General features: G+C 40.7%; 4 protein-coding genes across 10 annotated transcripts; 2 read left to right on the top strand and 2 right to left on the bottom strand.

Annotated features, from left to right (window-relative positions):
- Positions 1-35,764: 35,764 nt before the first annotated feature.
- On the bottom strand, positions 35,765-70,542 carry PROS1 (protein S). Its single transcript, XM_055701254.1, has 15 exons — positions 70,153-70,542; positions 65,772-65,929; positions 64,701-64,725; positions 64,283-64,369; positions 60,463-60,585; positions 60,184-60,306; positions 58,166-58,291; positions 51,260-51,381; positions 48,612-48,730; positions 46,339-46,528; positions 45,177-45,344; positions 43,981-44,149; positions 42,136-42,284; positions 41,134-41,347; positions 35,765-38,200 (listed from the first exon to the last, which is right to left on the bottom strand). Exons 1-15 carry the CDS (start codon positions 70,229-70,231, stop codon positions 38,055-38,057), a joined length of 1,998 nt encoding a protein of 665 aa, XP_055557229.1. The 5' UTR covers positions 70,232-70,542; the 3' UTR covers positions 35,765-38,054.
- A 130-nt stretch (positions 70,543-70,672) lies between these two features.
- On the top strand, positions 70,673-116,328 carry ARL13B (ADP ribosylation factor like GTPase 13B). 6 transcript variants are annotated; one of them, XM_055701258.1, is made up of 12 exons: positions 70,943-71,101; positions 75,767-75,941; positions 77,717-77,787; positions 81,215-81,464; positions 100,805-100,910; positions 104,182-104,384; positions 106,746-106,842; positions 107,965-108,196; positions 108,665-108,781; positions 109,277-109,345; positions 111,035-111,078; positions 114,252-116,328. In XM_055701258.1, the coding sequence occupies exons 2-11, from the start codon at positions 75,883-75,885 to the stop codon at positions 111,040-111,042; spliced, it is 1,212 nt and encodes a 403-aa protein (XP_055557233.1). In that variant the 5' UTR covers positions 70,943-71,101; positions 75,767-75,882; the 3' UTR covers positions 111,043-111,078; positions 114,252-116,328. The 6 variants fall into 6 exon arrangements, with proteins under 6 accessions (XP_055557232.1, XP_055557233.1, XP_055557234.1 ...); XM_055701256.1 differs by lacking the exon at positions 111,035-111,078 and adding an exon at positions 73,058-73,338 and having other exon boundaries at positions 71,021-71,101; XM_055701257.1 differs by lacking the exons at positions 70,943-71,101; positions 111,035-111,078 and adding an exon at positions 70,673-70,778.
- On the bottom strand, positions 86,495-98,296 carry STX19 (syntaxin 19). The gene is made up of 2 exons (XM_027814295.2): positions 97,783-98,296; positions 86,495-87,827 (listed from the first exon to the last, which is right to left on the bottom strand). The coding sequence occupies exon 2, from the start codon at positions 87,750-87,752 to the stop codon at positions 86,874-86,876; it is 879 nt and encodes a 292-aa protein (XP_027670096.1). The 5' UTR covers positions 87,753-87,827; positions 97,783-98,296; the 3' UTR covers positions 86,495-86,873.
- A 4,536-nt stretch (positions 116,329-120,864) lies between the features above and the next one.
- On the top strand, positions 120,865-139,959 carry NSUN3 (NOP2/Sun RNA methyltransferase 3). 2 transcript variants are annotated; one of them, XM_055702610.1, is made up of 7 exons: positions 120,894-121,017; positions 121,754-121,832; positions 122,051-122,155; positions 123,786-124,129; positions 125,748-125,902; positions 126,371-126,492; positions 139,308-139,959. In XM_055702610.1, exons 3-7 carry the CDS (start codon positions 122,142-122,144, stop codon positions 139,576-139,578), a joined length of 906 nt encoding a protein of 301 aa, XP_055558585.1. In that variant the 5' UTR covers positions 120,894-121,017; positions 121,754-121,832; positions 122,051-122,141; the 3' UTR covers positions 139,579-139,959. The 2 variants fall into 2 exon arrangements, with proteins under 2 accessions (XP_055558584.1, XP_055558585.1); XM_055702609.1 differs by lacking the exon at positions 121,754-121,832 and having other exon boundaries at positions 120,865-121,017; positions 122,051-122,160.
- The last annotated feature ends 3,810 nt before the right edge of the window (positions 139,960-143,769 follow it).

Genomic DNA, 143,769 nt, shown 5'->3' with positions numbered 1-143,769 from the left:
TGTTTAGCTGAGAGTCGAACCGCGTGTTTAGAGCCCCTGGTTGAGATTTTGGCCCCTGTTAAGCCAAGTCAGTGCAAGTGCCGAATCCTTGTGTAGCTAGTACAGCTACCTACCCGTACCTGAGTTACCCAGATGGTTAGACCATGCGTGCCACTACAGCAAACATATATCTTTAATAGGTGATTCTCTACCCTGCATCAGGTTGGATGAGGCAGTTTTCCCCCACAACAACAAAAAAATGAAGGCAAAATGTACTATAACCGTTTATACACATTTGTATTGCTCTGAAACATCGATAACAGCATATTCTGCGTGAGATTCTATATGGTGTGGATAATAAGACAAATTAAGTATTCCAGCTGCAAAAACACAGTGTGCAGAGAATGATGTGCCGTTCAGCTGCAAAAATACGGCATTCTTGTGACATTACGTTCAACCCTTTTCCCCCAAGAGGTCTTCCTTCTAGGTCAGTGTGGAAAAGACAGCCATTGCCAACACGATGCACTCCGTTTGCTTGGGAAGCAGGATGCTTGCCTTTCTGCAGTTGCCAGTTGGGTGCTCTTAGAAAATATCAAAAGCAAATAAATAAAATTGGACTGTCAAACTCTGAAAGAAGTTAGTAGATACAAAAAAACAGCTCGATCTGGGTGGGGGTGTGTGAGAGAGCGAGTAAAGATAAATAGACTTTTTGAACGTATTTAGTTTCCATTAAAGGGGCACTTCCACAGCTTAGAACAGTAATCAAGGGTCTTTCCACTTGGGTCCTTTTCAAATTTAAGTATATATTTCAATTGGCTTTGTTTATTTCCCATCATTATCAACACCGTCTTCGTCACCACCCATCTTTCATCAGCAGATTCACCATGGTGCAGCTCCCTGTAAGAGAAGTGCATATCCAACCCTAATTTGGCAAGTGTGTATGTACAACTGCTGTTAACTACTTGCACCACTTAGAGGTGAGCAGTGAATTAAAACCCTCAGTGACAACCATCTCCCTCATTTCCTTTTCTTCTTACCACCACTGCTGCTGGTAGCCGGCTGTGCGGGAGATACTGGTTCTGCAGGTTCCTCTCCTGGCACCATACATGGCTGGATGCTCTAACAACTGTTTAAAAAGGTGACCTCATAAGTGACAAGAAAATCCCCAAATTGCCTGGCTCTGCATTCAATCAAGGTTTACGAGGGGTTTTATTCTTATGGTAGAATAATAAAAACAGCTTTAAGGATGCAGACTCAGAAAGTCTCAGCTGGTAGGATTAGGAAAAAGTCCTGTTGCAGCAAATTTACTGAAACAAACAACTGAGATTTTGTGTTGTCTAAATTTTCCCTAATCCAATACATCCTGTATTCTATTCAAAGCATCACTTCACACTGCGATTCTCAGCTAGTGTGCATAATTAATTTACTAATGCAGATTGAACGGTCCAGGCAACAGCTTTTATTTAAAAAAAAAAAAAAAAACACCCAAAAAAACCCCCCAAAAAACCCCAGCAAAAAAAAAATCCCAAAACAACGAAGAAAACCAAACACACAGAAAAACTCAGGCTCTTTGCTGAATAGTTAAATGGTTGAAATCTCACAGCTCTGTACTTGTTTTTCTTTCATGCACATCAACCTATTGTCTGCTCTGAGTCAAACGACTTAGTTTCCTTATCCCAAGAAGCGGCTGCTGGCTAATGGTTCATGTTCTGCCCATATAACCTCATCGATACCGCTTGATCTCAATTTGTAAAAATTTTTTTAAGCTATTATGTACTCATAGCTTCAGTTTACCTCAGCTGTACATAGCCTGGAAATCACAAAACCCTCTTACTAAAACTCTGGAATTATTATTCAGCTACCAGTTAAGCTGGAGGAGCCCCGGGCAGGATGGCTGCACAGAGCAAGCTGCAGCCTGATTTTCTGCATCCCCTGAAGGTGATGCTCAGGGATGGAAGGTGAGCTGCCTCGAGGGAGAGGAGGGGAGAAGTACAGGCTGTTGCCCTGCCTTTGTCCATCACGATCAGTGTTATTCCAGGGCCTGAGGGTGAGAAAATTAGGGAAAACTCAAACCCAGATGAGATACAAGCTAGATATGCCGACAGGTCTGTGAAGAGCTGGTTTCGCTCACGGTGGTCCGTCTGCCAGTGGGGCAGGCAGAGCGCAGAAGGTGCTTGTCCATTTTGAAATTCCAATTTTTGAGAAACCCAAACCACAGTGACCGATTTGATACTGAAACTTGGAGAGGCAAGGGGAGGTGGTGTCTTGCTGGATCTGGTATGTCTGTCAGCTGTAAACATTGGGATGAAAGGGGTGTTTTTAAGAGGTTTGAAAATGGTGTGAAGAACTGTGTTCTCTTTAGTGATGGGTGAGCGACTGATGCAGTGCTGGTGGTATCTGCTCTGTGAACAAACACGTTTGGGATGGGTTTGGGCTCATATGGCAGTGTCGGTGTCTCTTAGCACTTCAGAAGAAAGCTAGGGGTGCTACCTGCATCTCCTTAAGGGATCTCACCCAGTGGCCTCTACTTCTCTGCCAGTACATCTGTCCCTGCTGACAGCACGGCCAGGAAGGTTCTCCTGCGTAACAGGAGTGTCAGGGACTACGATCTGTGTGACTGCGGGCAAGTGCTGCTCCACCATGTCCCCAAGAGCTCCTCAGCCGGGGAAGCCGAGGAGAAGAGCCTGGCCTTGCAGAACCCATGGTTCAGCTTGGGAGTCTGCTGGGGTTTGGGGGGGGGGGGGGTTGTGTTTGGTTTTTTTTTTTTCTTTTCCCCATTTAAAGTGATTCTGTTGCAGCTGCAATAGTTAATGAAGTGCTGAAAATGGAGCTGTTATTCAGCACACAGGGAAAGAGCCTTCCCTCTCCTGGCTCCCCACAGCCTCCTCGAGTCGCTCGGATGGGTCACGGGGGAGGACTTGGCTGTTAGCTTGAGCAGCATAGCCTGATGAGCAAAGCTTGGGAGTTTCATAAACAAACATCTAGGCAGCTGCATCCCACCCAGGCTGGTGATGGGAGGACAAACTGTGAGATGTGGCTGCAGATCTCCTCAGTTACTGTGCTCCTGGCTTTCCTCTGCAGCCAGTGGAACAGCAAGCACTCGTGCAAAAAGGGACTTTCCATTTAGGACAAAGCCCTTTGCATTTGTCAACCAAGGTGCTGACGTTTCCCTTGTTTGGGTTTATTACCCGTAAGTCACAGCCGTTAGACATTCTCCAAAAGAGTTACTGCTCACAAATAAACAGACATGTAAGACATTTGCTAGCGTATTTACTTTTCCACTGTGAAACTAATGAGTGACATCATTCTTTAGCAGCTGTCTTGGTTGTGCGGCCCTTTCCTGCAAAGATCATGTCCTGAGAATGAAGACAAGAGATCAAAAACCAGCAGAATGATGGCAAATACACAAGTATAGCTGAATAATTAATTGAAATAATAAATGACTCATTTCAGCAAAATCATGAGTGAATCTGGATCCTGGACTGGCTGTCCTATGCAGAGCCCTGAGAATGTTTATTTAAGTGGGAACCGTTCTCTGCAAGGAAATGGGTAAATAGGGACCTCAGGAGTTCAAAGCTAAAGTCCTACAGAAGAAACACCAAAGCTCAAGGGCCATGCCCTTAGTTTGTGTACACCATTGGTTACAACTTCTATCCATCAAAGGTCTGTCTCTCAATGCTTGTTCACATTGTTTGATCTTATCGAGCTTGTAAAACTTGATCTTGTTTGATTTTAGTCTGTAGGAGCTTCTGTCTCTTCAAGCTTTAATGACAGAGAAGGGTCATGCTAGAATGACCTGACACAGACACTGGGTTTGGTCCTGTCTTGAACCAAAAAGGAGGGAGATGTGTCTAACCATGGAAGAAATTATCAAAACATTGAAATATATCCGTATTCAAGATTAAATCAAAACTGCTTGTCTTGTATCGCTGAAGGCTCTGGAGAAAGAATTCTCCAGAGACGTGTTATGGCAGCAGCAGTCAGTGGAGGCCAACTCTTTGATTTGCTGATACCTTTAGCAGTGTTTATGTGAGTTAAGTAACAACGATCATTTTCTTTAGCATGGATGTTCCCTGCCTCTGTAAGATAAATTTTGCCAAACAAATGAAAACAAGACGGTATCTCCAGAACGTACAAGTGAGGTACGATGTCGCATTTACACCATGCTCCAGGGACAACTTGTCAATAGGACTGCTTCTCTCTCAGTAGCGCCTGGTGGAGCTGCAGACAGAAAATCCCAAAGAAATGTCAGTGATGCCTAAAACAACAAAGTCATTTTCAAGTTATCTTCAAAGGAGGTATCTACTTCTCCCATGGTACGACAATAAAGCTGTCAGAGATTTGAGCAGGCGGTTAGCCCCAGAACGCAGCGCTTCTGACCTCTGCATTGGCGTAAATCAGATACAGAAGTTGTAGCACAGCTATCTTGGAGGACATCAAAGCTGAGACAGTTTGCTCTGTTCGTCAAAGGCTGAGCAATAGAAGAAGTACTAAACATAGTGAGAAATACAACTTTCTACTGAAAATTTCCAACCTGATCATGGTTTGGATCAGCCTCTGTGGGATACTCGGTCCCCACTACATGCCTGAGTAGTACTAGAGCTGTTGTGGAAGCTGAGGGGCATCACACGGTCTGTGGTTAAGGGCCAGCCACCGGAAAAGTTTGGCTTTCACTCTGCAGCCAAGTTAATAAATTCAGAGGGCGTTGGGCTCATATATATTTATCAGTCATTTATTTCAGCGGGAGCAGGATGAGCCCAAGAGCCCTTGGACCTAGGAGTTCAACTCAGCTTCTCTCTGTGAGTCCCTCCTCGGTGCCTCGGGGTAGCTGTCTTCCAAGATCCGTCATTCCAAACTGTAGCAGAAAGCAGTTTGTGGGGTGGGGGCTGGTTTATTTTTTTCCCCACTTTTAACAAGGGAAACCTTTAAACCTTTTTGTCATCCCCTATTTGTGGAAGTGTCTGTGGGAATGAACCACCAGAGAGACACCTCAAAATGGCTTGGATTTAATAATTCAGGTTCTGGCTGCGTATAACCACTCCCAGGGAGCTTTTCAGTCCTAGTTTTCCCTGGTTTCAACCCAACCCCTGTTAACAACGTCCATGAGATGACATTGTCACCTGTCAGGAGGCTTGCGTAAAATGAACCGGTGTTACAGCAGAGTTTCTAGTAGACGGCATCACTCTGGGAGTGCGAACAGCATCGGTGGCCCGAAAGGCTTGTCACCGCACGGAGGGCTGGCTCAGCCTGGTCGACTGCTTCTGGTTTCCTTGCTGTAAGTGACACCATGTGTAGGTACTCAAAACTGCTGCGTATCTCAGGTGCCTAGTTGGGTATTTTTTGACAGGACAAAAATCTGTATTTAAAAAGGAAGAAAACAAAAAAAAAAAAAAAAAAGGAAGAAAAAACCCCTGTGACAAATAATTTGATGCTCACACCAGCGAGAAAGCTATTCACATTTCAGCAGTGCTGTTTTGCAGTGCTGGAACGATTTCAGCCCTCAACAAATCTAGAGCTTTAAAAGGGACAAAGAAAATGATAACTGAACTGCTTTCCCCTGTGCCGCCAGGGCGTTGATTTTAAATACCTAAGCTCCTCCAGCCTTTGGTTTTCCAGTTTTAGGCAGGAACTTTATTAGGAAGGAACTATACATGTTGCAGGAAAATAGAGGTCTTTGGTACTTTCCAAGTCAGCATTTACATGACTCGGGTTCATTTTGAGAGGAATAATTTATAGTGGCGTGAATAAATAATAGCAGTGAGTTCTAACTGTCCAAACGTGATACATAATACCCTGGGAAATTTTCCTTTGCTGCGTGCTAATGACTGATTGTTGGCTTTTACGTTGTGAGCGACTGTAAGGAGTAAATCATTGGAAAATAACTGACGTGCTCAGGTTTGTTTAAGCAGCGCTTGTCAAGCTGCATCTTCAAGCCAATGTGAGACATCAGTTCAGTTTACTGTCGCAATCAGTGTGGTCTCTTGGCCCGCGTCTGTAAGCAACCACGCAAGATCAGCTGCTGAGCTTAACAAAATCAATGGGTTAGTGTGATTTGCATTGCACGAAATTGCCATTATATCAATGTCTCTTCTTGTGGAAATGAATACATTTAGACATCGGATACGAGCCTAGCTCATCTGGGAAGATCATCCGCAGACTAATTTTAAGAGCAATAGTGAAAATATATTCCCTCATGCATTCAATTTGTGTGCAGAGAAACATTTTCAAGCTGTTGTTAATCACGCCTTGTTGACTGCTCCTCTAGCTGTATCCATGGCATGTAAAGCTTCCTTTTTTATTTTTCTTATTGCAGTTTTACTGAAATGGCTCTCTGCCTATTATTTTTTTAATCATCCCAGGGGAGAGTGTTGTATATTTCTCTCCTTGTATACCACTGCTTCTTACTTATATGAGAAAACCTTGAAATTTTCTTTCAAAAACGTTGCTTTGCTTTTCAATTGCATCTCTTTGATGGGGCTAGCAAGAGGACTTTTGAAAGGTAAGGACCTGTTTCTCTGTCTCTTGCAAAGGAAATAAAATGCTTGGGCAATGTGACAACTGGACATTGCAGATTGTCCCCTGCCTGGTGAAACCTACGTTGCTCATGCTGATTCTCTGCCCAGTCAGTGTTTTCTGAGTTGTTTTCATGGAAAACCAACCAACCAAGCGAACAAACAAAAAATAGCACAAAGCATAGTCACACAATTTACAGGCACAGTGAAAATTTCTCTCTATTCCACCAACTTTCTTATCCCAGGTGACAGTCAACACATTCATCTGCCTTGAATTTCTCTTTGGCTGTCCTCGTTGTAATATCCAGGCGTGGATGTTTGCTATTAAACAGAGTAGGGTGGGAGGAAGTCTTGGCCCTCTTAATTTCTTGCTTTTGACAAGGACACAAGTCCTTTCAATGTCACAAATGAGATGTAGTTCTTTCTTTTCTTCCAGCTGCCTGAGAGTGCAGGTTTGGGTTTTAAACTGCTCGATATGACCAACTGCTCTTAACTGGGTTAAGAAGCCAAACTCAATTAGTGGAAGCTACAACAAACTTACCCAGGTATTATAATGGCTGTGGGTCACCTCTGATTTGAAGCCAGTCTTGAAGTGGTGATATGGATTTCAAAGGTTTCATCTCTTATTTACAATTCCTTGAGTCTGCCAGTTTCGTTGCTTGGTGTCCATCTTAGCTGAATCAGCTCTTTTTGCCTTTTTTTCACTTCTCTTTTCTTTTGCATATCTTCGTAGAAAGATGAACCCATCCAGTGAATCAAAGGGTGAAACTACCCCACTGAGACTGGATAAGTGGTTGTATTACTGCATATAGTTTTACCCTGCTTTAATTTCTCACAAAATACTTGCATCGTTTTCAACTAGGTTTTGTGTCTGGGGATGGTTCCCTGTCTGCATTTGTGCTCAACTCTGATTACTTTGGATCCAAGGCACCCATCTGAATTTAGTATTCAGTGAGCAACTCTCTATTGCAGTCATATGCATAGCTTCTTACCATCTGGCATCACTATGGCTACTACTGGCCCAATGCAGTTTCCATGGTAGTCAATGGAAAATGTTGAGGCTGACTTCACAGAGCAATACATCCAACACAGGAGAGAAAATATGTTAATCCAGAAAAGGTACTAACACAGCTCATCACTGAAGTACACATTTTCTTTGCTTTGCCCTATTAATGTCGTAGGGAAAATGTAATCCCCGCCTGACAGATGGGGACCGCTCTTCCCAGGTACATCCAGTATTTGTGCAGGGATGGAGGTTTGTAAAACTGGGACTTCTGAGCACCAAATCAGCAGCCTAAATCTGGTGCCCTCCTTCAGAAAACGTTTGTGGGGTGAAAGCAAGTATAAGGTAGGGCCAAAATCAGCAAACATAGCATCATATTCACAGATTTAGAAACAAAGGTACCTCCCTTAACAGCTCTTTGCTGTTATAAAAAAAAATTACAATCCCTCTAAATCCTCCTGTGGTCATGTTTGTTTTAACAAAGGTATGTGTGTGTTTGATATCTGATTAAATGCAAGTCCCCCCTTGTTGCTACAGCTTTTTCAGGAATCAGCGAGTTAAAAGATCACGTTGAACAAGGCTCTCAAGCTAGTTGAATGACTGTAATCAAGGGTAGAATTTGGCCTGATATCTTGATCGTATTGCTGTCGTCTGCTTCATGTGCCTCTAATACCACGGTAATATGAGCGCTCGCAGTTTCAGTCCCTTTGACTCCCTCATGAGTGAGACCAGAACCTCACCAGGAGAAAGGGAGCTACAGTATTTCAAAGTGATTTTCATGTAGACTTTCTAACTGTTGTCTTTTTCTCCTCTCTTCAGTTTGTTCTTTTTCTGTGTGTTAAAATTCACTTTCCCTCCTCTGGGGAGATTCTTCGCTATCCCATGCCCTCTCTACTCCCAGCTTCCTTGACCCTCTTTTTACCTTTCTTTTCACACGGTACGCAATTTGGGTTGTTTTCAAACAAATCTGAACTTTTACTTTGTTCTGATTTTATTTGTGGCCTGAAAAACAAAGCACATTAACTTGAAACAGACACTGAATTGCCTATGGGGGTAACTTGCAAAGTACTGATGCTTGGAAAGTTCCCAAACGAAAACAAAGCCCAGCAGTCTTGCCTTGTTTGTAGAGCTGATGGAGATCATTGACTCCTAAACCTTTGCCATCTCCTTATAACCAGCCCCCTAAAATAACAAATACATGGGCTATGTCAAACAGTTATGGTCTTCTGAATCATGAGCCAGACATAAGAGTGACATTTAGGTTGTTCCTACACATAAACATTAGTAGCTCCGTTTTGGGGCAGCTCTGTCACGCATAGCAAAGCTGTGCTGATTTACTTCTGCCGAGAATCCCGCAGCGAACAATGGAAGTGATGGATCTGGAAAACAAAGTTCACTCCATGGGGCATGAAGTACCTCTTCAGGGGTTTTGTTTATTGCTTCCTGATGGCAGGAAGGCATTTTCCTATGCCTGAAGTCTGATTTAAAAAGCAAAGCTGACAGGGCACGTTGCAGGCACCGGGACCCCAGACCAGGCTAAGGAGAAGAGTGGGATGTCAGAGTCCCCATATGCCCACACCTCAGGGGCTCAGAGCACGTGTGATTTGAATCAGGTGGTGGGGCACATACAGGCCAGTCGTGACACTTCAGCCTTCACTCATTCAGCTGACAAAAGAGGGTAAAAAGCTTCAAATGAAATATTTGTCCATCCCTGCATTCGGTGAAGGGCGTTAACACAGGCAGGTCACGTACTCTAGGTGTTTTTAATGACAGCCTGGAATAAAGCCATGGCTTGCTGAAAACTGAAAATTTGAGAGTGAAATTCCATTTCACTGCTAAAGAAATTTAAGATTTTTACCCATATCATAGAAAAATGTCACTTTTCATTGATGCCACCTTGCACACGTAGTTTCAAAGGTTAAACAGGGAAAACTGCAGCCTTAAGGGGGGTCCCCAGCTGGAGCTTGCACACAGAGCAGAGAAGGAAGAAGGTGCCTCTACATACAACATTGTCCAAAGGCACAAAGGTGGGGTGTTTTTTTCCCTGCTCCAATAGGAACATAAATAGGGCTGCTATCAGAAATGCTATTTGTTTCTGCTTCTGTCTCAGAAACAGCAGTAGCCTTTCCAATGTTGCAGCTGGTAAAATGTGGAGATGCAGCTCGTGCCTGCGTAGTGTCTCCCATAGCAAAGAATGTGGTAGCGTGGATTCTTTCTGCTTTCGGTAGGATTTGCCACAGGCTAAATGTATGTTTGCTTACGAGGCTCGCTTGCCTTACCTTGACCGGCGAGAATGGTTCATGCCTATCACTAAGCGGTGCAGAGCAGCACCACCAGTGTCCGCTGTGCCAACAGCACCGAGCCTGCAAAGGGCAAAGGTGCTTCTGCAAAGGCGGGCCTGCATTTGAAGGGCTGTGTGCCAAAGGTCCAGTGCATATTAATTTGATTTGAGGCCTGTCAGTCATTCAAATTAGTGGGGATCTTGATCACAGAATACTTTTTTTTTTTATTAATTTCCCCTTCATGCTTGCTTAAGACATGCTTGCTTCTCTTACTTTGTGTTTTCTTACCCTTCCTTCCTCCCCTCTCCCTTTTACTTTCCTGTGCTTTGGACAGAATAAGCTCACCTACAAAGAGAAAAAATACTCATCTGAGGAAAACAGCATGTACTAGGCATTCTAAAAGAAATGGTTTATTATCTCTCACCTGTTGTACACGATGGATGACTTTGGTAAGCGATGGGACATTGAGGTCCTCATTTCTCTTGCAGCAGCAGTGTGGCTCCTTGGAGTGACTCCAAGGCCGGCAGTGGAGTTATACTCCTGTCCCCACTGGCGGGTGAATTGAGGTGCCAGCCCTGCGAATTTCCTCTCGCAGCACCCTCTCCTCCACTGCATTATGTAAATGTGCTATGCGCCTTCACTGCTCTCAGCATTTCTTTTTCAGGCTTCATCTATATAGAATTACTGAAGTCATCTAGGTAATAACTTGAAAGAAAATAGACTCATTCAATGAAAGATTTTGAAATTGCAATCAGCCCTTGAAAGAGGGAGTGAAATCAGGGACGAGTAACAGATGGTGGTGGTGTCTAATCTTTCAGCCTATTATTTTACCACATGGGGGTCTATGCCACAGACTTTCATGCTGAAAATAGGAGAAATTAATCATTGTGTGACAATATATTAGTTAAATAGCTCTGTGGCAGTGATATTTGCCTCTATCTAGAAACCATATGCAAGGGTACGGGCTCCAAAATAAGATTCAGCTGCATGTAGGCTGTTTTTGTGGTGACAGATATCACATGGCTTCAGAGGGAAAAGAGCTATACCATTTAGTTTATACAGGGAAAATGAAATTTCTGGTTATGCTATGGAGTCTGTGAAAGGAAACCTACATACAAACACCCGATGGACTCTGATAGGAAATGATACCTTCTCTGTGGAATTGAATAGAGAATTACATCACATGCACAGACTCTATAGGATGGTTAGAAAGAGAAATTATTTTGTTCTGTGTTATGCCAACAGTCTCTTAGCTGGCTTTTTTCCGCTGGAGGCAGGAGTGTTTTAATAGCTGAAGGCCTTTATAAGTCACTTCTATTCAACCATTAGTAAACATCTCTAAATGTATGTATTAAATTCCTATCAAGCTTCATAAGGTTTTTCTACAAGAGAAACGCCCAAAGAGCACTCATATCTATTCTGTCTCTCCTGTAAATATTTTGTGAAAATGCTACCAAGGTAAGATCATTTCTTCATGTGTAAACCAGCACTAAGGTACTAAACTTCTAGTTAACTTTCCTGCTAGCTATCTTCTCTGTGATTAAATGTGGTAAGGAGAAGGACCAGCTCCAAAACTCTCCTGGCTCTCTCTGACTACCAGAGTGTGTTCCAGATCTCACTCAGGCTTAACGTGGTTGTATTAGGCACAGCAAAATTTATTTTAAAAACAAATATTGGGCAATACAGGTTCAGGTATGGTCATGACCAGAATGAAGGTAGGATAGGTGGTCCATCTTGAGCCTGCTCCAAACCCCACGGCCATATCCATGCATCAGCATGCAGAGAAAATTCTGAGATCAGGAATCACTGCATCTATCTCCACGAAATGGTCTGATCATTTAGTTGACTCAAGTAGAGAAAACCATCCTCAGAACAGAAGATGACCAAGTGGCCCAGCTGAGTTACTGATTTATGATTGTTTGAGGTGAACCACAGCCAGAAGGTCTTCAATTTATTCTCTGCTCCAGACATGCTTGCCCCCTTAACCAGTGGTTCACCCTTTACCTGCCAAATTGACACCAGGTCCCCACAGTGCTTCATTGTCTGCATCACTGGCCCAGCATGCTACAAACAGAAGGACGTGCACAAAATAAGACAAGGAAAAGGCATTTCTATCCTCTAGACCATACTGATATGATTGCCAAAAAGCATCATCTCTTTCATACTTTATTCTTCTTCCAGTTACATTGATTTTGCATGTAAAAAAGTAGTAGATTTTGGACAATCTTCTTAAAACACAACTCAGGTCTGTGACAGGGGCCAGAACCCCTGTTACTACGCTGTGTAAAAGCTTGAGCTCTTATTTTTGCACAGTTTGGGCTCGGCCTACCCATGGCTAATGCTCTGAAATGCCATGGTCTGTTTGTGAGATACTGCCAAGGCCAGGCCCACAACTGCAGGGTAAAGACGAGTGGCAGGGGTTTGGAGGTGCATGCCTACGCAATGGAACAGTAAGAAAGCTAGAGGTCAGAAGTAAGCCATGAAATGTTGAGAGGCTAAAGAAAACCATCTCTGAAAAAATGTTTCCCTTTGTATCCTTGATTCTATTTTGGAGAAAGGGCATTTTCCTGTGCGTGCATAGTAGGAAAGAAATATGCACGATTTGGCAATATATTTCACACCTGAAGTACTGACAGAATTAATGTGGGGATCCATCATAACTTACGGTGCTGCAGCTGGCCCCCTAAGAACTTCTCCTCTGTCTCTGTCTAATCTTTCCAGCCAGACAGAGGACATGTTTTAACCTAAAATCCTCTGAATAGAAGGAAGTTTGCGAGAAAGCCCCAAAAATAAAAATCACATGCAAAAAAAAAAATTAATCCTTATAAATCCTTATAAAATTCAAATTAGCCTTGTGTTGTGGTTCGTGATTAAAACAGCCATAGCTATATCCTTTTTCCATTTAACTTTCTTTTACCACTGGTCCCTGTGTAACCCAGCGTGTTTGATCAGATTTTATGTTACTAATCAAGGTGCAGACCAAGCCTCTGACACTCTCTTCCAAATCAAGGAGTGCAAGTGAGTTGAACCATAAAATGGCTCCAATTAAAATAGTTTGGGACAGAAACTCTAAAATTAATCTGAAGAAGGGTTTAAAGTTGCTTTTTTTCTTGAATTCCCCAGATTAATGCACTCCTCATTTGGTGTTTCTTGAACTTCTGCGTCACCTCTAGTCTCAGTTTCAAACATCAATAATAGTTTTGTTCTTGGAATGCAGGTAGGGATGTAAGTATTTATTATAGTATAATAATAATAAAAAAAACCCACCCAAACTTAACAAACAAATGTGAAATGCAATCTTTATTTTCAATTTAGGAAGGGGGAAAATTTTAGCTAAAAGACATCACTATTTAGTACTCATCAACTTTTTATGGACAAGTGACGCTGAACTACTTAAAAGCATGATATCACAGAGCAAGTCTGATCTGCCGATCATATCGGTGATGTCTTTCATTTCCCAATGGGACACTCAAACATTAATGTGACTCTTTTCCTCGTGTTTTTTTGAAGGGCTTGATCATAGGAACACAACTTCAGAACGTGTCTGCAGTGATGCACTGAACCTTCCTCCTGGTTCCTAGAGAGCAGTAAGGAAGGAAAAAGAAACGCATTCACTCGACAGCAGAGTTATATTTTGCTCACATTTCAGTATGAGCCTGCCTATTGTGTTTGTGAAATGTACTGAAAAGGCAAAAGCTGAAATTACAGTCTTATCATCAAAACAGACTGATTCATGGTTTATACACCACTAATTGCTTACTACTTAACCGACTTTTAGCTACATCTCCATATGCAGCCTGTTTCAGTCTTTAAATGCTTTCAAGTCAGTTGAGGAATATTAATTTGTTCCTCAACCCAGAAGGGTGCCCAATTGTTGGGTCAGCTGTTAAGAAAGGGAAAATAGTCATTTGCACCAGGCAGCTTGCTTTCTTCCATATGATCAGATTACAAATGATTAATCAAAACTAAAGATTTCTTAGGACCAGGCAGTTCTCCATGTTTGAGGGGAGTCCACATTATTTAACTCAGTGTTCGCCTTCTGTGAAGCATCATTTGCCATTATTACATATTATTTATCCAGTAGCAGCCCCTGAATGAATACTCAGCTTTCACAGAGTATTAACCCCCAGTACTCACACTCTGCTTCAACTTGCACCGTCAGAGCTTGTCATTCAAACAGGAACATGCAGCCCCTATATGATTTAAGTAAGGAAAGTTTATTACTTCACATTTACAGCGCCTTGGTTCTCCTGTGCCCTGTAATCACAGAGGTCTTTTACTCCCACAGCCAGGAAGCGAACTCACATCCATTTCCAAAGGAATCCAGACTCGTGCAGCTTGAACATGAAATTACAGCTTCTGCAGTTCTGTAAGAGTATACAGTGACTTTCATCCTGTTACATTACAGTGTATTTTAAAGCCATTAAGGGCAGTTTGGCAGCTGCTAGAAATGAGCGTATCGCTCTCAAAGCCAAATGAGCTTCACTTGTTAGCAGACTTGGTCTCTTCTGATTTCCGCGGAGCAAGACGTTCCATGCACTCCGTGATTTTGGAGCTGATGGTTCCAAACGTGTGTTCCTAAGTTGCCCGGTCCATTTGAAACTCTCAACTCCTGACTCAAAAATAGATAAGGAAAACTAACGCGCCAGGTTGCACTTACCTGTTTAGCACTGCCCACCAAGAATAATCGCATCGCTGATATTTAAAGTTCCTCTGGACGGACAGTAGTGGCGTTTAGAGAAGAGGCCCATTACAGGTCACTCTCTAAAGAATCCGTATGCTTGTGATCAGTCAGCTTGTCCTTCTCCTTGTGGGGAGCAATGCTCCCGTACTTCAGGAAGGCTGATCCCATCAGAAAGCTAATTCCATCTTGGTAGAGGCCCTTGATTACGTCCCTCTGTGAAACTTTGCTTAGTTAAACCTTCACATACCTCTTCAGAATTTGATCTGGGCAGCGAATACGTAGCGTGCCTCTACAGAGATGCAAGCCGCGGGGCAAAGGCTCAAAAAGTCTTTGCTTTGCCTTCATCCTCCTCGAGGTTTGTGCATGGGCACAATCAGCATTTGTTCTTAATGAGGCTGTAGCTGCCCCGGAGTGAGGACGCACGCTGGGTGGGAAGCCCGGCGCCGGTGCTCATGCTGAGCGCTGAGGCTGGCTTTGTACACCGCGACCCTTCGAGGAGTAGGCGCGTTGCATTTTGAAAGTCCACGGTCCCTGGGGGGTTCTGACCCATGCCGTGACAAAATGAAAGATTAATTTTCTAAGTAAAGGCTGGTTCTCTGAGGAGCAGGAAGGTCAGCTTCACGGTGCTGTGTGCAGCTACTGCAGTAAATCAGAACGGTTTCCGAGGGCCTCCAGCTGTGTTATAGTTCTTCTGTTGCTACTCCTGGAATATTACCAGAGAAAAAAGCAGCATCTTACACAAGGTCTGTGATGCTATAAATGTTGCTGCTCAGAATCCACCTGCAGAGAAGCACATTTCAGGTAGAGAACTTTGGTTTCTACATCAGTAACCAAAATTTCTAGCTCTCTCTCTGGGTTGGCTTGGCCTGATGTACTATGTAGGAAGAATGAGGGAAAGATCTCGTTTGCCAAAAAACAGGATTTTTGTTGTTTGCTGTCTGAAATTACAAATAGTTGCGTGATGCTTTAGGGGGCTCATTCAATGTGAACTTTCTCTTTGTTTCCTTCACTGAGTCATGTTCACAGCACCTTGGACCTAAAACTTTGCGCTTTCATAGTCAGAAGTTGCAAAAAAAGCAACATAAGAAAAAAAAAGGTAATAATTTTTTCAAAACAGCGATTCACAGTTGCAATAGCTTCCATCTATCTGCCTCTTGTGTTAATGTTCAATCTCATTTTCTAACTTAAAATTCACTTTGAATCCCGCCTGAACTTTAAGCTCTGTAAAGTTTCTGATGGTGACCTCTACTTCTTGTGTAATTACTGCTAATAAAAAGCTTCAAGGGCCTCGTTGAGTTGGAAAGCTATTGAAATACTTGTTATCCAGCCCCAGATCTTCACTCACCATTGCCTTTGGTCTATGTTTCCTTAGAAGGACAAATTATGTGTTAACAAACTGGCTGTGCCGGAGAATTGGTCCAGCTATCGACTACGGGTGGAAGCTGAGTGCAGGCTGAACTTCATCCTCAAGGTGACCCATGCCTCCCTTCATGTGCTAAAGTAATACGCTAGGAAAGGCAGGACTTTGCGGAAAATGGGGAGGGGGAAATGGCATTGCTGCTTTAGCCTCTTTCACCCTTTTTCACAACTGGTATCGCCTTTTTTCTGCTTTACATGGTTCTGTCTCACTGGGTGAGGGCTACATCCACAAAATGAGGAGTAAATAAGGTATGTGGGCAACTCTTCGGTGAAGGTCTCTTGCTTTGAAGGATTCTGTGCAGGGTTGAATGAGCGGAGATGTGACCTAGATATTCTCTTTAGCTGTGACAGAAATCGGAGCAAATTGAGCTTCTGCGGAGAATTAAGGCTTGACTCTTGGATCTGTATCTGAAAGCTCCTGGCTCCCAGCCTGACTGAAGGAGGAGTGGTTGAGTGGCTGAGGCACTCGAGACCCTGATCTGCTACCCCACTGGTGTCCTGTGTGGCCTGTGCTGTGCCACTCCGTCTCTCTGGTCTTCATTTGCCCATTTATTTAAAGGTGTGCTTCCCTGCTTCTGGGAGAACGATGAGGAGAAATAGGTATAAAAAATTCCATAGTGTCCGAGCCTTTCTGAACGGGTCCGTTACAGAGAGAGGGGAGAGCTGGTCAGTTGGAAGAGGCTGTAGTGGCACAACAGAAAAGCCATCGCCTCAATCCTTGTCCCTCAACCTTGACATCCATGCAATACAGGTAGCTTTTCAGCATGGCTCCTGCTGTGGCTAAAGCATCCTAGTCTTGGTTCTGATCTTTTCCCGGATGAGAAGCTGGGGATAATGGTATAGCAACGAGCCTTACTCGTCCCATGTTTAGCTGGAAACATGGGTAGAGCACCACAGATTGGCCAAAGCTATGAGAACGGATTCCTGTAGCTTCCCCAAGAGGTGGACAGGTGGAGAGTATATCCCTTTTCCCTTACAGATAATAGAAATGAAAAATCAGGAGTGGCTGGAGAAGCAAAGGGTTTGAAGAAAAAAAAGGTACCTCAGGAAGGAGGAGCTGGGGAACGTGATTTTTTTTATTTAACTGCGTGTTCAGACAAGATCAAAGGAAATTGGCTGGGACAGCAAGGAGGCAGACAGGCTGTTTAACTGTCTCCACTGATTCAGACAGAAATTGTAAGAGAAAGATTGAGGACATCTCTGAGGATTTTGCCCTAAGACCAGTGATGCTCCACTTTGGTGAGGAACAGAACCGAATGTGCCCATTTTCATAGAATCACAGACCGGGTTGGGTTGGAAGGGACCCTAAAGACCATCTCATTCCAACCCCCTGCCAGGGGCAGGGACATCTTCCCCCAGACCAGGTTGCTCCAAGCCCCGTCCAACCTGGCCTTGAACACTTCCAGGGAGGGGGCAGCCACAGCTTCTGTCTTTTGTTGAAGGCCTGGCTCATGGAGGCAGTTTGTGCCCCTCAGCTCTCGCATTGCCCTGGAGGGTCGTTTGTGAGCCCCACGGTCCGCAGAGACCTGAGCTCTGGCAGACGGGGTGTGTAAGCCCTGTGCTTGGTGGGGAAGCAGAGTGAGTCATCACAGTCTTTGGAGCCCCGCATGGTGACTCTGTGCTCCCATTTCTGTGAGAAGAGACCCTGCACCCTCTGGGGAGGTGGGCAGGCCCTGGGAGGTCAATGGACACAAAGGGAAGAGCGCATCGATCCCAGTCAGCTCGGTGAGAGCTGGAATGAGGGGAATTCTACGTGTTGGGGTAGGTGGGGCATGTGCTGAGGGATCGACGGCAGCAGCGGTCCTGTCTGTAGGGCAAGATGCAGGAGCACGGAGTATGAATGTGGTCTCGGGTCATGCTCACCACGCAACAAACCCCTTGGCTCCAGTTGAGTTTTGTCTGTCTTTTACGAAGAATCAGCCCCTGCTAGCTCTGGCTGGCCACCCACCCGCCTCTTGCTCTCATCCACATGGAGTCTGTCACCTTGCCACCGCGAAGTCCTCCAGCTTCATGAATTTCATAATATGGACTGCCATCTGGCCTTCAGCTGAGAATCTCAGGTTGCATTGGAAAAGAAATACATTTTTAGCCCTTGTGCATTTAGCAAAAGATCTGAAATATGTGAACATTGTGTACTGTGAAAGGGGGTGGGCAAATTAAAAGAGCAGAGCATTTATTATTTTTAAGTCTATTTTTTTAGCATATCTCAGGAATTTTGAGGCTTCAAGTATAGTTGAGGGTTTTTTTTAACATTTTGAGGTGATGGTGACACATCTTTGAAATTCCTGATCAGAGCACTGTAGAAAAAGCAAGATATGAAGAGGCCAGACCCTGCACTTTGCATGTGTTATGTACCTGGAGCCACGTCATGGAAGTGAAAGGGATTACCTCTGGAAAACAGGGGGGGCACTTCTGGCCTCTGGACATGGGGGAGAGTTTCTAATCTCAAATTTCCTTTATGTCAGCTCATGTAACCATAATTACCAGGCGCTGGTCCTCCTTATCCCAGTCCCCTCTCTGACATCTGCGCAGAACTCTGAAATCCCAAACCTGTTGGTGTGAATCTGCGTGAGCTCTCTGGTTGTGGGAATTTAATTTTTTTTATTTTTATTTGGGGGATTTATTTCTTTTTTTTCTGATCAGGTGCACAGCACACGCCTGGTTCCCACAACAGAGAGGAAGCAGCTTCTTGGTGTTCACTCTCCTGGGCAGTAATTACAATTTGTCAGGAATGCAGTTTATTTTGTAATTCAACATTTCCCCTTGGCACAATTGTGTAACACCTATACAAATATTTGTTCCTGTTAAACGTTTGGAAAAAAAAACCCCCAACATTATTTCAGAGGTCAGCATAGACCTGAGGTACTTAGAGGAGCCAAATCTGTTCTTTCCCTGTCCTTGAACCTGGTCCAACGTTCTTTTAAAACGTCAGTAAGACTTCCATTGACTTCTGTAGGAATAATACTAGATCCTAAATGTTTGTAGTTCCTGGCGGATGCGGTATCAACAACCCTGATCTGTTTATATATTCAGGTGGCACAGTAGAGGTAAAACAAGGCTGACACCATTGCCCAGGTATAAATCTTAAGGGACAGCAGCTGGGCATCACCATGGACCTTGGTTCCTGTGCCTCTGCACTCATGGGTTTCTCTGATTACGAGTCTGATCAAGGAATGAAAGTAATTTTTTCTGATTAATTTCATACTGAAGCTTCTTCTTATGGTGTCAGGCAGTACAATTGACACCACCTTTAATACTGTGTCAAACAGCCACAAAGAAGAGGTTAAGATGACAGATATAGCAGTGATGGTTGCTACTTTCTGTGTCTCTTTTAAGTCCTCAAGGGTAAGCGTTTAGAGCAGAATAAAAGATGTGAAATCTGGTAATTGCAACCCAGGATTTCTTGTGATTATTGAATAGTTGCGGTGTTACCTGAAACAGCGTCAAAGTTAGAAAACGGGAATGTAGAGCAAGCAGCTGTGACTTTTCCTTAATTTCTTTTAAATATCACGTGGAAGGAAAAAAGGCCAGGATGAGACATACTTTAGGAAATATTTTTTATTGAATATTCATAGCCTGCTGGTGAAAAATGCCATGGTTATTGAAATATCTGCTGCTCTTATATGGGTATAAGGCCATCAGATGTCTATCCCTGTCAGGAAGCAATGCACTTGAAATGACTGTCAGACTGTTTACACCGTCACGGCTCTTATTTAAGCTGCCACCCCCACCAAACCCCCTGCAGTATGACACCCTCTGCCTGCCTCGTGGTGCCCCAGCAAAACAGGCAAAAGGGTAGACTCAAAAAAGCTAAAAAAAAAAAGTTTGTGAAGACTCTTGGATTTTGGTCCATGTTTTGGATGGACCGCATGAACTATTTGAAACATTGTATTTTGGTGGTGACAATTCAATGTAATCCATTTAAGGGGAAAAAAATATACTTTTTTGATTTTGGATTTTTTTTTTTTAATTTTTTGAGCACCTACTCCTTTGCATGAAGTTTTTATTTTTAAGATAGTCTCCTTTTTCTTTTCCATATGTAGAATGAGAAGTCACCTTAGCTTTCCAGATTAAGTGATAAAAGTGTGTTATCTCCTTGTGTCCCACTCGTTCTGTAGAGTCTACGACATCCCCATAGCAATCTGGCCAGCAGAGTCTTCACACATTGAGTCAGGGCACATAGAAAACACACTCTTAGTATATTCTGCACCTTTTTTTCCCGTTTTTCTTAAGGAACTAATGGTTTTTGCAGATACAGCACCTTTTTATGTCAAGCAAGATCCCTATTGATATGTCATTTTTACTTGGTTCAGGGGTTAAAACCAAAATGAAAGACCTGTTCAGTAGTGGAGCAAACAAGTTTCTTGATGTTAGGAGCAGCACTGATTTTGAAGGAACTGAGCACCAGAAAGCCAAACCTGGGAAGAGTGCTCCGGGAAAGCTTTGTCATGCGGGAGGTACCAGCAGCGCTCTGAAGGAGCCCACCTCCCTCTCCAAGGGTGGGCATGGGCCAACGACCTGAGTAAACGCTCCCCGTTAGGTCGCTCTGCTGTCTCACTGGGCATGTGGATTAGCACAGGGCTGGCACCGCCGTGACACTGCTGCTGTTGTGTGGCTTTGCCTGCGTGCTTGAGCCACACCAAATGGTTGGTGAGCCACTCGAGGTGCAAGAGCCATGAGTTCGTGATCCTTCATCAACCAAAGATTGCCCATTGGGTTCCAAGAGAAGTAAAATTGAGATTTGCTTTAGCTTTCCAATTTTACAATGCAGCTGGAACTTTAGGGTTTGGCATCAAAAACAGTCCCACATCCAAAATTGTTCCTCAGAAACACTTTGGGTCCACAAAAGCCAGATGAAGCCATGATCCTCTGTATGTGTGTGCATGTACAAAGCTTACAGCAATAAGAAGAAATTAGATATAGAAAGCCAGGTTTTGCTTACCCTTGACTGGAAAGAAGGAGATAAAAATAACAGCATTCTCAAGTGCTCACAACTCAAAAGCTAGTTACCGAAAGTTAGGAAATCAAACCCAAATCAACAGTTTTAAATTAAACGCGGAGATGCTCTCTATTTGCATTTCAGTGTTAAGCTATTAAGCAGTACATTTCCAAGTTTTTCAACAACCTTGAGGGTGATATGGTAAATATATATATTGCTGTGTTTTAATAATAATTCTATTTCCGCAAAAGAAATTTCTTCTAGGTTATCTGATGAATGCTAGCCAGGTCCTTGGTGGCAAACCCCTTCTTTTTTTTTTTTTTTCTGTGTTGCACTCCTGCATCATCGACCAGCTTGTTTCTATATGAAAAAGGTGACTGGAATTTGCAGGTATGTTAGTTATTGGTGATTTTGCACTTGCTGTGAAGCCAGACCTTTGACAATTATAAACAGATGCCTCTGCAACACATTTGGTTCTGCTCAAGGAGTGGAAAAGTTGTTTTATCCTCTATTAGAACAGTAATAGTAAAACTATAGCTTTAAGTGGTAAAACTTATGCAGTCACAGTCAGGAAAAAGTCTTCATGATAAAGCTTTTCATAGTTTCATTCAATAGCAGTATTTTCTACTTAACTCAGTTATTTAACTACGCTTTATCCAGTGCAAATGTTCAGCAGAAGTGAAGCTGGACTGAGGATGTCAAAATCTGTGATTATTCATCAGGCATGACCTTCACCTGGAGTTGCAGGGCCAAATTCAGTGGGTCTGCAGGCAAAGATTGTACTACCTGAGAAAATCTGTTTGTCCATCCTTTACCGGGGAAAAAATGTCAGATATTCCATATAATAATCCCTGTTCTACAAAATTTTAAGCTCTGTAGAGCTGTAGTAGTCTAGAAGATGGACGCGTATGAGCTTCCAAATTGAGACAGTGACTCAGACACAGCCTGTGACGCCTCAGTTAATCTCAATCTTAATTAAAGCTTGCCTGTGTGCAGAAAAAGTAAACTAGAATGTTTTTTTTTTAAAAAAAAACAAATAACTACTACCATCTAATGTTTAGTGTTATAGTGGTTAACAATGCCTTGCAATAATGCGTTCACAACTCTACCTTTTCAATAATAAACAGATGGCATCAATGATAGATGTAGAAGCTTCCATAACCTGATGAGTTCATTATGGAATTACATCTTTAACTCACGTGCAGAACTAATTATAGGAAGAATGTTCATGCTGCAGCTGCTTGTAAAGAACAATGGTAGCTTATAAAGTTTTTGTATTTTTTTTTTTAATCCACTGATGCTTTATTCTGTATGAACTCATCACTAGAAGACATCAAAAATCTATAAAAATCAAGTTGTACAAGACCGGGATGTGCACAGAAACCTAAGTTTTGACTTACTTATTTTTAATTAGTGAGTGCTTTGTGTAGTGCAGTGAAACAAATGCTTGCCAGTGTTCCTCCATTTAATGTACATTATGAGAAAAGTCCAGGGTCTGAAGCATTTAGATCAGCTTAATTGCCTTTGACATGTCTGCTGCTTTTCATGACTTTTTCTCCAGGATCTATTTCTCCTTTTTGGTCCCCGGTTCTTCCTCTCTTTCTGTTCTCTCTCATCTTCTTCTTATCTTTCTTACCGTTTCCAGCTTCCCTTCCTTTTCATCAACCAGGTCTCAATGAACAACACTCTTTGAATCAGAAATTGAACACCACCACCCAACGAAGGACCAGCCACCAGGAGGTGACAGGCACGTCTACTCTGCAGTCGTAGGGCAATAATGTACGTATCCATGCTAGCTTTAAATTGCCTGGCTTGGTTCCCAGTACAGGTCTAGGCACCGTATGGATCCACGTGAGCTAACGCCACCCACTAAGGAAAGTCTGCAGAATAGATGCGCGTTAAATCCTGCCAAACCTGCTTTGATGGGGAGTTACGCTGTGCGGTAATTTTTGAGGATCCCCGTTTACATCAGGATCCTCAGGCCTGGAAGATCACTGCTGGGCAAAAAAGTGAAATCTTCCACCGTCACTGGTGTGCAAGTGTTTGTAAGCATTTAGATGTGAGCTGCCTTTCTGCGGTGCCTGGGTCCCAAAGCAGCTTTCGTTCTCCTCCGGTCGGATGAGGCCATCTGTGCTAGAAGAGCTTTTGGTTATGATCTGGATTCACACTTCACGTAAGTGTGGAGATTAATTAAGTGAGGAACAGATACCCAAGACATTTATAATTAACGCCTTAAGTAAGTTATAAACCGGGACTCCAAAGATGAAAGCTCACCGCTTGACTGATTTGCTAAATCACACATTCCCTCTCGACCACTGTTTTAAGGGCACCGTCTTTGCCAGCTCCGCGCACGTGCTTTGAGAATTACTCACTTCAGACCTTCTTGAATTATCAACACCACAGTGTTTTTTCCCAAGCACTGCAGTACACGCCTGTGTTAAATTCTTTGAACTTGCGTCACTTCGTAAGATCTGATTAAACCTTTTAGACCTGCAAGTAGATGCTTTGCATATTGAAGAACTTAATCCCATACCTAGATCTTTCTGCCTCCTGGGGTCCCCCACATGAAAGGTATTCTCCATCAGCTTTTCAGATGCTTCTATTTTCATCCTGGAAAACTATGATGATTTTAGGGGATCTAAGAGGGAGCAAATTACTTTGAACCTTAGTTTTCTGCTACAGGGTGGGCAGGCTTTTCAGTTTCAAATTTACTTTTAAAAAAAAAGAAAAAAAATAGAATTATGGCAGCTTTTGAGAAGTTGGGTACTTTTCCCTTTTTCTTTTGATGTTTTCAGAGTGTTCGGAGTCTGGTCAAATACTCCTGAAGTCTAAGAGATCTGGGGACAAGAAGGGAAGACAGCATGGCAAAAAGCGAACTAAGGAGATTATTAAAAGCAAAAAAGACATCCTTCAATAAATGGAAGTCCAAATGAAGAATGCAGAAAAGATAATAAACCTTCTGGCAAGCTCAATGTGAAGCTACAATAAAGCTGGCCAAAAAAGCTTCTGAGGAGCAAGGGTGCAAAATCTAACCATAAAAGCTTTTTTTTTTTTTTTTCCCCAATACATCAGAAGCAGGAAGTTTGCCAGAAAGTTGATGAAGCCAATACATTACTGAAATATAAAAAGGCCACTATAGAAGGACAAGTCTATAGGAGGAAAACCTGAAAGCATCACATTTGTGAATGCTCCTCACGGAGGGAGGGGCTCAAGGAAGTTTCCCTGTTAGGGGCAGTTTTTGGGGACCGTCCTGAGGAGCTGCTGATACCGGAGTGGTTTAATAGTAAAGGGGATGGAAATAAATTAACACAACAGGGACAAGGGCCATGCTGTAAGCGTGCAACTCCTGTGAAAGTGCTGAAGAAACTCAGAGAGCAGTCAACACTTCTTGCATCTTAGCATTTAAGTCAGCCTTGCTTAAGAGATCTATGGCATTCTGTACCTGATGCTGCTTTTTGAAAAGACTTTGGAACAACCAGGAAACTACCAATGGGTATATGGCTTTTATATTTCCAAAGGGGTAGAATCTTTCCCTATTATAGTCAAAACAAAACCAAAGCAACGACAGAAGAAAAAAAAAAAAAAAAAAGAAAAAAAAAGAGAGAGAGAGAAGAAAAAAAGAAAAAAAAAAGGAAGAAAAAAAAAGAAAACAAAAACCAAACCGATGCTTATTACAGAGCAAAATAAATCAAATTTCCAGCCCCACTTCTTTTGTATGGATAATTGTTCCAAATTCCGTTCACAGGTAATACTTTTTATCATTGCTTGACTTTTTGCAGGAGACTTTGAAGTGTTACCAGCCCCTCAAGGCTGAATCAGACCGTCGCACTGCGGGGCTGGGCTGAGGGGTGGGCAGGAAGGAGTACCGCTGCCCACTGATTGAACTGGGACGGGGAGAGGTTCAGTGGTTCATACGTGTGGGAGAAAAGCTGGTGTTCTCGCTTCCCTGCGGAATTAGCGTGGCTGATTTGAGAGGCCGGCCTCAGCTCTCTTCCCCATCCCTAGTACTCAGGGGAAGAATAAGGATTAAGGTTATTGTAAGTGATATTTTTGGTTAAGACATACAAGGGCCACCTGGTCCCCGCCTGATCACCGGCGTAAGTCAGCACACAGTTTGTATCCCCTTTCCCCTGGTCCCTTCGGAGCTCAGGAAGGCAATGAAAAAGCCTGGAGTGAAAAAGCCTGGAGCTCTGCACTTCATCTCCCCTTTCCTTCAGCGCTCCTTCTCCCCTTCCGTGGTGCAAAACCTGCCTTCTGCGGGGGGGGCTGAACCGCATTCAAGGATGAACCCCCTTCTGCCCATCTTGTGCCTCCTAAGGAGCTGACTGAGAAGATGACTCCACCTGGGGTTTTTTTCCCCTCTTGTTTTACAGTCCGCGGCACCACAGATGGTACAAGAACACTTTTTTACGTGCCCAGTGCAAGGGGAAGGGTGGCAGGGCTGCGCTCAGTGCCGCTGGCCCTGCCGGACGGGGCTCCGGGCCATTCTGCATGGATGTGCTGCCCAAGGTGCCCGCCGATGGGAAGCAGGGGTGCTCGTCTCACCCCAGCCCATTTTGGCTCCAGGGATGGTGTCGATGGCGATACGTGGACTCGCTGCTTCCATTGCTGGTTAGGGTTTCGGTTTGCTTCTCGCGCCAGGTGTAGCTTCGGAAAGAAGGAAGTTGTTTCTTGCTAGAAAGCTTTGGGAACCCACCTGAACATCGCCAGAAATGGGGGATGGGAATCTAGCTGGGGGTAACAGGATCTTAAGCGCTGACTTCTGATCCCTTAGCAAACCTCTTTTTTTTCCCCCTCTTGCTTCTTTTTTTCCTTTACTTTTTCTTTTTTTCTTTTTTCTTTTTCTTTTTTTTCTTCTTTTTTTCCTTCTTTTTTCTTTCTTCTTTCTTCTTCTCTTTTTTTCTCTTTTGTCATGAGTAGCCTGCGCAGCCATATAACTGCAAATGAGCATCTCCAGGTGGCTGTTGCCTTTGTTACACCTTGAGCGACTCCTTCATCCTCCTTTACGGTCCATACAAAGCCTTAGTCTGGGTGCTGCCAGCGCCGAGCTGACCTGGAAGCCTTTGGGAGTGACCAGGGCATTTAGAGACACTTGAAAATGTGACTGGAGGGGATCCCCCACTTCCCGGAGATCACTGTCGGAGTGTGTTGCCAATATTTTACTATGGAATGATTTGGGTTAGCTAAAAAGAAAAAGATTCTCCCCAATATACTTTGAACATTTTACATTTTTTTATTTAGGAAGATCATAGCTATTGAGAGTAATGAATTCTTTGCTTTTATCCTTATTTGCAATTCACAGGGGTTTATTCTGATTTTATGTATAATTCGTAACCGTTACAACCCTGAGGTGGAGCCTTCTTCATTCCCCTGAAAGCAAAGCAATAGGACTAGCGGGAGGCGAGGACGACTTTACCCAGGTCACTTCGGATGGGCCACAGTTACGCCACGAAACCTTCACATGCCATTTCAGCTGCTCCACCAGCCTAAACGCCTGCTTTTTACAGCGGCGGGGAGGAATCCTGTTTGCCCATCAATTTAAAAAAAATAATAATATTAAATTCGACTGTGTTTCCAGGGCTTCACAAGTCTGAGAAGGCCAGGAGTTATTTAACTGGTACATAAATTATAGTAGAAGATGAAACGCGGAAGATGAACCCCCGAGGGGTCTGTTAAGGGAGGGGCTGGTGCTCGATTCAGTCTGCTCCTTACTTACTGCACCGCGGGGGCGTGGCCGGGACGGCGGGGGCGTGGCCAGGCCGGCGGGAGGCCCGGCCGGTGAAAGGCGTGGGCGTGCCCCGCGGGGGTGGGCGTGGCCGCGGGCCCGGGCCCCGGGCCCCGCCCCCGGCTCGAGGCGGCTCTCCCGGTGCCGCAGCGCCACCCCGCGGTCCCCGCCGCCCCCCTCGCCCCGCCGGTGCTGGCGGCGGAGGGTTCGCGTCCCCGGCCCCGCGGCGCGGGGGGGGGGGGGGGGGGGGGGGGGGCACAAACGGTTTCAACAGGCGCAGCGAGCCCGGGCGAGGGCTGGGCGCCGTGAGCCTGCCCTGTTAGGCGGCAGCTCTGCCCTCCCTCCCTCCTGCTCACCCCTCAGCCCCCGTTTCGCTGTGTTATTCACCCCCGCGCTTCAGCTGGGACTGACCGGGAATTGCGGGAATGCAGCTGGGACACAAGCCGTGGCTAACGCCCGTGAGCCCCCGGAGCCAGCCCGGTGCCACCGCAGCCACCCCGCCTCGGGGGGCACCTCCTGCCCTGCCCACCCGGGAATCCCGCACCCCGCACGGCCCGGGGCTCCCTCCGGAGCTGGGTTCCACCAAATTTCTGCAATTCCCTCCGGTTTTTGGATTTCATTGGCAACACAAAAAAACCGAATTTTGGAAAGAAACCGAGCTTTCCCGTTGCTAAGATCTTGCACTTTAGAAAGTGACTGTATTTCTGGCAACCTGATTTATGGAACAGCAAATGGATGGATAGCTGATCCCCAGGGGAAAAAAAAAATATAAGTCATCGCTGCCAAGCATGTGGAAAGACCACCAAATTCCAAGATGTTGTTGCCAGGCTGATAGCTGTATTAGCAAATATTTCACATAAGCCTGGCTTGTGTGTTCCTGGTACCTGTGTCAACTTTAAGAGCTTACATAAACATCACGGATAAGAGCGTTTCTTTAAGATCTGGTGCATCCCATCGTATCAAAGCATTGAAGGAGACAGCGGCAATAGCGCATCCAAAATAACACACCTCTTCGGCGTGAAAGAGGTTTGTGAGCCAAGGTGGAAATTCTCCGGGGGACGGGGAGGGGGAATGTTTTGTCCTTAAAATATGTGATTGTCCGCACATACACACTCCACTGACAGCACATCACTGGTTAGCCAGGCGAGCAGCAGGCACTTCTCATTGGTTTCAGTATCTTAATTAAATACATTTGACCAAGGAGGCACAGGCAGAGTGGCTGGGTGGACAGGTCGCTGCAGCTGGTAGATGCCGGCAGAAGCGCAGATCGAGTTTAATCCAGGCCATCGGCTTTTATCAGGTAAGCAGAAGCTCCCCTGCCCACGTTGCAGACTGCTTTGTATAAGGAATCTTATTTGTGCTGTCTCCAGCCATCAAGTGCTTGTGTTCCCTTCTGACCGAACATTGCTTCTGACCCTGCTGAGGGCATACTGCTCACTTTGGGAGTCACCTGCCGTATCCCTGGAATGTTTATTTTCCACCCCGATACGCTGCTGCATTCTTGCAAGCTTTCCCTGGTTGTGATACAGTGTTTGGCCAGGAAACAGAGAATGCAAATGAAAAGCAGTGCCCCAGTCCTAGGGAAGCGTGGTGGACCCAGGACAGAAAGTGTTCTATTGGAAACCAAAGATTTACAAAGAAATAATAAAATGACAGCTGGTTGGTAAGACCATCAGCTTCAGATGTGTGTTTCCTGGAAGGATCAGTATTTTTTGTTGAATTCTCTTCCTCTTCCCGCAGCAGGTAGGAGAAGCAAAGGGAAGGTCTAGTGATGATGTTCCACAGCAGATAATTCGATAAACACAGCAACAATACAATTTGCATGACCAGCTAAGCATCTGCCAATTTTTTCCAGTAATGGACCCACACCACCGGCTTTCTCCAGGTATTTGTTGAAGACCGGCACTTCAACCCACCATACATAAAGAGTCAGACTCTAAAGGGTCAGCAGCGGGAAAACACTTTTCCCTTGCAGTGCTATACAGCAACCTAATGTCAGCATTGACGTCAACATCCCTTTTGCCAGGGTAGTGGAGTGTTGGAAGGGTCAAGACAAGACCTGTGTTTCCTGTTAGAAGGGCTCAAGCCCTCAACAAAGAAGCAGAGGTTCCCAAAACCAGTGTCGGAGAACCTGAAAGCAGACCCTGGTGTCCATGAAGTTGTAGCAGCAGCAAGTCCCTGCACACTGGCGAGATGGAAGTGCAGCTGTTACGGGGAGCCCACCAACAGAGTCCGACCTGAATTCAACAACAGCTGGTTACGCCACCTCAGAGGGCGAGGCAGGAGCCTTACTGCACTGACACCACCCTGAGAGCGCTCAGAATTCAGGTTCTCCACAACAGCTGGCACCTCTGCCTTCAAAACTGCATCATCACAGGGGGATGCGGCATCCGGGAGCAGCCCTGGAGGCAGGACAGCCCCTTCTGATGGAGCACAGATTGGTCCAGGGGAACAGCAGGGGCTCGTGTTCTCCCTTAAGCGCAGGTACAGCTTGCAGAGCCGCATAACCTCAGTATTAAGACTAAAATGTTGTTGGGTGGCACCAGGTGCTTTGAATCCCACTTTGTGATCAACAACAGAGGCAGGGAAATAAGCGTGATGCCAATTAGAGAAGGAGGCTCAGGTCGGCAGTTCCTCATCCAGAGGCACGAGGAGACTTGAAGAGCCTGGAGCTGAGAGAAAAGGAATGGAAGGGCTAGAAATGAGGAGGTTTGACAAATGCAGAGAAAGAGGTAGAGTCCTGTATGACCAACCTAGTCATACGAAAGGGAGCCAGATTCTTTTCTGGTTTATGAAACAGCGAGGGAATTAATTGATAACTAAATACCAGAGGAGGGCTCCGTAGTGTGGGTGATGCCAGAGCCTGGTAGAACGCAGCATCCCACGAACCTTCACACTGCCGGCGAGGCTGCTGCGCTGGCAGCTACCATAGCCGTTATTTTATTGCTAAGCCAAGCAGGTCAGACATGTGTTCGCTGGGATCTCAAAATGCTTCGTTTGTACCCAGAGGAGCTCCCAGGTGAACATTCGGTGAGGAGCAGTACATCCACGGATCTGCTTTCGCTGGCGTGGGTGATGGATGGGAAACCTCATACATGGGGGGAGGGGACTAACATCGAATAGAGAGTTTGCCTTCGGGGCAGCGTTTGGACAATCTTTTTCTTGCTATAAAGGCTAAATAAGCGGGTCAGGGGGCAGGATTGGTGTCTGCCCTACAAGGCAAGGTAACAAGACTGGCGCTGTGCTCCGGGGAAAGGTCAGCCTCGTGACCCGCAGCACAAAGCCCAAGTCCTTGAGCAGACAAACCCTTGTCGCTAATATGAAGACGCAGAATTGCTGTAAGCATCTTTGCGAATCAGCACAGAACTATTGCAGTGTCTGCAGAGGTGACGGACAGGCAGCCAAAACCGCTGCCAGGGCTCTCCCCCGCCCCACCCCCCCCCACCCCCCACCCCCCCTTAGGAGGCAGCATCCAGCGATGGGCTGGCACCCTGCTCCATGCCGGGGTCACATGCAGCTTGTTTAAAGCCAGACGGGCGGTTGTAAATGCCGTTGCTTCCTGGGGGGTGGGTGTATCACCTATGGGCTGTACATCCTCTGCGCCCCTCTCTCCGCACCAGCTGAGCATCCAGTGGTACTTCTAGACAGCAGCAGCTGGACATAAACCCCAAACAACGAGACACGTACCATCTGCTCATTCCCCTCCGTTTGCCTCGCACAGCTGCCCAGCATCTCCTTTCTGCTGGGAGGGCTGAGTGACGGCCAGCTAGGTCTCCTCCAAGGCTTGGCCACACCGGGCAACTGGACTTTCTGGTGGAACAGACGTGGAGGTGAATTTTGCTGGTGCACTGGAGTCCCCAGCACTCACACTGGGGCCGTGGCACCTAAACCCAGCTGCGATCTGCAAAAGGCAAATTGCAAGTTGCAAAAGTGTCATTGCAGCCTCCTTCGTCACCGGGAACCAGAAGTCTGGGTAGAACATTTCTAGCTGGAGTTTAAACTTGGCATTGGTGGCTATATGGCCAACGTGGCTTATGCTCAACACTTAAAAATGTATTATGCTATGAATTTATCTATGGTACAGTTTGCAACAGATGCAGGAAGACATCAGATTTTTAGGTTGTCTGAAAAGTTGCTTTCTCATTCTCTGTATGCATCATACTTAGCAGGGACAGGCTAAAACCTGTCTCCCGATGCGGTGCTGTCACAAGCGCGATTCATTTTTGCTAGAAGTCAGAGAACCTTTGGACCTGTTGCATTGCTCCTCTGACTGCAAACATAAAGCTCCGTGTTTGTATCCAGGCAGATCTCTGCTCTGGTAAAGAATAACGCGCAGTGTTAAGTTTTGCCTTTGAGGTACTGTGTGTAGGGCAGGTTCTTCTGACTGTGTAACAGATTTTCGGAGGCACAAAGGGCAGTGGGGTGGCCGACTTCCAACAGCAGGTGGATGCCTAATGTCCCTTTGCACCCCTGGAGATCATTCCTTCAGGTTTGGTTTTGCCACCTGCCTACACAAACACTCTCTGCAATTTAGGAGTTAAAGCCAACATTAGCAGCAGAAAACACAGCGCACACAATGAAGGAAAACCCAGTTGGTTCTGGGCAGAGGCACAAAGTGCTTCAGGGCGGTGTTTAATAATACTCATTGCGCGTGGTCCTGAGGACCTAATGTCCACTTCTAAAGTTTCGCTGGATGGGCTGTTTTTGGGGGGTGGAGAGTGGTTTTTATATCAAGACTTACAACAGGGTGTAAGGGAAGACTGATTAAATCGTTGTCATCCTTGGTTAGCAACAGTTTCTTCAGGCTTCTGGCAGTAGCCAGACGTTAGAAATATTGGCAAAGTTTGTTCTTACTTTCTTACAGATGAGCTAAACTACATTTCCAGCCCTTGAGATCATAGGTCATAGCTCTGCTTCATCAGCCTCTGCTAATGACAGCACTGACACTGAAGCGGAGCAAGGAACTGCTGAATGCATCAGTGGCCGCTGGCGTCAGGGGTGGGGAACCGGGGGCTCCTGGTGTCCTCACCTTTCCATAAAAGTCCAAAGCCAGTTCAGAAGGAAGGTTGCTACAGAGCACAAGCAGATAAGGGAGTTACCATTTAAGTTACCTGCTTTAAAACAGCTGTAAAACCCCATTTTCTTTTCTGCAGGAACAAAATATGAGAAGATTCACATCATTTAAATCAATGATTGGGCTTTTCAGTGACACATAAAGAATTTACCAACCCATCTTGCCACGAATTATTGTGATTACATTCTGTCTGCTCATTTGAAAAAAACTCAGCCTGTATCTCTAATTTTTGTCAGATGACTTCTGTTTACACAGGGAAGACTTTAAAGAATTCAGACAATAATACCGCAAGGCTCGCCTTGCTTAAAGAAGACCTACAGTAACTGCGCTCATCTTGCTTGAAATGTTTGGTCTTACTTGTCGTGCATTTAAAGAGACAATTTTTTTTGTAATATGGAGCATGTTTGGAAACGCTGTTCAATTATCTTTGCCTGAAAAGCTAAGTGCCCACAAAAGCAGCTTTTGGTTGCGAAGGCAGGACTCGAGGTCCTCTCCTGACTGTTTGACCCTGACTAATCTCATTTCCCGTAGAGGGTGGAGCACCCCAAGGGCTGGGGGTCTTGGCCCACCCCAGCAGTTGGAAGGATGCTTTTAGGGCAGATCCTGATGTCATCCTGGTTCACATCTGTGGAAAAGAGCAAATGCAGAGTAATGACTTCACGATGAGGATTTTGTGAAGCTGCCAATGAACTACTTAGGAATCCTCCAAAAAGGTGAGAGCGTGTTCAAACCTCCACCGAGACACAGACTGCGGTTCGTCTGCTGCCCAGTGTGGTGATAGAAAGTTGTGAATTACAAGGTGATAGGCTTTGCCTGTTCCAGGCAAACAGGTTTCTGTTACAGAAAACAACAACAACCACCAACCCAACAACCAACCCTTCAAGCAAAAGGCTGGCTTCCACCCAGATGTAAAGGAGAAGATTGCTTTTCAACGGGCTGCGTTAGCAGGGTTCTGTGAGCAGCTGGTGGCGATGATCAAGCACTCTGTGATAGGCTAGAAAAGTGTAGGGCTTGCTTTAATGACAGTCATGGGTGGGTGGGAGGGTTTTTTGGTTTGTTTTGGGGTTTGGGGGGTATTTTTGTTTGTTCTTGTTTGTTCGTGTGGGTTTTGTTAAATAGTTTTAGTTGATGGGAATCACACCAGAACTTGAAGAAGAGAAAAACCTTTCCTGGAAAGGTAAGCTCCTGCTGAATGATGATCAGAAATGTTGGCTGTTCCACACGTGAACTGTTCTTTTTTTAGGGTTGTTTTAAGCAAAGCCATTTTTATCCTGTCTCTGCTGTGCTACCCAAAACTTGTAACAACTCACACAGAACTTAGCCTGCGTCTTGCAGCTTACATCTTGTTAATGAAGGCTTTACATGAAACTCATATTTTATTTATGATATCATAAAGAAAACCACTAGTAAGTTCTAGAAGCATTGCTCTCCAGTCCTGTGGCCCTTACCATGTCTTTGGTTTACTCGTGCCGGGCGCCAGCGGTGCTGTCAGCACGTGCTTCCCCAGGGGAGCTGCAGGCAGCTGCCAGCAGAGGTTTGACCCCACCAGAGAAGAACGAGGCTGATTCTGGCCCTGCCTCCAGGAAACCCGATTATACGGGGGGTTGTAACTTTGGAGGAGGGTATTGTTGCGTTGGGGTTTGTTTTCCTCGTAACTGGGGTGGGGAGAGGGAAGGGAAACGCAGCTGCTTCGTGAGCACTAACGAAGCACTACCTGGGAGCTGTTAAGGCTTGTGAAAGCAAAGCAAGATTTTCAGAAGTGCTTTGAGGACTTGTTTGCTTACGAGGAAAGGTGAGCAAGAGGCTCGATCCGTAGCAGGTCTGGCATCGCAGGCCAGAGTCTTGTGCCTTCAGTTACTCTGCTGGTGGCCCAAGGGCAGCCTGAAGCCCTCGTTTAAGCTCCGGTTCACATGGCAGCGCGCCTGCTCGACTACGTGCATTCATAAACCTCGTCTTGGGGAGAGGGGGGATACAGCTCCAACTGCTGAGCAAGCCGGTGCCATGCTGGATGATGTAAAAATTGCCAAGAGAGGTTAAAAAGCAAGCTTTTTTTAAAAAAAAAAAAGGCAAAAAAAGGTTGTGGTTTGTTTTGTGTTTTTTGGTTTTTTGTTTGGGTTTTTTTTTTTGGAAAGAGGCTTTTATGTATTTGGAGGGGCATGGTGCAAAAGAGGATGGAAAGGAGGTGAAAACACCTACTGGATATTATTGGTTTGTGAGTTTTGGGGTGTGTGTTCTTTAGTGAGGGTTTAGGGTTTTTTCGGTTATTGTTTCTGATGGTTTTGGGGTTTTTTATATGTGTGTGTCCCTCCCCCAAGCGCTCAGCAAGAACTTCTGCCTTTTTGGTGCTTCCAAAATCAAGAGACAGAAACAAAGCACTGCGCTGCTTCAAAAATCCTGGGGCACAGATTGCTGCGCAGGATGCTTTCATGTTGGTGTTTGTGTATGGAAATGTTAATTATGTCAACAGCAGTATTTCAAGAATTTTTGTGTGTATCTTGACTTTCCCAAAATACACCTAACTGCATGAGGGGGTGTGGGGCGGTTGTTTTATATGTTGTTGCACTTCCCATGCTCCTCATCCCGAATGATGGTGGAGGGAGGAAAATCTGACTCTGCAAACCTGTGTTTTGTGATACTGGCTTCTTGTTACTTGTGTTTTTTCCACATTCCTTATTTGCTGAGATGCTACAAATTCCTTGGGGGGAAAAAAAACCCTCACCAACCAAAAACACATATTTTTTTTTTTTTAAATAAAAACCCCCACATAATTAAGTCCTGAATTACATACAGCTGTGTTGATTTGCAACCACTCAACTGATTCAAGTGCCTGTAAGCAACATACTAGCTCCCTTACTCAGAACCAGCCTATGATTTAGCTGTTTATTCACATATTCCTATTGAAATCCAAGTACCCTTAGAGCGAAAGGATATGCCCAGTGCACCAATGGGGGTGCAGTCATTTTGTGGCTAGGAAGCATTTTTTAAAAACCATGAATGGTAAACCCTGTTATTGTGAAGGTTTTTGTAAGTAGTTTGGATAGAGTTTTTTGTTGCTGTTCCTTTTGATTTCCAACAGCAGTACAACAGCATCCCCATCTTCAGTACAACAGTATCCCCATCTTGCTGGCACTTTTGCACCAATGTGTCGGGCAATAAGCTACCTAAAATGACGGGAACCAAGGTCACTTTGCTCTGAACTGCTGCTGCAGGACTGTGGTCAGGAAAAGAAGGTGGGACAAAACCAGAGTCTCAGCATCTTGGTTCTTTTTTTTCTTCTTCTTCTTCTTCTTCTTCTTAATATTCGCAAAGTGATGCCTTACTTACTCCCTTGCTATTAGCTGTTATGGTTTTCCTTGTATCTAATTTTTTTGGTACATAGCTGTTTTTTATGGCAGATGAAATTGCTCCCCAATCGGGGTGGTTATTTTGATACAACAAGGTTGCTGAGGCAACAAAATATTAAGCGTGTACACACAATTAATGACATCGAAGGACTGACATTGGTGCGTTGTTCAGCGATAAGCAGGACTAGAATAAGTGAAAATGAGTTTGGCCTCTCTTTCTTTGAAGATCTGGAGTATTAACAGTGAAGGCGTCTGCACTCCATCTACCAGGAGACAGGCAGGCTTTAAAGCATGTAAAGTAAACTCAGATCAGGCATGTAAGCAGGAAGCTGCTCTAGTATAAATGAAAACCAATTCCAAGACTAGATTTTACTTTCAAGGAAATTAGGACACACTGATTGGTAACACTTGGTGCACAGGAGCTGAAAAAGCACAAAGCAGGTCCAGCTGTTCTGCATAAGCACTGAATGGCCCTTGCTGAAATTATGATGACTAAAAAAACCAATGAAATACATCTGATGAAGGAGAGGAAAAATATAAATCGGTAACTCTCACTGATGTCCTTTCTTCCATATGTAGTTTTAAGCATAGCTTAAATTTCCTTAGGCAATATTAAAGAATAAATAAACTTAAAAATTTGTCTAGAGAATATTGGATACCTATTTGGACAGCATATTAATTTGAGCCACTTCTTTTCTTTGATGCCCATTATGATTAGGACAACCCCCTGAGTAAGCCATTTGACCACTTCAACAAGTCTTGCACAGTGAAAATGAACAAAGATATGCAAATACAACCTAAAATGAAAAGAAATTCACAATTGATGCTTTATTTAATCCTTACAATAGGGAGGCACTTTTACATTTTAAAAAATATGCAGCGGTTTCATTATAACTACGAAACCCTAAAATACTATTCCATGAAAACCAGAAATGGTGTCTGTGTGAGAAAATTATTTTTTTTTTCCTTTCATTTCATCTCTATACCATTTATTACACTTAAACAAATAAAATCTTAAAAAAACCCTACCAAACCTTTTCTTCTGTTTGCACAGGCCAATATAAACATTTAGAGTATTGATGACACTTTACTTTATGCTCCTCATCTCATTGTTTGTGTTTGTTGTACAAAGCAGAGGCTGACCCGAGGACTTTCTAGAATTCAGCGGGTGCTGCTGAAATACTATAAATGAAGTGACGACATGTATTTGATATCAAAAGTCCCAATTCAGCTCCACCTCGCATGCAAAACCTGCTTATTTCAGTCAAGTTATTCTTCAACTTAGGCCCAACTGAAGAATGTGTGTGTTGTGGTGGGAGGAGAGCAGGCGGGATGCTTTCCTGCAGTTATTTCCCTTCCAAGGAGTCTGAGGAAATGAAAGTTGTGGTTTGTTTTTTTTTTTTTTTATGTGCCATGTAGAAAAGTGAACGTGTAGTAGTCACGGGCAATTAGTCCCTGGTGTCAGTCCTACGGTATTCCTGCTGCTAAGCAGCTACCTGTGAGGCAGTGCTGGGCAGATTCGGAGGCTGTACTGGGGCTGGCTGGTGTGAAAGTCAGAGCAAATCCTGTATCACATCACGCAAGTGGGAAGTGAAGTTAACAATAACCTCAGACAAAGCAATAATTTTGAAAGATGGGCTCAGATTCTGCCATACTGATGTACTAATGATAGTCCTCAACAATGAAAGAAACCTCATTAATGTCACTGGGAATCTCTCTGAAGAAAAACAGTCCTTCAAAATTAATATTGTCACAATCCATCCTTCTGTATATACATTTCCACTTCAATGTCTCAAGCAAAGAAAGCAAACCTCAGGTCAAGAATCCTGGCAGATAAATGTCTCTCTGATGGATGCATGAGAGTATATATTCATTGCTTACAGCAATTCTCTTGCTATTTATTTGGTTTGGGGTTAACAAAACCACTAGGTGAGCTGCACAGGGAGGCTTCTAGTGTGAAAATGAGGTTGGAAGGGGAAAGAACACTCAAAGGATGCTAAAGAAATATTAGATGTGCTTGAAATGAGCACACCTGAGGAAAACAATACTTTTCTAACTACCTGGCTGAGCAGAATATGGCTTTACATTCTGATGTTACTAGCAAAATTTAGGCTTTCAAGTACGTCAGAAACACAACCACAACAGGGCTCACAAGGGCTCTGTAAATGCAAGGCTGCCCTACATAAAAGGGATACGATGGACAGTTGGAGGGTGCTCACATTGAGGGGTGCTAGATCTGTCATAAGTGGAAGAAATGTTTGCTGCAGCTTCTCAGCTTTACTTAGCAACTTCCAGTTTGATGTCCTGTGATGAAGATCAGAGCTCCTTCTCCCAAGCCGTCTCCTCTGTTTTCCAGGATTCCCTGGGTTCTATTTTAACCCACTTTGAAAGTAGATTACCTGACCTGATCCAGAACTCTGTTAAAAGTATAAAGCTGGGTTCCTAAGAGAGAACTTAAGCCAGTACAGTATAACGAGAGCTACCTAAAAAACCTGAGCTACTTACAAAACATTTCAGTTTTGAAGTTCCTTTACCAATATTGATATAACTTGTAAACATAGTCACATAAAGCTTGGGGTCTGGATTTTGGGGTATTTTTTCCTTTACAAAAAACTGTATTACAAAACCTGTAGAGATTTTTTCATTCTGTTCTATGCTTGGAAAACCTCATGAGTTTCATGAGACTAGTTTTGTTTAGATTCAAATACATTACAAAAATTTGCAACTTGTAACTTTGTGGTGACATATGAAAAATAAGAAGTAAAATTGGTTCTAAAAAGAACTTCCTGAACTTTGTCTCCAAACTATATCTAGGGCATAGTATGAACATGGAAGGTAAATCTAGCTTTAAGATTTATCACTGATATTAATAAAAGAACATTTTATAGACTTTTGATCTTGAGTGTCTTCTCACAGCCAAAAAGAGGGGATTTCCTCCCCCCCTGCCCCCTTCTATATAAGAGGGAGGAAAACCATGCTGTTGATTATTTTCCTGGCACACCTTGAATAAAATAATACAGGCTTCATTATGGCATGAGACTAATTACACAAATTATATCTGAAAGAAAAGAAGTTAAATTAAGAGTTGGATGGTTACTGCATAATCAGTGGGCACGAGTGAGATCTAATGTCGTTGTGTTTCGAAATGGCTTCATCCAGATCCAGCTGCCTGTTGTTGACCTTCACCTCCATGCAGCCATTATAAAACGCGGTTACTAACGTAGCACCCAGAGGAACATCTGCACAGAAACACATTCAACTTATTAGGCCAAGGCATGCAAATTCTTACGTATTTTTCAGATTAGCAAAAACATGGGGAATACTTCATTCCCCATCCATTAGTCAGCGGTGGGAGGAAAGAACAAATTTGGCAGGAAACATTTAAGTTCTTCTCCCTCTTTTTTAAGATTGAGATCAAGTCAACTACACTGAAAGGTCAGTAAAATTTGAAATATGCATTAGAAGTCTATTCCCATCTAGAAATCGAACTCTGTGAATGTTTTTGATGGTAGTGTTTCCTGTATTAACAAGAGTGAATCAATAGTTTGTTTCCTAGAGCCCACTGTTCTTGTCCTGACCTACAAACAGATGTTTATGGTTTAGAGGTCACAGAAAGAACCATCTTGCTTTTGCCAGAAAGCTACTCTGGATTCAAACCTGCAAGTTCTCAGATAGGGACCCCTGGGAACTCCACACATTTTACTGCTTCTTCGAAGTGAATTTCTCCGTAAAAGACTCACTTTATCTGTTGCTCATTGAGGTATTGTTTGGGTTACAGCAAAATCAGATCATGCATATGCTTCCAGGAAGCAATGTATTAAGCACAAAATCAGGCATTGCTCTGAGGTCTTAGGGGACAACTGGATTCTTACAAAGTAGACATAAGGTGATCCAAGCACCTTCAGCAACTAGAATGAGGATGTCTAGAAGCTGATCTCAAGAGCATCATCTCCTCCCCCAGATGTTAATCACCCTATCCCTCCTAGAAGACAGAGCTGATTGTCTGGGGAACGAGAAACATTGCTTCCTTGTAACTGTATTTTGCTGTAAGCTGAGGTACTGCACAGTCCTGTAGATTCTGCTCTTTTTACTCCAGTGATGATCACACTGCTGCCACAGAACTGTGCAAGGCTCATTTAGCTGGCACTGGTTGTGCTGTATCAATTAATAAAGGCATACTCCCAACGCTGTTACTAGTTTGCAGAAATGTGTATCAAAGACTTCTGGTCTTCACGAAATGCGTATTTTGTTAAGTCCCTTTTAACTGTAAAGTTCTGTGTGCTGTAGCTAAGTGTGGGGATCCTTGCCTACCTTTTTACACTATCAGTAAACCCAGAGGCTTTTCAGGGGTGGGTTAGAGTGTGTAAATGAATCAGTGTAGCCAAACTGGCTGTACACAGGGACAGAAAGTACTTTTCCTGTATTACTTTTTCTCTTTGTTTACAGGCTGTTGTGGAAAAGGCTGCTTTGGATAACGTGGGGGAGGTTCTTGCTTTTTTTTCAGACCTCTAAGTAGAAACTGTTTATGCATACAGAGGGTTTTTTGTTAATTTGCACGTTGAAGATACCTCTTAAAGCGGAGAGTTTACACTTATTTTTAAGAAGCAGCAAGTAACTAGCTTCTTATCTATTTGGGATAAATGACTGAAGCCAAGGTCTTAGCTCTTACGATGCCAATTACTCTGTGGCTGGCAAGGTACTAGAAAGGATCATTAAATATCACAAAGATGAAGAGGTCTAAGAAATGACCAGAAACTTAGTTAAGTTACTATGGCTCAGTTAACCTACTGGCTTGCCTCTACTAAGTGAATACTGACTTCACCTCTTTTAAAAGTGAGGAGGTATCACAAAAACACTGATGCTTACCTATTGCAATATGTGATGGTCCTGCACCATTAGAGCATTCTTCTCATTCTACATGTTCAATTTAAACTGAACTCACCCGGTTATCTGGTTCCCAAGATATTGCATATCCATTCAAAAACAAAATTAGAGTACAAATTGTCATATTTGGCACCTAAATCTTGTTACATCCTCTATTACCAGTGTATGAAGACTTGTAGAGAACAAGTCAATTCCAACATATGGGCCTGGGTACGGAGGAACCCATCACTGCAGACAGAGACCATGGTACCTGCAGTGCTGCCCTAAACCTTCCTTCTATTCTAACAAGCAAGTCTGGAGGGTGGAACCATAATTCCAGCTTCCCCTGTGCATGCTACCTTGGAAGAAAAGCCTAAAGAGATAATCTCCAATGGATACACAGTTCCTCTCCTCTTTCTACTCCTGTGCACCCTTTTCTCCTGCAGAAGAAACACTGCAGATAATGGCTGCCTGTATCTGGGGCAGCGCTATGACACTGCAGCCTACATATAAGATGGGTGTCAGTTCAAGACTATGTTGTTCTACCTCTCAAAATTTCCTTAGGAATTGTAACTTATTCTCCCTAAAATAACTTTGTTTAAGAGAGGATACAGTAGTAACTCTGCCAGTAGTAATGTCATAACCACGGTGTCTTTCCCAGTTTTCAAGTTTGAGGATCTTAGGCTTTGAAAATGCCTCCTCTGTGGCAATGCCATTTTTCTTCATGATTCACCCTGAAGTCAAACTATTTTACAGATAAGCATGTGTACACTTTCTGTACAAAACAACGTTTGTACAAGTCTTAAGACTGGAGATACACTTGCAGCTTGCTTTAAACAAAATATTTGTTGTTTCAACACATTTTCTGTTTCATAAAGATTGCCAGTCATCTGCTGCCCAGACTTTAACTGCTGAAACCATACTCCTGACTTCTGCACTTCTGACAATTTACTTGTGAATGCTCCTTTTTCTTACATGCTTGATGCAGTTCCTAAATTGTGCCAGCTGGTGGCATTTCAGAAATATGCAATGCTCATTCCACCCCAGCTCAAAATACAAGGTATTTTCCAAATTCAGACCTCGAGAGACTCCTTTCTAATAGGCCTAATAACGCTACTTTTGAAAAGCAGCCTCCCTCGAAAGCTGAATAGACAGGATGAAACAAGAACTACTTGGTGGGCGGGACGGGGGGACAGGACACGGACCCTGTTTCCTTTTGTACAGGTGTAGTCGTTTTATAGCTTTGGTAAGGCTGAATATAATCAGTCTTGTACAAATAATCAAATTAATGAGGAGGAACAGAATTTACCTGGCAGGCCGCCCAAGTAGGTAACAACATTTGCCATCATTGCTTGATGCAGGATCGACAGTTGCTCTGAATTGCTTCTGTCTGTGTGTGAATCAACAGACAGTTCAAGTTGCTGTCTGGTTACTAGAAGCCCAACCAGCACTCTTCTGGGTGTACATAACTTCTTTGATTCCAGATGCGCAACAGTGATGTTTCCGATTGTCACAATGATTTTCTAAATGGAAGAATGGTAGGTCACAAAGAATGTCACGTATAACTTTAACACACAATTATACTTAGTTCTGATGCATTTTGTATGTGGAAGTAGAAGAAAAGGAAACGTTAGAGCCACATTTGACAAACTGGAACCTTAAGTTGGAAAAGTTAACAACATGGATGTATAAGCATAACCTTTGATGAATGCCATTCATGTATATTCTGCGATTTCTTAGTGACAACGTTCTCTGTAAAACATTTCTGGCTATGGTTCTGAGGCGAAATCCTGTCTCTCTTAGGGCAAAAGGAGTACAGTTTCAAAGGTAACCAAGTGTTCACTATCGGTCCTTATGGATTAACCATGGTGTATAATCACACTTTATCTTGGGATGCCTGTTGTAAACAGATGTAAAGGGAAACCTAAGGACAAAAAGATCTGCTTATAAATTGATACTGACATGATGCCATTACTGTAGTATCATTGATCTGCTTCTGTCATATTCCCCTTTCTGCTTTTTGCGTTTGGAATGGAATGTTAAGAAGATGTGATGTAATGGATAGTACTTGACATAAGAGAGCTTAGTCACTGCTGTAGCAATCATTAATAGTAATACGTTTTCTGTACATCATTATACGATCTAAATGCTTACCAAAATACTAACTCAGCCTACCAGCTCCACTGTAAGGAAGTGTAAGTAGCTGGTTTTAGTTTGATTTTTTTCAAAAATGGAGTAGTAAGTTAAGTGAGACAAAAACAAGAGATGTGACTTATAAGTGTATCAGCTGCTATGATAATTGTAAGATCACCTGTGAGTCAGAGGAGTTAGAGTCCACTATGGACAAAGCAAGAGGCACTGTTTCATTAGAAACCAAGGCAAACATAACACCAGTGTCTGTGGATGGGCGAATAGTCATAGTCACATTTATTAGCCAATCTTCAGAACTGTCAAGATTATCTGTTTTAAAAAGAATAACTGAAATTAATAAATCCATCTGCTAGAAAAATTAATATGGTGTCAAAAATTAGTATTTAATCTGCACCCAGACTGGAAAAATTAGTACTAATCTCCAGAAAAAAAACAACAACCAGTGAACTTTGGAATTTTCAGAAAGAACTGTGAGTTTAAAAAGCCCCAAAACCACCACCACCACCCAAAACAAACAAAAAACCCCAACACCAAAAACCCAAAACCCACCCATCCCCACCTTCCCTTCTCCCTGCCCCTCAAAAACAACAAAAAAGAAAAATTGTTAATCCTGCATCTTCCTTAATCTGTGTTTATTAGACTTTTTTTTTTATTACCTGCTCCATTCTAATGTGAAACAGGTACCACACTCATTAGAGGTATCAGAGGTCAGTTCAAAATTAAACCCCTCAAACTAATTTACCTATAAATTGCTGCCACTGAGTGGAAGATTGGAAGTTTTTACATGCTTTTACATTCCAAGGCAGTTCTGTATTAAAATGGGAATATGCGGGGGTATAAAGTAAATATGCAGATAATTTAAATATAATTTCATATAATGCATTCATAGGGAAGCTAGTAGAGAAATTACTATTTAAAGAGGTATTTGCCATCTTGTGTATCTTTTCTCCCAGTGCCTCCTCCCCCATCCCTGTCCCAGTCAAATCTAGTAGTTTCTTGATTTCCAGTAGTTCTTGAGGAAGCAGAAATTCTAAATTATAAGGTGAGGTTATATTCTTACACAAAGCCAAACGGGCAGGGCAACGGTGGGCAGTAATAGCACACAGAAGGACATCAGTAGGTGTGGGCAGCCTCTTAGATTTTGGCGGGGTGAGAACAGAAAGGAGAAGGGGTGAAGTAATGGCAGCAGCCCCAAACACAAAGCTCAGGAGTAATGGCAGCATTGTGTTAGTGAGGGAAGAAAGTTGAGGCAACTGGAGTGGCATAGGAAGCTCTGATACAAGTTGGCTGGAAGCATAGAATATAAACAGCTGGAGAAATCTTTTGAGGTGTGCTAGGGAATTTAGAGAAAAAAGCCTGGGAAAGAATAGCAAGTCCCGAGATGAAAAGGATTGGGGATCAGAGCAGGGCTCTGGGTAATATAGCATTTGGGTTGGGGAAGAGTATAATCACAACAGGGTTTGGGATGATGCTCGAGAGTTGGGCCCTCAGGCACGCATAAGTAGATTCTGGATTGCAAATTTTGAAATTAGGGGCAGGAAGTCAGGCAAGAAAGTTCTGGGTTCAGGAAGGAGCAAGAGATGCACCTAAACATCTACATAGGATGTTCATTTAGATGCAGGGCTGCATACACAAAACCATGAGCAATCTTTTTCCCCATCCCCAATCTTCTTTTTCTGTCACTAATATGATATTTTCCCCATTGATGAACAAGGCAAAGAATCAGGTCTTTGGAAAGTGAATGTGTTCAACAGTGTCCATCTTTTGCAAATAAAGAACACTTCCTAACCTAAAGCACTTCAGAAATTAAATGGATGACACCAATGAGATTAGAATTCTTGTTCAAGCAAATCTCTAACAGAAGTTATGGGACTCATTGCTGAATTCAGTGGTGTACAGATTAGTTTGTGTGGGGGTCTTTTTTTTTTTTTTTTTTTCTTAGACAATTCATCAGTTCCATCACCAGTCCAGCAAAAAATATAAGAATAGGCAGAAAAATACTTACTATAGTTTATCTGAAACATTGCCATTCCAGTGCCAGGGTAGAAGGATCCTCTCCCCACTGCTACTAAACAGTGTTTGCTTTGTTTTTCTTGAATAACTTCTTTTACACCTGAATGTCCCTGATTCATCAGGTTCCAGGCACGAATGCACCCATCTAGCCGAGGGTTAATCTGTAGAAGAATTACAGGGCTAGGTGTTTCCATTCAAAGTTGTTTCAAAAATGTTAATAATAAGGCTTTACTTTACATATCAACTTATTTCTGGGTAGCCAGTAATAGCCTTATCAATACTATAGATTACAGCACTGATGCTTAGAGAAAACAACTGGCATGGATTTAGTACCACAGCCTTCAAAAGGTATTTCTGATTTACTGTCATCACCCATTTTGATGCCAGTGATCTGTACAGATTGCTTCAATTTTTAAAGCTCATGCTGTCCTTCTGTTTGGGTCACAACAGCTTTTCTGTAGCTGAAAGACAATGATCGCTAGCACTGCTCCTTGTTCAAGGCTTCATCTTCTCCTTGTACCAAAGTACAAAGAAATTTCTGGAATTACTTTCTATTGGGTAACGGGATGTTGTTGTATTGCTTCATAATTTTTCTCTCCACTTCACTTTTGTGCAAAAAAAAAAAGTGCAGCCTCTACTGTACAGTTCTTTTGAGGCTGCCAATTAGTATGAGGGCTTCTGGACTGTGAAGCAGACAGTCACAACAACTTCACTGTACCCATCCACAGCATAAGACAGAGCAGTTGAGGGTGGAAGATTGAAAGAATCATGAGCCTTGTCTAGCCTGGGCTATTATAAAACCTAGAAAAAAATGAAAGTTCATTGTGCTGCCTGCACAGTGAATTCTACACCTATTCAGAGCCTAGCAAAAGCCAGCACCAGAATCATGAATCACTCTGAAATGCACTCACAGCAGAAATGGTGGTGATTTAGAAAATCTTGATGCTATATTAGGAAACAGACTACAGAATCCTGCAAGATTGGACTGTAACTGCTGTGTTTTTACAAACAAAGGTGGACTACAAAGTTTTATGCATGTTTATTTTCAAAACAGTGGTTTAATAACCTGATTTTCATTTTCTAAATGGATTCCATGCCACACTTCCTTCCTCTGTGACTACTAAGTAAACAGTACAAAACCAAACAATTCAACAGTAAATAATCAACATTACTTGTTATTTTAGTTACCTGTTTAACAAGAGTGCTGCCCACTTTGCGAGGTAATCCTGCAATGTACACCTTAGTTTCCAAGAAACCCTGTGACTGTTTAAAAAGAGTTCCTGGGCTGTTAATACTCATGACTGCTTCTTTAGCTATTTTTACACTGATGCTGTGTTCCAGTTCTTCAACTGATATCTAGAATTAAATACAAACAATGATATATATATATACACACAAACATGTAGGATATTTAAAATACTAATTACATGTACAAAGCATTACTGATGTTTCTCTAAATATCTAACTTCTAAAATAGTTCTAATGCAGTCAATGCTTGAATTGTGACAACTGTACATATCCATGGACATCCACAGGGGGATGATCTTCCATCCCACCCCTGCTCTACCCCTGGGAAAACCCATGCAACCAATTAGTTTCCTTTATGTGCTGTACAGTTTGCAAGAAGCTGATTTCTACAATTGCTCTACAGCCAGTCCACATCTGGCATACAGTTCTCCATGTCACTGCAACCTGCTACAGAGGATTGGATCTTCAGGTGGACGTAGACAAAATAGGTTCAATGCTTGCTCCTGCAATTATTAGGCATCAAAGTAGACTTTTAATCTCCACGAAGAACAGGAGCCTGCCTACCTCCCTATGAAGAATCCTGGTTTCTCTTCCCCCCTGTCCCGCCGCCCCGCCCCCCGCCCCCCCCCCCCCAAAAAAAAAAAAACCCACCCCAAAACATAACTGATGTTAATAATTTAGTGTGATTTACAGATGGTGTAAGTGAGCAAGGCCTTTCATCTTAGGTATGCAAGCTTGAAGAACAAGATGGATTTCTGATCTAGCAAATGTAAAACTTGCTCTCTAGACAAAGCAGCTAATAACTATACACTTGACCATGCAATCAGGGTTTTTAATGTTCTGCTGCTTCCTTCTTCATGATTACAAAAAATAATGCCTATGTTGCCAGCAAGTGGTAATTATCTCTTTTTGGATTGTAAACAGTTGCTGTGATTTCCCAGGTGTAAGGCATTTTTGTGCATTCCTTGGTTGATTTTTAAATCTGGGATTTCAGGGCCTCATTTTAAGTCTTTTTAATAGTTGCTTAGTTTCTCCCTACTTTACTTAGAAAGTTCCCATAATGGGTTAAAGGAAGGAAAGGGGAGAAGAAAATCCAGCTTACTATATGCCACAGTCCATCATTAATGGCTTTGCCTCCACTGGTGACTTTTGTTCCAAATTCATTCTTGAATTGAATTTCAATCTTCCCATCACGAAGAGCAAGCAAGATCCATGCTGTACTGTCAAAGGATTCTGCATATAGTATAACTCCCTCTGCATCATATGTCCGGAAATCAAATTCTGCTGTAAACCTGGGTTGTGAAGAAGGAATCTTAATAAGAAGACAGGAAACATGAAATACTGTGTAGTCTAGGATAACTCATTAATAGGGTAAAAAAAAAAAAAAAAAAAATTTGATAGATAGCAACCTTTTGGTAACCTTGTATCTGAGCAGTTGTGATATCTGAACACAATCAGTCAAAACCAGAATCTAATCAAAGCCTTGTTCATCTGAATGCAGTGAAAAGTTTTGAGATTAATGCCCCAAGCTGCAGTTCCCAAATCTGCTATGAGCTTTACATGGGAAGGGTATCATGCTCCCTTGAGTAAGAAGATATATGTAATATTCCTACTACATTTTGTGGAGATGCATGCGGAAAAAATACATGATCTGTGGTGTGTTTCAGTGCAACAAGGTTACCAAGTGTTGTCCTACAACAATTTATAACCTAGCAATTTGCTTTGGTTACTGCTGCCTTTTATATGTCATTCCCTAATTTGAAGATTTGTTGTCTGGATCTTGGCAGCTGGTTGGACGTGTGCATGCAGCAAAATTATGGTTTACATTATAGAACCCGTACAGTGGAAGAGAGGCAATGTAAGTATAGCAAAAAATAGTCCTCGCCTCCTAGAACTTTTGGACTAGATAAAATAGATTAAGGATGAAAGGACAAAACAAAGCATTTGGAAGTTAGGATTTGCTGAAGAGAACAAAAGAAACAAGTAAGGGAGTTGTAATTAAGAACTCGGATCACTTTCACTTTCAGTCTTCTTTGTCCGCTAGATGTCATTGTCACTTAGGCAGACCCATAGAAAAATCATTCTGTATTTACACAGAGACTATTAAGATAGCTTCAAACATTTACCATCTTAGAAAGGTCTTCCAGGAGAGCATTAATGCCTGGTCAACTTGGAATTGTGGCAGAGGAAAAGGTTCTCAATATTTATGTCCTGTAAGATTCTAAGGCTCTGGGGATCACCAGCTCAACAGCTGCTGCTACTGTTACCCTCAAATTGTTTGGTCAGTAAGTCAAGGAACACTGCAATTTCAGCTGCTGCAGCAAAGAAATCCACAAGTAATCAAGGGGTCGCTACCATCAGCAATTGTTCTGACAGCTCTAAAGGAAATCCTATAGACAGTGCTCTATCAGTGTCCTTGGAACACCCTGTGAAAGGAAGCACGGTGGTGGTGGGGGGAGCATTTGCCTGGTTTTATTTCTCAGCAGTATGCGTGTAGCATATCACAGCTTCTACCCAGAGCAGAAGTGAAGTAGCAGCAACATCCAAATGAAAGCGATTCCCATATATAACTGGAAGTTGTAAAGTGATTATTGTCCTATAACTTCTGAAATTTATCTTGAGAATTCTAAATGCCTTCCTGTATCTGTATCACCACCTCCCACCTTTCCAAGCCCCTGCTCTTTCCTTCAGAGGAAGAGTAACCTTCTGTCATGAGGATGCACCAATCTTTTTCCTGCCTTGTCCACAGACCAATGTGACCTGCTGCCTATTAACTTTACTGCCCTCAGTCCTCTTCCTTTTTTACCTATTTGAGTCTGGACCTCTTTGAAGTCTTTCTGCCAGTCCATACACCTCTCCCAACAACAGCACTGGTAACCAGGACTGTAATGGCTGCAAAATTCCAGCTCTGTGATTCATAGGTATGATCACATCTGAATGCCAATGGTGCATGTCTGGCCCTAGCTGGGCACTGTTTTCTAGCTGGGACACAGCCGCTACTGCCTCCTCTATCTGCTTCTGAGTAAAAGTTTTCTGAAAGAAACTTGCTGACCTTTCAGTTTTGCCATATAAGAGAGCTGCTGTCTATACTGATGAGGTGGCTCAAGGACATGTTACAACCAAAAAGAAATGCTGTAAACTGACTCCAGACACATTACTCTTGCCTGTCCGCTTTCAAATGACTCCAGCTTCCTCTGAGTGCTAGTATATGTAGGAACCAGAGTCAATTCATTCTCCATATAAAGGTATCTTAATCAGTGGGGAGACAATGATTTATTTTATGCGTGCAATGTGCTCTTTTTAAACCCTCAAAAAATTAACAGAAACAAATGTCCATAATTTCAATGCATACTTTTATCAATAGCAAATGCTTACCTCGTGACATTTGGCAATTTAAACTTCAAGTACAGAACAGGAATTCCTATAAATTGTTCTGCCAGGTAAAGCAGTTCATAATTCTTTTCAAGGTTCAGTGGGGTACATGCAGTAACAGCCTGAAAATGGTAGAGAAAAAAAAAAAAAAGGCTGTTAAAGCACTGTGATAGTTCAAGAAGCAACGCCTATTGTTGGCTGCTAGCCTCTTTCTTTTCTTTTTCTTTTTTTTTTTTTTTTTATACAGCAATGGCTTACTTCTGTTTTCTTTTTTTTTTCTTTTCTTTTTGTTAAAAATTGAGTACCTATGTACCAATGAAGGGGTGAGGTTTTGGTTTTGCTTGAAGTATGTATTATTTAAGTTGTTGTCGAAGGATAATTCAGGTTGAAACATAGTTCTGGTGAATTGCAAGTAATATTTCCATATTTAGTATGTGAATCAAGAACTGAAATTTTCCATCAGGCACTATTCTTTTACCACTGACTTGTGACACCCTCCTATTATGGTCCTGCCAGGCTCCAGTGTTAGTTGTCTGGAACCTAAACTTGATCAAGTGTTAGAAGGGAGTGGGGCCAGAGCTGTGCCTTGAGAAGATTTAATCAAAATAATAATACTAACAAAAAAATCACCTTTTATTTTCCTTATCAATATTGATATATAACTACTTATAGCTGAACAATCTCTAGTACTACTAGAATAGTTTACCTGGAATAAAACGTAACAATTTACAAGTGGATTAAGTAACAAATTAATAGAAATTGTTTCTCTCTGGCTGTTCCTTGAATGTACTTGTCCTATTTGAGCTGTGAAGAGGAATGTTCATGAAATGAACACCACAGTTCCTCTGGAATAGCACTGAATTAGTATTTCTGAGAATTGTTAGTGGGAATATGAAACTCTTAAGACTACATTCTCAGGAAAACTGTAAAAGAAGTTCTAAGTATCTGTTGCAACTGAAAGGCCTATAACTATGCATAACTGGGATTAATTCTAATGCTCTGGCCAAAGTCAATGTGTGCAATCACAGTCAGTCAACTGCAGTTGCAATGACAGAGGAAAAAAATGGTCCTTATTCTTTCAGGTATTCATCTACCTGAAGTTTTAAACAAAGGCATTTGTGGCCAGGAATAATATCTATTTTATGTGTGGTGCAATTTTAAACTAGTAAAACACTCAGTAAACAAATGTCAGGTATTCATTCCAAGGTACTGTTGACTTGTCTTCTGAAACTGTGATGTTATAATTCAAGTAACATCTACAGTTTTGTATTAAAAGTGCACTGATTTCCTTTAGGTGCAGGGAACTAGGTTCTGCATGTAGAGGGTGGTGAGAAAACTCTTGCAGAAAGTCGTTAAGAGCTCCTGTCTCATTGACTAGTGGGAGCCTAAAAGACACTTTGATCTGAAGTTATCCCTCAAAATACCCCTTTAATATCTTCTATATGATGGCAGTATAGCAGTCCTACAGAAGGCAACGATCAAGAATAGGTGTTCAGGCATTTCTGTTCTCAAGACATGCTGTACTGTGGTAAAAGTTAACAATGCAGTTCCTAAACTCTGACCTCTGTATTCATGATGCAGCAGTTTCATTAAATGTATAGGTGTTCACCCTGAATTTTATGGCTAATTCACTTTATGTCTGCTAGTGTCATTAGTCTTTGGACTGAATATATTTTCAGCTGACTAATTTTTTTCTGCCCAATTAAAAAGCCTGAAACTAACTTCCAGGTAGAGAGGTAATCACTTTTGAACAACAGTATTGAAAATAACATGTAACCAGGCAAGAAGGTGCTCTTCATGAATAAGCAAAATGAAATAATGATAGTAAGTGTTGTTCAGGTATTAAATTTCAGAAATTACAAACAAGATGTAATGCACACATGCTAGAACTTTTGTCAGACTTTGTTCCTACAGTTTAAGCCCAATTTTGGTTTACTGTGTTAGAGACTGTTTCTTGTCAGCCCGTTATCTGAGCTTACTTAGCATGACAAATCTCAGCCTGCCTGAACTTTTCAAAGTATACAGAGAACCACTCACCAGAAAATCCTTGAACTGGGATTCCTGCAGAGTTTGAAACTTTCCCTTACTAAGAAGTGTAAATTTTCAAAGGGAGCAAGAACACCTGATTTTGGCTGCGAAGTGTTTTTCAATTTGCAAGTATTACTAAGTGCTTTTTCTTAAGCTATGACAGATCAGAACTGTGCAAAAGATCCATTTTTTTTCAACACAAACAGGCAAAGCGTAGAATAATTCTGAAAGAGTGAGAACTTTTGTGTAGTCTAAGGAAAACCTGGGAACATAGGGATAAATGGAGTATTCTGGCTCTGAGTAAGCTGAACAGGAATTATTTGCTTAGATAGCAGAAAGCTAGGATTTATTTTGGAAGCAGAAGGGAATAAAGTTTACTGGCTAAAGTGAGCTTCTCTTGAGTGGATTCCTGTAAACGAGCATGCATGAACTGAATGGCATCCAAATCCCTACCAGGTCTGCTTTACGAGCCAAACCACAGCTCAGGGTCCCCAGCACTTTCCCAGCGGTTTTGAATCTGTTCTCAAATAGCTTCCTATTTTCCTTAATCTAACTTATGCTGTCATAAAGAAACATCCAACTTTGTGATTTTCCGCGTGGAATTTTACATAGCATAGTTTTACCTCACAACTTTTCATGTCCTTAGAGAGCTTGAACCCTTTCTTGCCATCACAATAGCAGCTATAACTTCCTGGAGAGTTAACACAGAGTTGAGCACAAATATTTTCCACACATTCATCAATATCTAGGAGAAATGGAAGCATACAGAAAAATTTATTCAAATTATTCATGGCACAGACTGAAAACTAACACAATAAATTAATGGAATAATGGGCAAGATGGGTTCTCTGGCATAACGTGAATCCAATAGGTGACTGCTGCTAAGCTAAACTAATGCTAATGGACGTCTTATGGAAAATTTACAATCCAGTCACCTGCTAGGTGTATAAGACCTAGTAATCTGATATAGGCCTTGTGTGCAGATTTGGGAAAGATTTGGTCTGATTTGTGAGGCAGTAAGAAGCTGAGTTGTAAGGTGGCTGAATTAGTGAGAGAGACCTCAATAAATCACTACTGTTTATGGGTCAGATCTCTTCCTTTCCCTGTAAGATGTCATGAGAACTTAAGAGTATTAAGAGTATGTATGGCAAGTATGTGGAGAAAGGATGAGCTTTTTTCATAGAAAACCAGAAGAATCTCAGAGCAACATACATTTTAAAATAGCATACAATAATCTCATTTAAAAAAAAAATAGTTTGACAGCTTCTATTTGTGGAGACCAATCGGATTTTAGCTGCCAATAAACTAAAATAACTAAGGGAACTTCATTTTCTATTTAGTAGGCTGTGCATAATAAATAATTTAGAAATGAAACACTGTGTAAAAGACCAATGTAAGTGTTGCATTTTTAATATAGAAACAAACAAAATCTGTCCTGGATGAAAGGCTCTAATGAGGGTAATTTTGGGCCTCAGATCAAAGAAACTGCAATACTTGTTTTGAAACAAATAGTGGGAATAAACACTTTTGTACCAATGTGTGCACTTAAAAAAAATAAATCTGTTTTATACTATGCTAGATTTTCTTTTAAGGTTAAAATACTTTTTTTTTTTTCCTGTTGCCTGGGGGAGGAGAGAGGAAAAGAAAAGAAAAGGAAAAAAAAAAAAAGAAAAAACCACCCCAAAACAAACCAAAACCTTATTGCAGAAACTGGTACTTTGTAGTGAGCATGCATCATCTCCTTCCAAACCAGGATACTATGTTTAACAGCTTGTGGATGCTATTTTGATTTCTACCTCTGCTGCAGTTAACTGTCACAGACAAGTTGCTTTACCACGGCGTGCTAGCAGTTTCTACATTGTTTGGGTGGCCAAGACTTCATGAATAGGTTGAGGAAGCTGGTCTCATGTTTGGCTGAAAAGTTCCCTATTACTAAAATGTCTCCTCTTCCTCACCTTTAACGTAAGTCCCCTTTGCAAGGGGTCATGCTCCCTCGTACGTGACCTTATCACAGGAAAAAGCCATACTGTGCCGTACTGCAGCTAATACAGCCAGAACTAAAGTTCTGTTTGAGATCTAGTCACATGCTGTGTCCGTTTTCCATCTGACATCACAATCTGATGTGTGGCTATCTAAGCTACAGGATTCAAATAGTCTTCTGCTCGTGTTTGCATAATTTCTACCTCCTTCCACTCATCTCCCGTTCTTCCCCCTGATCTTCAGAAGCTGGATGGCCCTTTACATAGGCTGGTCTGTGATACTAACTTTCACATTCACTCTTTGCATGAACTACTGAGGACTCTTCCAAGTCACTTGTATTGCTCCAGAATGCTTGCTTACCTCTGCTCTGCCAAGCTGAGAACTATCTCCTGCTGTGCAGCAGGCTGATGGAAGACAAGGTCTTTCCCCGCGCACCCCCCCCCCCCCCCACCCCCGGCCTTTTGGAAAGAGTTTCAATGCCACTTTGAGCTAGCTTAGCAAGGTTCAGAATGATTGCACTGCATGCTAGAAGCCTATCGAGTGTCTTGGGCATTCTACTGAGAGGTATAGGAAGCAATACAAAAATCTGTAGTATATTCAAGCTGTGCAGAAGTCAATGCGGCATTAGCACTCTACAGCCAACTCCACCACCTCCTTCCTTCCATTTCACTAGAAAAGTTTTCTCCCCTGGAAAGCAGTGAGGGATGGGAAAAAGAACAAGGTTCTTAGTGGGAGTCTCTGCATTATTATCATGGTACTTCTATAAAAAGGGAGCTCAAACCAACTGCTCTGCACATGGTTCCACTGCCTGTCACAGGTGGGTTCACTGAGAATACATTTGCTGGGTTGTAAGTAGGCATGGAAGACCTCTAGCCTTTGACCAGCAACTGTTACCAGCATGTTTTCCTGTTCTGGGGAAAGTTTTGATACATATTGGAAGACAGTTCCTAAAATATAAGTGGAGAGTTGATGACTGGCTTTTTGGATTGTTTAAATTCTAACTGGTCTTAGGTTCATAGCTGTAGAAAAGGTTATGTAGGAGATTCTTCTGCTTCTCCCTGCGCCCTTTAGTGCTTTACCCATCAAAAATGTCAGCTAAGTGAGTAAAAGGAATTTTTAATATAGAAATACAGTACTGGATGTTTCTTCAAGTTGATCTGACATTTTGCAAATTTTTCTGTGTTGCAACCTCACAACTTGAATTAGTTTTAAATAATGAGCACAGAAATTGTGACTGTGCCTGAAATTACAGTCCCTTCAGAAGTGAATGTTTGCTAGTGTTAAAAGTTTTACCTTTGCTCAGATTTGAGAAAGTGTTACTCTGCACATACATATGTAGGCACACATTTGCAGACTCCTGCAACTGTATATCACCAACCCTCTACTCATAGCTTAATTCCTATTTCACTCACTTGGGCCTCTTACCTGTAGTACTTCTTAGGGGAGTAAGATACAAGGATGAGTTGCAATATCTAAGTGTTTATTTTTGAGCCTTACTCAAACTTCTTTCCATATGCTTTGGAGATAAGGTTTGCACATTAGTCACGTGGCAGGATTTGGTCAGTTAAGAAATACTTCGCTGATGCATACTTGCAACTGATTGATCCCTTCATTTTCTCCAGCTAAAACTAGATTACTTCTTACTCTTTTGTTTGGCATGTGTACTCTTTTTCATTTAGAAATCAACTGTTTATGGTCTTGATGGGGTTGCCTAACCCAGTAGATTGTAAGCTCAGCTTTGTGAAAGGGATTCTCCTGTGAAACTCACTTCCTAATAATTTCTGGTGACTGGCAACCTGATGCCTGTTTAAAACTAAGACTAAAAGATGGTGTGTTACAATGTGAAGCTGCTTTTGCCACTTTGATTTTTGCATCCTAGCTAACATGCAAATGAGGCAATGACAAAATCCGAAATGTAGCCTAGCCATACTATATGATGGGTGAGGAGAACACTTTCTGTGTGTTTTCCTACCCTGCCTGTTTTGGTTTTTTTTTGAAAAAAAAAAAAAAAAAAAATCATTCTGGTTACGATCATTTTGGGATCTGAAAAGGCCAAGAAATCCACCCAAGTCTAACCACACAGAGAAGAAAGAAAAAACAAACAAACCACAATCACCTAACCCTATAGACTGCTTCACTGTGGAGAGGTAAAAGGAAATAAAATTTACCACCTCCCAAAAGGAATTGGACTAGAGAGACTCTGAGAAGCACCTCTCTTCCCACGCCCTCCCCAGAGGAGCATGACTGTGTAGATGCTTTAGGGGAGATACTGTTCTTCATGAATGATCCTGTACCCCTTCCAGTACTTGAACACCTAGCATTACAAAATTAAAACTACAAGTACTGGTTAACCAGTAGCACTACTGTAAATCTGAGTACTGAATTCTGTACAAGCAGCAGTTAATTTTGATCATGTCCCTCAGGCCCAGGGTCTGCAGACAAACAGAGACTTATGAAGTTATTATGAAAGCTTATTACACAGTTTGACAGATGAATTTCTATCATTAAATCACCTACTCAGAAATTTACACCAGTCCTTGTGGGGGTGTAAATTTCCATTACCCAAAATAAACCTGCTGCTCAATGGTAAGGTCTCACTCCAGAGTGTACTATAGCAGCAGAGGGACAGGCAAGCTTCTTGAACAGGTATGAAGTCTCCTTCCTCAGCGGACGTTCTGGAATTCCTGATCAGTCCAAATTGTAGGATCTCCCCACGTGGAGCTAATTGTCCTGCTACAGAAATCCTGACATGCACAGGCTGGAGGGAACCAAGTTTTTTGAGTTTTGTTTTAATAATTTATGCTATAACTATCCTGCTTTTTTTTCATTCTTCCAAGCTGTAGTTAGCATCTTTGCGTGTCTGTCCGAGCTATTTCAAAAGCTTCCCACAGATCCGTCCAAATGTCCGTCCCACATCATAAAACACTCAGTGGAAGCTATTCAGACAAACCCATGAATCTGAGCAGCGACCTGGGTTTATACAGCTGCTTTCAGTGGAAAGCTAAAATAGCTTGCTTCAGATAAGTTGCTAAAATATGATAAAATTGGCCACAAAGGAGCTGCATACCATGTTGTAGAAGGGAGCTACTCTATATAACACCAGGGAACTATGGTGATTTCCCCAGAGCATGGATGTGGGTAGGCAGGGTTTTGTGTGTGTTGAAGAATTCACGAGGGAAGGGGAAACCTCGATTCCTCAAATCTTCAGACCATGTGCTAGCGAGGGACTAATAACTGGAATACAGACATACTCTGTGCTGTTTGATTAACTGGTTCAGTCACTTCTTTAATAGATGGTCCCCCTTCAGAGAGGGAAGAAGAATGTAGGGAAAGACATGCCAAAACTTAGGTAATTCTTTAAAATATGGGTTCCGATTTGTCTCCTCGCTACTGACTGCAAGACAGACCCTGCTAGCACAATAAGCATACTTACCCATTCCCACTACTCCTTTTTTTGGCAAGGTGTTTGAAATTGCAAAGGTGGTGAGGAGATGATAATCAAGTTGTGTATCTAAAACTGTACGGTTTCTATGAAACAAAGACTGGACTGTACAGATATCGTCCACTGACAGTGTCTCCCAAAAGGTGGGGATGAAAAACTGTAGCAACATTCTGCTAGGAATGGGTGAGAAAAAAAACCACAAACCCTCTTCTAGTCCACGCTAATAGTATCTGTCATCACAGAGACAGTTGTGCAAAAACGTATGTAAATTTGGTTTTTCTAATAAGCATAATTGAATTTGGCCACCTACATGTGATATGACAATGAAGAGGTAATGTCATTTAGTATTTCTGTAAGGCTACATTCCTGTCAGTCTGCACAATCCTGTCCTTAGACAGGATTTGGTGACTCATTTAATGTGGTTACAACGAGGTCTGAAAGCTTAGCAGCATAATCCTCCTTCTAGGAGGTAAGACTTTGCTCATTTTAATGTCCTCATCCTACAAACTTCTGGAATCCGTGTTTCAGAAGAAAAACAACACTTAAATTTAATTTGATGCAACCCATGTATCTGCAGAAAGTACTAAGAGGAGTGAGAGATTAATTACTGTGACATTTTCCTCATTTCAGTGCACACAGGGACACAAAATTGTCAGTAACGTTTTAATCCCATAGGAACCGGACAAAGACCTGACATCTGAATATGTAATCATTACACTATGCAAAGCTTTGGCACAAGAAAGCTGCGCACGAAGCCATGGAGCAAAAGATTCATGGCCAGCAAGAAGCTACTTTTGTGTCCTTTTGAGCAATAACATAAAGGCAGCATTTAAAATAAAAATCAGTCACTGATACTTTTTTATTAAACTGGCAATGTAGAAAATTCCTCTTCATAGTAAAACACTAAGAGCTTGTATTTCTCTTCTACAATTGAAATTTTATTTCTGATGTGTATACTAAACAGAAACTTCAACAAGTAGAGAGAAATAAAATGTGTTCTAGGACAATTATGCAAATATTTTCAATGCTTGAAGAAGTTATTTTATTATGGTCTGTGTATGAATGGCTTCTTGCTGCCTTACTGCTAGCTATCAGTACTTCCCAACTTTGCTGTAATTGTTACGGAACTTAATTTTGAAATTCTTCCTTCCCGATTTTCATTTTAGAAAAGAATATACCAAATGAAAGATTCTTCTGGTGCAGCTCCTTTTTTCATCGCTCCTTTTCTGGATATTTAAGAACATCTTCATTTTAAATGCAAGGTCTTTATAAAAAATCTTTTATACAGCTGCCACGCTGTCATTTCCAGCTTAGAATGGAGATCAGTTCACTCTAATGCTGTTATTTCTAGCATAACTAGACACCCTGAGGAAGGATTAAATGAATGTTATTTTAAATGGAATTCAATGACCTCAGTGAAAAGCTCTTTCCAATATCTGAGATCTAAGGACATACAAAGGACAGAGACTGAGCCCCTAGGCATGAGGGCTAAATAAGCACCTAAACAGCCTATCAGATGGATAAAGACACGCTTTTTTGGTTTTTGAGACAATCTGATTAAGCACGGTTTTCATTTCTGGTGATTACCTCTTTATAAATCTTCCTGTCTTGCCCAGTTCTGAATTACCAAATGCGTACTTTTAATTGATTTTGCTATAGCTTGTCTTGAGTTAGGGATATTTATTAAACTGATTGACATCAAGTATTTCACCCTTGTAACTGTAACGATGCTTAAAAACAAGGTACAGGACACTCTAGTAATGCCCAGATCCTCAACAGATTGCTCCAAGTTCTCTGAAAGAAACATGCTGGCTGGTTTGAGAGCTTGGACAGAAAGTCCTCTCTACAGTGGGACAGGAGAGCTCCCATGACAGAAAGTTACCTGGCATACAGCAGGACACGGCAGTGTACCATAAAACCCTCTGATGTCTGGGAGTAAGTCATTGCTACTGTACATACTACATATAATATAGCCTGACTGAACCTCTGAAAAAACAGAAAAGTGAGTCATATTGTAATAAACAATATGATACACCACTAGATGTGATGCTGGAGTTTAGTATAGCAGTGGATTTAAATTTTAAAAAAAGAGGTTGTGAAGACCTACCTTCACAGTTCTTGGAAGTTGAGTTATATGCGTAGCCTTCTGCACATTCACATTCGTATTTCCCCAGGGTGTTTTTACAGACAGCTGTCCCACAGATGTTTGGATCCAACACACATTCATTTATATCTAAAAATACAAACAAGTTATCAAAACAAATCACTCCCTTGCATACCGTTTTTTCCTAACCCTATCCAAAAACTATGCAAATTGAGAGAGGCTGGCAAACTGTCTCTTTCTTGCTAGGTCTACCATGCTTTAGTAGCAGACTATAGCTATAGCAATAAAGATTTCAAGAGGTCTCTAAAAGGCACTTCTGCATGCTCTCAGTGAAAACAAATTATCTGCCTGCCTACCTTTCCAATTCCCTCATGTGTTCTGTGGGTAACAGGAAAAGGGATGCATGTCCAGGAAGACAGAGAGAGAAACAGTCTGCAGGTTTCCTGTAAACTAAACCAGACTGCATAATAAAATCCTGTCTTAGAAAAAAAGACATCCAGAAAGGCAAGAAATAATCCTATCAAAGTTTCTTATATGCTACAATCAATTCATGTCACAATTGTCTTTTAATTGGCTATGCTGACAGGTGTTCAAGTCCCTCACTGTCTCTCCATCCCTCAAACCATTTTAGTGTCTATCTTCTGTGCTGTTTCCAATTTTTCAATGTCATTTTCAAAATGCAGATGTGACAACTGGATGCAGCCTGTAGTATCAATCTTACTAAATGTCTTGCAAACAGAATAATATCAGATCCCTGATAGTACTTCAGCTCCTACTTGTATGTGCAGGGATCATTCTAGTTTTCTCTGTGGTTCTGTAGTAGTAGTGGAAAAGGTGCTGCACAGGGAGAACAGATTCTGCCGCTGGCTTGCAATGACTCCCAAACCATTTTTGAAGTTGAAGCTGTCCTGAATTCTGCCTACTTTTCTACAGCTGCAGCGTGTACTCCAAACTCCTAGGTGTGTAATTTTATAGTTGGATGTAATGAAACACTTAAACCTGGTTTATCAAATGATCAAACTAGTATTCTAGGTACTAAGGTATATTAGCATATTTTTATCTTTGATTATTTTTTTAACCAACTATTCCAGTATCTTTCCAAGAATTAAAGAGATTCTAACCAACTTATCTACTTGCCCTTTTTGACAAAAGAGCAGTCTTCTGTTCTTCTGGAATTTCTCTGGAAATTATTCATTCACAAAAATATACATACTAAAGGAACTGACATTGGGAGATGGCTCTCAAGTGTGGCCTCTTAAATTATTTGACACTATCCAAGACTGTTATCATAGCTTGGCAATAAAATATGACATTAAAATAGAATGAGGTTGTATTTTTTCCTAACTATGCAGTAAGAATTGCTAATTATGTCAATGCATAGTCTTTATGTGGAATGGAATGAAGCACGTGGGTCATGGCCTAATAATAACAGACACAAGCATGTACAGAAAAAAAATGATGCTGGCTGAGTAAAAGACAAATCTTTCTCTCCATTAAGAGCATTTTCAGATTCATTAATAGTTTCTTTTCCAATGAACTTCAAACTCCCAAAAGAGCAGCATCACTAATTAGGAGTGATTCAGCCTAAACCAGTGTTTACCAGACATGGTAACAGTATCACCTGGTTGCACCATTCTAGATTCTTGTCTCAGCATGCTTAAAGGGTATGTGAAAATGGTTAGTGACCAAAACAAGCTGTACAGAGCTCTAGTAACGAAGCAGAATCTAATGTACAGCCTTTCTCCTTTTTCCATTTATTTTTTCCCCCCTCCCTGAATTGGTTTCAACCCATCTCAGTTCCATGATCTGGTTTGCTGTACGGTTGCCCAAAGGCTTGCAGTGGTATAAGGCTGCAGGTGGAATGAGTAGCCAAGGTGAAGCAGGACTCATCTCTCATAGGCAATGCAAGCTTCTGCTGACTTAGAGCATTTAGGGAATACTGAACTCAATTATTTCCTCTCTCTAGTCAACAGGCAATGTACTGTCATATAATGATGTTCTCCTTGCATCTCGCTTCCTACCTCCACAATCCCGTTTATTTGTGTGCATGAAATAGCCATCCTCACATAAACAACGGTAGCTTCCAGGTAAATTAGAACAGCGCTGGCTACAACCTCCGTTTGAGTCTTCACATTCATTTATATCTAAAAGAAAAACAAAATAAAAATCTCTGCTGAGGGGAAGGCATTCATTGACCAACTGTGTGGCAGTAGATATACTTAAAGTTTTGATACTATACAATAATAGTAGAACTGTAGTGTTCTTGAGAACTAACATCATGATGATATTAGAGACTATACCTTCTTCACATTTTTCTCCTTGCCATCCCAGTTTACATACACATGTATATTTGGCTTGTCCATCTATGCAATCCTTATATCCATCTTTATGGCACGGCAGAGGGCTACACTGATTTGAAATCTCTGTGGGATGGAAAACATTGGAAATACTTGTTACTTGGCGTTATTTTTCCTCAAGGATCAGTTTAGCCTTTTTCTTCTCTTCCCACAGGTACCTTTCATAAACAGGAAGGAGCTTGATGCATAACATCAAGTATCCATACAACCATCTTGCTACTAATTCTGTCAGCAAGAATTTGCAAGTGGCTGAGAGAAAAAAAAAGCCATCAGTACTTTTTCTTTGTCAGGTAGAAAACAACTAGAAAACAAATGATTTACTAAGCCATGTTAAAGCTTGCAAGATGTGACAAAACACAGACTTAACAACTGTTTTCATTACATTTTAAGGACGTATTTCAGTTTTTAAAGAACAGTGGCTCTTTAAAATGGTGCTCTGCCCCATCATATTACCACGGATTTCACTAGAAATACCAAAGTTTCAAGAATACCAAGAATCCAAGATTAAGAGACCAGTTTCTCTATTCAAGGAGGGTCACATTTACAAAGAAACTAACAACTTGGGTTGCCTTGGCTGTCCAGGTCCTGTGGGTAGACTGGATATGTCAGTGTCGAATACTACTGCCTTTTACAAATATTAACTTCAATGGCAAACAAATTTGCATTGTAAAGAGATCAACTGGAGACTGTGCTTACTAGCAAGATCTAAGAAAGCAAGGCTCAAAATAAAAGACTAGGGCAGAGAACACAGAATGCCCTGCCTTTTTTTCTCTAACCAATATACATGAAGTTCTTTTAACTTTCCCCCCTGCCTATTTTCGCAATTTTACATCACCATACCACATAAGGCATCATTCTGTTTGTGTCTCCTGAATATGCTGGTAGCTTTTTGGATTATTTTTCTGCAGGCCTTCAAACATTACAAACACATTGTTTCTATTTAAAGTTATGTTCTTGTAAAGCTCTGGAATGTCATTCTGAGGCATGCTTTTTAAAAAGGTAGAGTTCTAAAAAAGAGCAGAATGAAAAGAAGAAAGAGTTTAGTGATAGTCGGATTCAAAAAAGTGGAATGAAAGGCAAGTCTTCCTGAAGACTGAAACTTGCTACAATTCTGTATGCAAGGCCTCCAGTGAGGTGATCGCTCAAATGTTTCTTACTTCACTCAAAAGAGCTAAAGAACTGAGCCCCACAGAATTATGTTTAGTCTTTTGTGACCAAGAAAGCTTAACAAAATCTGTGTTTGTATATTACATATATATCTATATGAATTGTATATATCAATTAAATCTACTCCTAATTAAATTTTGCTGCAAGTAAATCCAGAAGCCCAGAGGCCAGTCAAGCTCCACAACTATACAGCACTTCTAGAACAGGTGCTGCACAGCATGCAATAGTCACAGTGCAGGCTCTGTGTTGCAGGGGGCTCCAGTTGCCAATGAAGACTGACAGAAGAAATTGTGTAGAATACATAAAAGGAATGGGGTTTATGTATGGATCCTTCACAGCAATTTACAAAGTTCTAGAACTCCCTACATTTCCCCCCCCCCCCCTTTTTTTTTTTTTTTAATTATTTACTGCTTTTGTAGGTCCAGGAACAAGTGTGTGAACTAAGCTTATTTTGAGCAAAGAGTTTCATAAGTGATAGATGTAGAAGGCACCCTAAGAGTGTGCAACCGGGGAACAAACTTGACTGTAAATGTTTCTGAGCAAAAGACAGTGATGACTTGTAAGAGTCTGAACTGAGAGAAAAAGGATTGAGTTGGCAGTGTGAAACATAAGTAGATCGAATGAGATGAATTAAGGATATAAAGGGCAAGAAACTTGAGGAAACCAATGAATGAACAAAGGAGAACTGGTGAAATACACTAGAGGAAGAAGACAAGACAGGATGGACAGGATTGGATGAACAAAGAGGTTATGTCCACAGATGAATGATTAAGATGTCACTGAAGGAACAGTAATGCAGCAGCCATTTTTCCTGAAAGTGGGCTTGGTGTTCCTCTTTTTCCCAGTTCAGGGTGCCTTCTAACCTACTATCCAGCAATGTCTTTTGATAAACATTTGTGACAACAACGAAATGTCAGAACTGATACTCAGCCTGCAATAGAAAGGGTATGTGGTGGCAAAAAATGTATTGTGGTACCTGTATCCTCTGCCACTCAGAGGTTTTGGTATCCATGAGATGTGTCATGGTGAGCTGTACAGATGTAAAGGCAGGGATCTGTAAGTGTTTATTTTCAAAAGCAATTAAGTATGCAGATGTATGGGATACAGATGCTCAGGGACTTAAAAATGCATATTAGATACATGCTTGTTATTTTTATTCCTTGATTTTTTTTCAGCTTGAGACTGAAACCAGTTACTGTATTATTATAAACTAATTCTTATAATTATTTAATTATTTCTCATTAGGGATTTTTTTTTTCATTTTGACAATATCAAAACAATTTGGATCAACAAGTTCAGAAAGACAGAACTTTTAAAATAAAAAAGAAAATGTAGACATCAGTATCACAAAATCTTTGTCTCAATGAAAATACATTTTACAAAAATAAATGTTAAATACTTTTAATGGGAACTTTAAATTCCACTTTCTCAGCAGTAGCTCCCTTCCAGAGATGTGCATAAATTTTGTTGAACATCTAGGCCTTAGAAACACTTGAAAATCTTATCCATACTCACTTTACTTCTCCTTTATCCTGGTGACTGTCCAATAGTAACAGTTCATTTAATTTGATTTTATAATGTGAATCCAAATGGAGAAATACAATGACTATCAAGTAATCTAGTTGTTTTCACTGGGCAATACAAAAACACTGCACATTCACGGAGCTCTGCTAAATCCTTTCCTCCTAGGATCTCTAATGAGAATAAGAAAGAGTGATATGAATGGGAGTACATTCATTGGCCAAGTGATCTGGAAATTATGTTCATCCATGACCATATGCAGTGTAATTATCAAGGACTTTTTTTGCCTTCCATTGCTTTCAATGACAAAACCAGTGTCAGATGGTTAAGTATCCCTATTCAAACTAATTGAAAGCTTCTATGATGTAACCAGGCTGTAAAGGTTTAAGAGGTTTAGAGAGATGTTTCAACTGTGACATTTAAGGAACATGGTACAGATTGCTTCCTGTGAATTCACTAGAAAAAGACACAATTCACACTAGACTTATGAATGTATAGGCATAAAAAAATTAAAATATTTAAGCAGTATCACAAGTTTCACGCTTTGTGACCTTCTTGTGTCTGGAGTCAATGTCTATGTCTTCCATCTAGTAACTGAATTTTTCAGCCAGTAATGTTACCCACTTCATGAAGGGCTACAGTGTAGCTATGGGCCAAAGAGTGTTAGAATGGAGAATTAGCCAGATGGATAACTGACTGAACAGGACTTGCTAGATGCAAAGAATCAAGCGTAACTATTAAAGGAAGTGGTAGAGTACAGAGGACATACTCGGGAATGCTGATGAGTTGGTGTAGGACAGTTCTGGTTTTGGATGAATTCTACCTTCTATTTTGCAGTTAATTATGTTTCTTTTCCAGCATGCTTTATAAAGTTAACAGTCATTTATACCGCTTGCTCTGAAAATGCTCCATCTCACCTAATTTTTATTTGTGAGTTTCTTTTTTAGATTATTGAGTTTGCCTGTGAGTTAATGGAGATTTGTCTCTTCTTCTGCCTAGGTGAACTTTCTAGCCACCTACGTGTGTGTTCTTAGACCTGAGTACATTAGGTAAAGGATCTCACAGCAGCACTTACCATTGACACAAGCCCTCAGGTCAGCTGGAGAATCTGGAGTAACTGCAGTAACCCTGAAAATCCCTGCTCGATAGGAGGCAAGGCAGCCTGCAAATGCAAACCCACACAATCTGCTTATGATACAAACACTCATTTAGACTGAAATTACAACAGCCTATGCAAGGCATCTTCAAAGAGTCTGCTCTCACAGCTTGAATTAGAAAACTTGTCTGGGCATATTAAGGACAGCTGATCACAGACCAACCTTCTGAGTGCCTCTGCTCGGATCTAAGCACACAGAACTGCCTAGGAACTCCTATGCATTATAATCAGCACAGAAATCATTCAAGGGCTACGGGCAGAATAACTAAACTAGTATTATCTAAATAAGAAGATCAGTGAATGATATACTAGAGTTGTTCAGGTTTTTTGTACTTACTTAAATATTTGGGATAAAAATACTCCTGCAGAAAGAAAAGAAAAATAAAGACCAATAAAAATTTAAGGTAGGTAGAATTACAGCAGAATATATTCCTGAATACATTCTAAATTATAATGGTATCATAACTACAAAAGAAGCAAACAAGAAAAAGTCACTTTGACTCATAGAATATAGACCAATGTTTCTATATCACTATTGTTTAGGCTAAAACAGCAGACTTTGATAAACACAAGACAGTGAAGAGATTAAGATACTGCACTGAATTCAGAGTGAAGGCAATGAAATTAATTGGGTGTCAAAATTACATTGAAAATTCTCTCTTTAAATGGGAGGATCTTGCCTGATGTTACTGGATGCAGAGCAGTCTCCTTTATTTCCCTTTTCCACCCTAAAGTAAGCAAAATCCCCTGGAATGGGTTGAACTTTGTACATGTAATTAATTCCAAATAAAGTGAAAATTGTTACTAAAACAGAAATTGTTAAAAAACCCTGATTATTTATTACTAAAACTATTTAAATTTGACAATCAGTATATCCAAATACAGGCAATGTTATCAAAGTCAGAACACGGAACTGGCAGAGCTTGCAAAACAAAATTCATTTTACCCACATGTATTTTGTAATAAACCTTTTACAGTACAAAGTTGAATAAAATCTATGTAATACTAAATAACATGCAGTAGGAATGAAGTGAGGAACAGAGTTCTCCCCACTAGGAAAAAAGCTTGCAGTAATACATCCATTCCATTCATTAAAAGGGCTGCACAGCCACGCATCTTCTGTGTAAAATTTTAACTGAAGCCAACAGTTTCCCCACACGGAATGCCTGCAGATAACTGTGGTCTAGAACTGGTGGTCTGTACTGGAAACTAAAATAATATGTACTCAACTATCCTCTTTGCTTATACAGTCTTCATTACTAATTGTGCAGGTTCTATCCACAAAAGAATTTCAAACCAGTCTGCATGTTGGGCTTCTTTTAGTTTTGCAGTGTGAATTCTATGTACTTTTAGCTTTCCCTCTGCAAAGAACTACTATCTACCTCGTAGATATTAATGAGATACTTACAGTTTCAGGATTATTTTCAAAGATTTCCCTGGCTTCTTCCTTATTGCATAATTCTTCAATGCACTCTCTTTCTAGATTTCCCTTCTTACTTTCCTCCATAAAAGAATTTGCTCGTCGTTTCCTCACCAGGAACTGAGAGGCATACTGCTGGGATAAAACTTTGTAGAAACAAAGCTCTGTTGTTATTTATTTATTTATTAACAGCTGAAAAACACTGTAATCACTTAAATATGAGAATCTAACACAAAAGTCTGAACTAAATCCTTAGTCAGGATTTGCTGTTTGCTATGATCTTGAAAACTGTGGGCAAGAAAACCTAGAATTCTGTTTTCTGTATGTGGGGTAGCTGTTTCTGACCAAAAAATTCCTAAGTTACCAAAAAAAATGTTTGGGTAGTGCTGTGCCTGAAGCATAACTTAAATGTCATGTGCAGGACAAGATATTTCTTTTTTAGCTATAGATATTACAAAGTGAGATATGTGACCAACAAGAGGAAAAAAGCTGTGAGGCCTTTAATATTACATGTTTCAGTAATATTCTATGGGTAAATATTCTGAACATATTTAACTTATCTGAGACCAAAACTGTGTCTTACAAAATCAGGCTACCTGTTAAATGTAATTAACATAAATGTTATTCTGTTTTTCAGAACCACAAAGAACAGGACAAAATGAAAGGTGAGAGTGATATCCTGAGAAATATCAAGGCAGACAACCTAGAAATACATTCAGATTTTACCAAGATAAAATACAACTGTAAGTAACTTATATTTCAGGTCTTTGATGTTATGTGCCATTACTTAATTTTCATGTATCTTATTACTGTCATTTTATTGACTTTTACACAAATGGTGAACAAATAAGTGAGTTGGGAAATTATATTAGAAATGAAAGGGTTGCTTCTATGTTCTTTACAGAGCACACACTATAGGAGTAGCAATGAAATTAGACTGCCTCAGTTTAATTTTTGGACATACATTGTGATTAAGAGAAACACGGAAGAGCATAACTGGAAAAAGTCCAGCTGATAGGGTTAAAGAGCATCACTGACATATGTTAACTAGAGAGCACTACACTTCCGAACTTGCCCTTCTTTTATCAGCCTTTGCACAACTTAACCTCTCAGACCAGCACAACTGTGTGAGGGTAATGACACTTGCAGTGCAAACCAGATACGGTGTACATACATATTCATCACTAATCTAAAAAGATCATTTCAAGCAGACATAGCCAATTCAGTACTGTTTATGAGCACGCAATACCTCAACCTCAGAGCACCTTTGTAACTAAAACCTACATATGTTACCTAAAAGCCTCGATCGAGTGACAGGGAACACAACTGAAGCACTCTGAAGCACTGCAACATCTGATAATGATCTGAAGAAACCTTTCTGTTACAGCATCCTAAATGTATTTGATTTGGGATAAGCCTGTATCTCCAAACTGATGTTTGCTTTCTTTCTGGTAAGACTAATCTTTCTGGTAAAGGCAACAGCTACGATTTCCTGAGCATAAGGTGGACATGCTACAGCATACCTCCAAAGTTTTGAAGCACACCTTCATCTCGGAGAGGAGCCAGCAAGTTGCTTAGAAACGCAAGGAGGAGAAGTCAGTTTGTGCCCTTCTCCACCAATAAGTATATGAGCAGGCAGCAGCCCAGTATTTGAGGACTCATTCCTTCTTATATACATGACCTACATGGTGTTCTTAAAGAAAAGTCTTAATTTCTGGGCCCCCACTTCCAGAAATTCTTGGCACAAAAGAAATGATTCAAGCCTGCTTTCTTCCTCTAGTGTTTTCTACTTCCACAAATGTTAAATTATGCCAGAAGTACATCTCAAGGGCTGTTAACAATGTATTTCAAGAGCTGGATTTGGATTCTCTGATTGTTACGTATTCCTCATACAGCAGTTAGGAAGAGCAGTGAATTGGAAATTGTTGCAACTGGATCTCCTAGACTTTCTCTCTCAAGTCCACAAGCCCATCACTGACATGGCGTCTGCTGGGAGGCTGGCAAAAAGCACGGTGAGATGACAGAAGGACCTCATGAGAGCTCTTCTGAGCCCTAACTGCACTGGAAAGCATACCCAGAAAATATTTTTGCTGTTTATCACCAACTGCTGCTAGCAGTGTCATTTCAATTAACTTGGGTAGATGGCTGTATTTGTCACTACGTAAAAGCAGACTAATAAGAAGGATGCAGAAAGTGTATCTGTTCTGAGGGAAAAGGAGTGACAACAAAATAGTAAAATTCTGCATTGCACCTGCTGGTTTTGTTTACAGTGGAGATTTTCTACCAGTGCAAGCATGCTGACATAGCTTTGGGGCAGGGGCTCTGTGCTATAGGTGAGGCCTAATTTACAGCTGACTTTAAACAATCTTGTTTTGATCTTTAGCTACATCAATCTCATTGTGACACAGTTTTTCAGTAAATAAAGCACAAGAAAATTCCAAGTGCATGCAGTGTTCTTCAGGACATTACACCAGATGTAACACTGCTTATCTTGTGATTTCAATACAGTGGGGTAATGGAAACAAGTATTTCCCCCTACATCACAGCAGGCCAGCCTTCTCCTAAGCTGATTTCCTATGACTTCTGAGTTCAAATAACACAGGTAGCTCAATGAAAATCCATGTTTTTAGTGCAAAGATTTCAATTCCCATGCATAGAATTAGTACTGTATTTATTCAACTGGTTTTAATTTTTTTAAAATTAAAAATCCCGACTACTGCTGCTGCTGTCAGTTTGATTACAGGAAACTCCACCACACTTTTGACCCTGCCAGACTGATAGTTAACCCTTAAGAACTCTGTGTGTTTCGTTTGGTTATCACTGAAGCCTGATAGAATTGAATTGCCTTATGATTAAAGCAGGTGTTGTGCAGACACTGTAGAGTGATTACTTATCAAGCACCTGTTTAGAAGCAGTGCTACTGAAAAAGAAAAATAAAAAATGGGGGAAGACGATGAGATTCAGTGGTTCCTTACAGCTGTTTTGTAGTATAGATGCAACTATAAACCTGCTGTAAGTGGGCTAGTTAAACATAGCTTAGAGCTGCTTACCTAATACCCCAGCTGCAGAAAGCAGTTGTAGCCTACTAGTGCTCTCTCCCAGAAACTCAGCAAGATCCGATAAACTGAATAAAAAGATGTGATACCACTGCAGAAAGTGCTATCATCTTGTTTGTACAGCTGTTCTATTGCAATCAGCTCCACAATTCCAGCAACTACAGTCTCCCAAAATGCTCATCAGTGACATAAGTTTTACGCAGCCAACAAAATAAACCCAACCGACTGCTAATGTTTGCCCGTTCCTTCTCCCTCTTATCCAAAACATGTCCCTCACTGGATGTTGGATAGAATGCAGCTACACTAGCAGAGCCACAACTTTTTTTTATGATTATTGACTGGTACAAGCTGCATTATTAAGATCTGTTTTCTCTTTTTTTCCTCCCTGTTCCAGAAATCCCTGGCATTGTTCAGAGCCAGGCATAATAAACTGGACTACATGGACCACAGATACTTCGCACGCGTAAGCTTCAAATTTCTCACTGTTCATAAAAGAGAAAACTGACAAGGTACTCAGTGGGGAGAATAAATGGAACAGAAAATGTGATGAAAACAGGAGAAAAACAAACATTACAAAATGTTTATTAGAAGATTTATTTTTAGGACTTGTTCAAAAATGTTATAAAATGAACTTTCATCCTTCCATACTGTTCCCTTCACAATCAGAATCCCTAGCATTCAAACAGAAGTTTGAATAGTAAACATTAGTTTTTTACTTCTGCCTGTTTAATCATTAGTAAAACGCGTCAGGAACAGGCTTCTTTGAAACTGCAATTCTGCCTGTTCCAGATACACAGTGCCTTCTTTTGCTACTAAGCTCAAAGACTTCTTGTGTCAAAGATGTAAGCGTTGATTGTTTGTTGGGGGTTTTTTTGATCTATAGGTGAGCGAGTAGTGCTTACCTAGGCCGATAGATCTGAACTCATGAAGGGAGTCAGGGCCGCTTGCCCGGACTCCACAGTATATGCCAACTCTCCAGAGAGCAAATGTTTTCTTTCCAAGCTAACCAAGCGCTGCTCGCGGGCTCACTGACTCCCGACTGCTGAGCTGCACCCCGGCCGCCACCCCCCCCGCCCCACTACAGCCCAGCTGCCCCGACAGAAACCGCGGGGGCTGCGGCGCTCGCACCCGGGAGGGGACGCGGCGCCGCGCCGGTGAGGCGGGCAGCCCCTCGCCTCAGCGCTGAGGCCGCCGCCTGCGGCCCCCGACCCCACGCTCGCCCCCGGCGCTGAGGGCCGGGCCGTTGGAAGCGTGAGGGGCGCTAAGGGACCCCCCCCCCCGCACCCCGCCTGCCGCCCCCTCGCCTCACTCACAGGTCGCGGCCTCCGCCAGGGCGATGGCCACCGCCAGGCCGGCCAGCAGCGGGAGGCACAGCCTGCCCCGCGGCCTCATCGCTACCGGGGGCAGCCGGGACCGCTCGCGGCACCGTAGCTGCGCGGCGGCTTCTCTGCGCGGCGGCGGTGGGGCCGGGCGAGCCTCTGAGGGCGGGAGGGAGGAGCAGCGGGGCGGGAGGAGGCTGCGCCGTGGCCGGGCAGCGCCGGTGGCCCGGCGGGAGCGTCAGTACGGGCCGCGCTGTGGGCGATTCAAGCCTGGGCTGGGCCGCGGGGCGGCTCTGGGGGTCCGCAGGCATCCTCCCGCGGAGCGGCTCTCGGCAGACCACAAACCGAGGCGCTGCAGGGGGCTCGCACCCGCGGGACAGAGGCAAGCAGCGGCGGCCATTGCCGCAGGGTCGCGCCGCCCGCTGTTTACTTCAGCCAGAGGGCAGCGGGGGAGGGGGAGGCGGGCGTTCAGTGCTCGCCCCCTCGCAGCTAATTGGCTGATCCTCGCGGGCACCGAGGCAACCGGCCGCTCCTATTGGCTAGCCGCGGGCCCGCCTACTCGCTCCCCGCCGCCCGAGCGTTAGCGTCGCCTGCCGTCGGCTCCGCTGCCAGCCCCATAAGTTTGTACCTTCCCGCTTCCTGCTATCGGTAACCAGGGGTTACCAGCCTGGTTACGCGTCTCAACAGCCCCGGAGATCCCGGCCTCCGCCAATGAGCGGCTGCGCGTGAGCGGTCACGTGACCCCCGGGGACTTGCCGCGTCGGGTCCGGCGCGGCGGAGCCGAGCGGAGTTACGCGCCCGCCCCCTCCCCCCGCCGCCGGAACGCCGGGCCCGCTGGCCGCCCTGGCGGGGACGGGCCCCGCGGCACCGAGCCCCCGGGGGCGCGGGCGGGCAGCCGTTAGCCCTCGGCCTGCGCGGCCTCGCCGCGTCCGCTGAGCGCCCGGTAAGTGCCGCTGGGCGGGCAGGCGGCGGCTGGCGCTGTGAGGCGGCTGGCTGCGCGGCCCGGGCCGGCCCCGCCGGGGCCTGTGGTGTTTCCAGGGCAGAGGGGCGAGGCGGGCAGCGGTGGGTCGGTGCTGGGGCTCGAGGCTTCTTCAGGTACTTGTGCCCGTGGGGAGGGCGGGCTGCCGGCGCGGCGGGGGCGTCCCCCGGGCGGGCTGGCCGGTGAGGTGGGGGGCGGCCCCGCCGGGCTGGGGCCCAGCGTCCTGCGCTGCATCAAACGTCGGTGTCGGGCCGCAGCGGCAGCCGCGGGCGGTGGGTGCCGGGCGGCCTGCCTGTTGATTTGTATGAAGCGAAAAATATATTCCGCAGTAGAAGAGGCGAGCAAAGGAAACGTACCTGCTCCGAAGCCTGCGTTTTAGGGCTGCTTCCGTTTTGGAAACGCCAGGAGGAACGTGGCTGGAAAAGCGTGGAAAGTCCCTTGAGTTTCTAGTCTTGTAGAAACTTCTTCATAGAAGAGCTGATGGTTCTAGACCTGTGTCTCACGAATACTTGTATGCTTCAGTCTTTTAAGATGTTACAGTTCTTGCTTGCTGTTCATGCACCTGTTTATACACTGCAATTGTGGCAGAGAGGATGGTGTTCAGATTTTTGCTGAATATGCCGCCTTCTCTGCTCAGAAGCTTGGTTTGCTGTTCGAAATATAATGCAATACAACTAAAAGACCGTGATTTTAAATTAAAACTCAAGTCAGCCAAGGAATATCACAGTAGGAGGTTAAATAAACCTTGAGGAGGGTCAGCTTTGAATGGTTTCTTTAATTATGTTTTGAAGAAAGTGAGAGCTTGATATGAATGAAAAAATCTAGCGTAAAAGCCTCTACCAAAGGCAGAACATTATAAACTGAAAGTGAAATGTGTAGAAGGTGCTTGTTTTGTGCTTCGACATGGAAGTAGATAACCTTATTCGTCAGGTGTCTTGGTTGTTGGACTTGCTGGTACCCAGTACTTTGGATCATGTAACATACAGGCTGCTAAGTAGCTCGTGATCTTAATCTAGAGTGTCAGGAGTTAATGCTGTTACCTATCATGTTTTTCTTAGTCTCTGTAGTATGCTTTTTCTGTTCTCATAACTAAAAAGGGGATCTTTGACACTCTTTAGTCCTTGACACTTGTGCTGACCTGCTACCTGAATGGTATATCGGTTTGACTACATGGATTTACATATTTCTGAGTTTGTGGGTATGTTGGTTTTGCTTTGCCTCAACAAGCATAAAGAGTTTAAGCTGACATACATCTGGAACAGCTTCTCAGCGTTGTTAATGCAGCATATAAAGTACAGGTAGTATGTTCCATACTTATTTCAGAGATCAAGTATATTCAAAATAGCATAACATGATGTGATTTGCCTCTCCACCATAATTTTCTCAGCAGTGTTGAATGCCCCTTCCTCCTATCGTGGTATGTTTTGGAAATGTTTTATCTTATTTGTAACCTCATGCCCACCCCCCACCCCCCCCTTTAGGGTTTTGCATTTAAACAAGATTTCTCGGCTATGACATAGTCATCCTCTGCTTTCACTCTCTAACAAGTTTTTTTCATCTCATGAATCCCATTTAAAAGCTGTGAGCCACATCTGTGCTTTAGAGCAATTCTGTGACAATTTGCAAACCTAGACGATGTGTATAATATGGGATGGGAATTGTTCTGTGATGATGTTCAGGCACTGAAAAAGTTGCGGTTTTGTCAGTGCCTTGTTTGTTGTGCTGCTGTGTTTTGCTTTTCAGCAGAGCTAGCTGAAGACTTGTGTAGCAGTGTTCTCAAAGTTAGCTTTGTTGGTACTTGCTTGTGGGTTGAGGCACCATACTCTGCTGCATGTGGGGTGTTTTGAGGATTTTTTTGGATTCTTTGGAGCCTGGTTTTAATACTTGTAATAGTTGTAATCATTTTGCTGTCCTTTTTAGGAACTTCTTGGTTCTTCATACACTAAACTGTCCTATGGAGAAGCTACTTTCAGGTGCTCTTGTGTAACACAAGATAAATATTTAAAGAATATCTGTTATCTCTGCTCTGGAAGAAGCATTTCTGGCATTGAATGGTGGCAGATCCACACAAAGGCATCCCTGAATACAGCAGCTTCATAAGATCAGGAGAAGTTCTCAGTTCCTACCTGTATAAATTCTTCAAACCATCGTAGTTTCCTAGGGATAGTTCCTCAATTTTGTTCCCACTTCTGCTGGTCCAGGTGGGGAAAATCAAAACTTTGGAAAGTTGTTATAATCCTTAATTATTTTGTTTTCTGCATAATCCGAAGTTACCTTAGTTTGAGGTTAGTTATCGTTTAAAATATGAAAGGAATTTCTTTGTTTAAAAAATGAGTTTTAGAGGAACAAGCTTCAGAAAACTTGCTATGGTAGTTGAAAGTGTTAATTTGAATTATTTACCCTTTCAATCAATCTGCTCATGGTGGCTAGTTAGCAGGAGGGAATATCTCTACCTCTCAGCTGCTCTGATGTGAATCCAGTTGGGTTTTTTAGCTTAAGCTGTTGATCAAAATGGGTGCTAAGATGATATGAGCCTATGAGCTGAGGTGACAGTGCACATTCCTTCTGCAAGGGTTGTGATCATCTCTGGAGGAGAGATCGGTGTGTCATTAACCACCATCCCCTGTCCCATGACACATGCGTGGATTTATTCCCCTATTCCATAGCCACCCCCCACCCCTTCTGTGAATAAGAACTGCTGGTGACTTGGGCCCCATCTCTGGAGGTGACCACTCAGGGCAGGGGAAGTGGCATGTTGGACTGCTGGGTGCCAAGACCAACTTGGGTTGAACCATCGCCATGCTTGCCTTGCTTCTTCACAAGGCTCATCCTCCTTTGGTTCAAGTGGTCCATGCTGTACAGTTCCTGTACCATGCAACTCAAATCATGGGTTATTTTCCACCAAGTTTAAATCTCCTTGAGATACACACTGGATTTCCCCATCCTTCCATGTTACCCACCAAGTGCACCTGAGCAAACATAATCCTACAAATGGTTTTGCCATTTCCCGAGGGAGGAGTAATCTAAACAGCCTTTTCCAGCTACTAACAAGTGCTGGACTCCAATATGCAGTAAAGTAAGCAAGCTCAGTGACCAGTGCAGGAGCCTGCCAATTAACAACTCACACATGTCATTACCTTTAGCCCCACGTTGGCACTGAGAAGAACTGGTGGGCTGACCATGCCCAACAGCTACACGTGCACCCAGTGACTTGCTCACTCCCCTCTCCCATGGGATGGGGAGAAGATAGAAGAAAGATGAGAAGATTCGTGGATAGAGATAATGGCAGTTTAATGGGGAAGGTAAAAGCTGCATGCTCAAGCAGAACAAAAAGAGGAATTAATTGCTAGTTCCCATCAGTGGGCAGACATTCAGCTGCTTTCTGGAAAGTGGAGCCTCAGCAGTTTAATGGCTGCTTGGGAAGACAAACGCAATAATTATGAACATTCTGCCTTCCTCCTCTTTTCCCTGAGCTATTTTTTGCTAAGCATGGCATCACATGGTATGGAATATCCCTCCCATCAGTTGGGGCTGGCTGGCTTGGCTGTGTCCCCTCCCAACCTCTTGCCCAGCCCAGCCTACTGGCTGCATGGGGCAGAGAGAAAGCCTCCATGTTGTGCAAGCACTCTCCAGTAATAACCAGAATATTTGTGTGTCATCAGCAGTGTTTTAGCCAAAAATACAAAGCACAGGACCATACGGGGTGCTGTGAATAAAGTAACTCAGCACATCATCCCACCAGGGAGGTTGTAGGTTTGAACTCGTGCAGTAAAATTGCCCAAAGTTTGCCAGTGAAAGGCCTTTACCTGGACAACTGCTGTTGTTTGTGGTATGATTATTGTAGCTGAACAACAAAGGGAATTTTAAAGCTTTTGCATCTTGGTGCACTTGACTGCATGGTTTGTGTAAGCTTTGCTGTCTCATAGCCAAGTGTGCATACAAAGAAACAAGCATGCACGTGATCACAGTTTTTCTCTGTTGTCTGTTTCACAGCAACATCAGAAAGAGGAATAGTCTCTGTTTCTTCTCCTGCTTGAAGAATAGAAGGTGGGATTGTGAAATGGTGGAAGTACTTGATACTTCTATTAATTTGGTGACAATTACTAGATATTTTAAGTTCCTGAGAGTGCTCACTAGAGAACCCAGTTTCCTTGCTATGGGATCTTTTTGTGTAAAAGAAATTGACAGTTAAATGAATATACATAACAGATAGGACATTGTTTGCTTTTAATGTTTTATCCTGTTATGTTTTTACAAGCTTTACTAATGCTTGAAATTCGTCCTTATTTTCTGTCAGTCAGCAGAGCTGTGGGGTGCATTAGCAAGGCAAGCACTGGAATTTCATAACTTGATGTGTTTTACTGCTCTAACTTGCTAGTTTCCTTATGTGCAGTGGTCTTGCATTATTATTTTGTGTAAGTACTGTGTTGTTGCTGCCTAGATATGTAAAATGAGGGCAGATGAAGCGTGAGAGGATGGGAAAGTGAAAGACATAATGAGACTGTTGTGGGGCTAACTGAGTATGACACACTGGATAGACAGGCTGCTGCTAGGGAAATGACTTGCTTTTGTTACATGTAGGAGCTAACTATGCATTTCTTTTTTGTTTTTTTTCTTTCTCCTTTGTAGCAGTGGCAAGACAACGTCTGGGCCTCTGCAGTCTCTCTCCCAGTCGTCTTGGGTTGTTCTGGCCTGTCCACATTGTTTCTGTATCTTTCGCGGCTCTGGATGGCTATTGAAGAGGGATGTTCAGTCTAATGGCAAATTGCTGCAGCTGGTTAAAACGGTGGCAGGAACCTGTCAGGTAAACATGTGGAAGTATTTTGTGTTCCTCTGCTGACCTTCCCAAGCTGCATTTCATGTCCTCTCACCTATGTTTTACTTTATTTGTTATATAACAGTTTCATATTTTTTAATGCTGAGACAAAATTCATCATTTTTTTTCTCTTGAGAAAAATACATTGTCTGAACCTAAAAATGAAGTGATAATCATCTCTAATTCAGGTACTTTGTTTCTGACTTCAGGAAAGCATAAAGTTCAAAATATTGTCCTTTGCATACTGTTTCTCAAGTTGAACATTATGAGGTTATGCTGGCATGGTTATGCAAAGTTTTTACATGGTTATGTAAAACTTTTGTCTTATCTAGTTTCTGTGTTTTGAGATTCTGAAGTGTAATGTATTCAAACCACTTTGTTGTCAAGAGTAGACTGTAGCCCCAGTGTAATATTAGTTTTCTTACTGTTACCCAAGTATTGTAATACTACGTTTTGTGGGTAGCATGGTGATTTATGCTGGTTTATGGAATTCTGCTGTTCTTGTTTGTTTCTGTTACTTTTACTTTGACATCTTGCATCCCTTTCCCTCCAGTTAGCAGAGGTGCACAGATAGTGCATAGTTTGTTTCAAAGTATTTGGAGACTATGAGGAAGGGAAATAAAGGGTACACCACACTTCTTTCTACTTCACACTCATGTAGGTTGATTTGCTCTTTTCTTCAATGCTACATAGTTAAGGTTTTACAGAAGGTGCTGCTGTTCAAAAAAAATACAGTGGATTGAATAGCTTCCTGACACCACCAATGTATTATAGACAATTGTGAATTTATATATGTTTATGGGTGTTCTGATTTTGGCTTCCTATTAAATTATAATTTACTGTGATCCTACTGTTCATTTTTAGGTTATTTGCTCAGAGGTTTTTGGCTCTTCTGAAAGAACTTGCATAAATCATACTTTATGTATGATGCTATTAGTTTTAAGACTGGGAAATGACAATGGTTTTAGTATTCCTTCACTTAAAGGGGCATCAGTTTGAGCACATTCCTTTGACTGCTCTGACACTGTGAATAGGAGGAACAACTGAAGTATACAAATATATTTATTTTTTTTTCCTATTGCCTTGCTTAAAATCCTATCCTGGTATAAATTTTAACCTGTATATCAGATTGCTAATATATTGTACATACTCAACACCACTGGTTTACACATTTGCAGTCTAGATAGCTCCTGCTTGAAACAAAGGCACAATGAGTACCAGTGCTGCTTATTTACAGCATCTGATGTTGTCTACACAAGTGTTGTATACTTTATAGTGTTCTGATGCACTGGTTCAGGTGGAAATAAATTTCTAGTATATGCACTACTTTGAGGCAGAGGGATGCTAAAGGTACAGCAGAACGGAAATGAAAATACAGAAATTGTTAAAAGAGACCATGACCACATCATAAAAAAACCCCAATGATAAAATTTATGGTACCTTGAAATTAGATTTCAGCAGGCAAATAAGAGTTGAAAACCAAATCATTCTCATGTGGAACTTACAGCACAATATTAGATTTCTCATGTCATACCTTGTTTCTGTTGTTCTGTCTCATCAGATGGTTTGACAGATTGAACACCAGATACACAATTGTAACAAAGCTGCTACTTGGTGTTTTGATACCTATTATTTTTACTACTTTGTGGTAGATTTGCTATGCATGTATTAAAAAACTAAATAAAATAAGTGAAGTCTAGCTAGAAGAAAAAAAAAAGATTTGAAATATCTTTTTTTTCTTTTTTTTTTTTCTCCTTATGGAGGAAGGTGACACTAATAATGGTGGGTCTTGATAATGCTGGTAAAACTGCTACAGTCCGAGGAATTCAAGGAGGTAAGCAATTAATTTATCATCTAAATGCAGCATTGAAAGAGAGGATAATTACTATTTTCCATCATTTTAATCTAAAAGTGTTGCTTCATCTCTTTAATTTCTCTCTCCCTCACGTATCGTTGAAAGAAAATTTTGGTGATTTTACCATGAAAAGTAGCACAAGTGTGGTTGCCAAAGTGAGAATGTCACAGGCCCCATTGTGTGAATACCTGCAGGTGGGAGAAAAATTAAGGGGTCTTACCTTTGAAACATAAAGATCCTGATTTTTTATTTTTTTTTTTATATCCCGCAAATCATGCTAGGGTGACTTAAAAAATACGTGCTTTATGCTCAGGAGAAGTAGCAGAGCAAGCTCTGCATTTGCTCGGTGGCCACTGTGCCTAACATAGTGTTGAACTAATGTAGGCCAGGTTAGTGGTAGCTCAACGAATTTGCTACCATTCTGCTACACCTTTTTCAAAGGTAATAGTACGGCGTAGAGGCAAGGTAGATATAGCATGGAGATGGCTGCCTCTTAAGGTGTTGTGCTGTGCAGCATTGGACTTTAGTCCACTGTGAATATGACTTTGGTTACCATGCCCATTTGCCTAGGTTGAAGAGTCCTAAGAACTGAAATATATTTGGCTTTTGCTAAAATCCAGCAGACTTAACTGCAGTCTCCTCCAGCTGATGCACAGCCAAAAACTGGTTTTATCAACCCTAAAGACTAATTGAAGGTTCTAATCTTCACAAGACCTGACAAGGGGAAAAATAATTTGTTTTTTACGGCAAGGACTATTCAGAAGCCACAGTCACACAAGTCAGAACTATCTTTTCCTGGAGGTTCCCTTTAGAAATACTCATCTTTATTCCACTTTTTCCCCAGAAAAATAGTACTTTTAGAAATAACTGTCACATTTAGCTGATAAAGGCAATGAAGTTGGGTTTTAAACAGAATGGAAGGCTAAATAATGAAGCAATCATGTTTTCAGGGCAAAGATTTGGGAATATAAATGAGAGAATATTCATAACTTTATTCACAATTTAGCAAGCTCGTGAGCTTACGTAACACACAAACAGAAAGTCGAGGTAGAGTCTCCAAGTCTGCCAACACACTACTAAGTACACTCTTGTTATTACACAAGAGAAAAGTTACTTGGAAAGACAACCCCACAAGGTGGGGGATGACCCATAGAGAGTTGTTGTTTTCATAGGCACAAGTTTTATTTCAAATTATATCCTGCTTCCATGTATCACTGGGTGGTGCAAAGTACCCTCCAAAATCAAGTGGCCTCTGACTGAAGAGCCTAGAAAATTGTTAGTGCTTTTCTGGTGATAAATAATGATAGAAAATATGTATCACTAGAACCATCCTTTATGTTGTATACATACACATAGAGTTTCCTTCTTTTGAACCTTTTCCTCATTATATGTACTTACAATGTTGATATAAAGGTTACTGAAGTAGAGACATTACTGGATGGTCACTTGAAAGCAACTTCAGCACAAGCACACAAAAAAAACCAACCAACCAACCAAAAAAACCCACCAGGTCCATTGATTTCTCTAATGTATACTAAGATGTGAAACACATCATTAAGCAGAATATTTTGTATCACTGCATTAATTCAAAGTAATTATTAACGAAAATGAAATCTACAGCCTTCAGCTTTTGTCCTATACTTTCTTTCACATAAAGCAACTGATGGAGGCAGCTGACTTGCTTGCAGTTACAATGTTCCTTCAGCTATTTATTAGACTACTGAACAAGAAAACCCTCTAGGCCAAAAATACGCTATGATTCTCATGACATTTAAACAAGAATCCCAACCATATTTTGTTGCAATTTTGCATTTTGCACAGTCACCAATGTTGCACAGTGGCCAATTCAAGGCACTTAAACACCAAAGCACTCTGAACATTTGGTCTTAATGTTTCCGAGATAGTTAAATGCCTCTGCAGGCTAATTTTTTTGCAGTGGACTAAGGGCTCCAATGCTGCACAGCACAACACCTTAAGAGGCAGCCCTCTCCATGCTATCTACCTTGCCTCTACGCCATACTATTACTGTTAAGTGACACCATATTGCTAACCATGTTTAACTAATTCATATTTGCCAGAATCGATCTATAGCCTGTTTATACATTGAAGATTTTAGTATTGGAGACTTCACTATGCAATAGGAGCAGGTGTTTCAGAATATCCCCTTATATTTGGCACCATCAATAACCTTCACCCTTAACCAACCCTCACGTTCACATTGTTCTATCTTGTAAAAGCACATATGTACGGCTTACAGTGCCAAATGTTCTTCAAAATAAAGTCATCTGAGTCTTGAAGCTGCAATTATTCACAAATGGGCGACCTGGAGCCTTCTCTTTTTGGAGTCTTGGCTTACACTATCCTGGCCAAGGGGTCTGTTCTGAATCCCGTATGGGCTGTGTGTGAGAGTCTCAAAAAAGGAATGCAGTAACAGAAGGCTGGTAGTTATTTTGCTTCTGTATTGCTCTTCAGAGCTTAGTGCTTTTGACCATGCCTTCATTTCTCCCTCTTAACAAGCTGAATTTTACACCTGTTTCTCCTGCCTCGTGTTGCCAAGCTACATAAAGCAGTTGCAGAGATCCAATAACTCACCCTTACAAAGTCAGCATAGTGGTGTGAGGCAAATACAGGCTTTCTTTGCCTGCAGGAAAGGGAGACTGCAAGCAAAAGTATTAAATATAAAGCATTTATTAGCATATTGCACGGCAAATAAAAAAAAACCACAAAAAGCACCCCTCCCCCCCAAAAAATAAAACACAACCCAGAAATTAGAAATAAATAAACAAACAAAGGCCAAAACCTGATCTTGAATAAAGGGAATTGATCTCAGAAGAGCATGATTTTGGTCACTTCATCTCAGCCCTTGGTTTGAACTTTTGAGGCTGTTTTGGCAACTGTAAGGGATAAAGAATAAATTTGGCAGAGCACAAGCCTTCCCAGGTCATAATGCATTAACAGTTTTGTTTGTTTTCCTTCTCAAACTTGGATTAATACGGTATGAATGCTGTATAACTGTTCAGGTGGGAGCATTGGTGGTGAGGGGGAAAGTAAAAACTACAGTATGCTGAACACCACTGCATTTTAACTGTGGTGTTAAATATTTAAAATTTGCATTTGGGGCTTTTTTTTGGTTGTTATTTCTTTCCCCGTGGAGCTTCTATCTACACTAATGTAAAGTAACTGGCTGAGAGACTAGTACATTAGAGTTGAAATTACTGGAGGAGAGGGGAAATCTTAATGTAAAATTGGTTAAACATGGTTAGAAATACGGTGTCACTTAACAGGGAAGGTTTGCTCCATATTTTTAAAATACAAATTTTGCTACACAAATCACAATGTAAAATCTTCTTTAAATAACTAAGGATGCTTTTTTTTACTGAAGGCTTTCTTCTTTGAACTCTGACAGAGTCTCCTGAAGATGTGGCTCCAACAGTTGGGTTTTCCAAGATTGACCTTAAACAGGGACGCTTTGAAGTCACCATCTTTGATTTAGGAGGTGGCAAACGAATTCGAAATATCTGGAGAAATTATTATGCTGAGTCCTATGGTGTAATATTTGTTGTGGATTCCAGTGACATTGCAAGAATGGAAGAAACAAAACAAGCCATGACAGAAGTTTTAAACAGCCCTAAGATATCAGGAAAACCCGTATTAGTGTAAGTAATGTTAATAAATGTTCTATTAATTTGAAAATTTGTAAATGTTGACCTTCGATACACCTTCTAAAGAAGTATTTATGTATAGTATAAATGTAAGTATAAAGTACACTAATACTACTGTAACTTTAGCACTAAGTAGTATTACAATTCATTTTACAGTACTTCTGAAGTATTTTTTTATACCAACCTTGGTAACATACTAGTGAACAAAACCTTTTCTTTCCCTCCTGAGTTGTACATGGTGATATATTGAATCCATTAACAGCACCTGATGATAGATCTTACTTAGTCCTTCTCAGAGGTATTTATTTCTTTTCTTTCTCTTTAGCATTGGAAAAAATAATAACTTGAGGGGTTTCAACCCTTTAGAATTCTAATATTACTCAAAATGGTATGATAGGTTAAAGGCTTTGCGCAAGTTTGGCATGGCAATATCACGTAAAAATATTGTTACTGTTTAGGCCTACATCAATTAATTAAATTGTAAATGCTTGACTGTATTCTGCAATACCAGTAATCTCTTCAGCAATAAATGGCTTGTTCACATAGCACATGGTGCTAGCAAGACAGCGCTGTGAGTTGTCATGGGTACATGGACCTCACTTCACAGTGAAGAACAGGATCTATTACTGAAGAGGTTGAGATGCAGTCTTCATTGTGGAGCAAAGTAGAGTGGGATCATCGTCCCACTCTTCCTTTTGCCATCTTTTCTTCCATCCTAATCAATTGTATTATGGCATACCCTAATCCTGCAGGATACCTATGCTTGTGGCGACTCTGCTTTTTGCCAGGGGTAAGAACACACCCTGCTGACAGAAGAAAAGGGGAAGACTACTCTTGCTACTAATCCTCCCAGATAAAGTAATGGATAGTGAGCCTGAGCACTATTCAGGGAGAAGTGGCGGCTCAATGGCCTGGAAAGAGAGTAGGCTGAATTTGCAACGTGGGCATAAGATTGGTACAAAACACCCTGTATTAGAATAATCTGGGAACTGAAGAGTTCTGGTATTATTCAGTGTGATGCTTGCTTCAATTTGAATTGGTACTGTGCAGCTTAATATCTCTCATAGCCCATGGGACATATCCCAGTATCATTTTAAGACAATCTTCCTAAAGTGCTGATGGTATTGGCTGTTATTGACTTAGTACAAATTACTTTAAATGTTACGTTTGGCTTTTTGGTTTTTTACTGTTCAGTTGTCATAGCACTATCAAAACTGGCCGGCTGCAACAAGGCTTTTACCACCCCATCCCAGGTTAAGTTCAATAAGTAGTTCCCACGCCTTGCCCCGGCACAGCCACCGATCCCCCACAGGGTTTCAATAGTTCATCTACTCTTTGTGCTGTTTCTTCATCCTCTGGCAGCCAGTCCACCCCGCTTCTTGCCTTTGCTGCATCTGGAGTCTCTCTTCATCTGGGCTCCTTTTCCAGCCAGCTCCTCCTCATCCAGGCCTCCTGCTTCTCCCAGGGCCTCTCCTACATCCAGGGCACACTCTCTCTCCTCCCTCTGCTTCTTCCCAGTCTCTCTCCATCTGGTCCTCCTCTTCGTACAGTCCTTAGAGCTATTTAAGTACTTAGCAGGAACCAGCCACAGCTGCACCTTATCCACATCAGCCAACGTGCGCCCCTGAAGCCAGCCCACAGCTGTATATTATCAGTGTTAATTAACCTGCTTTAATTCCTCTATAATTCTTTTACATTTGGTGTTACTGCTAAATTTATGTTTGCTTTGCTCATGTAGGCTTTGTTTAACACTCAAATGCTTAAGTAGTTAATCAGTCTGTTATGTATGGGGAAACTGAGTTGCAGAAGGCAAGAGTTCTTGCAGTTCATGGTTCAATTCTTCTGTCAGCATCCTCAACAATTATATAGGTATGCAAATTTATATTTTATTTTCTTGGAGGGTTTTTTTGTCCTTTTATCAGAAAGGAACATGTAATCTTCATATTATGTAGGCAAATACTGGTTTTGTTTGGGGTTATTTTTGTATTTGGGGTTTTTTTGTTGGCTTTATTTTTTTTTTGGTGTTTGACATGAAACACACGCAAGATGTAATACAAGTCTATGTGCTATGGCTGGTATTTTTATACTAGAGACATTGCCAGACAGGTTTTGGTTTTGTTTGGGTGTTTTTGGTTTTTTTTAGTAGAAAGTTACTTTCTACCTGTTATTTTGGGGATGAGGGATTATAGCTTTTACTGTTTCACATTTCCTATTAGAACTCTGTCGGCTCTGGTTTAGTTTGTTTGCTCTTCTGCATAACTGTGTAACTAAAAACATCACGGAGAAGTTACTTCAATGTTTACTGCAAAATTTCTGCTGTTAATCATTTTGAATGCTCAATCAAATTCTTATGTCAATGTAAGATGTAGTTAATACTATCTACTTAGAGTTGATAGTACCTCATATTAAGAAGAAGCTTTCTTTTCTGCAAGTCTTCCTGGGCTTCTCTCAGTTCTTCTGCAGTTTGTTATGTATTTTTGTTTCTGCTTTTGCCATTTTCTAACCAACATATAGCTGAAAACTACTTCAGTTATTTACTTGTGTGTAGATAGGCAGCTGTCTTCCTGAGCATTAGTGAAACTTGAATTTTTTTCCAGTATATAAGGTACAGCTCTTGTTTAACAAGACCGTATTTACTTCCGAGAAACGTATCTGTTGTGTGCAGAGGAAGGGCTAGCCTAGGAACACCTTTCTCTCTCAGATGAGGATGCTTGTGTGAACACTCCTGCATGGGGGATGCTGTGTAAACCAGTGGTGCTTGCTGTAATTTGGTTTTCTCTGTGAACGCTGGCTGCAATTCCTTCACAGAATTACCATAATGCTTTTCTTCTTGAGGGCCTAGGAGGGAAGGAAAGGGCTATCTGTTATGTACTGTTGTTTTTTCTAAAAGTAAAAACAGGAAAAGAAGATGGTGTGGTGTGTAGTGCATATTTCTGTGTGAATTACATACATTTATATACATAGGTACATACATATATATATGAAAGAGCATGTTGGCCATAGCAACTTTTTTCTCTGTGTGGCTTATTGGCTAATTTGTACTTTGCCCTTGGGACATAAAGGTAGCTTCCATATATGTAAGGGAGATCATTTAATGTAACTGTATCAGTGGTGTCATTATCTATTTTTACTTTTTGTTGCTAATGTGTAAATAATATTTTTCACTTTATGGTTCAGACCTCTGGTTGTACTATGATAGCAGTCAATTTCAGTTGCACTTTTAAGCTGAGATGGAAGAAATCCAACAATTCATAATATGTCGCAATGTAAAAATAATTCAGTAGTGCCTTTTGTTAGTAGATTGATCCCCCCCCCCGATGCAATTAAAGATATCTAGCTCTCTAGCTCACTTTGCACTTGCAGAATTGCAGTGCATTTTGCTCTGACTTATCTGACTGTATCCAGATATCGTGGTGTTGATTGTGTCTTTGCACAGCGAAAGGAGTTCAGACATACATTCCTGGTGTGGGGTTTGGTTTTGGAGTTTTGGTTTGGTTTGGTTTTTTTTCTTTTTGGAAGTAACTTTTTGCTCAAGTTGCATTGTTATTTTCTGTTTCGTATCAAGTCTCAGTTGCATTGTTGTTTTCTGTTAAATTGCATTAGAACGCTGTTTCTCATTAAGTTCCAAAAGGGAACAGGGCAGAAACCAACCATTGGGACTATGGAGAACAAAAGCACTTACATCTGCTTGCTTTTCTTCATTGCAGTAGTAACTGCTGCTGCAAAATAAAGCAGTGATATACTTCCTGTCTTGCTAATTCAGTTCTTTCCTAGAGAACATCTAAGGGATCTTCAGGGACCGGTTGAGTCAATGTCTAGCTGCTCTGGTTTCGGTGCTCAGGGGTGATACTCATATTTCCTATCTGAGGCATCTGTTTTGCATACCTACATGAAGATCCTAGGCTTCTACAACTGGCAGAATTTCATAGAGCCATTTAGAGTTCTGGATACTCTCAACTAGTCCTTCTGATCATTCCTGTAGTAGTATAAATAAATGCATGTCCTATACCATGCCTGGTTCTGGACTTGGCACTACAAGAAAACTGTGAAGACAAATGTTGATTATACTATAGGGAGTCTGTGCTGCTTGGGTATTGCAGTGTATCACATATGAGGAGAGTCAGCTGCATTTGTTCGGACTTTAAATGAAGAAACTAAGGGAGAGGTCTTCCTGCTGCTTACTAGTAAGGTGTGAAGATAACAGAACAATGTTCTTGGAGATGTGCTGACGGGATGAGAAGTGGTGGAGAGGAGCTGCAACTAGGGAAATTCCTGTCTTGATTTGAGGAAGAGGTTGATCGGTCTGGATGTCCCCAAAAAATTTCTTTCAACCTAAATAATTCTCTGTTTCTATATCATGTTTATTTTAATAAGGATGGCATTCTATTGCTTTTATTATACTTAATTTTTGTACTAGCAAAAGTGAAATTGCAGAGGCAACTGCAAATTTAGCTAGGCTAGGCAGCAGTAAGAATGTGTCTTATCACTGTGTAATGAAGTATCATATTCCCCTCTCCTTACCTGATAGGGGTCCGCTCTGTGTAGCTGAATAATGTAAATATCTCTGTCAGTTTATTAACGCTTGGCTTCTCGGCAGGCTGCTACCAAATGTCCCTGCAGGTTTGGTAATGTGGGCTTCTGCTGCTAGTGATCTTTAATGTGTTCGGAAAATATCAACTGAACACCTACCTGTAAGCAATACAGTATGGTGTCATTAAAATAAATAACCCAATGCCTGTTTTGCATTCTGTAAGGCAGTGCGTGCTGTCCTGCTATAACATGAGCATTATTTCATGGTGTTAAGTAGTTAAGTAAGCCTGTTAGTAACTTTTCCTATAGAGGTAGTATTGAAACACTCTTGATAACTGGTTTCTGACTTCTTGTTTGGTTTAGGCATCATGTTCTGGATTGTTATTAATGCTATCTGCTTTACGTGTAGATTTCTTTTTGGTAGATTTTCAAGTTCCTAGAAAAAAATCCTTAGAGTTTGAACCAAGTAAATATGAGTACTAAAAATCCACAAGGCAATTAAAAATGCTAATTATTATTTTGTGAAAGTTAACTAAATCATTCTTATGAATCCGTCTTTGAGATTAACAATATTTTCAGTGCTTTCCGAAAGCACAGGTAGTTTTTTGCCACATTGTTTTAGTTTGACTGGAAGAACAAAGTGTCACTTGTGTCCTTTGGTCCTTTCCCCTAGTTCATGTGTTCCTGTGAAAACCACAAAATTCTTTGCATTCTTCTAACTCTGTTTGGAAAAACAGATGCAGTTTTTCCTGAGAGCTCTGTGGAAGGAGAAATGGGAGGAAAAGTAAAGCAGTCGAGGGGTCCTGAGACTGTTTTACGAGGTCAGCTTGCTAAATAGGAACCATTGGTATTTCAAACAGTTTATTTCTTTTGTCATTTGCAGCATGGACAACACCAGCAGCATATTGCTTTGCAAGGGTTTCTTTTTCGATACTTGACTGCAAGCCCAAATTTTTCTTTAGATACTTGAGTGTATTCTTGAGTGTTGTTCATACTGATTTCAATGTTGTTGATCATCTCCCCTTGTTCCTCCACCAGAACTGATATCTGGATAAAAAGTTCCTTTATGTCTTTGATCTGGTTCTCCAGATTCACTAGTTCTTTATGTCTCTGTTCAATCTCTGAAAGCTGAGCTTTGGTAATTTTTACTTCAGTGAGTAGATTTTCATTGAAAATCTCCCATTTTCCTTGTTGGAGCATGTCATTGACTTCGTCCTCAGATACCTCTTTACCAGCTACTTCAAGCTGACGGACAATAAATTTTCTGCATTTCTCTTGCTTAGCAGTTATGGCATCGTTGTATGAAAGCATAGCATTTACGTAACGCTGGGATAAGAAAGCATGCTGGGAAGCCAGAATTCTTACTGCGGCACGTGATGGCCCATGTTCATTTTCAGCTTTTTTCACTGTTTTTGAAAGTTCATCCAAACATTTTCGTATGTGCTCTGCTTGAATTTTTATTTCTCTTGCTATGTTAGATTCCTTTTTAAGAACACTGAATCTTCTCATTGAAGATAGTAGGCTTTTTTGTTGTTGACTGAATTTATGAACTTCCTCCACCAAATTGTTAATGTCATTCTGAAGCTTCTGGATTTCGTGCAAGTGCCTTTCAGTTATGGGCTCTTTTTCATAAATAATGGCCTGCTGTTCAAACTCCTCCAGCTCTTCTTCTTGTACAGTTGCACCGTTGTTTTCTCCAGCTATCTGTAGTTCCTTAGCTCGCAGTTTAAGCTCTTGGAGGCGGTCTCTCATGGTTTTAGTGTTCAGGTTTTTTTCCCCCCTTGCCAACACAGGGAGTTAACGCTGATATCTTTTTTTCTTGTTTCACTGTAATCAAAGTGTGACAACAATGTTAGCATTTATATATAGACATGGAAAATAGTGCCTGAATTTAGAGCTACAAAAGTAAAGTAGCAGTGAATTGGAAGCGGTAGGTATTCTGGACAAACGTACAGGGTAGGTGGTGTCAGTGCACTCCACCATTTAATTCCGTTTACATAAGCTAAGGTTTTTAATTTGTCTTCAGGTGGATACGGTTAACAGTCATCCCTCAGCTTCTTCACTGCAGTGGTTTTTCCCGCACACAGTGATTTGCAGCCCAAGCCCGTTTTTGTTGTGGGTGGTGTAAGGCCCAGAACTTGCTGAGAGGAACGACAATGAGGAATATGGCATGTGGAGAGGACTTTTATTTTGGGGAGGAAACTAGGAGTAACTCCAATTATTATTTAATTGTAATACGTTATTTGATGAAAACTAATAAACTTTTAAATCTCTCTTTTAAAAAAAAAATAGAAGTGAATCTGCTGCTCTGTTTTTGGATGCTCAGTAGGAAGTACACGCTTCAGCTTCTGAGGTTATGAGATAGACTATCTAATGGATCAGAGTTCTGGCGTAAATAAGCTGCTTTAGGCTTTGGTTTAGCCACACCAAAAAGCCTTTCTCCATTTTCCTTGCTTTCTTCTGCCTGGGGAGTTAAACTGATAGTAACTGAAGCACTTAACTCTACAGCAAAACAGAACAGAACTCTTAGTAATTTAAGAACTCGAATAATTTAGCATGAAAATGCTATTTCTTTTAATGGCTGAGCTTCATAGAGGTGGATCCATATCACTAATGTTGCAGCGTGAAGATTTTCTAATCCCTTTTTAGATTACTGTCATCTATTCTTATGTTGTCATTTGCAGTCTTCATAAAATTTATGCAAATGGACTTTGTGCACCATAGTGAGATACAATTTAGTACTGTTTCTTGTTTAATAGAAGGTGGATTTAGTTCTGTTTTCTACCCTAGGTGTTGTGCATGCTTTACTGGAGACGTAATTAATAGAAAGTTTCTATTGTGTATGTTTTAGAAAATGTCAAAGGTCAACTATTTTTAGTTATAGGGAAGAAAGTATTTTTCTCAAAACCTTTATGAATGTTTTCCTTGGACTATGATCAAGAATGGAAAAATTCAGTAAAAAGGACTAGAAGATTATGGGATTTTTACTTGGGGTCGTCTGGTTAAATCCAAATGTGTGTCTTTCAAAGGCCTGTTCAAGCGTAAAGGTGAAACAGTACAGTAGAGTCTTTTGGCTGTTTTCAGAGATTTCAGGGCAGTCTTCTGAAATAGTAGTGTTTTATAGGTGCATTTCTTCTTAAACCCCAATTCTAACGTTGTTTTGGTTGTTTGTAAGTAAACAAATGCACTATTTCTATATAGTATCCAGAAGGATACTTTTGTAATAACTGCAAAGAACTATTCCAGTAACCTGTCTGTACGCAAATGATTTTGTAACATTTGAACAGCTGCAAATGATACTGCTGTGGTATCTCTGCTCCTTTATGGATATTTAAAGACCCTAAATAGATTTTTGTGTTACATAAGTCACGGAGTCTTAACAGTATGAACGTGTCCTCCACAGGCTTAAATCTTGCTGTCTGCAGGCGGATTAGCTGAAAAAACAAAACTTGAAATGCTACAGAAATCAATCGTGAGAAAGAATGTTGATATTCTGCACAAGTGTGGATTACTCTTGCTGCTTTTTTTTTTTTTAATTTATTTTCCCTTTAATGCCTTAATATCTGAATGTGTTTGTTGATCTGCATCGAGAGAATCCAAAAAGCCTTAGCAGTCATTAGAAGTCACAGGACCATAGTGACACTTGTGAACCAGCAAGCTTGCAAGTAATTAATTGGAAAACATTACTTTGGGGTGGGGAAAATGCAACATGTATTAACATTGTTACAGTAATTCCTCTTCATTGCCTAACTTGCTGCGTATCTGCCCACAGCAGAAGTCAGGCAATTTCATCAAGGTAACATTCTTTAGGAATGTTTCAGAGCAGCTTGGCACCACCCAGACTGCCACAGGGAAAGTTCATTCTGGGGCATGTGAAAGGAACCAGGAGTGCTAAACAAGGCTTCAGAGAAGTGACCTGAAAATCTGTTTTAGTATAGCCGAACACATCTGTTGACCCATGTTAATTTTGCACGGCTTGACAAGCCTGTGATTAAAAGCAAGTTCTAAGGGCACCATTAATGCTTATGATGTGAGGTGGCGAGAATTTCTTGTATCTAAGAGAATGCAAGTAATTACTGAAAACCTCTTAAAACATGCATGCAGTCATCCAGTTACTGCTTCAGAACACAGTACAATTTCTCAAAAAGGCAGTTACCAATTTTTCATATGATTAATCTTCTGTGGCTTGAAAGTAAGTTAAACACAGGAGCACAAGAACTATACTGGGATTCATCTTCAATTTGTGTATCCATTAATGATTGACATATACTTTTCAATGTTTGGGTGCAGTGGTCTTGAAATAGCTGTATTCCTTGGGGCAAGCAACAGATTTGCAAATCTATAAATACTCCCAAACATCAAACTTGCAAAGATGTAAGCACAAAATACTTGAGATTGGTGTTAATAGATTTTTTTTTTCCTTGTTTAAACATCAGTCTCACTAAAGAGTGGAATGTAAGCAATTGAACCCTAGTTTTGTATCTCATGTCCTATCGGGCATGCCTTCAAAATCTGCCACTGAACACGCATGAATAAATGTCGTTGATTATACTGGCAACTGAAATGCATGCTGGTTTCAAATAAATAAGGATGTGTTTGTGGCAAAGATAACCTTGCAAATTGTTGGCTTGACTTATTGAGTGTTCTACAATAAGCTTTGTTCATATACCGAGTCCTTGTTTTCCTACGTATTTGTGTATATGTATAGGGGCACATCCTGTTGTTCTTCTGACTGAGATGAAAGATTTATTTCTTTGAAGTTTTTGTCAAAAGAGGGAGAATATGCCTGTTCTTTTAGAGTTCAGTAAAGAAAACACGTGGCCTGAAAGCAATCCAGTGACTTAGAGTATCCCTTGTATTCAAAATAAGATTTTAAAAGACTGTCTTTCTGAAGTGATAAAGTAGCACAGCCTAGCACATCCTCATCAGACTTTTTCTTCATCAAAGGCCTGAAAATTTGGGTTAAAACAGCTAAGAGACTGACTGCAGTAAAGGCAAACCAAACTGGTAGATGGGGAAAGTGTTAGCTTGTTAAACTGTAGCTTCAAACTATTGACTGTGTTTAGAAATGGCCCTAAATGCTCTTACACATATAAAGCTGAAGAGCATTGATGAGGTTTGCCCCTGTTCCTGGCCTTTCCTTGGTCATAACGGCCGCTGTGTTGCCTTTTGTCTGCACTGTTACCAATGCTGAACCATGTGCTTGGAGCCAGAATCACACACTGCGAGCCAGTCTTTAATAAAAGATAATCTGTAGAAATGGAGTTGCTCTAATAGTATAGTTGCAATAACTTAGTCAAGCCGATATGGCACTGTGCCTTCTGTGTTCACATTTAGGAGCAATGTAAGATGGAAAATACAGCCAAGGAACAGACAGGGCTACAGGGTGGGTTTGGGAAGGTGACAGGGGAAAGGAAAAGAAGAAAAACCAGGCTCAGTTTGGCCCAGTGTCTAAGTTGTACTTGAGTCCAAGGAATACTTATATGCTTTCTTACATGTATTTGGGGAGAAAAAGTAGGAATGTGCATGCGGCATTTCAGTTTGGTCACTCTGGCATACCTTATTTTTTAGAAAGGCTTCCCTCCCTGCCCCTCGCAGTGTTTTTATCATGAAGATCTGCTGGTGGTTAAGTTTGAATTTGTTCCTCTGGTGGGCATCTTTATCTGTAGTTATATATAGTTGACAGGTTCAGAAATACAGTTTTGCACACATCCTTGTCAAATACATTTTAAGGGTATTGCAGGAGTCTTTGCCTTCTGATAACTTTACTGTGTTGCTCATCAGGGTTATGAATCTCTCCAGTCAAATTGATGACATATGTCGTTGGGAAGGTCTTCATAATGCCAATTACCTCAGTACACTGATGAGGGACATAATAGGTCCTGATAACTGGACCACCATTATTAATAATCTGTCATGATGTTAAAGTATGTCCTAAACACAAATAATGAATTTGATGAAAATGAAAAAGAATATATATTCTCTATTTTTTAAGGAGAGGGGAGACAAGTTGAAAGGTTCTTTTCCTTAATTGCAAAGCAGACATAAAATATTCTTTCACCTATCTAACGTGTCAGTAGACCCAGTGAACAGGGAGCCTACATCCAAAAATGAGGTTTGGGCTGCATTAAGTGAAAAGGCTTAAATGGATATGTGAAGTAGCTAAGTTGATCATATGGAATTCTTTTTACTGGTTGTAATTAGATTTAATGGCTTCTTTTTTGGCTTTGATGAATATTTTATTTCCCCACCCACACCCGACTTACCAAGAACTGCTGTTTATTTTAATTTCATCGTTTTGGTAACTATTTCTTGGTTATTCAGCACCTTCATTAAACTGCCTGATGCAAAAGGCTCTGTTTGTATTTCACCTTTGATGCAATTTGCATGCCTGCTTACGTTCATTTTAACATACTATGCTCCACCAGGAGGAGAGGATTTACAGGCAAACAAGGGTCAGAATTCTCTCTTAGAGAGCTCTTTGAGATGTGTAATCTGTGTTCTGCATCATACTGCTTTTTTACCTCTACAGAAATAGCTACCTTTTTTTCTTTTTTTTTTCTTTTTAGTGATTGTGACAAAAGTAAGGGTCAGTTTGTTTTCCTGTTCCTTATTATGAGTCAATTAAGGGCACTGGGTAGAGGGTGCTTTTGGGCAACATGTCCCAAAAGAATTTCATGTTACACGTAATCTTACGCATTTTTTAATTATTTTCTTTTAAAATCCATATCCAGGCTGCAGTGAAGTTACATTACAGCTCTTTTATATGGTGCCAGCAAACCCGTATAACTGTTCTTTTTGAGCACAATGCCTTCGAGTAATGTTGGGAATCATACTTTGGTCTGGAACTTGATTACTACTTTGAGTGTCTTAACTTTAACAACAAAAAAGTACTGAGACACATATACCATTTAAATGTCTACAGTTTAAGATACTTAAAGTAGTGTGTGAGGAAAACTAGGGGCCTGGGTTGAAATTCTAGTTTGCTCCAAAGGCTGTGCTCTCTTGTATATTCTCACAAGAAAAGAAGGAACTTGTTTGATGGTTTTGGAATCTTTCCCTGTTACCCCAAGATATAACTTAAGTAACTAAAGTGAGCAATCTTGTTACAGGTTACATTTCTTTCTCTTTTGTTTAAGAAAGAAATTTCCTTTAATTTAAATGCCTTGTAATGAACGTGCTTAAACCAAGGATTATCATGCAGCAAGGTGGTTGGATGAAAACATCCTCTTAAAGCATCTCTGTTTTAAGATGATAAGTCATTGGAAAAACATATTTAAAAATAGTTCTAAGTTCAAGTTTCTGTTTGTGGGAAGTGTGGGAGTGGTTCATGAGGAAAATATCAAAGGCAGAGAGCTTGCCCTGGTTATGAGCCTAAAAAAAGCTGCCATTATATGTAGAAGGTAGCTAAACTGTATCAGATTATATATGATATGGTAGTGCAAAATCAGTAACCTTTCCAGCACAGGGGACTTAAGTGCTAATGGGTATCTCATTCTTAATATTAAAAAATACTAACATGCAAAGGTCATTTGTATTTGTCAGCTGCTGGGAAATAACCTGCAGCACATTGCTTCTGGTGTTGCCTGCTACGTAACATTGAGGAAATAAAATCTGGTTGCTTGTCCCCACAACGATATCACCCACCATAACTGCCATAAGGCTACCCAGTGAAACCAAAATGACCAGTACGCAGGAGCGTAGCGATGCTGCATTTGCAGCAAGGTAGCCTGGGGGATCTCTGATGGGTGTGAAATAGATCATGGGAGGTAGGGAAATACTGATATTGAGTAAAAACATGAGATTCAAATAGAATCAAACAGGTCTGAGTTTTCCAGGAGTTCATAAGATGGGTAAGAATGAGTCCAAAGTTGTGGGAAAAGTGTAAGCGGATCACAGTTGGAGTGAGCCCTTCAAGGGAGATGGAGAGGGGAGAATAGACCTTAGTTACCTGAAGTAGTTCAGGTGTTCTTGTCCATTTGGCCAGAAGCCTGTAGCACAGTCATGTTGTGTGGGAATCACCTGTATTACAAGCTTTTATACTTTCAGAATCTCTACAACTGTCAGTACTTCTCTAATTAGAAAAATGTGGGGCTTTTTGTGCTCTTTTATGAAGTATTTGGTTCAAAGATGCACAGTGAACCACTGGCAAATCTGAGATTGTTCCACAGAGTTTTGGAACCATTGTTACGAATGTGTGGCTGCAGTTGTGGAAGACTTGAGGAGAAGCATCCACCACCATTTCCATGTCTCCAGACAAGTCTCATGTTCCCTGCTGATACTGTGGGTAATGGAAGGTGGCGAGTTCGTGCTTTTGTGCTGATGTAAGTCACAGTTATGGTGACGCATGCTGCACCTACAAGTCCTGACTGACAAAACCATGATCTCACTCTGCCGATCAGTTAGGCTGTGGATTATTCTCTGTATTTGGTAAGGGAATGGTGTATCCCTTAATTAAAAGCAAAACTAAAGAACTTCCTTAATGTTTTGATGTTTACCATCAGTAGTATTTTTTAAGAGACTTCAGAAATGAGCAGCAGAGAGAAATAAATGTAAATACCTGGGTTTATTTGTTTATTTCCAGCAAGAATACTACTAGAAGTCAGCACCTGCACTTAATTAGCTATTGCAAATATGATGGCCACCTGTAGGTCACAGAAAGAAAATCATAATATCCTCTGCCAAAAGATCACATAATTAAGGTCCAGATATTGGTATGTTTTAAAGCAGTATTTGAAAATAAATAAGGAGCAAGAGAAAGGTCTGCAACAGGATAGAGGACAAGTGAAATTATTTTGATTTAATAGGATATATAGTTTGAATTCCTGATTAACAAGTTATTGCTATAAATCAGTTTCAAGATTTTTGTCTTCCTGGCAGTAGAATTGCATTCTCAAAATTTCTGTTATGCAACATCCCACCTACTTCACATTCCCATTTCATCTCTGTCAGACCATATAGCTACATATCACAGCCTTGGAACTCACCTGTAGTAAATCAAAGGATTTTCAGGGAACTTTTTTTAAAAAAAACAGGCAACTTAGACTAAATAACTTCAATGTTTGCCTAGGTATTGATATATCAACGTGAAATAGAGTGTAAGAAAATAATTAATAGTTAACCATTTTTTTAAAATCTACAAAAATGTATGGCGATATCATTTATTGTCATTGGGTTTGGGATTACGCATCTGGAAGTTGAACATAATATTCCTGATGTGAGCTCAGACATCTCTTTGGATGCAGCCTATTTGATCAATAGGTATGATTAACCTGAGAGCAGAGCAGTGTGTCAGAGGACCATGTTTTCGGTAAATAGGAATATGATTCAGACCTGAGGTGAGAATGAGGCCACTTAACCAAAATGAAACAAATTGTAATGGTTGACATTCTTGTGACTGCTTCAAAAGGTAATATGAGAGTGAAGTTGCTCTAGAGTCGCCTGGAGGTATTATAAACGGGATGAGTTTAGAATCTTACTTCTAAGTATTCTCGTATTTAAATGTGACCTGGAGGAAATGTTTAGAGAAAAGGCTGAATTAGAAAAATGTCTCTTCTTTCTCCCTGCAACTGCATGAAAGCAGTTAATTATTTTTTTATTTTTTACGGGTCAGCCTTAATTGATGTTTGCAGGCAGATAATTTTTTAGCAATTTATTAACCAGTTTTTCAGTACGGTTTACCCTAATATTCAAATTATTGTTTTGCATAAGAGTTGAAGGCATGAAAAGTAAACTAGAGAAATGAAATAAGACAGATTACCTGAGAAAGAGCCTAGTGTTAATCAGTAAAAAGCTACTGATGGGTTTATAATTGTTGTCAACAATCCAGAAGGCACAAGGGCTTAAGAGTGCTAAAGAATGTAGTTTAAGAACTGTTAACACCCACCATTTGAATTGTTTCAGTGTACTTAAAAGCTTTTAAAAGCAATCCACAAAAACTCTGGGGAAAGAGAGGGCTCAGAGTTTAATTTTAGAGTGCTTAATTCCATTGGAGGCTGGAAACTGTTGGCTAGTTCTCCTATCTGCTTGTTCGGTAAAAATATAAAGAATTTTGTTTTCTGTGACTTCCTCGAAAAGCTAATGCACTGCCAGTAACTGAAGAGGAAAGAAAAAAAAAACAGTCTGACAAACTGGCATCTTTCTGCCTGTTTGTGGGTCAGCAGTTTGACTTTCATGGATGTTAACAGAAGCAAAACATAAAAAGACTTAACAAAACCTTTTCTTGCTGTATCTGCTGAGGCCTCACTTCTCTAGGATAAAATATCCTACTGATTGCTGTCCACAGGGTTGCCCAACAAACAAGTTAACAAATGAGAGGTGACATTTCTAAAGGAAAAACGTAGAACAGCATTTTTAAATAGAAGATTGACCATGGACTGAAGAATATGGCATTGTTCTTTCCCTTGGGTAGACTGCTGTGAAGTTCAAAGGTGTTCTCTTTTTCTTTTTTCTTTTTTTTTTTTTTTATTTTCCCAGGAATGCTAATTTAGTCCCTCAAAGCTATGCTTCTTGAAGTAGCCTTAAAGACTAATTTTCTTGATCTAAGTCATTCTCATAGACATCTTTTTCTAAAGTTGCTTTTTAATCATGTTGATAGTTCTGGTACTGTAATATTTTGACCTCAGGGATGCTTTGCTCTTTGTTAATTTTGATGGCCACCATAGAGGTTTGACCCAAAATTTTAGGTTTCTTGTTAACTGATACAATTTACCCCCAAAAGCAGCATCACTGAGCCACTTTTAGGGATTACCACCCCCCGCAGTGTGTACTCCATACGGTATTTTGTTTTCGGTGTTTTTACTGTATAAGAATCCCACAGAAGTGAAGAGAAATGTGTTAGTTGGGAAGTAACAAGGTTTAAAAAATCCCCCGTGTCTACAAAACAAGAAAACACACATATGGGTGTGCACATACCCTCTTCCCAAATAAACCCTTTCTGTAACACTTCTTGGTTTTTTGATGAAAGCTGAGATACAAATGTGTCCAGTTCATACTGGATTTTTTTTTCCCCCACTACATCTTTTGGATTGTAAAGTAAACTTTAATACTGGTAATTTTTTTTTTCTTTTTTCCTCTTTGCTCAGTAACTTACATTTTAGAAACAAGTCGAGGAACACACATAGTTTGTGTTAAGACTCTGTTTTTCTCTGGCATGTCTTCTGTCATTGAACTGTAGATGTCAGTTGTGCCAATATATACATACACTCCCTTTCCACATTGTTTCCCATGACTCTTAAAGTTCAAAAGCTTTCTAGTTGCTTAAAAAAACCTACCTGATATAAAAACAGTTGGTGTCTAGCTTTATTTCTTGTGTAAAGTAAGTTTGTTCACTAAGAATGTTCCAAACGTACTTTATGTGAAATTGAAATAAGTCAGGCATGATTTTACATACAAAAGTTTCTTACTTAGCAAACTTAATGTGATAAACCAACAGACACTCTCCTGTGCTTTCAAGTATGTGGAGGTTTTTTATTATATACATACTACAGTTTTGTACTGACTTGGAAAATTATAATCAAGGTCTATCCTTTAAGATAACTCTGATGTATTCCTTGAGGAAGGAAGTTTTATGTATAAACTTGCCTCAAAACCTAGCATTCCTGTGCATGAGCAGCAGAGCTGTGAGACTATATTCACCAAGAGAAATACACAATTCTTCGCAGGATAGACATCCATTGTTTGCATGTCTTGACACTTGGGCACATTCCCATTTTAAACCCCACTACAGCCTTTTTCTGATATTTGCAACTTAGCAAGCATTAAGTAAAAGAAGAGTCTTTACCTTTTAATCCTGTGCTGGTGGCTTTCCGTTTTATCTTTTACAGAGGAACTCCTGAGGTTTCAGCTTCAGTATAATCCAGAAAACATTGTTTCTAATATTTACCTAAGTAATATGCCTTGAGTGACATTCCGTGAAGTTTTTTCTGCATGCCTTCCACTTCTAAGTCTTATACAGTTGTCCAAGGGTTCATCATCGGGAGCAGCGGTGTGAGAGAGGAGCCGACTTCTGCAACTGCAGTAGACAGGCAAATTGATTACTTTCTGCTTGGGGAATCTGGTTCTGCCTGTTTGAAACCCAGCCTTGCTGAGAGGCGGATCACTGCTGGAGCTGCCCAGTAGCAGGAAGTGTCTGGGAGCAGCTCCCTAGATAGGGGCCAGTTTACAGCTGGAAGTGGAGCACTGCCTACGGATGAAGCCCAAGTGTAAGTGCAGGGATTGCTTGCTTCCCCTTTAAGGCACGAAGGGAAAAAGAAGCAAGGGTAGGTCATGGATGTATGAATGCATTTACCTGAAAAAAAAAAAAACCCAAACCAAAAAAAACAAACAACACAAAACCCCAGCAAATAACAAAGTAATACACTTTGTCAGAGTATCTTAAAATTATTTTAACTCCATTTGTAAGTTTGACCTCAAGGCTGAAGTGGGCAGGGTGTCGAGCAGGAGATATATGACCTGTGCAAAACCACTTCAGTTCTTGAGGAGCATAAGGTGGAGATAGCTATTTGGATATTCTGCTTTTTCAGACACAGCACCTCAGCTGTATTTTTTGAATACAGTCAATGTTGCAACAGGAGTGCTGTGAAGAAAATGGAAGCTAATGGACAAAAAAGCAAATCTTAGACCTTTCAAGGTATTGGAAGTTAAAAATCAGCAGCTACTGCAAGTTACAGGGCGTTAGTGTCACACTCACGCTGAGCTATGCAGCTTACCAACATTTCATTCTGCTTCAGCAGTGCTTTGTAGAATGTGCAGTCCAAATAGCCTAGTAAATAGTGCAGTTATTTAATCTACAGGTGAGAAAGGAGTAGGCTGTGGCAACAAACTCCGTGTTCAGAAATATTTTCTTCAGTTTCCCCCTGGTTTATCTTTGGCTCTATTTCATAGCTAAATACTGTGAGGACATTACTTGTTCTAGCTGGTTGGTGAGAAGAAATAGTGCCAGAGTATCATAAGCATATTGAAAACGTTGTAGGTTCTGTACGTGCGTTGGACAGCAGTTAGGGAATCTCTGCAATAAATCATACAAAGTACTGTAGAAGTACTTTTTTTGTTGTTGACAAGTAGGAGTGGATTATCAAAGGAGGGGTGAGGAGGAAGGCCTCATGCTTTTTCTAGCTCCATAGGCAAGTTGGCAAAGTTTTGGTAATCAGTAGGGTGTAGGGTTGATGGTAAATCAGTGAGCCTTTTTGGACCACAAGCAGTTAAGACCAATGAAGTTGGAGAGGGAATGGACTTTTGAGAAGCTGTCTTTCTACGCTCCTTCATAAACTCTTCTTGAAAAGATTAGATAATGAATCATAGTGCACGAGGTTAATGGTGTCAAGGAATGTTTTTTTGAGCTATAGATGTAACACAGCTTTTTTTTTCTTGGGGTTTTTTTTTTCTTCCTCTCAAGGAAATAAAATCATTAAGAATTGAGGCTGTCACACTGTGATTCTGGAAAGTTGGAGGGAATAAGGTCTTAGAACAAAATGAAGTGCTGACAAGTTCTGCTAACTGTGGAGTGGATTCTTACCAGCAAGGAGTATGATAAATCCAAAGTACAAGCTTTGGCCTAACATTCTCTAAAAGCCATTTGAGTTGATGATGACTTGAGATTTCAGAAGAAAGGCTATGGAATCTGCTTCCAAAACCATCTGACATTGCATTCATGGAAGCCAAATATTTGTGACTTTATCCAGAAAGTTGAATCAGAGTTCTCATGTAACAGAAGCGTTGCTAAACTTCAGAATGTTATTTTAGTGGAATTCCTTTCTTGGAGAGCAGCAAGTGCAATTTTCAGATTCCTAATGTTATGCAATACTCCTCTTTCCAGCCTTTGCACTTAGCTTGGATTACTGTTGTAGAGTGCAAAATAAGATTGCATTGTATGCTTATATTCCAAAATAGTCTGTCCTGGTTAAAAGTACATGGTACCAGTTTTCATGCTGAAAAATAGTAACTGTGGAACAGGAGTAGTCTATTGCTTGTTAAATATTATTTAATATCTCCTCATAGTTCCTAGAGTTCTACCATACTACCTTGTTAATTAAAAGCAGGTAATGGGAGAGGAAAGACTATACATCCTATTGTCATCGAGAGTTTTTATGGAAGATGGGAACAACTCTTTCTTGACTTGGCCTTTTTTGTGAAGTTTTGTTTATTTCTTATGAAACTCTCAAACCCTCAAGAAACCAGAATTATTTCCTGTGTGGGTTTTTGTCATGTTTGCCTGTTTAAAGTACATATTTTGGACTTCTACCTAAATTTCTCCATTTGTTATTAATATTTGCTCATAAGCAAACTCAGAAAATCATTGACCAACATGACTGAAAGTTTACTTTTTGAAGTTTCTTCTTAGGGACTATATCTGCTTGGCTAACACATTCCTAAATACTTAAGGAAACTTACCATGTTAATCCATCCTACCTTCTTGGATGCTGACCAATTTAAATACATTTTAATTAGGATATTGATGTCTCCATAGACTCCAACAGCTTGTACTGTGTAGCTTTAGATGTAGAATGGTACAGTCTTTTACATCCATCTTCTTAGCTGTAAAATATAATTGCTTCATCTATTAATAATTATTAAATAGTTACTAAGCACCTTAGTAATTACTGTTAGTATCTGTTGCAAATTGTGCATGGACTGACATGTTTATTAAGTAGAAAGACCAATTAAGAATTAAGGCTGAAACAAGGTATTTTTGTCTTTACTTTCTCCTTCTTCCCCTTCTTCCTATTTTTATCAAAAACTTATCCTTTGGAGATCTGAGAATCTCATGTCGGGATGCTAAGTGTGTCTTTTAATTTTTTCTTTAGGCTGGCAAATAAGCAGGACAGAGAAGGAGCCCTGTCAGAAGCAGATGTAATAGAATCCTTATCTCTGGAAAAGCTTGTCAATGAACACAAGTGTCTATGTCAAATCGTAAGTATTTTTTAAGATGCTTAACTTTCTAATATATGTAAAGCTTGCAGCGAGGTAGGAGGTTGTCCCATATAGTGTAAAACTGAAACTCAGACCCTGCAATCCCAGCAAAGATACAGGACATGTATCTGTTCTGGAAGCAATTCTTCCTGTTCACCTTGACGTTCTGCTTCTGGATCTTTTGAAGAAATCTTTATAACAGGAATCCTGAAAGTGTACACGCTAGTCCATTCTGAAACCATCTAAGAATAATTTGTTACTGATATGTTTAAAGCTTGTTTAATTGGACAGCAAGTTCAATATTCCACCTTTTTAAAAAGAAGCAGGAAATGGAATTTGCCTACGTTAGCATTCAGGAAGGATCACTGTTTGGATATGGTGTTTGTCTCATTTCTGTTCATAGCTAAAATCATCATTCAATCTGAGTCACCACCTGGCAAACTCTTATGAATTAATCTAATTTCCGGAACAGTAGTCACCAAATAACACTGTTGGAGCTAGTTGCTAGTTAAATTTTTGTCCTAAAATACCTGTGTTTCAGATGTAGTATTCACAGTCATGTTAAAAAAAAAAAAAAAAAAAAAAAAATTAAGAAAAGGGCAGGGGAGAGGGAGCCAAAACCAGAAATCTGTATGAAAGCTACTTAATATTGGTCAATGTTTCCAATAATTTATCTAAATCAGTAGTTCCCGAAATTTTCTTTGAAGTATTTGTTTTAATTAACCAGTTTATTAGTTAACTATTTGTGGGCTTTACTTTTGTAAACTTTTCCTAATTTCAATAAGAAACATTTAAAAAGATAATGTAATGTTATTAGCCAAAATTAAAAGGCAATTTTGCAAAACTATTCCAGCTGGTATTTGGTTTTTAAAATTTCAAAAATACACTTAATTCCCTAGGGAGAGTTGTAGGGTAATACATAGTGCTGCTATTTTCTCTAGAAAGCTGAGTTATAGCAGGGCATAGCTCTGCTATAGTGATTATGTCATGACTCTTTGAATGCTTTTCTTCAGTCAGTGGACTTTGCACTACGCATATGTAGCTATCATAAAAATAACAATTGCGAGTTTGCCATTTTGTTTTCCCAAGGGACTTCTGTGACATAAATATTTTCTTGAAAAGCAGCATCAATGTGAAAGACCTGTAAGATTCTAGTGTATTTCCCCAATACTTTAGAATTATTTAATTTGTGCCATTTTCCAGTAAAATGCTGTTCTAGTTGTCCATTTGTATCTTGGGTGTAATCAACAAAGAAACTAGATCACGTATTCTTAAGTCATTTTAGCTGAAATCAGCTGAGAGTCTTACCTACTCAATGGGCAGCTTCTTTACTGGGCTGATGAAAGGTAAACATGGTCCCAAGTTGTTTCAACATGATGACTCATGGGGTGAGTTTAAACAGGGGTCTTGTGAAACAAGATTTAAATAAAATTAGGCAAGGACCAAAAAACTGTTTTTTGTCTAATTAGTTTTTTTCTGGATCTTTGTTTCCCACAGATAGCTATTTGTCTCACTGTCACACAGTGTCAGTGAGAATTACTTTCCTCTTTCTTTTTTAATATCTCTGTATTTTCTGTATTTCTAAATTTCTGTATTTTACAACTGAACTACAGCAACAATAATCTTGGTGCAAACCAAGAAGAAAATTGCCCCAGTGCTGTCTATTGTTTTATCTTAGTTATCAGAGAGAAACAAGGTATTATTGCCTATACATTTTCACCTGATGAGGTTCTGCTAGAGTATTGTGGCATTCCATAGTGAACAACACTCATATTTAAACCTTAATTTAGACAAATTAGGAATGTATTAAAATGCAAACTATATATTTTTATAAAATAAAGGTATATTTAAGATATACATTAAATATACATTATATGAAATATGTTTATATAAATATATATATTACTATATAAGATATGTTTATTATATATAGATAAAGCAGTTTAGCACTGGGGGGGACATAACAGGACAGAATTATTTTTTTCTGTTATAAATTGTACATACCATATCTGACTATGGTACCACTTAAATGCTTGTCAAATGAAGAGGTAAAGGGGAATTTTATATGTGTTGACATTGGAGAGAGTCTTTGTAATTGTCCTTCACTCCTGAGCACAATCAGGTGTGTAATACCATTTCTTCCTGGCAAACACATAGCTGGATCTGTTCAGTTGCTATTCTGTGTTCTAAGCTAGAATCAAGACATGTTTCTTTTGTTCCATTAAAGCCCATTATACTTGTCCTCCTGACAATTAACATGAGGAACAAATTAATCTTTTCCTATTTGCAGTTGTGCCTTATGTTTTTGAAGGCTATTATTGTATCTTCTTGAAGCTTTTTCACGTCAAGAGAACCACTCCTGTTCCTGCAATGTTTTCTTACCAGATACATTTTCATAACCAGTTTTGTTTGAATCGAAAGGAGCACAGTAAGAAAAATCATTCTAGTCAATCCACTTCCTTGAATTGTTGCATCCAAGCTAGATAACATATTCCAAACTAATTTGGCACTGGCTTTTCCACCCATCTTCCAACTGGTTTGCCTAGATCATGGTTCTCTCTCTTACTGATGAGAATATCATGATAGAAGTTTCAGTCCAGTCAACATGTGTAGTATTTTGCTTCACCCCTATCCACAATACCTCTTCTGATCTAAGAAACAGAATGGGTTTGACAGTTTTAATGACAAATTCACACTGGATTTTATTTATCCCCTTAGTGCTATGAACAAGTTGAACATTTCTTTCATGAACTGGAGCTAAGCTGATTCTCTTGCATCTTGTTTTTTCCATTTTACTACATAAATATAACATGGACTATCTATAAACCAGCAGCAAAACAGAACATACATATTTGGGGTTGATAAGTTATATTTCTATATAGACACATAGATATGGATGTGTATAGAAACAGGTTTGTAAATATACATATATACACATAGCAGTTATATATGTTACAGCTGTGTGTATATGGAATGGGTGTATGTATATGTCTAGAGAAAGACATGCAAACATGGTTTTCTGTGCAGTATTCGAGTATTTTTTAAATCACACTGGAAATAATGGAATTTGGTAGAACTAATGTGATTTGTATATTGGCAAAAAAAGCACCTAAATTTATAGAATACCTAAATGCAAATTTATTTCCCCTACTTCTCAGAGTTTTGCAAGCTTCACAGTAAAAAGTAGTTGTTTGGCTGAATTCTTGTTTTCAGTCAAGGAATGTGTTCTGAACTGCAAAAAAAATTCCACTCTCTCTCCTTAAATTTGCAGGAACCTTGCTCAGCTATCATGGGCTGTGGGAAAAAAATTGATAAATCAATAAAAAAGGGTTTATATTGGCTATTACATATCATAGCAAAAGATTTTGATGCCTTAAATGAGCGCATCCAAAGAGACACTACAGAACAAAAAGCGTACGAAGAACAAAAGAAACTAGAACGAGCTGAGCGCGTGAGAAGGATACGAGAAGAAAGGTATTGTCTCTGTAATTTCTCCTACCTCCCCTTCCTCCAAGATATTTGATTCATTCCTGTATAAAGAATTTAAAACTTCTGAGCCAAGAGCATCCATATTAGAAGTACAGACCTGAGTGCTAGATCCTTTCGTTAATTAAGACCTACAAGTTTTTGCCTGGTTCACCCCCTTTATTTTATTTGCTCTGTGCTGGAAGTGTACCATGAATGAGAATTGCAAGGCGGTAGTTGAATAAATTTGCCCTTGCTAATATAAGTTTACAAGAGGCTAACCAAAAAAATTAAGTCCTGGCATTTAATCTTAGGTCACCTTCAAGTACGTCTAAAATAAACTTATTAAGGTAGACTTTGTAAACCATATGTGAATATCAAAGACTAGATGTGAAACTTTATTCAACACTATGCTTAATGAACTTCAGGATATCCAGCAGGTAAGGCATGGAGAGACTTAAGACGATGCAGGGAGGAGAAGCAGGACAAGCAATATATTTCTTCCCTTCACAGCCCTTCGTGGTCATCAGCAGCCCACCATGATTCCTGTTAGAGAGTGAAGTGAAACGTTTTAGCAAGGCATTCTTAAAAAAATTGCTGATCGCTCCTGTCCCCCTGTGTGCCCTATATACGCAGAGATTTGCGAGTCTCAGTTACTGTGGGAAGTGACTGTGCAGCTGCTGTGAAGTGTCTTGGCTTGTGCTCATGCCCGTTTGGTTTACTTCAGCAAGTACATTGCTTAAGCACATTTTAAACACCTGGAATCTGACACATTCTTCATACATATTTCACAAACTTATAAAAAAATTCATGCGCTGTTAGTCTGCCAGATGTCTCTGCATCGACAAAACGCTCTGACCATGTTGGACTGTGTTGGGTTTATGCCGTGTTGAGAGGCGTAGTGAGGAGCACTGGCTTCGAACAGGCTCTCAGAGGTTGTCTAGTGATTGTGGGCATTTTCCATATATTCTGCTCCTGTTCCATGATCTTGATTGTATTTGTTCACTGGAAGAATGGATTGGGTCTGAATTAGATTAAAGGCTTCAAAGTTTTGCTAAACTTCTTGTGTCTTAGAGGAAAGCTAGCTTGTAGCTTCTTGCTGGTTTTACCTGTAGCTGAGGGCATGTCTCACATAGAAGAGATGGCATTAAATTCTCATTTTGCTGTTTTGCATCGATTCCTCACTGTAAGAAACAGGTTAATCTGTATTCAATTGTAATTCTGTTTCATTCTGTGCTTTAATAATTCCCCAGACTGCTTATTGTTCAGGTTTGCTTCCCTGAATGTTTTCTCAAAGTGCATTTCCTCCATAATACATTCATAGCAAACATCTTGTTCCAAATGGCAAACCAGAGAGGTAGTGCCAGTAAATTTTAACGCAGCACTGGCTGTTCCTTCCAAGTAGCATGGTTTCCTGGGTACGTCGGTGACCTCCCTTTCATTCCCCTCTGTGCCTCTGAACAACAGAGTTATTTCCTCTCTCAGTGCTTGCAGTTGTAAAGCAGGTGTAACAGTGATTCCTATGCACCAGTGCTATCAGAGCGATTGATGAAAAGTGTTTGATGAGCATATAATTTATTAATGGTATACTATTTAATACACAGGAGTTGAATATTTCTTGCATAAAGGTCTGGTACCTAAAAACCTACTAGTGCAACAGCAGTATACTGAGCATTGTGTGTCTTTCTGAACTTTTCTGAGCCTAGTTGAAGCAAATATGAATTCCCTATCTGCTACCACATAAACTGAATGCTTTGGTAGCAGTTCTCCATTATGTGTATTAAGAAAGATCTAGAATTATGAGAAATGGAGGTGTGTTAAAAATAGAAGAATAGGTTTTACATAGTCTGTTTTCCCACCACATAGTTGTGGGGTTTTTTTGTATTTTGTTTTGGTTTGTTTTTGTTAATGATTGACTACCTTGAAAAAATTGTTATAAAAGATTACCACTGTGAAAATTTCAGCATGACAATTTCAGCATGCTGTTGAACAATCATACCCTTCCAGTTACAGAAGTATTCTGTCACGTATCCTGTCCTCCAAAACTGCTTCTACTTCCCAAGTGCTGATTGAATCTTCTGTCAAGTAGCAGCGGTTTCTACCTCTGCCATGACATATACTCATGCTTTATTGATGTTAGCTTGTCAGGGTGATTTCTGTAGAATGTTTTTTCAAAATACAGAAGCATATTGTAAAACTCAGTTGGCATAAACCAGAGGATGTTAGATGGCCTAATAAGTATTTCTCTAGCGTGTAAAGTTTATGGCTTGGCTTCTTCATAATTCTTTGTTCATCTTCCCCCCCCCCCCCCCCCCCCCCCCCAAACATTAAAACAACAACAACAACATAAACCCAACAACAATGACAAAGGGAAAGAGAAGAAGGAAGAAATGTACCTGATGAGGAAGATCCTGAGCCTGGGAACTCTGAAAACCCTTTCCAGCCTATAGCTGCTGTCATCTCTGAGGTATGGGAATATGTGGAAATCTGGATTGGTTTAGAGCTACCACTAAAAGATTTCTGAGAGGTAATGAGAAAAGTGGTTCATTTAAGAGAATTATTCTAAGTCTGTATGCACTTTTGTCTTCTTCTTTTTTATCTCGTCAGTCTTGTTTGTTTGCATTCAATCAATGCTTTCATGTTAAGAATGTTCCCTATTTTTGATTTGGGGTCAAAAAGTTTCGTAGACATGGTCGAATAAAGGTATTGTGAACAGATGACTGAACACATTTCCTAATTAAACTATTGGATATTCAGGAGTGAAAAATATTCAAAGTATTAGCTTCTTGTGAAGCGTTTTACTGAGGTAGTGAGCCATATAAAATCTTTCTGACTACTATGACTAGATTTCTGAGCATAACCTGTTTTCTGTTGAAAACATGAGACAATTGAGAAGTTTTCTTAGTTTTGAAAGAAGAAAAGCATATTAGTATATAATATATAGTTTCCTTAACCTGTGTTTCTGAATTCAGGTAGTTCTTATTTATTGTACCGTATTTTTTTTATTCGGTTGACTTGAGGTAACACAGTCTCAAGAAACACATAAACTCTCAGAGACTTTTTCAGTAAGTAATTCAAACATATGCTTCTCTCCAGGACAAAAGTGCCCATATCCATACATCTTGTAAAGTCAGCTACATGCACAATAATACACTTTATAACAACATACAGAGTAAGAAGAGAAGGGTGTAAGTATAGGCATTGCAGAGACTGTGATTTAGTGATGTAGAACCTGTGAAGCAGCCTGTCATTGGGTCCATATGACTCAGTCAGTGTTTCTCCAAATCATGGTAGCACTTTCTGGCTATTTAAGTTCTGTGCATGTGTATTGTGTTTTAACTAAAATATTAAAAAAGAAAAAAAAAAAAAAAGGAGGAAATTAGGAGTTTTCTAACCTTTTGCTCAGGACTTTCTTCCTCTGGACAGGATACTGGCAATTTGATTTCTTTACTTATTTGTAAATGTTTTCTATGCTAGATGTGGGACAGAAAAATATTTTAGGAACATTTTGATTTTTAAAACTACCTTCCTGTCTTATCAGTCATTTTACAGCATTAGAGGGTGTTAAAAAAAGTATCTTTTTTCTTAGAATGAAAAACAAATTGAAAAAGAAAAGAAGCGGCAAAGGTTGGAGACTGAAAAGGCTACAAGTCTCTTGAAATCACAAACAGAGCAGGAACAAATGGATGCCCAGCACTTATCAAGTAGCAGCAGCCAAATCACAAATGATAGTAGACTAGAAACATGCAATTCTACAACTACACAACTTTTGCAGCACGAAGAAGAGAGTGAGCAGCAAGCCTCAGAATGCCTTGACTCAGGTAAAACTGCTTCCTTTGAATTCGTCATTTAATGTTACTTTTCACATAGTTCTTCCTTCTGTCTGTGTTATTTTCCATGATACCACATGTTAATTTAAACTGTTGAAAACATAAAAATACACCATTAGGGCACTGTATTGGAAGACCTGTATAAAAAAAGGGCATGCTTGTTGGTGAGACTGATACTGTAGCTGAAACTAGGTACATTTTTATTATAATAAAATATGCGGTCCACTTCCCATCAGTACCAAGCTAAGTTGAATTTCTTGATTAAAATGTAGAGTTTGCATATATTTTATGCTTACAGTTTATTTTCTATAGTAAAATGATGTGCAGATTTTACATTTCACATAATTTTGTATATAAGTTTGAGCTGATTTATGTCACCCCAAAAATTCTATTAGAAGATGATCTAGGATATTCTCTGAATATAACTGATATGTAATGCTGTATTTCTGTTTGGTATAGATAACAGTAAGAAAAAAAGTAAAAAACCAAAATTAAAAAGGGGCCACAGAGTAGAACCTGTTAATACTGATGATACTGTTCCCAAAAATCCTACACCACCACCAGCTCTTCCACCAGGTAAGTCTACTAACAAATAATAATAGATGTCTCAATTTGTGGTTATTAATCCTTTAAAATAGTCATTTGTGAATGATGAAACTGGAATGGTCTTCATACAGAGATATGCTACTGAAACTTAATCTCTAGGAAATCTTTGATGCAGTTTCCCGCTTCACAGTATGAACTTCCAGCAGTATTAATTTGATCTGTCCTTGTGGGGGAACATGTTACTGTTTTCACACAAAAAAAAAAAGAAGAAAAAAAAGAAAAGAAAAAAAAAAGGCAGAAACTTGCCTACTGACTGGTGAAAAAGTGATTAAAATATCAATGTTTTTAAGGGTAATTCCATTTATTTTTAAAGTATTTAATAATTATTCACCATAGATACAATATATTACATACTTTTGGCATTTCTAAATGCTTTGATTTCTCCCAAAGAGAACTGGCTTTCATACATTTCATCAGAATCAAGTGCAGTCGTGGCGTGTTTTGACTGTCTTTGTTTTCCTTTAGTTGGCTGGGGAACTCCCAAACTTAATAGACTTCGAAAACTTGAGCCTCTTGGTGAAACTCATCATGCTGGTAATTTAAAATGTTTTGGATTTTTTACTTTTTTTATAGCATTCTCCATTGTTCATTCACTTCTACATTCATTTCATCCTTCATCCTTTTTTTTAATTTCTTAATGCCAGTTTTCATTGACCAAAAGCTAACACTTTTGCTTAGTAGAAAGCACCTTTTTGATTTTTCAAGTCTTACTCCTTTTTTTTACCAAAAAGAGTAAGTTCTGTCAGATTCCCTTATAAAGTTTGAAGTGGCACAGGATATCAGAAGCTATTAATGATCAGAAGTTATTTGCACAGCAGCATACAACTAAATATTATAATGTGGCACATAACAAAGAGCAGCAGGATCAATTGCTTTTAAGAGTCCAAACACATTTTGCATTCAAAATGGAAGTTTCAAAGTGTATCTCCATTGTCCATATGTAGACAATTCATCATTATCTGATGCAGTGGGAACAGGAGTGGTGTTAGCTGGATACTGGAAAAAGGCTGAGGTACTCAGCAGAGAGGATACTGCAGAAAGACCTAAGCAGGACTGCAGAGATCCAGCAGGGCTTATTAATTTGCCATCCATAGTGGCTTTTCCACATCCAGGCTGGTTCTGTGCTGCCTGTTTGTTTCCACACTGATCTTACGATCTGATCTGGAAGCGCCAATCACATCACAATACTGAACCCAAATGAGCCCCGTGTATTTTTCTGTAGTTCTGTGAACCATAGCCTCCATCCAGGTGAATTCACTGTGTGTAGGCTGACTCCCTGTCTTGCCTCTTGAGATAGTCTAAAATTTCTTCTCCCCACTGGTACTGCCTCCGTATGGTTTTAAAAGCATAGTCTGTAAGTTTTTTGTCATTGATTTGGGGGTGTTTTCTTTTGGCAAGGAAAGCTACAGAGATGTGGGCACTTCCAAATTAAGTGCATCACGTTAGTGACTTCAAATGAGGGACTGCGATCCCAGCTGTGATGAAAAGCCCAACATAAATTTGATTGCAGAAGTAGCGAGACTTCCAACTGAAACCCTAGGTTATTGGTCTGCAAGGAGAGTTGTCAATGATAAAGCTTGGGATCTGCTCCTTTACCTGAAAAGCCAGTGTCCCTGGAAGTTCACAAACTGATAGGAAAAATAAGTTTAGTAACTGGAAATGTCAAGATGTAGCAGGCAGGTTCTTAATTTCTTTCTGCAGTAATGACTGTTTTCTATTTTTGGAAGACCGTGGAAGATTGTTTTTCATATGCTCATATTGCATCTTTTTCTCAGTTTTAAATGATAATTTCTGCCTTTTTATTACATTTTTATTTTTCAAATCTTGACAAGCCAATTGAATGTGGAGACATCTGGAGTTATACCAGAGAAAGATAACCAAACTAAAGCAATGGGAACACTCACACAAATTGAACAAAGAGAACGTTAATTGAGGAACTTAAAGAGAAAGGAGCTCAGTGTGGATGTCATGATCCTTGAGCTTAACCCTGACTTGAATTGATTGTGCTATTATCATGTAGTACAGCACCATATATACATACCTGCTGAAGTTCTGAAGCAACAGAAAATGGAGCTCCTCTGCCGAAGAATCAAAAGATGCTTAAAGGGGAATTAAGATCTCCAAAACCTAAAAAACTTATTTTTCACAGGAACGTCATTCATGTGCATAAAATGTAATTTATAGTCTTAATAATAAAACCATCTTGCTCTTTTTTATTTAAAGGCAAATAATGAGAAGGCGACAAGAAAGAAAAACCAGATGAAGAGGTAGGGAGGGGAAGAAAGGGAAGAGATGGTACTCAATTTTTGCCTGTGCCTAAGGGAGGTGTTGCATTTTCTAGCAAGAACATGGGTGGGACAAAGAGGGAAAAAAATGCATAAGCTAGGTTGCCAACTCTCAGGTATGTAAGTTAGTAACCTGAGATCTTTGTTGATGTAGTCAATTTGTAAAATAAGGACAATAATTAAAGTGTTTTGGAATCTTAACAATGGAAAAGATGTTTGTAGGGAAATGATCTCTTGACCAGAGGTGTAACCATTGAGATCAGAGGAAACTTGGAGTGCTCAGAACTTTGCAGCTTGACTCAAGACATCGCCTGCTTTTTGCAGAGATTTGGTTTTTTTCAGGAATTTTGAGATGCAAGATTCACACAGATACAGAAAGCAAGAAAACATGTATTAGGCATCACTATTTATAAATGAAAAAAGTTCTTCAAATGCATGGTCCAGCATTGCCAAATCTTCAGTTAAGTCCTGATATCAAAGAACATCAATTACTTATTTTGTTTAAAGCACTTATTTTTTTTTACTCAGACCATCTGAGAGCCATAGAATCATAGAAATGACCCGTAAGATCATTGAGTTCGACCCTTAACCACCAAGTCCATCTTGCACTGAGTTTAGCTTGTCATCTGTCCTTGCCCGTTTTCTGTCACGCAACAGTGTTTTTCAGTGAGTTTTTACGTATTTTGTAGATGGAGAACCTGCTCCTGCTTAGAAACTCATTTGAGTTTCCTAAAACGAACGGAGCCTGCCTTTGATCCATTTTTTAGAGAACAACTCCTTTTGGCTGTCCCTTCAGCAAAGAAATAAATCAGGTTTGAATTCCTGCCCCCTCCCTGCTTTGCCCAAAATTCACTTTAAACGTGGTTTTAGAAGTTTTTTCAGCCATTCAACCTTTGTGAAATAAAAAAGCCTGGTTTCCTTATAGGTTTCATGATTAATTGATATAAATGATTTGAAGGTACAATTTGCAGTGAAAGCTTAAAGTTTGGCAGGAGGGTGTTTATTGGTTCCTATAGCTGGGGCTTTAGTAAGGCTTTCTTCTCTGTGGGTTTTTTGGATTCTCTGAAGTACGTTGTTTTCTATAGCAATACTGCATCCTGTTGAACAACATGCTTTGACAAACCGTTACTGGCCAAGGAGCTGAAAAATCCTTGCGTGGGGGGCAAATGAGCATCTACCTTTCGTGTAGACCAGGCTGAAAAACCTCAGTTCCAGTAGAATGCTCAGGACTCCAATTAAAATTGTTAGTGTCCATAAGGGCAAGGAAAGAAAAAAAGTATTTTGACAGTCTGCTTCTAAAAGTTTAAGGAGCTTTGGTTATGCATAGAGCTTATTTTCAGGAGCGTTCTCCAACTCTATGTCCAAGAGTGTGTCGATGAAACATTTGATAGCTCCTCAGTGTGAGCTAACCCCCTTTAAGCTTCAAAGCAGATACAACTTTTTGTAGTGTTGATTTCTGCTAGTCCATGGAAAAACACAGGTGTCTGTCAGTATTCCCATGCATTCTAGTACAGGTCTTTGTCAGTTAGTCTTAAAAATTATTTTTTTGGAAGTGTCACAGATATGTGATATACTTTGCTGATGAAACACATACAATTAGTGTAGTGTGAGGTTGGAATAACCTCCAAAGGTCTGTTTTTTAATGTGAGGTGTTCTCAGAGACATAAATCTGTCTTAATGATTTAATATGCAAACTGAAAAATTTCAGTGTTGGTGAGCAGGCTATTTGGTATATATATTGAGTCATTTTTGTGTCATTCTTAGCAGCGAACATTACGTCTGATACTTTGGCAGAGTCAACAGGCAGTAGAGGCAATTATATAAATCTTTAATTATATACTTACTTTCACTAAAGACTGCAATTTTTCCAGTCATGCTAATGATTCTAGCACAACACTAGGTAATGAGTGTCTATTTCTTGTCACTGGAGGATACATTTGCGAGGATGATAAACCTCTTTCATTATTGGACACACAGTCAAAATTGTCTGCCAGACCTCAAGGAACTGACTAATAAAAACATCCATTGTGCAGGTTTTCATTTACCCTAGAATCATTTGTTGCAGTTTTGTTGCTTTTCACATGCTGCTGCAATGCTGAATTAGCTCTATTAAAATCATAAGATCTACAACAATAATACAGAAGTGTTATTATTTTACTGATTAACTGTAAGGATAGCTAAAGCCTTGATCCTACAGACATATACACATATTCTTAGAGTCATGCAATCCAACTTACTTGCTTTTGTTAATTTTAGCTTAGGAATGCAATTTTAACAGAAGTTATTCCATATGTAGAACAAGTGGAATATATTTGTCTTGAAAAATTATGATTAGTTAAAGCTGAATTTTGTGTTGGCAGGCCATCAAGGCTTTGTTGGAGAAGAGGTTGTCAGTATAAACAAAATTGAGATTTGAATGCTTCAAAAAGCTGCTTCTATTTTTTCTTGATTTCTACCTCTTTCCTTTTTCCATCTTTCATTATATTATTTTGCTTGTGAAATGCTTTGCATGTAGCAGTCTGCATAGGTTTGTGGTTTTTGTATTTATTTATTTTTTTTAATCAATTACAATTTTTGGGAATAGTTGTTACTCTTTTCTGGTGTACTTAATAACTTTGTCTTGAACAATTTTACTACTTTAAACTCCTTTATTGACAGAAAGAAATGTTGCACTTGAATCTAAAAATTCTTAATATAGTTTTTAAGAAACGTAGTGTGGTTTTCAAGATAGATGCCTTGCATAAGTGGTCCCAAAATTTTGGATGCTGCGTAGTGTTACTGTACTTAAACCTTTATTGTAATGCAGACTTGACTACAGTAACATTCAAATTCTGATACTTATTTTTTTCAGTTGTTATTTGTACACTTTGGATGTCTCATTTCCTATTTTCAGGGATGTTTACAGATCACCTTTGGGCTTGATCTCGCAAATGCTGATGCATGTATAGTAAAATGTAGTTAAGCCCTGTTTTGGCCAATACACCTCCAGACTAGCACGATGTCTGTAAGTTGCTTGTAGGAATTAGCTCAAAACTTGTAGACTACCTAGCTTTCATTAAGGAAGCGAGAATTTACCTTATTTCAACATTCTTTAGGCAAGGGAGATAGTAAATAACAGATTGATGTGTTTTTCTTCTCTTGCATTTTTTACACAGATTTCTATGGAAAGCCTCTGCCCCCGTTGCCTATACGCCAAAGACCCAACAGTGATACCCATGATGTCATTGCTTAACTGGATCACAAATAGCATTTAAAAAACATGAACACATTATATCAGAAACGTTTTTTCCCTTGAAGGAATTTTTTTAAAATTATAACTTTATCGGCTTGTTGCAAAACAACTTGGTGGCAATTAAACATGGAGTTCGTTCTGTCATGCTTGGTTGATCAGACTTTGTCATTTACTTTTCACAACACCAGCTCTTCTTCAGGATTCAGCGTGAGATCAAGTCCATGGATGCTCATATGAACATGGTATTGGATATTTATTGGGTTTACTTGTGAAAATACATAGCTGTAAACCTGAAGAAAAATACCTTCAAGATCACAGAATACTGGGTTATACGTTCTCACCAAGGTCTTTCTCCAGGTGCCGCACAGTCGTTGGTATTTTTGCAGCTTATAAATGATTCTAAACCATTTTGTAAGATTCTATGATAGGATGAATATAGAAAGGTTATGCAACAAATATTGAGTATATTTTTCTAACTTTTTATAAAATTATTTGGAAGTTGAATGGATGTGCATACCTACTACCAATAAAATGACATCTAGAAAGCATTAGAAAGCTGATAGTCAAATGCATACCAATAGAGTATGTCTGAGTCTTACATTTCTCTTACAGTAGCAATACCTCTTACGAGGGATTACACTACCAAATGCTTTTGTCCTATTTCTGGCAATCTGAAGGGAGGGGGAAGGTAGAAAGGAAAGTTGAAGATAAAAATGTTTTATACAGAATTAATGCTGTTTGAACTGTCTGAAAGTTTTTTCTTATGTGTTGTTTTCTTTGTTTTGTTGACTGAGTTCGGCATAGGTAATAAATTCAGTTGCAAAACCAGAGCTGAATATTGTATTGTCTACTATGTCATATGAGAAGATTGCTCATAGTAAAAGTTTTGCACTAACTTGGTCATCAGTTTTCATGAAAAACTGAATCAACCCGTATGCAGCTAAGCTCCAGGATTTTTTAATCTTGCTAATACTAAAATATAAGATCTTGAAAACTAAAGAAACCCCAGAGTCTGAAGGTCTTATATAATACTTCCATGTAATGTGTTGATTTTACTTTAAAAAAATCACACACAGGTGATACATAAACAGCAAGGGTTACAATTGATTATATTCCTATTTAAATGTTTTTTCCTCTTTCCTTGGAGACAACCGTTGGTATATTGTGTGAAGGCGTATCGTTGTGCCACTTGGTCACAGCAAGGAGGAAACCCCCCTTCAAAAGTATTTTTTGAAGCAGTACTTGATGGTTTTCTGTCACTCACTCAGTCTTCCACAACATGGTGTTACCAAATGATTTTCATAGATGTTAATGCAATGTGTATGTTCGGCACTTTTGATGTTAGAAATATTTGACATATACCCCTTATGGCAATGAGTTGCACAAATAAACATCTGCCATATTAATGGAAATTAAATTATTAAGATTCTTTTTAAGAATATGTTTGAGTGGAGGAAAAAAAAAAAATCAGTCTTAAGAATATTAAGTTTGGATTGGGAGGAGAGGAATATTTGAAGTCTGCTAGTTTAGTGTAAGGATGAAACAATTTGTATGTGACTTACCGTGAGAGTATTTTTGTTGTATTCTAATAGGGTAACATGGTTCAGTTTCATTCTCAGGATTTAGTTGTTTTCACTTCAAACACACACGATATTAAGTGGAAGGTGTGGTCGCATAAAAGTTTATGTGTGCATTCTCTATCTTACTATTTTTAGCTATACCACTTAAATTTTTTGGCTTAAAAACTCTTTCACAGGCTTGTATTTTTACAGCTCCAGTTTCTAGAAATGTATTACCCTTTTAATACTTACCTAAAATAAATTAATGGAAGTCTTTATTAAAAATAAAACTAAAAACTGCTGTGATAACAAAACTTGAGAAACTGAAATGTAAGATGTCAATACCTTATGTGAAACGTGTGTTGTGTGTGTGGACACATATCAGTTCTGTTTCTGCTTTTAAAATAAATTTTAACAGTATGTGACCAATGTACTCAAAAATGTTTCATACAGTTTGTTTATTATATTTACTACAGGTTTTTTCAGTAATTTATACTACCTTGACTTTTTATTTGCACAATATGACATTTATGTGTAGAATAAAACTAATGCACAGCATCAGTGTGTTTGCCATATTATCATAAATTTCCAATGTTTTGGAAACAATTATGGTCATAAGTGTTTGGTGGCTGCAAGTCTCATTTACATTGTTAAAATGTACAAAACAGAGATCTTAGATGGAATCCTTGTGTATTTTTACAACTGCATTGTGGTCAAATTTAGAATTTATTGATAGATTGGCACTAAGTTGTGTATACATATGAAGTGCTTTGATAGTGCACTTAATATTTGATAGGTAATAAGTTGCACAGTTGTAAGCTGAGAAGGAATTGCACAAATCAGGAGATTTCTTTAGGTTCTGATACTTTCTCATTTTCAATAAGATCGCTTTCAAAATGGACCAGTAGATTCAGCTAAGTATTTGTACTTAAATACATGAGCGGTAAGAACAGGAATATTCTACATAAGCAGAAAAGTTCATCTTATCGATGTGCAACACTTAAAATATATTTTGGACAAAATATTTTAAAGGTCAGTTAAATGTGTCTTCTAAAGAATAGTAATTTTCATGAGCTGAATTAATGTAGAAGGTAATTGGTGCTTCAGAATAAGTTATTGTCTTTTTAGCCAAAACCTAGACTGCACAGAAGGACCTTACTCAGAGATTTCAAGGTTTCAAATAGAAAATAATAACTATCATTGTATTATAAAAAGTAGGTGTATTTGATATCCGTTATGTTCAGTTTCACGTCTGTGACGTGGTCTCTGTGTAAATGATGCACGGTGAGGGGCACTCCCATGGAGGTGAGCCAGAAGCACCGTGACTGAGGAAGCTCTCCGATAACCGTGTGAGATCTCGATTTCGATTTCGCTGTCCTCATGGAGAACTAGAAAGCTTTCGAAGAAGTGCCTGCCACAGGCAGCTGATGGCAGCTTTCTGATTGCCCTCTTGTGAGCCCTGGTGACGAGGATGGAGGTGGAAGCAGCCCAGCACCCGCGGAGAGCCCCGCGAGGCACATGTAACCGCAGCGCTCTGGCACATCCATCACCCTGCCAGGTATCCGTGGGGTCGTGGAAGCCCCCGCGCGACAAACAGGCTCTGAGCCTGTGTCATCTCTCACTTCCCAGGCTGTGATAAAGGCTGTGGTGATTATCCTTTCCTTGAAACTCATAGAACCATCATTCTATCCTCTGGAGGCCTGTCTGTCATTTAAAAATGGATTTCTCAGTTTGGCTGCTTTAGATGACATTTAAGATAAGGTTGCCAGGAGTGGTCTCGTGACAATTTTGTTCTCCAGTAGAAACCAGTGTATTTCCTTAGAACAGTTATGTTTGGATATAATGATGTCACATTCAAAAAGATTGATGGGCAGCAACAAAGCAAGCAGCATGGGCTTTTCTTTTTTTTTTTTTTTTTTTTTTTTTTTTCCCCCTTTAAATAACATTTGAAAGGTACTTTTTCCACTAAGACAGTGTTTTAGTTGAAAGCTTAGTACTGTAACTTCAGGGTGCCACCCACTAACTTTGCCATACTGCCTGTTAGCTTCCTAGCTTCTGGAATTCATTGAACTTCAAGTACTATAGTATTTTGAACAGAACATACCCCACATTATTTCAGTAGATGCATCTGTAAATGGACCAAGGAATATTTTAATAGTAGGTGTAATTTGAGATAAGTTTGTCTTAGGACAGAAGAATCTTTTCCTTGTTTGGTGGTTTTGTGAAGGTTTTTGTGGGTGGGTTTGGTGGTGGCGTTTGGGTTTTTTTTTTTCCCTATTTTCTTCCCTTACTGTTCATATAAGCTGTATTTTCTTAGGATTGCTTTGCCAATTGCTCTATAATAACAAAATCTGTGCTTTCCAGAACATTTTAAAAAAGCAGACCATGGAACGATTAGCAATCTATGTGTATTCCCCGGTGAATATGAATTTCAGATCACTTCAGAATCTCTTAATGCTGGGATGGTGGAAAGGCTGAGAAAGGAAAAAGTTTGGAGAGGATGAGTAACAAGAAATCAAATCCTCACTTCAAGCAAAGTACGTGGATTAGACTTGTGAAGACCAGCAAAGCCAGGTGAGTCTGGATAAGGTAGCCATGCTACTGAAATCGTGATCCACTGATAAGCACCTAGATAATAGGCTGAGGGACTGAAGAGAAGGAGACTCAGGATTTTGAAATGTATACATACACATAAAACTTTTCATCAGAAGGTAATAAGCTTTGCAGACCTCAAACTGATGCTTGGTCAGTCTTCCCACCGTGTTTGCATTTGCCACTGCAAAAAGCAATGTCCTCAAATTTATCATACAAAAAATTAGTCTTTAAAAAGTTTCACGAAGAGTACTACATCCCAATAGCATTAATTTACGTGCTCTTCTAATCTACTACTTTTTTATCCTAAAAGTCATGCCGTCCATGACTTTCATCTCCGTAACACCTGCCAAGATTTTGTTGTCTGTCTTAACATAACAAACAAACAGAATATTGTTTGCTTGTGTATTTCTAAATTACCGTATAATAATAGTGAAGGCTCAATATGTGCTTGCTCCAGGAAACTGTAGACACCTGAAACTGAACAGTGGAAGTCACGTGAGTGGTCCATCTTTTCTGTTCTCTGGGCCTGGAGGATGTTGATGTGCTGCTGGTGGTATTTCTGATTACTGACTTGCTAATTTTAAGACATTTTAGTCATCCTCCCTCTCTGCAAGTATCTCGGCGCCATAAAGCATACACTGTGTCCTCTTCCTCTGCTTCCCTGAATGCAAGGACATGCTTAGAGAACACAAGTTTGAAATAAGGAAACTTGGGTTTCAAGGAAATCTGTTAGCTTCAGAGAATTGTGGACTGAGGTTACAGTGGGGATAACAATGGATTCTGCAGAAATGAGCTACAGCTTGTGGTGTAACAGGGCATCTGGGTGTGCGCATGGTCGCTTAACCATGGCAAGCGTAGTTGCTTTGGTGGCAGAAATCACATAATTTTGGATAACTATTAAGAGAAACAGCAGCCTGCCTTTCAACATGTACTGAAGCTATTTCCCCCCCGAGTCAATCCGTCCCTCCAGTAGCCCATGGGAGAGGTACAGGGTGCAGTGGCGTTTGTACTGGTTTGTTACAGCCTGCCTGTCCGTGGTGGTGGTGTTGCTAGTGAACAAACCTCACTGAAGTCTGTTCTTTGCTTCTGCTGTGTTGCAAATCTCGCTGGTTTCGGACACATTAAGCAACGCTTGCAACACCATCTACAAGGGGAACATAGCCTGGATCTTTAGTGTACTGTAGTGGTACCACTTTTTAGTGGAACAGTGAAATTCAATTATTATCTGTATTTTCCTGTATGTTACTGGTCTTGGCAGAATTACAGCTGCAGGGAATTGTACTTTTTCTATCAGTTTTGTTCTGTATCTGTTGGTACAACTCATTTATCAAAAAGCTCTTTCTGGTTTCCTTCCGTTTTGCCTACTGGCTCTTTGTCAGGATCCCGATTGAAACTTTTCAAACAAGCTTTCAAGTTCGATGGTAATTTGCATGGGGTTTGCATAAATGTTCTCGGGCTTCATTATTCAGTGCCTGAAACTCAAATATTTATTGATAACGATAGCACTCCTGCCTTTACCTTTGCACCCTTTTCCAGGCTGGGGCTGAGAGGCCGGTTCCACGTGGGCAGGCTTTAATCGAAACTGTTGCTGAGCAAACTGGCCGTTTCCACAGGGGTTGTTCTTCAGCTGGGGGTGTCGGCAAATGCTGATGGATGCGCCAGTTTTGCGGGAGGGGAGGGGGTGGCTGTTTCGCTGTTGCGATGGTTGCAGGCAGGGATGGCTGGTGGGGCAAGATGCCCTTGCTCAGAGGGGGGGTTGCAGGTCCCGGCGCTTCTGTTGGGATGAGGGACTGCCCGAGCTCGGCACAGCTTCAGGTTGTAGTGCTGCTCACTCAGTTTGGTGGTTCTGGTGGCCGTTCCCCAGGAACGGCTCATCTGGAAATGCACCTAAGACGTTTGTGTGAATAATTGTCACATTTCTAGCCGTTTGTTTTCGTTGCAGTAGCAGCAGGGTGAGCTAGAGCTGGTCTAGCTCTAGGGTGTTGAGCAGCAGCCGGCCGCCTGCGCTCAGCCTGGGCTGGTGGGAGCTGTTAATTAGCAGAGGCCTGATGGTGGTGGCGTGGGTGGCAGCAGCACCTCGCACAGGCTCTGGGAATGAGGATCCATCTGTTTTATAAGGTGATAAACGGAGGGCCCAGTTGCTGCCTAAGCCCAGTTTGTCTCCTGGAGGAGGCAGGGGAGACTGGAGGACAGTACAGCCTGCCAAGGTGAAAAAAGGGAAATGGAAAGAGGAAAGGGGAGGGCAAGGAAGAAAAACCCCAAACCAAACCAAACCAAAAAACCGCAAAGCCACAACCAAACAACTACCGCAACACAAACCAACCCAAAGTAACTCCCACCAAAGAAACCAGCCCCCGGGCAGGGCCGGCGGGCCCGGGGGGCGCAGCTGCCCCGTCAGCCGCCAGGGGGCGCCGCGGTGCCCCGGCTCCGGCCATGCGGCTCCCCCCGCGCTCGGCGGCCCGGCTGCTGCCGCCCCCCGCCGGGGCCGCGCTCCTGCTCCTGCCGCGCTGGGCGGCCGCCCGCGCCCCGGGCCAGGTGAGGCGCAGCCGGGGGGCGGCCGGGGCCCTCCCCGGGGCGGGTGGGCTCGGGGCTGCACACCGGGCCGGGGTGGGCCTTGCCGCCGGGCCTTGCCTGCCGGCGGGAGCGGGAGGCCCGGCTGCGGGCCGGCGGTGGGTGCCCGGCGCCCCGGGGGGGTCGCAGCTGCAGGGGAGCTCGGCGGGGCCCGGGCCGGCTCTGCGGGCCCCTCCCCGGCTGCACCGCCGGGTGCGTGTCATGTTAACGCGCGTACCGGGAGGGCCCCGCGCCGCCGGGAGGGGAGGCCGGGCCCGCCGCCTGCCGCCGGGGGGGGGACGCGGAGACGCGCGGTGTGTAATTAACAAATGAAGGAACCGGAGAAGCGACTCGGAGCTTGGGGTGCCGCCTTCCGCCGGTGTTTGTGCGGGGGCTGCAGCAAGCCCTGCGGAGCGGAGCCCCGCACAGCCGGGCGTTTGCCTTCGGGGGTTCCTTCTGAGCAGCACAACTTCGAAGCCAAACTTTCTTCCTCTCCGTATCCAATACAAGATTTCCATAAATTAAAAAAAAAAAAAGCGTAACCAATTTTTTTCCCCCTTACTCTTGAAGTATATTAGCTATCGCAGTGCTTTGCAGCTCAACTCCAGCTGAATTACACAAGGATTTAAATTAATTTCTTCCTTTTATTTAACTACATGGGTACAACGTGGCGGTGCGTGGTTGCCATCACACCTTGCTTATTTTGCTCCTGGTGTACCAGGGTCCCAGGAACCATGGTATGAGCACAGTGGGCGCGGAGAAGGAGTAGTATCAGCAGGTTCTGAATAACCTTTTTGCAGGTAGGGACGAAGAGAGCGTGCTCGCTCAGCTTGTTTGTTCTCTGTGACATTTCTGTTACATCCTGATCACCTTTGTGGTGTGACCTGGATACTTGAGCATCCTAGTATCAGTAAGTTGTTTTAAATTGATAAAATCTTCTTTTAAGAATTCTAGTGAGAAGAAGGGAGGGTTCCATTTGTTTGTCTTTACTACTTTTATCTTCCTTTTCTCTCTGAAGCTGGAAAATAAAACAAAGGGGAGAATTGAAAAGCAGATTTGTCAAGTTGTTCTGGATCATTTTGAGAAGCAGTACACAACGGAACTGGGAGATGCATGGACCAGGGTCAGGTCTGTTTTTTCGGAGAGATGGGGGAGGGAGGGGAGAGGGGGAAAGGTTCTGTTATTTTTTTAAGTGCTTCATAAAATAACTTTTGAAAGAGTCAACTGTAACTTTGTTGTAACAACAGTAACAACTGTAAAAAAAAAAAAGACTGTAACAACTGCTTCAGGTTTTTTCCAGTTTAGAACTAGCATAAAAGCATGAAATAACAGAAGTCTAAAACTTGGAATTTTTTAGGGTTTTTTAGTTGAGATGTTTCTTTTGGCATGTGAAGTTTCTGTTCTCCTGTATGCATATGCACTGCAAGGAGACTACCATCTTATGTGTTTGTGACTGTTTTGTAAAAACATGGTCCAAAAAGCATCCTTTTATATTTAACAGCTGCTGTTAGTGTTTTTTCTACAGCTTTATAGTATCTGGAGAAACTGGGACAAAGATGTTAGAAGTACATCCCCTGATTTCTTTCCTTAGAGGAGATTGAATATTAACGCCATGTACTGAACAGTCTGTCACTTAATTTGGGCGTTGATCCCGCAGCCGCTAAAGAACTGGCTGTGGTACTGAGCGAAGACGTCTTCCCTTCCTTGCTCGCAGGGAAGCCAGCAGAAGAGCCCTTCTGGAGAAGTGCCTTGCTTAGCTTATATACTTTTCAACAGGAGTTTGAACAAAAGCAGTTGACTTTGACTTCAAGTGCATGACAAGTGCTCCCGTCATCAGTGCCATGTTATTTGGAATGAAAAAGCATCTTACGGGATCTTATGTGATCACAGTCTTGCAAACCATGTCGCTCCCGTGAGCGCCCTTTTTGGAGTAAAAAGTAGTTTAAAATAAGTGTCTCAGTTGTTTTAAGGAAAAGAAAAAGACCCATAGACATATAGCATTAGTTTAAGTGAATCAAATCAAAAACTCTTTTAGGTTGAATCAATGTGTATTTCATTTTTAGGCAACGAATGTTCCCGAGTAGTATTTTTTGAGACTAAATGAAAAAGTCCTGAGAGGAATTCAAATAGAAAATAGGGGAAATCCATGCAAGAAAGGTCTAAAAAAAGTTAACTGAAAAACAAACAAGCCTGTTCCTACCATATAAGCACTTCTTTTTGACTGTCTTCCAGGAATATTTATTAGTTTAATTTCTTCTGGCCCAGTGTTTGCAGAACTTACAAGGAAATTTAGAAAAAAAACACATGTAAAACCTGCATATTATGGTGTTGGCTGGAATAACCGTTGCAAAGCCAATGTGATTCTTTTTGTTGCAATATTTACAACTAATATTTCAGTTGGTCTTTGTCCCCAGGGAAATACTTTATAGTCAGGAAGAGCATCACCCTTCATCATTTATAACTTCTGCAGTTGTTTTGCTAAAGAATTAGGAAAACAGAGAACATCTTGTTTCAGAAGAAGTTAGTGCCTTAAGTACAATAATTAGAGAAAATGGTGGCTTGATTTTTCTCTTAAAATTATTTACCTGCATACTTTTCTTAATCTTATCTAATCAAAATATTTCCTTTTTGATTATACTGGAATCATCCAATGGTGAGATTGTTATCCTTACATAAGAAAAGGCTTCCTGTGCTGTGGAATGCTAATTTTATTTGTCAAGTTCTTAAATAGCTTTTTTGGTTTTTCAATTTAGAGACGTACTCACATACCCATTGTGCTGGCAGTACGCCATTCTGCTTAACAAGTTCAGCCAGTCCGCTGAACTGGAGACCACCTTGCCTGCGAGGGGATATCATCCTGCCTTTCCAAGAAGTTTGCCCTATCTTCCAGCATCCTTTAAGTGTTACATCAGGAGAGCCCCTGGGAGATTCCCTGCACAGAAACACCAGGCTGGTAAACTGAAAGAGTATTATCTGCTGAACGCTGCTTCGCTGTTGCCAGTGTTGGCGTTAGAAGTGAAAGACGGGGAAGATGTTTTGGATCTCTGTGCTGCGCCGGGGGGTAAATCAGTAGCTATCCTGCAGTGTGCCTGTCCAGGTAACGGAGCGAGGTGCGCTTAGAAGCTGATCCCTGGCTCTGTGCCTGGGCCGTTTCAGTTGTGCCTGTTGTCTGTGCTAGATTTGGAATGGGGGCAAAACCAGAACAGTTTATATTCCAGGTAGTTCCATGCTGTTTAGTAAGATTTTTATGAAGTCTTTTCGCTTAAGAGGATGAAAAATATGGTAGTTAAAGTATAGGTTACTACAGACTGACAGACAAAAGTGAAGTACATTACATGTTTTTCTTTCTCCACTGGTTCCCTTATTGTTAATTCTTGAGAAGTTTCTTAAAATCACATAGATTTGTTGGTACGTGGAGGTCAGTAATCTGCAATCTTGCAATACTTGTACTTTTTTTTTTTTCTCCTCTGCTACCTCTCTGGCCAGTGCTGTGCAGTAGTATAAGTAAATTTAAGTTTACTGATGTAAAACAGAGCATAACAAATTAAATATGCAAGATCTAGGCAGAGGGAGAAAGGTTATGATGAGGAATTGGTTTGTATCAGTATTTGATAAGCTCTGTGCCTCAATCTACCTAGATATTGTGGAGGGGCACTAAGATAATCACAGTGTTTAGAAGGTAACAGCAAGCAGCCGCTCAGTTCTTCCAGGCCAGGGAGTAAAAGCAAGCTGTGATTGCTGTTTCCAAGTTTATATGTTAGCTTGGGTAGTAGTTGTCTCAAAATGTTCACAGCACCTTATGTTCTTACTGATTGAGACCATTACTATAACCACTAGCACCTGTTGATTCCAGCTGGTTTTCCTTCCCTCTTCTAGAGGAATGAGGTGATGCCAATGAGATAAATTAAGTATGGATTGTCCTTTCAAAAGATTTAGAATAATAAAAAAATAAACCAACAAAACACTCATCTCATGGCTGTTTCTGAAGATACCAAATTGTTGCTAAGAACATAAGATGTAAGGAGGTTGATTCTTAATATACCTCAGCAAATGCTAAAATGTACTGTATTGTGCGTGGCAAATACAGTGTAGGACATCCTGTGGAGATACGGAATTAGAAATTTTTTGAAATTAGAAAATAGGACTAAGAGAAAAAAATATCACGCCGTTTTTCTGGACTGGGTACAAGCAACAGCGGTAAGGGATAATTATTCTGGCTACATTGTTAAAAGTAAGTGCAACCAGAAGGCTTTTGTTAAAACACTTCTAGCTTAAATTTCAAATAAGGGATTGAACTGCTCGGCTTAGGATACACGAAACTGGTGTTTTATTTGAAGGCAGTTCGTTAATTAATAAAGGGCATGTACCTCATATAGGAGCCCAGAAAGGCATTTGGCACTGGTCTTTGGATATGGACCATGTTTAAAGTTGGTTTTATTGTGGAAGTCTATTGCTACAGGAAGTACTTACTACTAAATATTTATGGATTGTTCGGTAGGAGCATGTTGAAATTTACTCTTGTGTATAAAAATTCAGCAGTGTTATAAAATGTGCAATAACATAAGCAGGTAAGGTGTAAACTCTGTGGCAGTCATGGCAAAACAGTAGTACTTCTGAACTCAGTGTAAATCTTTATATTTGTAAAAAAAAATGGAAAACCAGAAATATTGGCTTTAGGGTGTTTAATTCTTTTTTGTTTGCTTTAATTCTCTAAGGTCAGTTTCACTGTAATGAAAACGATGATTTGAGGTCAACATGGTTGAAACAGACAATAGAATCCTTCATCCCAGATCCTTTCATTAACTTAATAATGATCACTAAAATGGACGGTACACAGATTGGAGATCTTAAGCCTGAATTATATGACAAGGTAATGTTATTACTTATTATAAAATTATATTTCTGCATTCTGCTTCTTTCTCTTCCTATGCTGTGCTCTTTTTAGTTTTCTTTTTGTTTTCTGGCCCCCACAAAAATATCTGACCTATCGAGGGGAACCAAGACCATTCGGCCTTGGTAGTGAATTCTGAAGACCTTGTAGCTGTGTTCTTTGCATGATGTGTACTTAGGAGTGGGGGGAACAAGTGAGAGCAATTCAGATAGAGAATACTTTTGGAGCAGTAATTTCTTATTCCCCACCCCCTGATAGAAACATCTCAAATAGTAATTAGATCATTTTTACCTCTGAACATGGACATAAAAAAAAATCAAATAAAAAAAGAAAAAGAACATGGAAAATAAAATGTTGTGTTTGCAAAAGTTGAGTAGATTTTTTTTGTACACAGTGTTCAGAAAGTATCTTGTGAATTGTCTTTATTTGCTCTTATTTATGGTATAGGTACTGGTTGATGCTCCTTGTTCAAATGACAGAAGTTGGCTATTCTCTTCTGATATTCAGCAAGCTACACTTAGGCTAATACAAAGGAAAAAGTTATCATCTTTACAATTCCAGCTGCTAAGGTGAGAAGTGCAAAGGAAAGCTATTAAGGGAGCTTTTCATAATTAAGAAAAATTACATGGGGGCAAGATTTGTCATGTTTAATAACCAAAACCAGGTTTCAGCATGTGAAAAGAATGTGAATAGTATGTTGTTGCAATGCTGTTTAGAAGAAACAGCTGGTCTAGGTTAATGTGAATATGGAAATTTGTATGGGGTAACATAAGCAGTAAGGCCCAGATGCTCTGCTACCTTACTGCTGTACAGTCCTCGTGAGTTGCTTATCCACGTATGTGTCCGTTTTCACATGACTCTGCACAGTCTGGTACCATATCAAAATATTTTTTGTAGGCACAGCTAAAATGGCTGTAGATATATTCCCCGGCTGGAGCAAAAAACATGTGCATTAACTTTTAGTAGTGTGGGGGTATTTTTTACTACCTGTGAAAATAGTCTGTAGACCTGCCCAGCTGGGCATTCTTCCCCACACTCCTTGTGGTGGTGGTGGTGGTGGTGGTGGTGATGCTTGTTCATAGAATTGTCCCTTATGGTTCTTTGTTACAGTCTTTTTAATAACTGAGCTGTAAGTCAAGACAGGTTACCTACCATCACTTAGGTCATTATTTAATGCTGCTTCAGAATTTGCTTTCTGGTCTGTTCATATGAAGAGTTTGAGTTGCCTATTGCACATTCTTACGTGCTGCTTGAATTTAGTACCTGTTTGACTATTTGTGGCCCAGAAAGACTACTGATTATAATTGATAGGGTAAAAAAGTAAAAGATTGTGGGATTTGGTGGGGGAGAGAGGATTGTTTGTTTATTTTTCAATAATAATCCAAATGGACGTCATTATGTATTACACTTTTTCACGATACCAGCCATAGGCTAGCATTTGTGAAAGGGTTTCAGACTCTACGGTTTTTCTTGTTGGGCAAAAAATAAAGCGACTTCCCAATAATACCTTCTAGACTTGAGTGTTTTTTGAAAAGAAACAGTCACATCCAAGTCCATCTGTCAAAGCAAATTGAGGGAAAAAATAACATATTACAAAAAAGAAAGAAAGTTTTTGTGGAAAGTTCCCATTGCAGCAGTTCAAGATAGTTTTGCATGACTTCCAGTTGAAAAAGGCCTAGCAGGAGCCAATGATTTATAACAGAAATATGAGTATCTTATTGCAGTAATGCATCATGTCACCCATTTCCTTTGAAGAAATCAATCACATTTAAAACACTGACCTGTTTCGGTTCTCCCTTTTCAATATTTGACATATAAAATGCAATTTGTGAACCCCTACCAAAAGAAAGCATATATCATGCAGAGAAATTTTGAGAATCTGCATAAATCATTCCAGATTGTAATCCTGAAGTGGAGAACTGATGACAGCATGAACCTTGTTTTTAAAGAAAGGAGAGGTTCCTGTCGGCCCAAATCAGATTTAATTAAATTATTATTAAATCAAGAACTTTGCTTTTGTTGAAAGTGTACTTTACTATAGCAACAGCAGTAAGAATTAGTTTTGTAAGGAGAAATTCTTTTGAAATGTAAATTGAAGTAGAAGGATGCAAATTTCAGTTTCATTGCTCAACATAGGTTGGAGTAGTTCTGTAGATCGACCAATCTATTGTTATGTGCACTGGATTTCTTTTCCCCCCGTCTTGTAAAAGATTTTGAATTGTCTGAAATAAATGGTTAGGTTCAAGTGTTAGAGGTTACAAGCGTTCTCAGTTAAAATATTTGATATATGCTTAGTAAATGGTATAGCTGTCCACAGTATTTTTATTGTGCCTTTTATCTGATCACTTTAGAATGAATTTCCAGTACTAAAGACATCTCAGATCCTGTGTCAGAAGGGAAAAAGGAAATGATAAAATGAGACCAGGAAAGGCTATAGGTGGTTCCTCCAAGTGCATTAGAATTTGGTGAAACTAAAATTGTGGAATGCTACCCTATTCAAGGCTTTGCTTTATGGCTACAGTGCCCAATTATAAATAAAATATTGAGTTTGAATCCCATCTCTGATACTTCCAGTTTAAATTCAGGAAGGCTGAACCTACATTGATCCAGCTGTGCTGCACCTTATGTGAGTCAGCTCATGCAGAGCTACCTCAGGTTTATCTGTTCAGATTACTTGGTACTTTATGCTCGTGGGCGTATCTCACCTTGCCTCCTGTATCTGTAAAACAAAAAAAAGTATAAAGCTGGAACCCAGCAATTTTGTTGAAAGTAGTTTATGTAATATTGTGTGATTTTAAGATGAAGCTTAAAAGTATGAGGACCAAGCATTATTGCTGTTCAGCAGTCGTATTAAATATAAGGATAACACAAAAATGAGAAAGATAAAATGCAAAGGGGAGTTCTATTTTCATTTCTATCAAGTGACACACAGCCCAGAATTTGAGTTTTCCTCTTTCTTAATTAAGGAGATGTTTCACTTGCAATCTTGTAATCTGTTTTTCTGGGTTTGGACATCAGAGAGGAAGCAGAGGAAGGAAAATTATTTTTTGCAACACAGTGTGATTTATTAAATACATAGAGGCTTCAAAGCATGAAGATCTGGAATAAGTATTGAAACTGGTGCAGTGATCTTCCTATGCCAATCTGAATAGAATCTGAAATGTAAATAAGGGGCATAAATTCTGACCAGCACATTTTGTAAGCAGTGAGGGCATCACTGATTTGAAGGAAATTGAGATTGTAATGTTTGTTAATACTAAAACCAAAGCATCCCCGCTGAGTGCTATAATCCGAGAACACGCTGCAAATCTTGTTATTATTCGGAGTGTTCATGCAGAAAACAAATTGCAAAGTAAGGAAGGAATGTTCAGTTCCTGATACTGAATGCTAGCACAAAATACAGTGGTTCCCATAAGAGAATTTACCAGTGTTGCCAGTTCTCAGATAGAAATTAAATTTTGGGTTAAACTTGAGTGCATAGTTACTTTTAAACTCTTATGGATGTCGTAATTATTCCTAGACCAGCTGCTGCTGCAGAAAGAAACTCTGTTAGGGTTCAGCTGAAAATAAATCCAACAGGATCCGATTTCGAAAACACAGCAAAGGCATTCAGACTACTGTAACATGACTGTACACAACATCTCTTAGTAATTAAACAGCTCTAATTGGTGGTTAATAGAGTTCTGGTTCACAGGAGCTCAGACTAGCTTTAAAAGATACACGTTGGCTGAGTTTCCTTTTTCACCACTTTTTTCCCCTAGTAGTTAGCTACGGGGGAGGTTGTTTTGAATACCTAAGACGTGCACACACAAAGTTAAGAGATTAGGGGGAATCTGGGGTGCATGAGAACTTTGAAGTATGCTTTGGGTTACTGGTGGCAAAGCAAGCCATACGAAACGGTTGTTTTCTTGGTTGATCTCTTTTGAGTTGTATGGTTTTTTTTCAGAACTCTGGATGGAGCATTAAACTTGGCTTGAGAAATCCAAAAAAAACCCTTTATTCTTCCTAGTTAACGAAATGTTTCAATCCCTATCTTACAAATACAAAGATTTTTTAAGGAACCACGTCTGGTTCTGTATAACATGCGTATATCTTTTTACAAACCCTATGCAAGTGGGGCACAGTAGTGAGATAAAAAGAACTTTTTTGCTTTGAATATCAGTTATAACATGGAATTTGAAATTGCTGATCTTGTTGAAGAAAATGTTACCAGAACTTTTGAGGTTATGTTGGGGTTTTTTTTCTTTCTCATTGAATAGTTTGGGCAGCAGGAGGGTTGTGCACATGCACTTGGAAAGAAAAATAAAACAAGAAAAACCTCCACCCAAATATTCGGAACCTGTTTTTCCGAATTAAAGGGTGCTTAAACCATTAGTTAATATCATATATCTAAGTAACCAGGTGTTGCGCAAGTGGCTTCATAAAGCTTTTGATCTGTTTGCCTTGCTGCTTCGGTCCCCGAGCAGACTGCTGAGCGTGCAGCCGCGCTGTGCGCTGGATTAGCGGTCTGCACCCATGGGAAGTTGGCAGGTTGACAGTTTTCCTCGAGTTATCAGGTAGAATTGGCAACCGAAGTCTCTAAAGGTTAATCTACATGACACAGGACCTGCTTTATTTTCTCCGGTCCAGACCTTTGGAAATATATCTTACTTAGAATAAACATTAAAACTTCTGTTGGAAAGGTAGGATGCAAATGTAACAAACCTTAAGTTACAAGCTGCTCTGTGTTCTCTGGTATGTTAAAATTAGTTACATGGTTTTATAGAATATATATAGTCATAGATTTATTTGTTGAAAAAGAGTCTTTTTCACATAGCGTATAGTAAATGCTACAATTTGCTAGAAAGATCCCAATTCTCCTCTTCCCGCTTTCGGTGTCACCTTTATATTTTCACTGAAATGTAGTTTTCTACATGTACCTAGAAGAGGAACTGTGAGCTCTTAATTGTGGGGTTTGGGTTTTTTTTTTGTTGTAGAGTGAAGGCAAAAAAAAATTTTTATAACTATGCCATCATATATTTAGTATATGGTACCACTGTACCATTTCTGCTTTGATTTAGACAAAAGCCTTTATAGCACATAGACATGTAATGATGAAGTAAAAAGATACTCGGAATTAGCTAGTGGTCCTGTCCAGGCCAAGTGATTCAGTTTTCTTTGTGACTTGCTACTGATGAAAAAAATCTCAGCTGTTAATGTTAATTGCAAAGGCAAGGAGAGCCAGTGTCTTGAACATTTAAAAAAAATTACTGTTATAGAAGTTGCTTGAATTTTAGTGTCAGGCATTGAAAGGATGGCAGGGCTGAATGTTGGGGCGGGGAGGAGAAGCACAAGAGGGTCCCCCCAGAAACACGGCAGCTGTCTTGTGCCACAGGTTTCTGTCCCGGCATGTGCTGGATTCCTGCACAGGAGCTCCCTGGGTGTTCAGGGGCGTTTTAGAGTGACACAAAGGAATTCTGAACCACGGTACTGGAGCTGAGGAAAGAAGTGCATGCCATGTTCTGTGGACAAGGGAAGAAGGCATGTAGAAAAGTGGAGGAAATCTTACTGAGGATTATTTCATCACACTACTCATCTCTTTCCCTGGAATTTTTCCCTTTGCTCCTCTGTAGCTGACCATTTAATACACTTGTTATTCATAACTGTCTAATCCTTTAACTCCACTGGGAACTTTTTAGATTTGCAACTGTTCCACTAGCAAATCTTCTGTGGGTTATGTGAATGATTCCTCCTTTAACGACTTTCTATCTTAGAAAAGCCAAATAGTTTATATAGGCTGGGAGCCCCAGGCTCCAAACTGGGCATGCTGTCCTGGGCGCCTTGCTGTGCAAACCGTGTTCCCTCTCTGTGCATCCTTGCCCCCGCTCCAGGTGAAACGGTTATATAGCTGCTCCCTGGACAAGGGGACTTGGGGTTTTGTTCCAATTTCAAGTCCTTGAATGTGGCACGTTTGTGCTGTGCCATTCCCCAAAACACTGTTGGTTATGTTAGTGGAGGTACGAGTCATTTTACTCAGTTTTTTAGACTCGTGGTTGGTTTGAATTTCTTCACGGTGAGTGCATGCTGTGGCCATTGTTGTGGCTCGATGTTGTCTTCCATCAGAGGTGTTAAAATAAATAGTTTCTGATTTTAAGTACTGCCTGGTTCCTTAAGCCTTTGGCAGTGCCCTGTGAGTCAAGTCCCTTACAATATGTTGCAAAACCAAGTTTATTGAATTAATAAATAACTGCACGAATAAACAAATAAACTACCCAGCAGCTAGACATTTGTTTGGGGATTACAGATTTAAATTAGAGCACAACTTTTGCTTTAATTCCACCTCCAGTCCTTTCTATGTGTACCCGTGTTTCATAAGCTGTAAGGAAGAACAACACAAACTGTGTGGCAAAGTCTGTAGTGGGCTTCAAAGGTCTTTTGTTCTCCCTTCTGTAGCTGAGAAGGTTCTGCTTGGTTTATGTATGTTTCTCTTTTTGCAAATAATAAGTTTTAAGTTGGGCAGAGGGCTGGACCTCTGAGAGTATATGAGGTACGAAGGTAATTCTGGGATGACTAAAACGATGGAACGATTGAAGGTTTGTCACAGTGGACTACCTGTGGCTGCTGGAGGCTAGCCAGCTAGAAGCAGCCTTGCTGATAAAATGATGCTGAGTGTGTGAAGACCCAGCAGGCCAGCACGCGGGGCAGCTGCAGCGTTGAGAGTGGAAGCAAGATTCATAGGTGTTGCATTGGCACTTGTGGCCCTGAAGTGTGAGAACAGGAAATAAACCGATCTGTTCCCATGAGAGAGGCGCTGCAGTCCTGGTGTTGCAAAAGATGTCTCACAGCCCCGGTTAATAGCGTGAGTATTTCAGAAGTCATCACGCATCAAAGGAGAAAGCCTGATAATGTTAACCAAAGGTTTGATCTTTGCTGTGTAAGAATTGAATATTATTGGCTATCCATATGTTATTTATAAGAATTTTCAGGACAGATTTTGGCTACAGCAGAACAGGGGGGGTTTGGGGGGTTTGGTTGGTTGTTTTTTGGTTGTGTGGGTTTTTTGGTGGTTATGCCCCCTTTTACTTACAGTCAGTCTAGTGCTGAAAAAAAGCAGTTAGGTCACTTCATGTTTCTCCTGTTGCTACTGTGTTATTCTGAACTGCAGAGTCTCCACCACAGGAGCACAAGGAGTACATGCTTGGGGTATGGAGAGAATACTTCAACTAGTGTCTCTGTCTCCTGTGCACCTCTGTCACCACCCATCACAAAGAATTAGAAAATTGGTATTTTGACCAAGGAGGCATTTCCTTATCATTTTGGCTCGGTTTGGATAAATACAAGTAAAACCTTTTAACGTGCAGGCCATATTACCACAATGTATCTGGACTCTTGTAAGAGGAAGAAAGAAACGTGTGGTATCTTTAGTCAATAAAAATAATAGGATTGAGGATAAAAGCAAATGCATCTTGAGATGCTTTGTTTCTTGAATAGGTTATGAAAGGGTTGACCGTTTTTATTCTGATCAGACATTATCTCATGTATTGAGCAGAAATACATCCCAATTGCCAAGAGATGGCACTGTTGAAGTGTTGTATTATTTTAAAATTGCCCTAAAATATGTGTAATCTTTTTGCTTTAATAGTGAAAATGGTTGAATGATTAACACAATTAATGCTGACCCTTCCAATGGCATGCAACGTAAACCCAAGCACAGGAGGAGTAGGTTGGACATGCAGGTGCTAGCTGTAGTATGAAATATATATTTATTGTCTGCCTATTTTTAAAAGGATGTTTGAGACACCGAGACTTTTAGAATGAACAAAATGTCACCCTGTCACGTTTAATTTTCTGTAAGTGTGAAAAATCCTCTTTTTGGGTTATGGCTAACAACATTTTACTTGCATGTAAGAGTGTTTTGGTTTTAGAAGTTCTCATGTGGCTCTGGACTGGTCTTTTTACACTGAGCTATTAAATAATAATAGTGCTGTGTTTTCGCTAATTTATTGTTAGCATAGTCTCCATTGTTAGGTTTAAAGTTACTCTTGGGAAATAAACTAAATAAAACTCCTTTAAAATAATATATTTCTTTAAAAAAATCTAATCCAGTACTCTTGTAATATGAGGTGTTAGATTGCTGTAAATCATCTTCTGTACATCTGACTTCCATAGCACAATATGTAAAACCTAATTTAAAACGAGGAGGGGAGCAGTCTGCATGTGTTGAATTGTTTCAGAGTTCTTCCTGAACGGGGTGAACATCAGCCACCCTTTTTTTTGGATTACAGATGTGTCTTGCACTAATGTGGTGGAAAGATTGAAGTGTGGATTCAGTGGCTATAAACTGATTATGTCAGTAGTTCAAAGCAAGTGTGGAGAAGCATCCCACAAGTTTCTACAGAATAATGTGCCAGTGAATCTCACACTATCTGCAGTTTTCCAGCTATTGGAATTCCAAGCTATTGATGACATTTTCAAATCATCAAAATTTTAGACTGTTTGATGTCACTGAAGTCTCCTAAGCTGCGATCTGCTGATACATACTACAGTTGTGTGCAGAACCCCAGAGAAGAGCTGACTTTATTTTTTTCTTTGATTTAGCATGTACGTTGTCTTGTAATGTGCAATAGTACTTGCAGTTCTGTAATGTAATTACTACTTTTGCACACCATTTGGTGTCATCTCCTGGAAGAACTAACCTTGGAGATCTTGTATATAGGCCATCATACCTGATCAAACAGGCATGGCAATGGATTGTCATGCATTTCACTGATTTTAGGCTTTTCTGCTGTGCCTTGACTATCTTACGGCGCTAAAACAGTAACCTCACACCTGCAGTGGTGTAGTATGATAGCATGCAACAGAAAAGCTTGAATTACACATATCGGGTGCCGACAATGGTGCTGCTTTAGGGTCTTGATTGCAAGTACTAAAGCAAACATGGTTGTAGGGAAAAGGGAACAAGTCATGAGTATCCCTTCAGGAAAAGTTTTTTGAGCTTTTAATATTTGCTCTTATGCTTCTTTATATGAAGCTTGAAACTCTGCAATATTAGTGCCTCTAACATGTAAAATTCATTATGGTAAATGTACATGCCTGAATCTAAAATTAGGAAATTAAGTACAACTGGATCTGTATTTAAACTGGAAGTTGTAGTTCTTTAATAAACAGGAACGTGGTCTGTACCACTGAGAGAATAACTGCAGATTAATTAACTTTAAGTAATGTATTTTATTTTTAAACAATGGATCATAATAAGAGGAAGGTGAAAAAATATTTTAGGGTCGTTTGCCCTAGCCTCGTTTTTAATCGTTCCAGATTTAGAGACCATTTTTGGAAGTTACAGGGTACCTTATAAACAGGCACCAGATTCTTTCAGCTAAGAGCTGACCTTACACTAAGAATTTGGTGTGAGGATAATCAAGATACCAAATGTAAGAGGAATCTTAAGTTCTTAGCTGATGCAGTCATAGTAGCAGTGGGGGGTCCTGTTAAGTGTCCGTTAGTTATACTACAGCTCCGACCCATCCCTTGGATAAGCTTGCTTCCCTCCATTGGTTACAGAGGAAGATTAGTTTCTTAAATTACTTGAACAAATTCTCTTTTGAACGAATTCTCTGTCGTGCTGATGACGGGGGGACCAAACTCTGTGAATCTGCTTAGCCCAGCATGGTATCACCCTGTGACTTTGAGCCCAGCACTACTTCACTTTGAATTTTGCAGCTCGGTGCAGGTTTATCAAAAGCCAAGCACGGTTTAATCAAGGATGGCGTTCGGTTGACTTTGAACACAGCCACTGAAACAACTGTTGCTGCACTTGACAAGATGGATAGATACATTGATTAACCTTGCAGCATAAAGTAATCCTCCTTAGATATTTTAATTCATAACTTGGATTCAGAATAAAGATAACTGCACTAGGCAGCCTGACCTTTTTGGGTCATGGGCCGGTGAAGATTCCCAAGCTAAGGAGGCTTAGATTTAGGGGGGGGGGTTAATGTGAGATTTTCGGGATTTCATTCAGAAGAATCCTGTGCTGCTCTTCCCTCTGAATCACTGCCCCAGTGACAGTTGCAGGAGCGTGGTGCCTTTGAAAGTGTTTTCTTGAATGGTTGTTGCTTTATATATGGTAAGAAAAGGACACTTCCCAAGTGTCTAGGCTGTTAATCCTGTAAGCTGTAGCTATATTTACTTTCTTGCTATATCCCTTTGCCTTTTACCTTTTCCACTTTTACATGGTAGGAATACCTTCTCACTTGTTTAAATATTCACATAGAATCCATCTTACAGGTAGGAAAGCAGTTGCCATTATCTGCGGCTGTGGGTAAAGTTATCATGCTAAAAGTACATCCTGATTGTTATGCAAAAACACTTTCACATTTTCAAGCCAGCTAGCTGTCCTTTCCTGGCTGGGCATTCCTGTATGCATGGAAATGGTGTAGCTGGAGGGCGAAGCTCCACGACAAGGAGTAAAGTAGGTGATTTCTAATAATACTGTGAAGATCAGCTTACCTTCATGAGAGCCCATTTAGACTTCAGCCCTGTTCACTTCGAATTCCACTGTGAAAGCTAGAAAGCAACTCTTTGCGGGGGGGGGGGGGGGGGGGGGGGGCAGGAAAATGGTTTTATGTTTTCCGGAACTGGTGTGAGGTCAAGGAGACAAGGGATTAGAAGGTTGTACGTTCCTGTTCTGCTTTACAATAGTTACCGTCCCGTATCTGGGCTCTCTGTGGTTGCTCGGACCAGCCAGAGAGCAGCCCTGCCCTTTGAAATGGACGGCGGGACGGGAAGGGAGCTGGAGAGACGCGGGGGCAGCCTGGAGCAGCGCGTCCAGTGCTGGTGCTCTTGTAGCCTGCTATGGAGCGCCTGCGTGCTGGGGTGCAGAGGGGAAGAAGGATGTGCTGGGGTGCAGAGGGGAAGAAGGATGTGCTGGGGTGCAGAGGGGAAGAAGGATGACTATCCGGAGGCAGGCAATTCAAATGCGTGCTGGTAACTCTATGAAGTTTTAGAAAATGAGATCTGGAAGGGACATTAGGATGGCACCTGCTCTGTTGTACTGTCTCAGGGTGGCATTGTAGATTTTTTCCTATATCAACCTGTGTCTAAAACGTTCTCAAACATTTCTACAGCCTCTCAAAAGCTGCTCAAGAGGTCTGAGAGAAGCTTGTGGGTTCGTGATGGCTTTAGTTAATTTTGGAAGTATCCTAGAATGGGTCCATTACGCCCAGTTAAACTGAAAGTATTCAGACTATCAAAGTACTCTGTAACCTGCTCTTTACCTATAAGAGGCTGAACTTGAACTGCTCACTCACTTAGGCTAAATGTGCTAGCCATCTGCTCACTCTCCATCTTTTTACTGAAGATTGATACAACAAAGGCATTAAGCACTGATTTTTCTTTGAGCATCATCAGTTGAGAGGGCTACGCTAAAATTGGAGTAGTATAGATTCCAGTAAAATACGTACTTGGCTTGCTGATTAATGTAACCGAGATTCATAGAAGAAACGAGCGTGATAATGTGTACTCTCCCCAGAGAAACAGACGGGGTATGATATGCAGGAGTTTTCACCTGGGAAGGTGAACGGAGTTGTATTATCTCTGGCTGAAACAGTCATTTTTCCTGGTGTTTCCTCATTATTTCAGACAGGACTTTCAGAATAGCTTTGATCTGTGATCTTCTTTGATCCTGCTTGTGATTAGGCTTTTCTTTATTGATTCTTTTCCTGAAAAGGCCCAATCCAGTTAAAACGACTTACCTTTTTCCCCTTCTATTTTCTTCTTTTCTTTTTTCTACTGTTTTTGTTCAGATATCACCCTTGGCAAGTCCTCAGCCTGTCTCTGGAGGAATGGCTCTTTCAGTGGCATTGTGTTTGTTTATCTGGGCTCGGAATCAGGTTCACTGATCGAACAGTGTTTGGGGGATGCACACCTCAACTGGTTTGAGGATATGTTGTGCGTTTGGGGTTTTTTTCCCATAGATTTTTTTTTTTTTCCTAGGGGGCAGGGGAAGGCAATGCAGTATTGTCAGTACTATCTACCAATCTAGGATTATTCAGTGCCTTTCCATACAGCATGACTCTGTGTGTCATTGTGCTCCCCAAATCCATGCTTCCAGTATCTGCCCTGCCCTCGTGCACCCGCTGAATTCCCCGTGACACACCTGCAGTCCCTCGAGTGTCTATCTTGTGCTCTCTCTGATACTCACAAGCTGAGTAACAACATGCACTTGGCAGATTCTCTTTGTTTTAAACAAAAGAAGTTTTTTTTAGGGAACAATTGTATTTTAGTGTATTATTTGCTTCAGCGCAGTAGTATCTGTTTTCCAGAAGCAGCGATGTGTCTGAATATTAGCTTACAGCTCAGTCTTCGAGCCGTTATGTCCTTGAAGGCTCCAAAGTGTATGATTAAAAGGGATTATCTTAAGAGAGCATTTTAATGGCAAGTGAACCTTTAGTGCAGCTGCTTCTCTCTGTTATGTGGTGGTACCAGATTTGAAGAATGCTCTTCTGTGGTGCCAGGTGTAGGAATTTTCTCCTTACTCTTAATTTGCAGTAGGTGAATATGGATGACATATCTCATTTCTCTACTCTCACAGGTTATATTTTATCTGTCTGAAAAAGGGCCTTGCAGGTCTGTTTTAGTGGCAAGTAAAAAAATGAAAAGTTTGTTTCAACTCAAGTTGAAACTTCAAAGTTTGTTTCAACTTCAAGTGGGGAAGTGAAAAAGAACCTCTGTTCTGTCTGTCTACCAGTAGTCATGAAGCTTTCAGGATACTTGAAATCTTAAGCCACTATTTTGCCTTTTAGTCAAAATTTGTCAACAGGTAAAGGGCACATAAACAAACGGTATGGTCCGATACATCACACTTCATTAAGAAATCCGGTTGAAAAGTAGTGGCTCAGTGAAACCCCCGAGTTCTCTTACCTGCTAAATAAGCTGCAGGATTTGCAGAAATGTTGGTAGAATTACAGCTCAGTAGTTAGTTTGGGCTATTACTGCAGTTGGACATTCTGATACTTGTTCTGCAAGCAGCTAGCTAAGTATCTAACTAGCACTTTTGATGTGGTGTAACCCATTTTGTATGCACAGTTGTAGCATTTCCACAGTTGTGCTGCGCATATGAATGTTTGAAGTATGTACTGCAGCTCTGAATGGATGCTGCTTTCTTTGTGTCACTGTTCTATAAAAAATACCTTCTGTTAACTGAGAATGAATTAGTAAATGAGAAGGGAAAAATGCATTGCAGGTAGTTTCCTGAACTGTCAATTATATACTGTTAAGATGCTTTGATTATGTTATTTATCTTTATGCCTATTTGTAATGCTAGATTTGTAAGTCTTCTCATGTTCCGCCACCCCCAGTATGTTGCTTCTTACTTTGAATTTTTTTTTTTTTATGTTATTTGCAGGTCTGCTATTAAAGCATTGCGTCCTGGTGGATCACTGGTCTATTCTACGTGCACTCTCTCAAAGGCAGAAAACAGTGATGTGATAAATCTCGTTCTAAATTCCTGCAGTGATGTTATGCCTGTAGACATAAGTGAACTGGCCACAGCTGTTTCTCAGGAATTTGCTTTTCTCAGTGGTATGCAAAAGCATGAACTTCTGGTTCTCCCAGAGAAAGGGAGAGCGTGGGGTCCAATGTACGTAGCTAAATTAAAGAAAATTTCGTCTGTCTGATGCCTGTTAGTTTTTTATAAGCGATATGTGATAAATTAATATTCCTAGTACCATATGTGTATATGAACGTGTCCAAGGGAACTGAATTTAGAGTGTTGCAGTTTGGTATCAGCTGCTGCCTGATCAAAAGGAAGCTAGACACCTGATTTTGTTTAACTTAAAATACTGAATGTGTCTTCAAACGTGGACTTGTGGGCCTCTGTGAAGTCCTTATGAAGTCAAGGGAGCTTTGTATTGTTTTCAAGGTGATGCTCTTAAATGGATTTTTGTCCTGGAATAGGGGCCTAATGTGATGGGTTTTGCACAGGTTTTTTGGGGTTTTAATTTCTAATTTGGTTTTAATACAGTATGGTTTAAAATAAATGGTTTCAATGGTCTGAAGTCAAGGAGCTCCTGCATTCTTTCTGAAACACATATAGAAATCTGTTTTTCTGTAGGAATCGATTTGTATGCAGAGTCTGTCATCTTAAGCACTGACTATTCCAAGCACTGGCAAAACAGGTTTCATATTTGCTAAGTTGTTTACTGGTTAAAAATTGCCTTTTGTTTACAGTTTGCAAAGGTCAGTGGCTGTATCGACACCAACTTCTTCTTTTTTTTTAATATTTTTATATTTTTGAGCTTACAAAAATACAATTTGAGAGAGTAAATTATGTTGAAATGTCCTTAAAACAGGAGATTTAGATGTGTTTAGCTTTGGTACTCAGTTCGTGGCATGATGCAGTATATCCAGCAGTCTCTAGAGCACATATTTGAAACAGAAGCAGAATGATTAATAACCGCAATAATAGCACAGTATTCGGAGAGTTTTGTTACGTAGTGACAGTCACGACAAGCAGAACGGACAATCTGGAGTTAAGAAATGAGAGAAGAAATACTACATGGATTCGTCATGTTGTATCTGTGGTGTGTGAGGGAAGAGTGGCAGTGAGAAGGTGTACTGGTGGTGTTTGTAGGTTCCTCAATTCTGCTCCACAATGCTGTGGATATAGACATGTGTGCACGTGTTCACGCATATGCACGTGCCCTCTACATCTTCCTGTGCCTATCAGTGGATCATGTAGTGGGGTATATATTAGGTCAGATGCTTGTCTTGATGTAGAATGGACCCCTTTCATCCCTCTCCGAGCAAGGAGTCCTTTCCCTGATAGAAGCATATAATAATTGCTTTTTAAAGAATCGTGGTTTGTTTTCTAGTAGATGCGTGGCTCATGGAAATGTGTGTGAGACTGTGTACATATATATATATCTTTCATATGTTTTGTGTGTACGTATTTGAATATATGTAATTGCACATTTTTTGCAATCACAAATAGGACTCGTTAATGCAGGTTTTTGGTTGGGGTTTTTTCTGAGTACAAAAGAACATCAGCTTGTAAATACTTGTTGACAAAGGCAGGAATAATGTTGGTTGCGTGAGGCCATCTTTAAGGAGCTCCATGTAAGCATGCTGGAAATGCAGTAAACTACAGATTCTCCAGTGATTCTGTTGCCATGAGCTCACACGTACTTATTACAACCGTGACTGAACTGCCTTTTGTCTCTGAAAAATTCAGTTGACTTATCACTGCCTTTATTCTTTGCTCACCTTGTGACGCCGATGGGGCTCGACTGCGTTCACAGCGGTTCTGGCGGTACACCCGTGGTCGCAGAGCACTTGACATTTGTTCCTGCTCTGAACGTTGTGGCTGCGGGGAGGGTCCTGGCCGTAGCATCTAGAGCAGTGAGAGGGCAGCGCTCAGAAGAACGGCCCCTGAACTGAAGAAAATAGTAGTTGCCTAAAAGCAGATGCTGATCATGAGCAGTAGCTTTGGTTCTTCAGGCTTCTGTGATGAAGAGGGGGATGGGTTAGGCAATTCGCCCTCACAACAGTGTCTCGCCGCTGCACCGTTTGCTGCAGGAACTAAAGCATGATGTACTCTGCCCCATCGGTGCGTGAGCTTCCACCGTTATCACTTCCCCTTACTTTGTGATGAAAAATGTTTGAGGTGCCCCTGTAGTCTTAAATTGTCAGCAATGTCTCTGAAAAGAGGATATAAAGCGTATGCAACTTGAGGCACAGTAGTTACTAATGTATGCAGATGATACTGTGTTCCTATGAAAAGACCTAACAGCATCTGTCCCAGAAACATTAAATGTAATATCCAGATTTGGAGTCATCTCAGGCTACTGGATGAAATAACAATACCTTTGTCAAAATGCTTTCCATCAGTTTTATTTGCCCTGTGGAAATTGAAATGGAAAGCCAAGAATGTAACTTACTCAGGAATGGAATTAAAATACGTGGTTAAACTGCGCGGCTGAGGAGAACGTGGGCTAGGTAATCACAGAAAGAACAAAGGGATCCTGGAAAACTGAATTTCTCTCAGTCGTAGCATATGGGTGAGTCCCTGTGAACTGCATTGCGTTAGACCTAAATTATGCAGCGAGGCCTCCTGATGGATGTAAAAGCTGCACTGAGTTCTGCATAACCCTTTGCTGATCTCCTGGAGTTCCTTTTCAACTAGTCTAAAAATGCACCCAAAAAAAAAGAGAGGAAAAAATGAGGCTAATTAATAAGTGGTACTTATTTTGCGCTGTAGCAGATGAATGCTAGTCCAGAGTGCTGTGGAGTTTAATTTGTTCTGTTCTAATCGGTTCTGACTGATGACAGGGATTTGGTAAGTACATGTGGAGGAAGAGGGGGTGAGAAGGGAGAAGCAGAAAGGATGGGGGCATGCCTGTAGGCATAAGGGGCAAGCTGCGCACGTGTTGGGAAGCAGCATCCACTGAAGGGTACTTCTTGAAAAGGTTCTGTGTCCATTCAGGTACCTCTTGGATACTTCTGATGGCGTAAGATGACTCCTGTTCAGCAAGGCTGCAACGTTTTCCCTTTTCACACCTTTTTCCCAGGGAAGTGTAGTTGATTTCCTTGCGGTGCCCTGCAGCACTGATGAGAGCCGGGTAGCAGTCAAGTCAGCCTCTCTATCTTTAGAGGAAATTGCAGCCCCGGGGAAAAGGCAGGTGAGCAAGACGAGGGCAAGGAGTTGACCGTTTCTGGCGGATTGTGGAGTCGCCAGAGAAATCTTCATGATCTCTAATGAAGGCAAGCAGGAGAGTGTTTGTGCAGCTGCTCATGATCATACGCGTAGCACACACCAGTGCCAGCTACCTCGGAGGCAGCAGAGATAACTGGAGCTCAAATACTCTTGTGCTTTTTCTGCCGTTCCCTTTTCAAACATACAAAAAGTAATTTCCTTGTTAGGTTCAAGGGTGGAGGGGGGTGGCGGTGACACAATAAGAGATGAAGGCCTTATATAAAGGCAACTTCAATGTTTGCCAAATTTTATCCTTTATTCAGTGACATCTGACACAATTCAATTATGGCTTGTCAAAAGCATTCTCCACTGTGGAATAGAGTGGAAAAACAGATTACACACAAATGGCTGTGGACTGTTACAGTCAACTAGGGGACTAATGAACTCTTGGCTTCCTTAGTAAGATGTGCAAAGAGAAGGTGAAGCACGCTGTAAGAGGAGTAAAATGAAAAGATCCAGACAACAGAAGTGGAAGAAAAATGTGAAAGACTGAAGAGCAGATGCCGTGGCTTGTAGCGTGGAAGTAGCAGCAATGCGGCACCCTGCACGGGGAAAGGTCTGTGAGTGTCTGGGCGCTGGGGGGAGGAGCGGGGGGAGAGCCACAGTTATATGGTGTATATGGATAATGCTGGGCTGGGAGGATCCCCTTAGATCCTTTGGCTATTTTGGGAGAAAAATCTCTGTAGAGGGTATCCATCATGAAAACAGTGGGGGGCTTGCTCTTAAATGTGGAGGGTGTTTTAAATTATCTATAAGCACTTAAATAGAGTATGGCTGCCTGTTTCTTGCAAAATGAATGTCTCTGTCAGTGCAGTGTTCCCATCAGAAAAATTGGTTTGGTGGGATGAAATTTTGAGAATCTGATCTGGCTTAAGTAGTCTGTTCTGTAGTAGAGTGTAGCTTACCGGTAAGCTGGTTTAACTGTGCAATGCTGTGTGTAAACGAGACTCCTCCGGGGGAAACATGAACAGCACATACTGGTAGTCTCGTAACTTCCAGGTAAAAGTGAAACTTCAAGTTCTCAGTGACCGGTTGTCAAACTCAGATCAGGGAACCGGGGGCAATCGCAGTCCCTAGTCTTAGCTTTTAGATGGTGTTGCTGTGTCCCCACCAC

The sequence above is a fragment of the Falco cherrug genome, chromosome 2 (genome assembly GCF_023634085.1).
Source record: "Falco cherrug isolate bFalChe1 chromosome 2, bFalChe1.pri, whole genome shotgun sequence".
Lineage (NCBI taxonomy): Eukaryota > Metazoa > Chordata > Aves > Falconiformes > Falconidae > Falco > Falco cherrug.
The sequence above is the reverse complement of the archived record's forward strand: the minus strand, read 5'-3'. Positions and strand labels throughout refer to the sequence as shown.

Coding starts and splice junctions, on each gene's coding strand:
- PROS1 (XM_055701254.1), bottom strand. CDS start 70,231: ATGAGGCCGCGGGGCAGGCTGTGCCTCCCGCTGCTGGCCGGCCTGGCG. Junction 45,345..46,338: donor ATGATGGACTGTGGCATATA/GTAAGCTGGATT, acceptor ATTTAATTCTAG/ATATCAGTTGAAGAACTGGA. Junction 38,201..41,133: donor CTACTTGGGCGGCCTGCCAG/GTAAATTCTGTT, acceptor GTTTCTGTGCAG/ATGTTCCTCTGGGTGCTACG.
- ARL13B (XM_055701257.1), top strand. CDS start 75,883: ATGTTCAGTCTAATGGCAAATTGCTGCAGCTGGTTAAAACGGTGGCAG. Junction 75,942..77,716: donor CGGTGGCAGGAACCTGTCAG/GTAAACATGTGG, acceptor CTCCTTATGGAG/GAAGGTGACACTAATAATGG. Junction 100,911..104,181: donor ACAAGTGTCTATGTCAAATC/GTAAGTATTTTT, acceptor TTAAATTTGCAG/GAACCTTGCTCAGCTATCAT.
- STX19 (XM_027814295.2), bottom strand. CDS start 87,752: ATGAGAGACCGCCTCCAAGAGCTTAAACTGCGAGCTAAGGAACTACAG.
- NSUN3 (XM_055702609.1), top strand. CDS start 120,916: ATGCGGCTCCCCCCGCGCTCGGCGGCCCGGCTGCTGCCGCCCCCCGCC. Junction 121,018..122,050: donor CCGCCCGCGCCCCGGGCCAG/GTGAGGCGCAGC, acceptor TTCTCTCTGAAG/CTGGAAAATAAAACAAAGGG. Junction 125,903..126,370: donor AGCCTGAATTATATGACAAG/GTAATGTTATTA, acceptor TTTATGGTATAG/GTACTGGTTGATGCTCCTTG.